General features: G+C 37.2%; 6 protein-coding genes and 1 pseudogene across 6 annotated transcripts; all 7 read right to left on the reverse strand.

The window, feature by feature from the left end:
- Positions 1-16,206: 16,206 nt before the first annotated feature.
- Positions 16,207-17,241, reverse strand: LOC132562593 (uncharacterized). Its single transcript, XM_060227344.1, has one exon. It carries the CDS (start codon positions 17,239-17,241, stop codon positions 16,207-16,209), a length of 1,035 nt encoding a protein of 344 aa, XP_060083327.1.
- Positions 17,242-23,877: 6,636 nt separating this feature from the next.
- Positions 23,878-25,240, reverse strand: LOC132562594 (uncharacterized). The gene is made up of 2 exons (XM_060227345.1): positions 25,119-25,240; positions 23,878-24,898 (listed from the first exon to the last, which is right to left on the reverse strand). Exons 1-2 carry the CDS (start codon positions 25,238-25,240, stop codon positions 23,878-23,880), a joined length of 1,143 nt encoding a protein of 380 aa, XP_060083328.1.
- A 2,038-nt stretch (positions 25,241-27,278) lies between these two features.
- LOC132562595 (uncharacterized) lies at positions 27,279-33,834 on the reverse strand. Its single transcript, XM_060227347.1, has 4 exons — positions 33,793-33,834; positions 33,386-33,502; positions 29,508-29,615; positions 27,279-28,010 (listed from the first exon to the last, which is right to left on the reverse strand). Exons 1-4 carry the CDS (start codon positions 33,832-33,834, stop codon positions 27,279-27,281), a joined length of 999 nt encoding a protein of 332 aa, XP_060083330.1.
- A 1,176-nt stretch (positions 33,835-35,010) lies between these two features.
- On the reverse strand, positions 35,011-38,636 carry LOC132562596 (uncharacterized; annotated as a pseudogene).
- Positions 38,637-53,468: 14,832 nt separating this feature from the next.
- On the reverse strand, positions 53,469-72,159 carry LOC132562599 (calpain-5-like). The gene is made up of 12 exons (XM_060227350.1): positions 71,977-72,159; positions 70,936-71,067; positions 69,882-70,087; positions 68,056-68,242; positions 67,453-67,646; positions 65,077-65,154; positions 64,200-64,380; positions 62,390-62,509; positions 55,742-55,938; positions 55,419-55,555; positions 54,232-54,368; positions 53,469-53,663 (listed from the first exon to the last, which is right to left on the reverse strand). The coding sequence occupies exons 1-12, from the start codon at positions 72,157-72,159 to the stop codon at positions 53,469-53,471; spliced, it is 1,947 nt and encodes a 648-aa protein (XP_060083333.1).
- Positions 72,160-80,645: 8,486 nt separating this feature from the next.
- On the reverse strand, positions 80,646-88,059 carry LOC132562597 (purpurin-like). The gene is made up of 2 exons (XM_060227348.1): positions 87,687-88,059; positions 80,646-81,055 (listed from the first exon to the last, which is right to left on the reverse strand). The coding sequence occupies exons 1-2, from the start codon at positions 88,057-88,059 to the stop codon at positions 80,646-80,648; spliced, it is 783 nt and encodes a 260-aa protein (XP_060083331.1).
- An 8,300-nt stretch (positions 88,060-96,359) lies between these two features.
- On the reverse strand, positions 96,360-121,048 carry LOC132562598 (flavin-containing monooxygenase 5-like; the record flags this gene model as incomplete). Its single annotated transcript, XM_060227349.1, has 9 exons — positions 96,360-98,085; positions 99,153-99,286; positions 100,893-101,078; positions 102,998-103,147; positions 103,416-103,524; positions 104,564-104,734; positions 107,698-107,824; positions 114,930-115,091; positions 120,879-121,048. Coding segments are annotated over 9 exons (1,399 nt in total), but the record flags the coding sequence as incomplete, so codon positions are not given.
- Between the last annotated feature and the right edge of the window lie 8,703 nt (positions 121,049-129,751).

Raw genomic sequence — 129,751 nt, forward strand, 5'->3', positions numbered from 1 at the left:
CCCAAAACAGGTCACTTAGTGACTTGATTCTAAAAACATGACGGCACTTCATACACATAACGAATCCGTTTATTGTGACACTTATGGTAACACAGGGCGGTGTCTCCTGTCGATGAATAATTAACAAACATCCAATGATTTATTCAAGCGGACTGTGATATATGGAGCTTTGTAGATTTAAAAGTCGACGGAGAATCCAAGCCTCTAATGGTAGCTTACTGGCATGTGACAAGAGTTACATACGGGAATTGATGAATGATAATATTAAATGATAAACGCGAGTTTCCGGTTATCTTCATTATATAATGATAGGGAGAACATTATATAATGATAGGGAGAACATTATATAATGATAGGGAGAACATTATATAATGATAGGGAGAAGAACATTATATAATGATAGGGAGAACATAATATAATGATAGGGAGAACATAATATAATGATAGGGAGAACATAATATAATGATAGGGAGAACATTATATAATGATAGGGAGAACATTATATAATGATAGGGAGAACATAATATGATGATAGGGAGAACATTATATAATGATAGGGAGAACATTATATAACGATAGGGAGAACATTATATAACGATAGGCAGAACATTATATAACGATAGGCAGAACATTATATAACGATAGGCAGAACATTATATAACGATAGGGAGAACATTATATAACGATAGGGAGAACATTATATAATGATAGGCAGAACATTATATAATGATAGGGAGAACATTATATAATGATAGGGAGAAAAACAAATCTCATCAAACGAAATAAAATTAAATTTAATCTTGTTTAAAAGAAATATTTAAATTAGTTAAAATGAGACCGTTACCTTCACGTGTCTTTTATTTGATTTTACCTTGCTTTTTGATTGGTTGGTTAAGGAATAAGGTATCAGTCACGTGTCCTATGTTGTCCTATCTGCATATACAGCGCCATGAATTTGTAAATAGCTTAAGTTATGCGTGTGTGTTTGCGGGGGGGATGAGGGGGGTGTTTGGGGGGTGAGGGGGTTGGGGTGTTTGGGGGACGGGGGGATGAGGGGGTTGAGGTGTTTGGGGGACGAGGGGGTTGGGGTGTTTGGGGGCTGAGGGTGTTGGGGTGTTTACTATCAGTACAAAAACAAATCCTTTCATTTCTATAAAAAATATTGCAGGAATTCAAAAATTATTCTATTTATCTTATGTTAGAGACGAAATATGAAAACAAAAATATACTTAACATGTTTTATTGGTTGAACCTAAATTTAAGCTTAGAATCATACCAGTCAAAGAAAACAGAAATTTCTTAAACGATAAACACGTTTGGAAAATTAGCCGATCTAAAATCTGAAACATTATTCCAGAAAAAAAACATTTAAATCATTGTAACGTAGAGGTGCTAGGTTATTGACAAAAATATAACGTTATGTGAGCAAAGGTAGGTAACTCTGGTGGCCTTATTTTTACGTTTTGGTGTAATGTCACTAGCGTATTAGTTATACGTCGTTCTACACAACAAAGGCATGCTATATACCCGGTAGCTTAACCAATACAGATATATCATACAATGGATTTATTGTAATCTTGTAGGAGATCCAGTCGATTACCACCTCCACAATCATACTTTGTAGGAGATCCAGTCGATTTTCACCTCCACGGTCATACTTTGTAGGAGATCCAGTCGATTACCACCTCCACAATCATACTTTGTAGGAGATCCAGTCGATTACCACCTCCACAGTCATACTTTGTAGGAGATCCAGTCGATTACCACCTCCACAATCATACTTTGTAGGAGATCCAGTCGATTACCACCTCCACAATCATACTTTGTAGGAGATCCAGTCGATTACCACCTCCACAATCATACTTTGTAGGAGATCCAGTCGATTACCACCTCCACAATCATACTTTGTAGGAGATCCAGTCGATTACCACCTCCACAATCATACTTTGTAGGAGATCCAGTCGATTATCACCTCCACAATCATACTTTGTAGGAGATCCAGTCGATTATCACCTCCACAATCATACTTTGTAGGAGATCCAGTCGATTATCACCTCCACAATCATACTTTGTAGGAGATCCAGTCCACAATCATTATCACCTCCACAATCATACTTTGTAGGAGATCCAGTCGATTATCACCTCCACAATCATACTTTGTAGGAGATCCAGTCGATTATCACCTCCACAATCATACTTTGTAGGAGATCCAGTCGATTACCACCTCCACAATCATACTTTGTAGGAGATCCAGTCGATTATCACCTCCACAATCATACTTTGTAGGAGATCCAGTCGATTACCACCTCCACAATCATACTTTGTAGGAGATCCAGTCGATTACCACCTCCACACTTTGTAGGAGTCGATCACCACCTCCACAATCATACTTTGTAGGAGATCCAGTCGATTATCACCTCCACAATCATACTTTGTAGGAGATCCAGTCGATTACCACCTCCACAATCATACTTTGTAGGAGATCCAGTCGATTACCACCTCCACAATCATACTTTGTAGGAGATCCAGTCGATTATCACCTCCACAATCATACTTTGTAGGAGATCCACTGGATTACCACCTCCACACTTTATAGGAGATCCAGTCGATTATCATCTCCACAATCATACTTTGTAGGAGATCCAGTCGATTACCACCTCCACAATCATACTTTGTAGGAGATCCAGTCGATTATCACCTCCACAATCATACTTTGTAGGAGATCCAGTCGATTACCACCTCCACAATCATACTTTGTAGGAGATCCAGTCGATTATCACCTCCACAATCATACTTTGTAGGAGATCCAGTCGATTATCACCTCCACAATCATACTTTGTAGGAGATCCAGTCGATTACCACCTCCACAATCATACATTTTAGGAGATCCAGTCGATCATCACCTTCACAATCATACTTTGTAGGAGATCAAGTCGATTATCACCTCCACAATCATACTTTGTAGGAGATCCAGTCGATTATCACCTCCACAATCATACTTTGTAGGAGATCCAGTCGATTATCACCTCCACAATCATACTTTGTAGGAGATCCAGTCGATTACCACCTCCACAATCATACTTTGTAGGAGATCCAGTCGATTACCACCACCTCCACAATCATACTTTGTAGGAGATCCAGTCGATTACCACCTCCACAATCATACTTTGTAGGAGATCCAGTCGATTATCACCTCCACAATCATACTTTGTAGGAGATCCAGTCGATTATCACCTCCACAATCATACTTTGTAGGAGATCCAGTCGATTATCACCTCCACAATCATACTTTGTAGGAGATCCAGTCGATTATGACCTCCACAGTCATACTTTGTAGGAGTTCAAGTCGATTATCACCTCCACAATCATACTTTGTAGGATGTCCAGTCGATTATCACCTCCTCAATCACACTTTGTAGGAGATCCAGTCGATTACCACCTCAACAATCATACTTTGTAGGAGATCCAGTCGAATTATCACCTCCACAATCATACTTTGTAGGAGATCCAGTCGATTACCACCTCCACAATCATACTTTGTAGGAGATCCAGTCGATTATCACCTCCACAATCATACTTTGTAGGAGTTCAAGTCGATTATCACCTCCATCATCATACTTTGTAGGAGATCCAGTCGATTACCACCTCCACAATCATACTTTGTAGGAGATCCAGTCGATTATCACCTCCACAATCATACTTTGTAGGAGATCCAGTCGATTATCACCTCCATGATCATACTTTGTAGGAGATCCAGTCGATTACCACCTCCACAATCATACTTTGTAGGAGATCCAGTCGATTATCACCTCCACAATCATACTTTGTAGGAGATCCAGTCGATTATCACCTCCACAATCATACTTTGTAGGAGATCCAGTCGATTATCACCTCCACGGTCATACTTTGTAGGAGATCCACTCGATTACCACCTCCACAATCATACTTTGTAGGAGATCCACTGGATTACCACCTCCACACTTTATAGGAGGTCCAGTCGATTACCACCTCCACAGTCATACTTTGTAGGAGATCCAGTCGATTATCACCTCCACAGTCATACTTTGTAGGAGATCCAGTCGATTATCACCTCCACAATCATACTTTGTAGGAGATCCAGTCGATTACCACCTCCACAATCATACTTTGTAGGAGATCCAGTCGATTACCACCTCCACAATCATACTTTGTAGGAGATCCAGTCGATTATCACCTCCACAATCATACTTTGTAGGAGTTCAAGTCGATTATCACCTCCACAATCACACTTTGTAGGAGATCCAGTCGATTATCACCTCCACAATCATACTTTGTAGGAGATCCAGTCGATTACCACCTCCACAATCATACTTTGTAGGAGATCCAGTCGATTACCACCTCCACAATCATACTTTGTAGGAGATCCAGTCGATTACCACCTCCACAATCATACTTTGTAGGAGATCCACTGGATTACCACCTCCACACTTTATAGGAGGTCAGCTCCACAATCATACTTTGTAGGAGATCCAGTCTATTATCACCTCCACAATCATACTTTGTAGGAGATCCAGTCGATTACCACCTCCACAATCATACTTTGTAGGAGATCCAGTCTAATACCACCTCCACAATCATACTTTGTAGGAGATCCAGTCGATTATCACCTCCACAATCATACTTTGTAGGAGATCCAGTCGATTACCACCTCCACAATCATACTTTGTAGGAGATCCAGTCGATTACCACCTCCATGATCATACTTTGTAGGAGATCCAGTCGATTATCACCTCCACAGTCATACTTTGTAGGACTTCAAGTCGATAATTACCTCCACAATCATACTTTGTAGGAGATCCAATCGATTACCACCTCCACAATCATACTTTGTAGGAGATCCAGTCGATTATCACTTTCACAATCATACTTTGTAGGAGATCTAATCGTTTACCACCTCCACAATCATACTTTGTAGGAGTTCAAGTCGATTATCACCTCCACAATCATACTTTGTAGGAGATCCAGTCGATTATCACCTCCACAATCATACTTTGTAGGAGATCCAGTCGATTATCACCTCCACAATCATACTTTGTAGGAGATCCAGTCGATTATCACCTCCACAATCATACTTTGTAGGAGATCCAGTCGATTATCACCTCCACAATCATACTTTGTAGGCGATTATCACCTCCACAATCATACTTTGTAGGAGATCCAGTCGATTATCACCTCCACAATCATACTTTGTAGGAGATCCAGTCGATTATCACCTCCACAATCATACTTTGTAGGAGATCCAGTCGATTACCACCTCCACACTTTGTAGGAGATCCACTCGATCACCACTTCCACAATCATACTTTCTAGGAGATCCAGTCGATTACCACCTCCACAATCATACTTTGTAGGAGATCCAGTCGATTACCACCTCCACAGTCATACTTTGTAGGAGATCCAGTCGATTATCACCTCCACAATCATACTTTGTAGGAGATCCAGTCGATTATCACCTCCACAATCATACTTTGTAGGAGATCCAGTCGATTATCACCTCCACAATCATACTTTGTAGGAGATCCAGTCGATTATCACCTCCACAATCATACTTTGTAGGAGATCCACTGGATTACCACCTCCACACTTTATAGGAGGTCCAGTCGATTATCACCTCCACAATCATACTTTGTAGGAGATCCACTCGATTACCACCTCCACAGTCATACTTTGTAGGAGATCCAGTCGATTACCACCTCCACAATCATACTTTGTAGGAGATCCAGTCGATTATCACCTCCACAATCATACTTTGTAGGAGATCCAGTCGATTATCACCTCCACAATCATACGTTGTAGGAGATCCAGTCGATTACCACCTCCACAATCATACTTTGTAGGAGATCCAGTCGATTATCACCTCCACAATCATACTTTGTAGGAGATCCAGTCGATTATCACCTCCACAATCATACTTTGTAGGAGATCCAGTCGATTATCACCTCCACAATCATACTTTGTAGGAGATCCAGTCGATTATCACCTCCACAATCATACTTTGTAGGAGATCCAGTCGATTATCACCTCCACAATCATACTTTGTAGGAGATCCAGTCGATTATCACCTCCACAATCATACTTTGTAGGAGATCCACTCGATTACCACCTCCACAGTCATACTTTGTAGGAGATCCAGTCGATTACCACCTCCACAATCATACTTTGTAGGAGATCCAGTCGATTATCACCTCCACAGTCATACTTTGTAGGAGATCCAGTCGATTACCACCTCCACAATCATACTTTGTAGGAGATCCAGTCGATTATCACCTCCACAATCATACTTTGTAGGAGATCCAGTCGATTACCACCTCCACAATCATACTTTGTAGGAGATCCAGTCGATTATCACCTCCACAATCATACTTTGTAGGAGATCCAGTCGATTATCACCTCCACAATCATACTTTGTAGGAGATCCAGTCGATTATCACCTCCACAATCATACTTTGTAGGAGATCCAGTCGATTACCACCTCCACAATCATACTTTGTAGGAGATCCAGTCGATTATCACCTCCACAATCATACTTTGTAGGAGATCCAGTCGATTACCACCTCCACAATCATACTTTGTAGGAGATCCAGTCGATTACCACCTCCACAATCATACTTTGTAGGAGATCCAGTCGATTATCACCTCCACAATCATACTTTGTAGGAGATCCAGTCGATTATCACCTCCACAATCATACTTTGTAGGAGATCCAGTCGATTATCACCTCCACAATCATACTTTGTAGGAGATCCAGTCGATTATCACCTCCACAATCATACTTTGTAGGAGATCCAGTCGATTACCACCTCCATGATCATACTTTGTAGGAGATCCAGTCGATTACCACCTCCACAATCATACTTTGTAGGAGATCCAGTCGATTACCACCTCCACAATCATACTTTGTAGGAGATCCAGTCGATTACCACCTCCACAATCATACTTTGTAGGAGATCCAGTCGATTACCACCTCCACAATCATACTTTGTAGGAGATCCAGTCGATTATCACCTCCACAATCATACTTTGTAGGAGATCCAGTCGATTATCACCTCCACAATCATACTTTGTAGGAGATCCAGTCGATTACCACCTCCACAATCATACTTTGTAGGAGATCCAGTCGATTATCACCTCCACAATCATACTTTGTAGGAGATCCAGTCGATTACCACCTCCACAATCATACTTTGTAGGAGATCCAGTCGATTACCACCTCCACAATCATACTTTGTAGGAGATCCAGTCGATTACCACCTCCACACTTTGTAGGAGATCCAGTCGATTATCACCTCCACAATCATACTTTATAGGAGATCCAGTCGATTACCACCTCCACAATCATACTTTGTAGGAGATCCAGTCGATTATCACCTCCACAATCATACTTTGTAGGAGATCCAGTCGATTACCACCTCCACAATCATACTTTGTAGGAGATCCAGTCGATTACCACCTCCACAATCATACTTTGTAGGAGATCCAGTCGATTACCACCTCCACAATCATACTTTGTAGGAGATCCAGTCGATTATCACCTCCACAATCATACTTTGTAGAGATCCAGTCGATTTTCACCTCCTTAATCATACTTTGTAGGAGATCCAGTCGATTTTCACCTCCACGGTCATACTTTGTAGGAGATCCAGTCGATTATCACCTCCACAATCATACTTTGTAGGAGATCCAGTCGATTATCACCTCCACAATCATACTTTGTAGGAGATCCAGTCGATTACCACCTCCACAATCATACTTTGTAGGAGATCCAGTCGATTACCACCTCCACAATCATACTTTGTAGGAGATCCAGTCGATTATCACCTCCACAATCATACTTTGTAGGAGATCCAGTCGATTATCACCTCCACAATCATACTTTGTAGGAGATCCAGTCGATTATCACCTCCACAATCATACTTTGTAGAGATCCAGTCGATTTTCACCACCACCGTCAAACTTTGTAGGAGATCCAGTCGATTATCACCTCCACAATCATCCTTTGTAGGAGATCCAGTCGATTATCACCTCCACATCATACTTTGTAGGAGATCCAGTCGATTATCACCTCCACAATCATACTTTGTAGGAGATCCAGTCGATTATCACCTCCACAATCATACTTTGTAGGAGATCCAGTAGATTATCACCTCCATGATCATACTTTGTAGGATATCCAGTCGATTACCACCTCCACAATCATACTTTGTAGGAGATCCAGTCGATTATCACCTCCACAATCATACTTTGTAGGAGATCCAGTCGATTATCACCTCCACAATCATACTTTGTAGGAGATCCACTGCATTACCACCTCCACATTATATAGTATTATCACCTCCACAATCATACTTTGTAGGAGATCCAGTCGATTACCACCTCCACAATCATACTTTGTGTGAGATCCAGTCTATTATCACCTCCACAATCATACTTTGTAGGAGATCCAATCGATTATCACCTCCACAATCATACTTTGTAGGAGATCCAGTCGATTTTCACTTCCACGGTCATACTTTGTAGGAGATCCAGTCGATTATCACCTCCACAATCATACTTTGTAGGAGATCCAGTCGATTACCACCTCCACAATCATACTTTGTAGGAGATCCAGTCGATTATCACCTCCACAATCATACTTTGTAGGAGATCCAGTCGATTATCACCTCCACAATCATACTTTGTAGGAGATCCAGTCGATTATCACCTCCACAATCATACTTTGTAGGAGATCCAGTCGATTACCACCTCCACAATCATACTTTGTAGGAGATCCAGTCGATTATCACCTCCACAATCATACTTTGTAGGAGATCCAGTCGATTATCACCTCCACAATCATACTTTGTAGGAGATCCAGTCGATTACCACCTCCACAATCATACTTTGTAGGAGATCCAGTCGATTACCACCTCCACAATCATACTTTGTAGGAGATCCAGTCGATTACCACCTCCACAATCATACTTTGTAGGAGATCCAGTCGATTATCACCTCCACAATCATACTTTGTAGGAGATCCAGTCGATTACCACCTCCATGATCATACTTTGTAGGAGATCCAGTCGATTACCACCTCCACAATCATACTTTGTAGGAGATCCAGTCGATTACCACCTCCACAATCATACTTTGTAGGAGATCCAGTCGATTACCACCTCCACAATCATACTTTGTAGGAGATCCAGTCGATTACCACCTCCACAATCATACTTTGTAGGAGATCCAGTCGATTACCACCTCCACAATCATACTTTGTAGGAGATCCAGTCGATTATCACCTCCACAATCATACTTTGTAGGAGATCCAGTCGATTATCACCTCCACAATCATACTTTGTAGGAGATCCAGTCGATTATCACCTCCACAATCATACTTTGTAGGAGATCCAGTCGATTATCACCTCCACAATCATACTTTGTAGGAGATCCAGTCGATTACCACCTCCACAATCATACTTTGTAGGAGATCCAGTCGATTATCACCTCCACAATCATACTTTGTAGGAGATCCAGTCGATTATCACCTCCACAATCATACTTTGTAGGAGATCCAGTCGATTATCACCTCCACAATCATACTTTGTAGGAGATCCAGTCGATTACCACCTCCACAATCATACTTTGTAGGAGATCCAGTCGATTACCACCTCCACAATCATACTTTGTAGGAGATCCAGTCGATTACCACCTCCACAATCATACTTTGTAGGAGATCCAGTCGATTACCACCTCCACAATCATACTTTGTAGGAGATCCAGTCGATTATCACCTCCACAATCATACTTTGTAGGAGATCCAGTCGATTATCACCTCCACAATCATACTTTGTAGGAGATCCAGTCGATTATCACCTCCACAATCATACTTTGTAGGAGATCCAGTCGATTATCACCTCCACAATCATACTTTGTAGGAGATCCAGTCGATTATCACCTCCACAATCATACTTTGTAGGAGATCCAGTCGATTACCACCTCCACAATCATACTTTGTAGGAGATCCAGTCGATTACCACCTCCACAATCATACTTTGTAGGAGATCCAGTCGATTACCACCTCCACAGTCATACTTTGTAGGAGATCCAGTCGATTACCACCTCCACAATCATACTTTGTAGGAGATCCAGTCGATTACCACCTCCACAATCATACTTTGTAGGAGATCCAGTCGATTATCACCTCCACAATCATACTTTGTAGGAGATCCAGTCGATTATCACCTCCACAATCATACTTTGTAGGAGATCCAGTCGATTATCACCTCCACAATCATACTTTGTAGGAGATCCAGTCGATTATCACCTCCACAATCATACTTTGTAGGAGATCCAGTCGATTATCACCTCCACTATCATACTTTGTAGGAGATCCAGTCGATTACCACCTCCACAATCATACTTTGTAGGAGATCCAGTCGATTATCACCTCCACAATCATACTTTGTAGGAGATCCAGTCGATTATCACCTCCACGGTCATACTTTTTAGGAGATCCAGTCGATTACCACCTCCACAATCATACTTTGTAGGAGATCCAGTCGATTACCACCTCCACAATCATACTTTGTAGGAGATCCAGTCGATTATCACCTCCACAATCATACTTTGTAGGAGATCCAGTCGATTATCACCTCCACAATCATACTTTGTAGGAGATCCAGTCGATTATCACCTCCACAATCATACTTTGTAGGAGATCCACTCGATTACCACCTCCACAGTCATACTTTGTAGGAGATCCAGTCGATTATCACCTCCACAATCATACTTTGTAGGAGATCCAGTCGATTATCACCTCCACAATCATACTTTGTAGGAGATCCAGTCGATTATCACCTCCACAATCATACTTTGTAGGAGATCCAGTCGATTATCACCTCCACATCATACTCCAGTCGATTATCACCTCCACAATCATACTTTGTAGGAGATCCAGTCGATTATCACCTCCACAATCATACTTTGTAGGAGATCCAGTCGATTATCACCTCCACAATCATACTTTGTAGGAGATCCAGTCGATTACCACCTCCACAATCATACTTTGTAGGAGATCCAGTCGATTACCACCTCCACAATCATACTTTGTAGGAGATCCAGTCGATTATCACCTCCACAATCATACTTTGTAGGAGATCCAGTCGATTATCACCTCCACAATCATACTTTGTAGGAGATCCAGTCGATTATCACCTCCACAATCATACTTTGTAGGAGATCCAGTCGATTATCACCTCCACAATCATACTTTGTAGGAGATCCAGTCGATTATCACCTCCACAATCATACTTTGTAGGAGATCCAGTCGATTACCACCTCCACAATCATACTTTGTAGGAGATCCAGTCGATTACCACCTCCACAATCATACTTTGTAGGAGATCCAGTCGATTACCACCTCCACAATCATACTTTGTAGGAGATCCAGTCGATTATCACCTCCACAATCATACTAGGAGATCCAGTCGATTACCACCTCCACAATCATACTTTGTAGGAGATCCAGTCGATTATCACCTCCACAATCATACTTTGTAGGAGATCCAGTCGATTATCACCTCCACAATCATACTTTGTAGGAGATCCAGTCGATTACCACCTCCACAATCATACTTTGTAGGAGATCCAGTCGATTATCACCTCCACAATCATACTTTGTAGGAGTTCAAGTCGATTTTCACCTCCACAATCATGCTTTGTAGGAGATCCAGTCGATTATCACCTCCACAGTCATACTTTGTAGGAGATCCAGTCGATTACCACCTCCACACTTTGTAGGAGATCCATTCGATCACCTCCTCCACAATCATACTTTGTAGGAGATCCAGTCGATTATCACCTCCACAATCATACTTTGTAGGAGATCCAGTCGATTATCACCTCCACAATCATACTTTGTAGGAGATCCAGTCGATTATCACCTCCACAATCATACTTTGTAGGAGATCCAGTCGATTACCACCTCCACAATCATACTTTGTAGGAGATCCAGTCGATTATCACCTCCACAATCATACTTTGTAGGAGATCCAGTCGATTATCACCTCCACAATCATACTTTGTAGGAGATCCAGTCGATTACCACCTCCACAATCATACTTTGTAGGAGATCCAGTCGATTACCACCTCCACAATCATACTTTGTAGGAGATCCAGTCGATTATCACCTCCACAATCATACTTTGTAGGAGATCCAGTCGATTATCACCTCCACAATCATACTTTGTAGGAGATCCAGTCGATTATCACCTCCACAATCATACTTTGTAGGAGATCCAGTCGATTATCACCTCCACAATCATACTTTGTAGGAGATCCAGTCGATTATCACCTCCACAATCATACTTTGTAGGAGATCCAGTCGATTACCACCTCCACAATCATACTTTGTAGGAGATCCAGTCGATTATCACCTTCACAATCATACTTTGTAGGAGATCTAGTCGATTACCACCTCCACAATCATACTTTGTAGAAGATCCAGTCGATTACCACCTCCACAATCATACTTTGTAGGAGATCCAGTCGATTATCACCTCCACAATCATACTTTGTAGGAGATCCAGTCGATTATCACCTCCACAATCATACTTTGTAGGAGATCCAGTCGATTATCACCTCCACAATCATACTTTGTAGGAGATCCAGTCGATTATCACCTCCACAATCATACTTTGTAGGAGATCCAGTCGATTACCACCTCCACAATCATACTTTGTAGGAGATCCAGTCGATTACCACCTCCACAATCATACTTTGTAGGAGATCCAGTCGATTATCACCTCCACAATCATACTTTGTAGGAGATCCAGTCGATTATCACCTCCACAATCATACTTTGTAGGAGATCCAGTCGATTACCACCTCCACAATCATACTTTGTAGGAGATCCAGTCGATTATCACCTCCACAATCATACTTTGTAGGAGATCCAGTCGATTATCACCTCCACAATCATACTTTGTAGGAGATCCAGTCGATTATCACCTCCACAATCATACTTTGTAGGAGATCCAGTCGATTATCACCTCCACAATCATACTTTGTAGGAGATCCAGTCGATTATCACCTCCACAATCATACTTTGTAGGAGATCCAGTCGATTACCACCTCCACAATCATACTTTGTAGGAGATCCAGTCGATTACCACCTCCACAATCATACTTTGTAGGAGATCCAGTCGATTATCACCTCCACAATCATACTTTGTAGGAGATCCAGTCGATTATCACCTCCACAATCATACTTTGTAGGAGATCCAGTCGATTATCACCTCCACGGTCATACTTTGTAGGAGATCCAGTCGATTATCACCTCCACGGTCATACTTTGTAGGAGATCCAGTCGATTACCACCTCCACAATCATACTTTGTAGGAGATCCAGTCGATTATCACCTCCACAATCATACTTTGTAGGAGATCCAGTCGATTACCACCTCCACAATCATACTTTGTAGGAGATCCAGTCGATTATCACCTCCACAATCATACTTTGTAGGAGATCCAGTCGATTATCACCTCCACAGTCATACTTTGTAGGAGTTCAAGTCGATTATCACCTCCACAATCATACTTTGTAGGAGATCCAGTCGATTATCACCTCCACAATCATACTTTGTAGGAGATCCAGTCGATTATCACCTCCACAATCATACTTTGTAGGAGATCCAGTCGATTATCACCTCCACAATCATACTTTGTAGGAGATCCAGTCGATTATCACCTCCACGGTCATACTTTGTAGGAGATCCAGTCGATTACCACCTCCACAATCATACTTTGTAGGAGATCCAGTCGATTACCACCTCCACAATCATACTTTGTAGGAGATCCAGTCGATTATCACCTCCACAATCATACTTTGTAGGAGATCCAGTCGATTATCACCTCCACAATCATACTTTGTAGGAGATCCAGTCGATTACCACCTCCACAATCATACTTTGTAGGAGATCCAGTCGATTACCACCTCCACAATCATACTTTGTAGGAGATCCAGTCGATTATCACCTCCACAATCATACTTTGTAGGAGATCCAGTCGATTACCACCTCCACAATCATACTTTGTAGGAGATCCAGTCGATTATCACCTCCACAATCATACTTTGTAGGAGATCCAGTCGATTATCACCTCCACAATCATACTTTGTAGGAGATCCAGTCGATTACCACCTCCACAATCATACTTTGTAGGAGATCCAGTCGATTATCACCTCCACAATCATACTTTGTAGGAGATCCAGTCGATTATCACCTCCACAATCATACTTTGTAGGAGATCCAGTCGATTATCACCTCCACAATCATACTTTGTAGGAGATCCAGTCGATTATCACCTCCACAATCATACTTTGTAGGAGATCCAGTCGATTATCACCTCCACAATCATACTTTGTAGGAGATCCAGTCGATTACCACCTCCACAATCATACTTTGTAGAGATCCAGTCGATTATCCCCACCACAGTCATACTTTGTAGGAGATCCAGTCGATTACCACCTCCACAATCATACTTTGTAGGAGATCCAGTCGATTACCACCTCCACAATCATACTTTGTAGGAGATCCAGTCGATTATCACCTCCACGGTCATACTTTGTAGGAGATCCAGTCGATTATCACCTCCACGGTCATACTTTGTAGGAGATCCAGTCGATTATCACCTCCACAATCATACTTTGTAGGAGATCCAGTCGATTATCACCTCCACGGTCATACTTTGTAGGAGATCCAGTCGATTATCACCTCCACGGTCATACTTTGTAGGAGATCCAGTCGATTATCACCTCCACGGTCATACTTTGTAGGAGATCCAGTCGATTACCACCTCCACAGTCATACTTTGTAGGAGATCCAGTCGATTATCACCTCCACGGTCATACTTTGTAGGAGATCCAGTCGATTATCACCTCCACGGTCATACTTTGTACTGCAATGCCCTTCCGTATGACACACTGAATGTCTTCAAGTCTGGTGTGCCACGGTTCTGAAGCCTCGTGTTTTCATCCTTCTTTTAACTCATATATTTTAACCTTTCGTCGTTCCTACGCCATACCTACACACACTTTATAGCAGAATCATCAATGTGGGGGGCTATCATCGGGCAGAAGCAAAAGTACAAGTTAACAGATGATAACTATTAATAAATTGACGTATTCAATGAAAAATTCATGAAATCTGTGGGTTTTTTTTATTTGATAAAAAACTAGCCGGGATCCTCAACGTAACATAAGGGTACAGATACAAAACTATTTATATATTTGCTGCTAAATACATATTCTGCTGTTATCATCATACCATCAATTAGTTGACAAGATCGAGAGCCGTGGCACGGCATCTGTACGGAACCGTGATTTTTGTCGACTATTTGATCCACTCTACAGTGTACATAAGCGGTTAACCTATTGCTAATCAAGGTTAAAAACTTGCTACTTCAGGAAACAGTAGTCGATAAGTTTCTGGTGTTTTCAAGTATGGATCTACGGTTCCTTATTTCAAACTACAACTTCGGCATCGTGAAGTTATCGACTGTATGTTCCCCGGTGCATTAACAACTAACCTTGAATAATCCAGTATATGCAATGCATTATACTACATAAGGGAAAAGCACTCGATAAGTTCCGAGTGTTTTCAATAGTTAATCGTAGATTTGAATTGCCATGTGGTATAGAAACTTCGCAATGCTGTCTCCTTCAAACACAACAAAATACACGAGCAGACAACTTGTATTGAAATTTAAAAAAAAAACGGTATATTTGGCTAGTTAACGTTACAGAATATCCTCATGTGGTCAGATCATTTAATCATGATGTACTCCGGTCAGTTGTTGTATGGTCGCTACGTCATAAAACATCGGTCATCATTTACATTTTAAGTGACATATTCAATATTTCGCAGTAAGTCAATATAAAAATAAGTGTACACACCACTAAAACCCCCAATTATTTCAAAGCATAAAAAAAACCGCACACGGGACTGGCACTTTCAATATGAATAGTCAGAGAACAGAAAAGTTGATGGAATTAATTGTATATGGTCCTCATTGTTCTAGGACTCTTCAGCTACAACAGGGGTCTGAAGTATCGTTATCAAAGATAAAATGGATGACGGGAAACTGCAATACATTGCTACTCCGGAAATAAGTACGATTTCTTAAAACACATGAGTCAACTATGGTTTCTGGCTGGTGGATTGTATAGTCCCACAACCATCACCTTGGGTTGGGTGGATAGTCCCACAACCATCACCTTGGGTTGGGAGGATAGTCCCACAACCATCACCTTGGGTTGGGTGGATAGTCCCACAACCATCACCTTGGGTTGGGAGGATAGTCCCACAACCATCACCTTGGGTTGGGTGGATAGTCCCACAACCATCACCTTGGGTTGGGTGGATAGTCCCACAACCATCACCTTGGGTTGGGTAGATTGATCCACAGCCATCACCATGGGTTGGGTAGATTGATCCACAGCCATCACCATGGGTTGGGTAGATTGATCCACAGCCATCACTATGGGTTGGGTAGATTGATCCACAACCATCACCATGGGTTGGGTAGATTGATCCACAACCATCACCATGGGCTGGGTAGATTGATCCACAGCCATTACTATGGGTTGGGTAGATTGATCCACAACCATCACCATGGGTTGGGTAGATTGATCCAAAGCCATCACCATGGGTTGGGTAGATTGATCCACAACCATCACCATGGGTTGGGTAGATTGATCCACAGCCATCACTATGGGTTGGGTAGATTGATCCACAACCATCACCATGGGTTGGGTAGATTGATCCACAACCATCACCATGGGTTGGGTAGATTGATCCACAGCCATCACTATGGGTTGGGTAGATTGATCCACAACCATCACCATGGGTTGGGTAGATTGATCCACAACCATCACCATGGGTTGGGTAGATTGATCCACAGCCATCACTATGGGTTGGGTAGATTGATCAACAACCATCACCATGGGTTGGGTAGATTGATCCACAGCCATCACCATGGGTTGGGTAGATTGATCCACAACCATCACCATGGGTTGGGTAGATTGATCCACAGCCATCACCATGGGTTGGGTAGATTGATCCACAACCATCACCATGGGTTGGGTAGATTGATCCACAACCATCACCATGGGTTGGGTAGATTGATCCACAGCCATCACCATGGGTTGGGTAGATTGATCCACAGCCATCACACTATGGGTTGGGTAGATTGATCCACAGCCATCACCATGGGTTGGGTAGATTGATCCACAGCCATCACCATGGGTTGGGTAGATTGATCCACAACCATCACCATGGGTTGGGTAGATTGATCCACAACCATCACCATGGGTTGGGTAGATTGATCCACAGCCATCACTATGGGTTGGGTAGATTGATCCACAACCATCACCATGGGTTGGGTAGATTGATCCACAACCATCACCATGGGTTGGGTAGATTGATCCACAGCCATCACTGTGGGTTGGGTAGATTGATCCACAACCATCACCATGGGTTGGGTAGATTGATCCACAGCCATCACCATGGGTTGGGTAGATTGATCCACAGCCATCACTATGGGTTGGGTAGATTGATCCACAGCCATCACCTTGGGTTATTTGGATACTCACAGAGTGATGTACTTGAATGATTTAAAAGTTTGGTATATATGATAAGCTCAGTGTTTCAAAGAAGTTACTTGCGTTTTTCTAAAGATACAATTTAGAAATCAATATCGATAAGAGGCAAGATCGATACTGAAATTGCTATTTCATCCCGTAATTATGTCAAGGAAGAAATGGTCGTGCTTGAGTATGCTAATTCACAGTATGTTATTTTACTTTTGTTTCATAGGAATTTTTGACGGATCTGCTATATTTCTTTTTTTCAATGACTAAATAGTTGTGTATTGCTCACCCAAGAAGTGGAATAAATGGTTTATGGATTTTAAAGAAACGCAACGAACTTTTGAGAAATCTTGAACACCCTCTCAAAATTTCATTTTCCCCACTCAGCGCACTTCCATATCGCGTCCCGAAGTGAATTAACACTTTTGTACCTTAGTTCACATGTGAAAAGGAAACTCTCATAACCCGACAATAGATATATGGAGGAGAAATATACTGAGTGTATTAAGTGAAAATTACGAATGAAGAACAGGTAATATTAGGAAGAAATCGTGACTAATGACCGGTCACCTTGTTAAGGAAATTTACGTCGAGTTTGGTATTGAGATCTTGGAACAGACCATTGACATGGGAACAAACAATGCTTTTTTTTCGACTGAAACGTTTTTGTGTCGTATTATCGAAACACTTCTCAAAACAAGGACCCTGGCAAGTCATTGAGATTCCCATTTAGATATAGCGATGTTGTCTTTTCTTTAAACAGAAAGGTGATTACTTGCCATGTATGTTGTTTATACACAGAACAATTGTAAATTGACAAAGTAGATTACATCTATATCTACATCAGCCGCCTACCTCCACCTTTCCTTCAACGACACCACATTAACGTTTTTTTCACAAGGGTGATAAATCTTATTATTCCGATTTCCTTGTGTGAAGTTTCCATTCCTAGATAGCAACATCTCTTGCCTCACCAACCAGTGGTGTTTAAACAACACATTTGTCTCGATGCTCATGAGTTAATTTCCAGGATCACGACATTTGTGCATGCTATTTACAGTTGACAGATAAAGTCACCACACAGATAACATCTCGGCAACAGTTGCAGATAGGTTTAAGATGAATTCACTGCGGTTTACACTAAAATGTATTCTCGTCTAGGAATGTGATATCACTTACGTAGATTGACGTGGACTGAAGATATACATGGCGGTTGTCTTTGATGAAACAGAAGACGCTTATTTTTTCGAAACACATGTGTTTTATCCTTCTATTTGAAAACATTATTAATTTTTGTGTAAGATTTATTTTCGTTAAATTCAGGAGTACTCCAAATCCACGACTTTATATGGCATCTAACTTTTAAACGTTGATATGTAGATTAATGCTAGCGGATTTCTTGAAAAAGAGTTTACGACGAAATTAAGTGCTTATGAAAATGTGTATTTTTGGAAAACTACAAAATTTGATTGCCAAGAAAATGTATGAATCTATAGTACATAGAGTGCAATTATGCAATGTAATTTTTAGCTTGACTTCTTGTTGTCTTTTCAATTGATTAAAAATTCCAAACAGAAGCCTTCGGATAACGTTTTGATAATAAGCGTAACGTGATAAGCTCCCTTCAAATAGTTTTACCACTGACAGTGTATATATATATATATCTACCTGTTAATACATTTTTGTTCAGTATCTTGTAATATTGGGGAGGTCAGAAAGTCGATCGGAATTTTTTTGTCATTGAAGTTTGTCTTTAGCTTTTGTGTCAGGTTTAAAATCTTTACAACAATCCCTAGATTTTAGAATAAACATTTCTTATATCATTTGAATGAATATCCGATATCACAAGTGGACGTACTCATTAAGGCTTTAGTTGGCGAAGAAATCACTCCGTATTAGCAGATACGAATTAATCCAAATTTACTTCGGAATATAAATTTTCACAATTTCAAAGTGATAGAAATTGATTTATCACATAACCGACCCGTTTTCCCATGTCATACGCCCATGTTATAATAATGGTAATACACATGTGTAATAAAAGTCAGCACGTGGAAGACGAAAATCAGCAGAGGAAAAAACATGGCGGACAACAGGTGAGCAAACGCTGAAGACAAGAGATTAGTATGGAATTTATTCAATTTCTTTCAATGAAAATGTCATTTTACACAAAGTATCATAAATGACTTTAAAATATGCTTAAATGAAGAAATAATCTTAATTCTGGTAAGTATATTAGCAGCTAATTAGCATTATAAATGCCATCGCATGAGTCTGGCGTGTTTTTCAATCCTGTTTACTTCAGCTTCATGTGACTACGAGTTCCCCCAGCTTATTTTACATTACTCGGTGCCCATCAGAAATTTCTCGCCGTGTACAATTATGTAATCCCTAGTCTAACATTGTTGGAGTACCATCTTTTAAAGCACACGAAGGCTGATTTAAGCCTATATGGATTTTTGTAAGACTGTTATTGTTAATTTGTCGTAGGCCTATATCATGCATATATACGCTGTCGTTTATTATATACTGGAGATAGAAATAAGCAACATTTGTTGACACGTTTGGGTCGTAATATTTGCCAAGCCCCTGTGTGTTGACTATTAAAGCAGTCAGATTGGTCGTTTGTGTTTCTTTGGAATTCTACTGTTCAGTTTAAATTTTATTTTCAGTAATCTGAGTGAAGTAGTGGTACGAAAAGGCAATCACCATACCATGATTAAAGTCGACCCAGCGACAATGGCAGCCATACAAAGGCGTGGTAAGTAATCATGATAAAATCTCACAATCTTGCAATGTAACCATTTTGCTAAAGTATATAATTATTTAATGAAGAGGAAACATTTTAACATGTGATATGAACAAATTTTTGACCAAGGAGAGTAAAGAATGGTCGGGTGGTGCAGTGGATTGCCTTTCACCAAGGTGGTCAGGGTTCAATTCCCCGATTTGACGTGAAAGGGTATGGGGTCACCTACTCGACCACGTGGGTTTCCTCCCACACAACAAAGACCTCTCGCGCGCAAACATCTGTGCCAACAAGAGTGATTAATATAAGTTGAATAACTTGTTTCATAATTGTTGTTAAATAAATAAAAGTTTATATTTATTTTATAGAATGAACAGAAAGACACCATCCAATGGAGAAAATGAACTATAGCTAAAAAAATACTAAAATTATGTCTATAAGAAATCTTTTTTTATCTTTGTTTATAATAGAACCAGCCACTTTAAAGATGATTGCCAACATGTCAAGTGGACAGGAGGCAAAATTGGACCAAGGTAACTAAATTTATAATAATATCAATAAATAGATACATGCACAGTCCCCCCTCCCCCCAGGTGCTCATGTACAGGGACTTGTAATAATACATAGTTAGTTTTTAAAAATTAAATTTTAACGTTGGTACTAACTAGAAACAGATGCTATCCACATAAAGTCATTTATCCATGACACGAGAATTGATGACACATCATGTACCAAAATTAAAGTTTTAAATATAAATAGTGGTTCCTGTTATTTCTTGGCAAACTATTCCTCATTTGAGCATTTGTCAGTTATGTTTACAAATATAAAATAATTTTAAGGCAAATGTAAGGAAATGGAATACTGTTTCAAGGACTTTCTGCTGATTCCTTTTCTACTGATTTGCAACTGTATATGTTTTTTTTATAGATGCTGACCTTCCAGACATACCAGTTGCAAATGACCTTCCAGACCTACCAGCAACTGACCTTCCGGACATACCACCTGTTATATCCCAACCTAGTTCCAAGCTGTTCAGTACTAATGAAAGTTTGGCATTGATTGCGATGTATTCAGAGAGGAAGGACAAATTTAATAGTGCCAAATATAGAAATAAATCCTTATGGAAAGAAATTACATGTGAATTGAATGCCCTTACTGAAAAGACACCAGGCTTCTCCACAGCATAGGTAGAGGGTCGATGGAAGACTCTTGTATCAGCATACAGGAAACACATTACTAACCAAAACAAGACTGGACAGGGTAGCAAAACATTTGAGTTTGAGGAGGAAATGTCACAGGTACTTGGGGAAAGACACGACATGAACCCAGTGACGGTAATTGACTCAAGTGAACCCAGTACACAACCAGATGAACCCAGTGAACCTGATGGTGAATCTGATGAGAAAGGTGAGAAAGAGAAAATACTCAAAAGGAAGAGAGTTCGAAGCTCTCCCGATGTCATTGGCTTTCTAAAGGAATATGTAGAAAAAGAAGACAGAAAAAATGAGACAAAAAATTCAAAAAACAATGCATGATGAAAAAATGAATGTTTTCAAAAGCCTCATCGATGCAATCAAACAAAAAGATAACCATTGAAAACTCAAAATTGCATTGCTGACTCACCTACATAAATGAAAAATGAGTTATTTCATGCTAGTCAAATATGTTTAAATTTAGTCTGAGGTAAGACTGGCCCATATATATCAGCTTCCTGAAACAGGATGTGTGATACAAGCCTTTTGAGACTCTTCTTTTTGTTAAAACAGGTTTATCTGGTTGAACCATGCTAAATTAAGATATGAAATACAAATTCTATATATCTTCATAGACGTAACTTTCAGTGGTATGAATGTTATATTTCTAATATGCTGTAGTATTCATCATTATCAAATTTCATTAATGTGTATTTTCAGGTCAACTTTTTCAAGTCATTCCACCTGAAATTTTGACAAAAATTTTGTCATTTCTGGACATTGAAGATCTGCAAAATGTAGCTTGTGTCAACAAGACATTTGAAAGTATTACATTCAACCCAATGCTCTGGCATTTATATACATCCATATGTATGCATCGTATCTCATGGAATCCAGATATCTGTGCATGTTGTCTTGCAATGTCTGTGAACTGTGTATATCTAAATATTGATGCTAAACTTGTTTCATCCCTATCTTTTTTGCCAGAAATGAAAAAAATTGGAAAGTCTGAAAATTAAGGGAGCACAAAATATTTATATACCAGTTTAAGACATTCAGCGAAATTTAGGTCTTTGTGTTCATCTCAAACACCTTGAAATTTCATCATTGCCGCAAGTTGATGAGAGTGTGTTCATTCATTTGTCCGAAACTCTGTCTAATACTCTTGCATACTTGCATGTGGAATTTACTTTAACATCTGTGTCACCAGCATGTTTACAAAAACTTTTGGTAAGTCTCAAAGAACTAAAAGCAATCTGCATCACTCCTTCACAGGATATTGAAGGTTGGGCATCTATGTTAAATTTGTATTGTGGCAGAATGTGCTTTGGGCATGCAATTTTAGACCGAATTCCCAAAAGACTGTTGAACAAAAGTCTACAGGCATATTGTATGATGCCATTCAATTTTGAGGCAGATTATTGAAATGTTCAAAATTACTCAAAGATTTGGAAATAAGTCAGCAGTCTACAAATGTTGAACATATAACCATTGTTGATTATATAATGACTCCATGTGGTTATGTTAATAGCAAGTTTTCTATCCAGTTTACTTTATTAAATATTTACCATGTACTCTTTGTATCTGTAGCAAAGCCAGGAGACCATGGTAGGCTTATACAAATTTCATTATTAGCCAGCAAGGAATTATTGCTACAGTTCAATTGTTCTAAATTGTTCCACTGTATAGCTATAGATATGTCGAAGACCTGTCTTCACAGTTAATACATGATTTTTTTTCAAACCAAACAATACTTTCAAGTTTTTGTTTTTAGTTCTTTTGTCCAAGTAGGCTTCATACAATTTGGCAATTTTAATGGAACAAATACATAACAAGTCTTAAGCTGTAGAGTGAAACCTGTCTAATCTTAACACCAAATAGCAGTGAATGTGTTGGGATTAGACAAATTGTCTGATATGAATACATGTATTTTGTTAAGTAATGTTTTTTTTTTTTTTTTTTTTTTACATTTTTAAAATGCATTATTCATCCATTCAATATCACTATTTGTACCTTGCTAAAATTCACAAATTAAAGAGGCAAGAATTGAGATTTACAATTTATTCCAAAAGTAATATTACATTACATTATTATGGTACCTTGTCCATTGATTTGTCCATTTTGTTTATTGTTAATACATTTTATTTTTGTTACTGTTAATTATTATGTTTTGAATTTCCAGTCCAGGAAAATCAAATGTGAAATCCAATATTTTTTCTTTGTTTTCACTTATGAATTTAGTAATTATTAGTTTGCCATGTGTAGACAATGAAGTTACATATGAGCAAGCTGGTTGGTTATCTGTAATCTCTTCAGAGGGCCTTCCGCATCGTTTTGAAACAGCTGTCCTTGTGGAACGGGTACATGGGGTACAATATCATCCTCAAAATGATCTTCTAGTTCATCGCCTTCTAGAATGCACATATTGTGCAATATGCAAGCTGTCACTATAGCTTTGCAGATATATCCAATGTCAACCATGTCTACAAACTGCAAGAGCCGAAATCGCCCTTTGAGTATTCCAAAAGTGTTCTCGATAACAACTCTAGTGCCTGACAAAGCCCTGTTGTACTTAACCATATCACGCTGGAGGTGTCCATTGTCTCTGTAGGGTGTTAATAGCCAATGCTTGCATGGATATGCTCCATCTCCCAGTAGATGATGTCTATCGCAAAACACAGGACCATTTAACCATATCTGGGAATTTTGTAAAACTCGGGCGTCATGTACACGTCCAGGCCAGCCCACATTTATATCCGTGAACATTCTGTTTTCTCTGCACACTCCTTGAAGTAAGATGGAATGAAATTTTTTGCGATTTAAGTAATCTGGAGCGTGTTCATGTGGTGGTTTAATACGGATATGTGTACCGTCAATGGCCCCAATTACATCTGGGAATCCTTTCATTTGTTGAAAGTTGTCTATAATTGCTCTGTAATCAGCACGAGCAGGCCATATGATGAATTTTGTTTTCAGATGCAAAGTAAACACATCCAGAAGTCTCCTATTTTGGTCGTTGAAGGTTGATAGTGATACGTCAAATCTGTCTGCAATAGATCTGACCGTCTCTTGCGAGCCAAGATACCATAAACTCATCAACAGATCTTTTTCTATTGAAATTTGTGGCCGTCCAGCATTTGGTTCCCGTGGATGCAATTCAGGATAAGCTGCTATTTTAGTTGCAATTGTCTCAAAAGTACTCCTATAAACTCTAAAAAATGTTCTGAAAGAATCAGGGCTGTATTTTGGTACCACTTCTTCCACATAGTTTGCGATTCGAGACAAATCTCTCCGTCTGTAAATGAAACAAACGCTGTAAACGTAAAGCTAATTGAGTTCTTAAAGCAATTAGCCTACACTGATATATAATTTTATGGAAAGGAGCCTTAAATCTTAACAGTAACAGTAGCTAGGCCTTACCGGTCTACATTTAAGTAGAATCGACAACTAAATTTGCACATTTATTAAGATCTATGGCGCTTCTAAAGTGGGTTAATATACAATATTTTTCTTACAATGGCATTGTCATAATCCCGATTACAACGGTATTCATCGTAGTCGATCCACATAGCTGAAAATCTTCAACATCGTCATCCAGGCACATTACGGCTGCTACAATATCGCCATCGGACGCCATGTTTGTTATCCTAAATCTCGTTCGATTCGGAAGATCTTCCACCGCTCTACTGCCGGTTCGAGAAGAGGCAAATCGAACCGGCTATACGACAACAAACTGTAGTAAAATATGGCTGAGCAGATCAACATTTGCGACACAGTTTTTATTGATAAGCAGGGGACTTGTGTGGTGAAGGAGATAATTCCACGGGCTTTGCTGTATTTTATAATGTTGAATTGTGTGGGATTGACTTTCAAATTGAGCTTGAGCGCGATCGTATTGGAAAGGCGGTAGATCCCTCCCAACAGCAGACGACCGCTCCGGGTGGAGGTCCTGTTGCCCCTGAACCAAGTCGTTTCGTTTCAATCAGAGAAGATGAGGTAGGAAGTTTATACAGGATCAATCAAACAAGAATACGTTGAGCAAAACTTTGTATGACATGAAACTTTTTGTATATTTTTTTGAGTTACCAGAAATGAATGAAAAGCTATCATTGAAAGTGACAGTGACTCGCAGTAACTGGAGCAGTTAGGCTGAACCTGATGACCCGTGATGACGAGGCGAGTGACGTCATGTTACCAATATCAAGTGAATTTCCGGAAGATTTTTTCGTGTGATTTTTAAAAGTTATTTTGGCATTTAACAGAATTTAAATGCTTTACTTTGTCGATATTATTTTGGAACATAACAATCTCTTATTCAATCATTGAAAAAAGGTAGTATTTGCAACACGGATGGATAAAACTATGATTACTGTGCGTTGGTTTTGACATATATAGAAACAGCTGATTGCATAGTGGAAGTAAATTGTACTTTTCTGGCGATTTTTCAATTTTAATTGGTTATGTGATAAATAGAATCTTACACTCGTGTCAATGTATTATGGAATTTATTAAACTCGTTCAATAAATTGATATGCCACGAGCCGATCAAATTATTGAACTCGTTTAATAAAGTCCATAATACATTGACACTCATGTAAGATCCTCTATTTATTATTCTAGATGAACACGTTTGTTGCAGACTTGATATTTAACACGTATTTGTATATATTTGTATGTATGTGTCTTTTTTCTGTTTTTGTGTTTTTAGGGTATTTTCCTCTTTCACCTTCAAACTGACGAGTCCTAGAAGGACGAAATAGCTGTATGAACTGTAATCCCATCCGTTTTTTTTTCAGATGCTTGTCAGTTGTGTGTATGAATATTCTACCTCAAAGTGATTTTTTTACAGAGTTTAAGAATTGAATCCATGTTTGACGTAAACAGCGTTAACGAAAGGTTGAATACAAACACACAAAACAAATCATTGGTATAAATCGGAGGATTTCTTGTATATGTTATATCTGTATGTCTATCGTTCCCTTTCTTTTCTGCATTTGTTATTCTTCTCGTGATGTTCTCATCAGACAAATTCATAAATGGTAAGTACGACAAGGGTTTAAAGGATTCTCACATGTTTTTATAACGAGATTGTAATTAGTACATTCCTGCATGTGATTTGGGAGACATTCCTCAAATATGTAAATTGACCTCAAAATTTGTAAAATAAAGAAGAACATTTAGAATTTAAAAACGAGAGAAATCAACATTTAAAAATAAACAAACGCATGCGCCCTGCCCCAAACACACAACAAACAAATAGGATAATAGACAAACTTATTATTATAATTGATATATGTTGGCATCCCAGTTCATGATTAAACATTAATTTAATTACGAAATATTACAGAATACGATGTTTTGTGACACTCCTTTTTTCGATTGGCCCTTAAAATTGTGAAATAGATATATGCACTAGGAACAGATGGACCAATTCCACAGTTTATATAACATGTATAGTATATATATAACATAGCACAAAAGAGACAATATTGTATTTTAATCTATACTTGTCTTTCCATATTTACTTATTTTACCATTATACTGGCTCGAGTGAATTGGCACACATCTAAGAATAGAAAGATTTACAGAAAAAATTATATATCAGCTAGTTTGACACACCTATCTATGTGTGATATTAGTGACAGCGATCCCCTGTCCTCGGTTGATAAAACAACTCATTCGTGGTGATGCACTAACTGAGGTCGATCCATACTTAGCCTCTGTGGGACAACAATCGGACGGCCTTGCCCTTGCTGTGAAATGTGACGTTTGCCAGGAACTTCGGCAGGTGCGGGTAAGTGTGGTCTGATGAAAGGAAGGTGTCGTGGGACAAGCATGGCCGGTTCCTTATGAGCTGGAACTGCAACATGGGCAGGAGCATGGAACGCGGCGAGCTCAGGAATATGTTCGGAAGTATGGTGTGGTGCTTGTACTGGAACATGCTGGGGAGCTTGAAAAGCTGGAACATGGGCTGGGGCAGGCTGTGCTTGCGGGAATTGTTGCGGCCGCATTGGGTGCATTTGTGTATGCTGTGGTATTCCCATATGCACTGTGACTTTGTGCGGTATTCCCATATGAGCCGGGACCATCTGTGGTACTCCCACTTGGCGATGTGGTACATGTACAGGCTCATGAATACGACCGGGTATCTTTGGTGGAGCTGCAGGAATATGCAGAGGAGCTTGAGGCTGTACACGGGATTCCTCATTGGCAGGCACGACAGGGTGAAATACTGGTGGAGGTAAACCAGAGTCACCACTTACAGCTGCCCTGACTGATGGTAGTGGCTGAGAGTGTGTCTCCGTTAACCAGTATATCTTGGATTTCTTGCACATCCCGGCTATCATATCGCCCGTTCGTATCTTTAGGTTCTCGAACTGAAGAGGACTTCTGACGATTTCGGGTTCCTGTAAATACAAACATCGACGATTATAGTATGTGCTTTGTACACCGTAATATGTTTTGTTCAAAAAAGATAGTGTAGTAATCTTCATTTTGTGAAAAGTCAAACAATTTTAACTGGCTTTAGAAAACACAAAGGAAACCAGCAATAAAGACTGTCTTAATGTACTTCTTTCAGCGTGAAAAACATTAGCATTGCCACATGACCAAGATTTAGAGATGCTGAAAAGAATATCATATTTAAAATGAATTCCATGCTTGATATTGATAATTTATAGACCTTTGATGTGGTCAATATGATATTTTATAAAGTTATATGGTAGCACTTCAGGTCAAAGGTCAAAATAACACGATATTGACGTTATTGCTGACGTATCAGTAATATGATGATTGCCTTGTAAACATTATCAAAATAACAACAATCAATAAAATGGAAAGAACAAAGAAATAAAAAAAAACAAGTAAACCCATGTTTTTGTTTATTTAACAGAGTTAAAAGTTCTAAACTAAAACGTTTATCTAAGACACGTTCATAATATTCCGAGGTTTATATAATCTGGCTCTTCTAAATATCAAAAAATCATGAAATCCATACAGTCTTGATGTTTGATTATATATCAATCTTCATGTGACCAATCGGAACAAAATCTTCACATATGTAACATAAAACATGTTCATATAATGCATTCGATAGAATGACACTGGCGATTCACGTGTTGATTAACCACATGCACACAAAACATCTCCGAGGGTTTAAACCGTTTTGTTATGTATTCAGCGTAAACAACCCATCATTTAGAATCCGATAGTATTTTCTAATAACTGGTATTTTTGCCAAAAAAATGCATTGAATATAGTGCATTATAAAATCGAGCTATCAAAGTGTAGATTTGATCGTAATTAATCAAACAAGAAAAATAAAATAGATATATGTCATGTTCTGCTTCACCGTCGTTTTATTTTACCTTATGACATAAAACGGAAAACAAGGACATTAAGAAATAGAATGCTGGACGTTCCCCTGTATGGTTAATAAAAGGAAGTATAGATGATGACTGGGCAGATCACTGAACGGCCATCATTCATTTGTCCTAGGCTAGATTTGTGTCAAAGTCAGAAAATGTTACAATATTTTCAGAGATATTTCTGATTATAATTTCTCAAAGAACTTTAATAGAATTGTGACTTTATCTATATAAAAAGATTAATGTAGGCACAAAAAGCTCTAGAAAAATGGGACACAACTCGACATGGCGTAAACATGACTAAAATACAAACTGGAGCGTATAACATTGCATTGCTACGATGGGCCATCAAAGAATTATTTTGTTTGTGTCCTTTACAAATGAGTACAAAGGAATGAAGGGGTCAGAAACGACGATAGATAACTTAGAATATTTAACGTTTTCCGTAATATTTTTATCCTAGGTCTTAAACAAAGTTTTATTTTGAAGTCTATATTGCATCATACACAATGGTACGTGCAAATGTGTCTTACTTACATGGGTGTTCACCAGAGCTTGTTTCTCTCTGATATCCAAATTCCATTCCGGATCAAAATCTGTGATGAAACATGCTTTGAAGTTGTTGTCCTTGACACTGGTTAACCTCTACAGAGAAAAGACGTGTTTATATATTAAACGAAGTTCTTGTTAAAAATATATTGAAAACATTAAGAAAATTCCAACATGTAAACATAATCATGATTGTAGCCCAGTTTCAACAAAACTATGCAAAAGTCGAGGAGAATATGACCAGGTTTCCGGAAGTGATGTTTCCAAAGACGACACCCGCCATATAAATCTTTGTCAGTTCAAGTAAGTATTGTCTTCACCCCAAATGATCACACATTAAACAACAACAGAACCAACGGGAAAATTAACGAGCATCACAAAGATCCAACTTCATATCACAGTTCCAGTTAGATTAGGATGACGGAAATCTAATCAGGATTTCATTGTAAAACAAAATCGGAGCCTAAAATACTTCCGGGTCACTTTCCATGTATATAAAAGAATGTGAGTACGAATACTACGATCGAAATGTTCCTCTTCTTTTTGAAGTAAAACTGCTTTAAATATCAGACAACGCTTGACATTGTCGTGGTAAAGACAACGTTTAGAGATTTATCATCTATTGTGATTGTAGGATATTGACATAAAGATTTTTAATGAATTATGAATTCTTTATATCAGTTACATAGTATTTTCTAAATTTAACTTTTACTTACGAGTTTGAAGTAATAGATGAACTGGTTAGTTGAATAAAGTTGATGATAAAAACATTCACTTCATTTGGAATAATTTCTCATACTAATTCAATAACATACAAAAAAAAAAGTACATGGATGCTTTATAGTCTAAAAGCTATTGAGATGATCAGTGTGTACCTTTCCTCAATTTATGATAAACAGTTATTATTTTCAACAGTCATATAAGACATTAATTCTGTCAGTAAATCAAAATGATATGAATAATGAAACGGTGACACTTGAGGAACATTAATCTAACTTTGTTGAACAATGGTAGCATGCGTTATTTTGTTTGTTGAATTTTTTTGAGGAATATCTGTGAAATGTTTTTGTTCATGTTTTGCTCCAATTTATTGAATTTGAGTTTGGATTAGGATTGTGTTGACATGTTGGTATTTTCTTGCTTTTTACGAGAATGCACGACAACAACAATGACATTTATAAATCTAGTGAACTACCCAGATACACCGTCAAGTGGACAAGACCACAGTGATTCCTTGTTTTGGTTCCTTAAGACAGACACAAATAAGCAGCAACTCCAAGTTATAACAAAAACAACATGTAACTAGATATTTGTCATGCAAATATCTTATATCAGACCACATTTAATTATAAGTAATGTTATTAGCTTCAGAAGCGATTGAAATCGAAAGCATACAAATTAATTTGATAAGGCAGTATAGTGATATCTCTACACGCACATATGTGAATTTGTTAGAAGGTAAAGACGAGCATTCCAAAAACACTAAGTTTTCTTAATTAATTTCCACACAAAACTTTGAACAATATCAATTTAATTACCAAGAGAATCCCGATAGCGACAGAGAACCAGTCTCTATTCATTACTCAAATAATCTTTGTAACAAGTCCGTCGGTATTTATCCTTTAATCCAGACATATTACAGGTGTTGGGTGACATTGGTATGGTGTAGACAATATGACAGCGCTACATTTATCTCCGCCCATAGATGGGTAGTGTTTCTATTTGTGTCGAATTGTTTTCTCCGGCACAGGTAATTCTGCGGTTTCCTTTTCCGCTAATTAATTCGATGTGTCGGATGACTTGTATCCTTATGTTAAATTTTGTAACAGATAAACATTTCATTAATTGCTGAGCATAGCCAGTTATATTTAGGAAGATAGTAAAAGTATCAAATTTTCAGTAAGTGTTTCTGCTAGTTTGATTATCTATAATGTACATATATTAATGCTTATACAAACTATTTACTGAGAGTCCGTGCACCTACTGTGGAGGATAGCTGATTCAGATCTAAGGCATTCAGTTATAGCTATTAATGTCAATCAACAGTAGACTGAAATAGTATTTACATGTATTCAGAATATAGTTCATGTTTTACATGTGATGATTCACAGAATTAAGATCTGTTTTTGAAGATATTTAAGTGAAATGTGACCAAAAAAGAGACGTTAATTCTGACGGCAACATATATTAAAACTTCTGTCTGCGGTGCTCAATTCTATCCTTAGTATTACTCAGGTAGGTTCAATTTTTAAAAAAGAAGAAAAACGAAAAGAAAAAAGACTGATAAATTGATAAATGGCCTACAACCTAGTCATATGATTTAGAATTTTATGTATTCAGGTTATATTAGTCAAAAAATGATCTGTATAGATAGGTGACTTGACACGTCAGACTTAATTCATTTTTGTTTTGGAGGTCATGCGTGTATTTAGGGGGTTTTGGTTTATTTCCTATCATTTCTTGGGCACTCTTAATCAATGTATTCACATGTCCATGAACTGTTTAAGGTCAGTATAATTGGTTTTACTGAGCTGTATTTATCCGCGAAATCCTTTAAATAGTATACAGTTTAAAACAATCCAACATTTCTGGTTTTACGAAAAAAAAGTTGAGTGAATTTATCAGAGGCGACCACTTAGACAAAACACGATATCAGATGGTTTCACCGACTGATTACCAGTATAGGATTATTTCTTTAACGTAGCTCATATGTAATAGACAAAACACGATATCAGATGGTTTCACCGACTGATTACCAGTATAGGATCATTTCTTTAACGTAGCTCATATGTAATAGACAAAACACGATATCAGATGGTTTCACCGACTGATTACCAGTATAGGATCATTTCTTTAACGTAGCTCATATGTAATAGACAAAACACGATATCAGATGGTTTCACCGACTGATTACCAGTATAGGATCATTTCTTTAACGTAGCTCATATGTAATAGACAAAACACGATATCAGATGGTTTCACCGACTGATTACCAGTATAGGATTATTTCTTTAACGTAGCTCATATGTAATAGACAAAACACGATATCAGATGGTTTCACCGACTGATTACCAGTATAGGATTATTTCTTTAACGTAGCTCATATGTAATAGAAAAGAGAAATAAAAAAGAAAAATCAAATTCGTGTAACTATCACATATGCAACTTCCGCATAAGAGGGGAATTTTGTTACAAATCAAACCAAATTACAAACCATGTGACATCATTGACATAGTCAAGCCGACCATCAGAGACTGTTATCTAGCATCCTCAAAGGAAAGGGTTCCGCTGAACAACGCCGTTCCATAGGGTACAGTAGATAACGAATAATAAAAAAAATTACACATTTCCGATATATCTGTCTTCACAGACGCTTGGGGAATGGAATGAAACTCAAGATGGTATATAGAAATGTCGATAGAAGACTACAGTCCTACTTACTATGTATAAAACAGAATAAAAAACAAGAATTAAACGGATGGTTTCCAAATTTTAACAATTTTACGTAATTTTTTTTTTTTTCAAAATTATGGTTGTTGGTTATTATTAAGTGATCATAGTGTTTAACTCCAGAAACAAATGTCCAGGAATGTAACAGGCTTTCGTGTTAGTCATTGGAAATGTTTGTATGTAAAATAAAATCTCAGAAAATACGTTTTGTTTCAATTTCATGTGAATCAGCATAGATATGTACCACTGTTGTGTATATAATGAGGTTTGTTCCCTAGTTATATGTACTTATAAGATAATTGAAATGTACATGTATAAAAAGTTCTAAATGAATAATTATGAACTTATTTCATGTTGGACTATGATATGTAAAAACAAAATTGACCCCATCGTTTCATTCCTGTAGTGTATCTTACCGACACTTCATCACTGTAAACAACATTTCCATCCTCTGAGATCGCATCCATCAATCTCACTGGCTCATGTTGAGGTGCTGGAACAGCGTCGAAATCTGAGAAGCGGCTGTGTACCAGCTAAACGAATTATTCGAAACATAATTAAAATTCAAACTAATTGCAATTATACTTGATTTTCATATTTGCAACTTGTACAATAGCAATACCCTAATATTGATTTAATTAGTGGTTGTTATGTATCATATGTACGTATAATGTTTTCAGAACAACATTGGACAAACATTTTATTCGCCATTGAATAACATTTCATTTTTACCATTTTTGTTAAGTTTGCACTCATATACATAGAAACCATAATGTATATTTTTAAATTCCATCTTAAGACACTATTTGTCAGTAATACTTACTAGAGGTAGCACAAGGAGAAGTACAGTTATTCCCAAACGCATTTCGTATATCTTTTTCTAGCCCACACAATATGACCTGTAAGCTGCGAGATATTTCTGAAAAATTAACTTCAATTCAAACCGACGTCAACTTAAATATAAAATCTAACAGGTCATATTAATGACCCGAGATCACGTAGAGAGTGGAAGTTTGTTTAGGATCGCGATAAGCCCACCCGACCGTTGTATTGTATGGTAGCCACCTACGAGCGCACACTGTAAGGGAAAGCTACCTACCTCGACATCGGCATCTGTTCAGTGTAATCTCGATGGCAATTGTTTACACATGGATGTAAATTAGTTTAGGTTTCCATTCACATACTATTTCACAGGTTAAAATACAATCATCGTATCGTTGATTATAAATAGTAACAGTTTAACACTTTTATTCCAACAAGAAAATAATCAAATTTATCGATTTTTTTTTACATTTTCGTGTCCAAATGTGATGAAACTACAGGATATTTCGATATTACTTAAAGTCTACAACAGACATTTTCAAATGGTGTCGACTTAATTCTGAAATTTGAAATAACTCTTATAATAACATACCAGCATCGAGTATGTATTTTTCGTTTACACTACTCCTTCGTAATTGATGCAACATCAGATGGAATGTTAAAAAAGTAAACAAAAAAGATATACTGTCCTTACTGATCTCATTGAGAAATATTCCTTGTACGATATGAAGCTGGACGTGTTTGATGCTCGTTAGTTTGCCTGTTGATTCTCATTAGATAAATGACATTGTTTACTCGGATTGACCAATTGACCATTGGCGGGTGTCGTCGATGACGCAAAAGACGCTTACTCTTCCGGAACATCTGGTCTTACTGTTTTGTACTTTTTCAGGGGTCTCCGATTATTTTTTTCTCCATACTTTGTCGTAGTTTTATTGAATAGTTTGGATCATGATTCTGTTGACATCTTGGTATTTTCTTGATGTTTTCATTACATATTTAACGTAGTCTTTGTTGTCTTTAAATAGTATTCTGTATGTTTTATAACTTATAAACACATGTTTGTGTTCCTGAATTTATCAAATGGTCATGTACAGGAACATTCGAATATAATACCTGCATCAAGTAAAATACAAAACACTGTTTGAGAATTAACAGACAAATAAGTAAATAAGTACAATAAAGATATTACCTATATTACAATTAAAACATTTTCATATCATCGTTCCTTTAACAACAACAACACCTGAAATTACTTGTCTTCATGAGTTCAAATGAGCAATGAATGAATTATCAAAAGCTAAATTCGCTCTTAAGAATTTAAAATCTTAAAAGAATTTCCAGGTAAAAAAGTCAAAATAAATCCTATTCACAGGCACAACATTTGATCACAGTTTGACCTTAATTTTTGAAAAAAAATATAGAAAAGCTGACGGAGGGTTCAGCCACATAACATTTTTTCGAAATTTTTAAACCAATGGTTATAATTTCAATAAAAAGAGACGAAACGAAAAACTCATATTAGATGGAACAATTACATACGGTCAGAACATTACACAGTCGGTCAGAACATTACACAATCGGTCAGACCATTACACAGTCGGTCAGAACATTACACAGTCGGTCAGAACATTACACAGTCGGTTAGAACAGAACATTACACAGTCGGTCAGAACATTACACAGTCGGTCAGAACATTACACAGTCGGTTAGAACAGAACATTACACAGTCGGTCAGAACATTACACAGTCGGTTAGAACGTTACACAGTCGGTTAGAACAGAACATTACACAGTCGGTCAGAACATTACACAGTCGGTCAGAACATTACACAGTCGGTCAGAACATTACACAGTCGGTTAGAACAGAACATTACACAGTCGGTCAAAACATTACACAGTCGGTCAGAACATTACACAGTCGGTCAGAACATTACAAAGTCGGTCAGAACATTACACAGTCGGTTAGAACAGAACATTACACAGTCGGTCAGAACATTACACAGTCGGTCAGAACATTATATAGTCGGTCAGAACAATGCACAGTCGGTTAGAACAGAACATTGCACAGTCGGTTAGAACAGAACATTACACAGTCGGTTAGAACAGAACATTACACAGTCGGTCAGAACATTACACAGTCGGTTAGAACAGAACATCACACAGTCGGTCAGAACATTACACAGTCGATAAGAACATTACACAATCGGTCAAAACATTACACATTCGGTCAGAACATTACACAGTCGGTCAGAACATTGCAAAGTCTGTCAGAACATTACACAGTCGGTTAGAACAGAACATTACACAGTCGGTCAGAACATTACATAGTCGGTCAGAACAATACACAGTCGGTCAGAACAATACACAGTCGGTCAGAACATTACACAGTCGGTTAGAACAGAACATTACACAGTCGGTCGGACATTACACAATCGGTTAGAACAGAACATTACACAGTCGGTCAGAACATTGCACAGTCGGTCAGAACATTACATAGTCGGTCAGAACATTACACAATCGGTTAGAACAGAACATTACACAGTCGGTCAGAACATTACACAGTCGGTCAGAACATTGCACAGTCGGTCAGAACATTACACAGTCGGTCAGAACATTACACAGTCAGTCAGAACATTACATAGTCGGTCAGAACATTGCACAGTCGGTTAGAACAGAACATTGCACAGTCGGTTAGAACAGAACATTGCACAGTCGGTCAGAACAGAACATTAAACAGTCGGTTAGAACATTAAATAGTCGGTCAGAACATTACACAGTCGGTCAGAACATTACATAGTCGGTCAGAGCATTACACAGTCGGTCAGAACATTGCACACTCTGTCAAAACATTACACAGTCAGTCAAAACATTACACAGTCGGTTAGAACAGAACATTACACAGTCGGTCAGAACATTATACAGTCGGTCAGAACATTACATAGTCGGTCAGAGCATTACACAGTCGGTCAGAACATTGCACACTCTGTCAAAACATTACACAGTCAGTCAAAACATTACACAGTCGGTTAGAACAGAACATTACACAGTCGGTCAGAACATTATACAGTCGGTCAGAACATTACACAATCGGTCAGAACATTGCACAATCAGTCAAAACATTACACAATCGGTTAGAACAGAACATTACACAGTTGGTCAGAACATTACCTAGTCGGTCAGAACATTACAAAGTCGGTCAGAACATTACACAGTCGGTCAGAACATTACACAGTCGGTCAGAACATTACACAGTCGGTTAGAACAGAACATTACACAGTCGGTCAGAACATTACACAGTCGGTAAGAACATTACACAATCGGTCAAAACATTACACAGTCGGTCAGAACATTACACAGTCGGTCAGAACATTGCAAAGTCTGTCAGAACATTACACAGTCGGTTAGAACAGAACATTACACAGTCGGTCAGAACATTACATAGTCGGTCAGAACAATACACAGTCGGTCAGAACAATACACAGTCGGTCAGAACATTACACAGTCGGTTAGAACAGAACATTACACAGTCGGTCGGACATTACACAATCGGTTAGAACAGAACATTACACAGTCGGTCAGAACATTGCACAGTCGGTCAGAACATTACAAAGTCGGTCAGAACATTACACAGTCGGTCAGAACATTACACAGTCGGTTAGAACAGACCATTACACAGTCGGTCAGAACATTACACAATCGGTTAGAACAGAACATTACACAGTCGGTCAGAACATTACACAATGTTTGAACAGGTTTCGCTCTATCATAAATGAACGCATAGACTTATGAAATAAATGGACAGACTGCCGGCCGGAGAGAGCGATTCCGGTATATTTATAACTTTGTTGAGAGAGGTATATAAAACAAAAGTTAACATAAGACTATGAATACTTTATTTGTAGATCTAGAATTTAAAACATTGTTAAGATAAACATGTGATCTAGAATCTACAGAATGTAAAACAATCTACAAATCGGGTTTAATAAGGAACTCGGTAAACAGAAAAGTTTACCACACCTTTTGGCAGCCACACATGGGTCTAGACAGAAAATCTTGATTAATGAGTAGAAGTACAGTATGCATGATTCGCCATTAAAGGGAAGTAGGAGTGCACAGTTCGGCAGAACCTACACCTTGTGTTCACTAGATTGTATATCAAATGTAAGCAATGTCGTTCAGATGGTTAAACACACGGTGTATAACTTATTAAAAGAAAACAGATAAACAACATCATTAATCAATAAGAGGGATAAGACCCATTAGCTCGCCATTATCCTAATTCTGTTAAAATCAACCATTTATTTGGTCATTGGACGCTTGTATGAATGGCTTCAGGAGGAGACATGGCTATTTAAGTAGATCGTGTAGACGCCGTCCGTGTTCGGGTTTTCATTATCATAGATATTGTTGACAAAATCGCTATTTACGACCTCAGTAAATCTTACTCAAGCTCCCTTGCAAAGCTTAGCTTTTCTAAATATAGGAGAATAGAACGCTTTTCCTCAAAAGCAGTAAATTATATTTACGTCACGGGAAATGAGTAAGATATAGTTCTTATGTCACGGAGTAGATTAATGGTAAGGAACTTTTTACTTTAAATGGTTAAATTTCCAGATTAAATGGCTGAAATTAGTGACCGAGATGCTTGATTGATTAAGTTTGTTATAAGCTTGATATAATGGTTAGGACTTTTGTCCCTCACTTATCACATTTATAACTGTGGAGTTCCTAAATTATACCACGTTTACATTGATATTCCTTCTTTAATAGTACTTTATTTAGAATGATTAAAAATGATTGAATTTTGAAATACTGAAACTTTTGGAGTAGTGCACCTCTCCATTTGGTTTCTGACATTTATTTCAATCAAGTCTTAATTTCTTTGGTCGCCTCCTTGGTTTCAAATTAGAGGACCTAGGCATCACTGACGAGTCTCAGAGGCGACAAAACAGGTATATGATGCAGCTAAATTCATTATTTATCTAAGTTTGTACATGTACATAAACAATCTCTCGTCATCTATTACGTTTTGTTACAGTTTCTAAAAACAATTATTATATTAACATACATCTATTATAAATGATACAAGTAGACACAATGAAAACCAGATATTCTAAAAAAGAGTAATACAACGTATGAATGAATGACGTTTGTAAGGATGTAATAGACGTGGGATTCGGAAATGGTTTATCTGGAAATACACTGGAACAAAAACATCCAAATTAAAACATCAACATAAGCATTTTCCAATCCAATTGAATTCTTCAACAAGTGATCGTATTCTTCTTGTTATTTTCAAACGCCTCCGTTTAAATCCTTATCTTGTTAATATTTTGTCATTGTTTTTTATTTTGAGTTCGAATATAAACATTCTGTTCAAGGTTTAACTGTTTTTACGTATGTATATGTCCGGGTATACAGTATGTGATGGTAAATATGTCTGGGTATACAGTACGTGATGGTAAATATGTCTGGGTATACAGTACGTGATGGTAAATATGTCCGGGTATACAGTATGTGATGGTAAATATGTCTGGGTATACAGTACGTGATGGTAAATATGTCTGGGTATACAGTATGTGATGGTAAATATGTCTGGGTATACAGTACGTGTTGGTAAATATGTCCGGGTATACATTATGTGATGGTAAATATGTCCGGGTATAGAGTACGTGATGGTAAATATGTCCGGGTATACAGTATGTGATGGTAAATATGTCTGGGTATACAGTACGTGAAGGTAAATATGTCCGAGCATACAGTATGTGATGGTAAATATGTCCGGGTATACAGTATGTGATGGTAAATATGTCTGGATATACAGTACGTGATGGTAAATATGTCTGGGTATACAGTACGTGTTGGTAAATATGTCCGGGTATACAGTATGTGATGGTAAATATGTCCGGGTATAGAGTACGTGATGGTAAATATGTCCGGGTATACAGTATGTGATGGTAAATATGTCTGGGTATACAGTACGTGAAGGTAAATATGTCCGAGCATACAGTATGTGATGGTAAATATGTCCGGGTATACAGTATGTGATGGTAAATATGTCTGGGTATACAGTACGTGATGGTAAATATGTCCGGGTATACAGTATGTGATGGTAAATATGTCTGGGTATACAGTACGTGAACGTAAATATGTCCGAGCATATAGTATATGATGGTAAATATGTCTGGGTAAACAGTGCGTGATGGTAAATATGTCTGGGTATACAGTACGTGATGGTAAATATGTCTGGGTATACAGTACGTGATGGTAAATATGTCCTTGTATACAGTACGTGATGGTTAATATGACTGGGTATAATGTACGTGATGGTAAATATGTCCGGGTATAAAGTACGTGATGGTAAATATGTCTGGGTATACAGTACGCGATGGTAAATATGTCTGGGTATACAGTATGTGATGGTAAATATGTCCGGGTATAAAGTAAGTGATGGTAAATATGTCTGGGTATACAGTACGTGATGGTAAATATGTCTGGGTATAAAGTACGTAATGGTAAATATATCTGGGTATAGAGTACGTGATGGTAAATATGTTTGGGTATACAGTACGTAATGGTAAATATGTCTGGGTATACAGTATGTGATGGTAAATATGTCTGGGTATACAGTACGTGATGGTAAATATGTCCGGGTATAAAGTACGTGATGGTAAATATGTCTGGGTATACAGTACGTGATGGTAAATATGTCTGGGTATACAGTACGTGATGGTAAATATGTCCGGGTATAAAGTACGTGATGGTAAATATGTCTGGGTATACAGTACGTGATGGTAAATATGTCTGGGTATACAGTACGTAATGGTAAATATGTCTGGGTATACAGTACGTGATGGTAAATATGTCCGGGTATACCGTACGCGATAGTAAATATGTCTGTACGTAATTGTAAATATGTCCGTATATACAGTACCTGATGGTAAATATGACTGGGTATACAGTACGTGGTGGTAAATATGTCTGGGTATACAGTACGTGATGGTAAATATGTCTGGGTATACAGTACGTAATGGTAAATATGTCCGGGTATACAGTACGCGAGAGTAAATATGACTGTACGTGATGGTAAATATGTCCGGGTATAAAGTACGTGATGGTAAATATGTCTGGGTATATAGTACGTGATGGTAAGTAGGTCTGGGTATACAGTACGTGATGGTAAATATGTTCGGGTATACAGTACGTGATGGTAAATATGTCTGAGTATACAGTACGTGATGGTGAATATGTCTAGGTATACAGCACGTGATGGTAAATATGTCTGGGTATAGAGTACGTGATGGTAAATATGTCTGGGTATACAGTACGTGATGGTAAATATGTCTGGGTATACAGTACGTGATGGTAAATATGTCTGGGTATACAGTACGTGATGGTAAATATGTCTGGGTATACAGTACGTGTTGGTAAATATGTCTGGGTATACAGTACGTGATAGTAAATATGTCTGGGTATAGAGTACGTGATGGTAAATATGTCTGGGTATACAGTACGTGATAGTAAATATGTCTGGGTATACAGTACGTGATAGTAAATATGTCTGGGTATAGAGTACGTGATGGTAAATATGTCTGGGTATACAGTGTATACTGTAGTGTATTCTAGATTGTTGATTTTTCGGTTAAAAACAAACAAGTAAACAAAATCCATTATATATTGAACAAAACGACTACATTTTCGTACTAAGTCTGGATTAAATCTCTTCTATCTGATTAAAACACTGTGTCAATAGTTTAAAAAGCGATATAAAAATACTTCATGAATATGTAATTGATCATAACGATATAGAAAATTCTTAAGATATTACAACAGCTAAGAAAAGTTTTATAATGAAAAAATTGTTTATATATATCTCACTTATTATAAAATTTATGTTTAAATATATCTCACTTACTATAAAATTTATGTTCATATATCTCTCACTTACTATAAAATTTATGTTCATATATATCTCACTTACTATAAAATCTTTTCGTGGTAAACTATTTTCGTGGACGCTTAATTCCGATGATAACTCACTAAATTGACACTTGACGTATGTTCCACTACATTTAATTTGAACAGTTTGTCGACACTTGAATTCGTTGGTAAAGAGTAACCACGAAAATCTTATTAACGCTAGTTACATCCAACACCGCTAAAAAACATATATCTATATATATTGCGTTTGTTTTATCTTTCATATTAATCACGTTTTATAAAAGGGTTTTATCCCATATATATAACTGCCCAAAGCTTGTCCAGTACTCGTCCTCTGAAAGGACGAAAGGACGTAATAAGGGACGTAAAACCTGCTAAATAACCTGTACAATACACCAAACAATATAACATGCTGCACAGACTCAAAAAAAGTCATAATCAATCGTGACGAGATGCTGTCAATGATCAAATGACAAATATCTAAATTATTCTATAAAATTTTCATCTATTTACATGAATGCATAACAGGCATATCGATATATATCAGTTATGTATCAAAATACATGGCAGTATGTTTTCACTTAAGAATAATCACAATTTTTTTTTCTTCTCCTGGTTATCTTAAAATAATGATAAAAACAGAATAAGGAATAAAAAGAATTCCTTTCTCCCAATAAATATGTGTATATGTTTTCTGTATTGAGATCATTACATACAGCTGTTTCATTAAAATGATAGCAAAAAGCTTTCCCCAGGATTTGACAATATTTTGATGACTAATTTTGTTTTGCTGTTTACCACTTTTTGGCCTTCCCTGGTAAGTGTATACACTTGGAAACGAACATATTCTTCTTAGATTTCGAAATTAAACTGATCAACCTCAAAACGTAAATTACATTTGAATAATATTCAATTTATATTGTAGGCACATATTATTACTATAGTTTGGTCTCCCTAAAATGTCACTATCAGAGATATGCTCTAAATTAAGGTTTTCCTAGGGTTGTATTTTTTCGGTTATATAAAATATAAGAAGGAAAATACATGTACCACTATATCAACAGAAAGACATTTGCTATGTAAGATTTAGTCACCCAAGTAATGAATGTCACGTTCTGAAAATAGAACAAGGTCAACATTTAAGGAACCATGAGGTGATCTTCTCAAAGTTGAAAGAATTTTTTTTTGTATTTTTCAAGTTTGGAAATAATGAAATGGTTTCTTATAATCCTTGGTAATTTTTTTTTCAATTTATCAATTTTCACGATAGTGTTCGATCCTCAAACTCCTCGATAATAAGAAAATTTATAATTAGTTTCATTGATTAAGACAATATATCGCAATAAACAGGGATTTAAAACGTTTCACTGTAAACAAGTCACAGTAATCAATAGCAACTGTTAATAGGACGGATAAGTGTATAGACAGTTACATCGGAATATAAACTAAACAATCAACTCATATCACAGGATCGGTTTTAGAAAAGCAGTCATGCATATGAGTAACAAACAAAAATATACTGAAATAGTATTTGAAATGTATTAAATATTTTAAAACACCCTGTGTATCGTATTATTATGCAAATTATCACGTGTCATGTCTTCTATAAAATTATGAGATGTTTAGTCATTTTTATTGATTCTGAAAAAAAAACATTTCAGAAGAGATTGATGTTGGTCAACCTTTCGTCAGAGGGAGATCTATTTAAGGGTGAAAAATAAATTATAAAAATCAAAGTATTTACATGTGAGATTTTGAAAGAAACATGTATTATTTTCAAAACCAAGAAACCTCATAAAACATACAAAAAAGGCATAATTATAAATGTAAGACACACACCCCTTTACAAACCATCACTGAGATGTCAGACACACACCCCTTTACAAACCATCACAGAGATGTCAGACATACACCCCTTTACAAACCATCACTGAGATGTCAGACATACACCCCTTTACAAACCATCACAGAGATGTAAGACACACTCCCCTTTACAAACCATCACTGAGATGTCAGACACACACCCCTTTACAAACCATCACAGAGATGTAAGACACACTCCCCTTTACAAACCATCACAGAGATGTCAGACACACACTCCTTTACATACCATCACAGAGATGTCAGACACACGCCCCTTTAAAAACCATCACAGAGATGTAAGACACACTACCCTTTACAAACCATCACAGAGATGTCAGACACACATCCCTTTACAAACCATCACAGAGATGTCAGACATACACCCCTTTACAAACCATCACAGATATGTAAGACACACCCCTTTACAAACCATCACAGACATGTAAGACACACCCCTTTCCAAACCATCACAGAGATGTAAGACACACCCCTTTACAAACCATCACAGAGATGTCAGACACACACCCCTTTACATACCATCACAGAGATGTCAGACCAACCCCTTAACAAACCATCACAGAGATGTAAGACACTCCCCACTTTACAAACCATCACAGAGATGTCAGACACACACCCCTTTACAAACCATCACAGAGATGTAAGACACACCCATTTACAAACCACCACAGAGATGTAAGACACACCCCTTTAAAAACCATCACAGAGATGTAAGTCACACCCCTTTACAAACCATCACAGAGATGTAAGACACACTCCCCTTTACAAACCATCGCAGATATGTCAGACACAGACCCCTTTACAAACCATCACAGAGATGTAAGACACACTCCCCTTTACATACCATCACAGAGATGTCAGACACACACCCCTTTACATACCATCACAGAGATGTCAGACACACACCCCTTAACAAACCATCACAGAGATGTAAGACACACACCCCTTTACAAACCATCACAGAGATGTCAGACACACTCCCCTCTACATACCATCAAAGAGATGTCAGACACGTTCCCCTTTACAAACCATCACAGAGATGTAAGACACACCCCTTTACAAACCATCACAGACATGTAAGACACACCCCTTTCCAAACCATCACAGAGATGTCAGACACACTCCCCTTTACAAACCATCACAGAGATGTAAGACACACCCCTTTACAAATCATCACAGACATGTAAGACACACCCCTTTCCAAACCATCACAGAGATGTCAGACACACTCCCCTTTACAAACCATCACAGAGATGTAAGACACACTCCCCTTTACAAACCATCACAGAGACACACTCACCTTTACAAACCATCACAGAGATGTCAGACACACACTCCTTTACAAACCATCACAGAGACACACTCCCTTTTACAAACCATCACAGAGATGTCAGACACACTCCCCTTTACAAACCATCACAGAGACACACTCCCCTTTACAAACCATCACAGAGATGTCAGACACACTCCTCTTTACAAACCATCACAGAGATGTCAGACACACTCCCGTTTACATACCATCACAGAGATGTCAGACACACTCCCCTTTACAAACCATCACAAAGATGTCAGACACTCCCCTTTACAAACCATCACAGACATGTAAGACACACCCCTTTCCAAACCATCACAGACATGTAAGACACACCCCTTTCCAAACCATCACAGAGATGTAAGACACACCCCTTTACAAACCATCACAGAGATGTCAGACACACACCCCTTTACATACCATCACAGAGACACACCCCTTAACAAACCATCACAGAGATGTAAGACACTCCCCACTTTACAAACCATCACAGAGATGTCAGACACACACCCCTTTACAAACCATCACAGAGATGTAAGACACACCCATTTACAAACCACCACAGAGATGTAAGACACACCCCTTTAAAAACCATCACAGAGATGTAAGTCACACCCCTTTACAAACCATCACAGAGATGTAAGACACACTCCCCTTTACAAACCATCGCAGATATGTCAGACACACACCCCTTTACAAACCATCACAGAGATGTAAGACACACTCCCCTTTACATACCATCACAGAGATGTCAGACACACACCCCTTTACATACCATCACAGAGATGTCAGACACACACCCCTTAACAAACCATCACAGAGATGTAAGACACACACCCCTTTACAAACCATCACAGAGATGTCAGACACACTCCCCTCTACATACCATCAAAGAGATGTCAGACACGTTCCCCTTTACAAACCATCACAGAGATGTAAGACACACCCCTTTACCGGTTGACAAACCATCACAGACATGTAAGACACACCCCTTTCCAAACCATCACAGAGATGTCAGACACACTCCCCTTTACAAACCATCACAGAGATGTAAGACACACCCCTTTACAAATCATCACAGACATGTAAGACACACCCCTTTCCAAACCATCACAGAGATGTCAGACACACTCCCCTTTACAAACCATCACAGAGATGTAAGACACACTCCCCTTTACAAACCATCACAGAGACACACTCACCTTTACAAACCATCACAGAGATGTCAGACACACACTCCTTTACAAACCATCACAGAGACACACTCCCTTTTACAAACCATCACAGAGATGTCAGACACACTCCCCTTTACAAACCATCACAGAGACACACTCCCCTTTACAAACCATCACAGAGATGTCAGACACACTCCTCTTTACAAACCATCACAGAGATGTCAGACACACTCCCGTTTACATACCATCACAGAGATGTCAGACACACTCCCCTTTACAAACCATCACAAAGATGTCAGACACTCCCCTTTACAAACCATCACAGAGACACACTCCCCTTTACAAACCATCACAGAGACACACTCCCCTTTACAAACCATCACAGAGACACACTCCCCTTTACAAACCATCACAGAGACACACTCCCCTTTACATACCATCACAGAGATGTAAGACACATTCCCCTAAACAAACCATCACAGAGATGTCAGACACACTCCCCTCTACATACCATCAAAGAGATGTCAGACATGTTCCCCTTTACAAACCATCACAGAGATGTAAGACACACCCCCCTTTACAAACCATCACAGAGACACACTCACCTTTACAAACCATCACAGAGATGTCAGACACACACTCCTTTACAAACCATCACAGAGACACACTCCCTTTTACAAACCATCACAGAGATGTCAGACACACTCCTCTTTACAAACCATCACAGAGATGTCAGACACACTCCCCTTTACATACCATCACAGAGATGTCAGACACACTCCCCTTTACAAACCATCACAAAGATGTCAGACACTCCACTTTACAAACCATCACAGAGACACACTCCCCTTTACAAACCATCACAGAGACACACTCCCCTTTACAAACCATCACAGAGACACACTCCCCTTTACAAACCATCACAGAGATAAAAGACACTCCCCTTTACAAACCATCACAGAGACACACTCCTCTTTACAAACCATCACAGAGATGTCAGACACACTCCCCTTTACAAACCATCACAGAGATGTCAGACACACTCCCCTTTACAAACCATCACAGAGATGTCAGACACACTCCCCTTTACAAACCATCACAGAGACACACTCCCCTTTACAAACCATCACAGAGACACACTCCCCTTTACAAACCATCACAGAGACACACTCCCCTTTACAAACCATCGCAGAGATGTCAGACACACTCCCCTTTACAAACCATCACAGAGATGTAAGACACACTCTCTTCTTGTTGAGTCCAGCTGCAGGATCATGCATAAACTAATGTTGAAAAATAAGTCAAAATGATTTTGATTTAGCTACTTTCAATTCAAGTCACAAAAATTACCTACTACAGATGATTGGCAAAGCAGAGATGTAAGACACACCCCTTTACAAACCATCACAGAGATGTAAGACACATCCCTTTACACACCATCACAGAGACACACTCCCATTTACAAACCATCAAAGAGATGTCAGACACACTCCTCTTTACAAACCATCACAGAGATGTCAGACACATTCCCCTTTACAAACCATCACAGAGATGTCAGACACACTCCCCTCTACATACCATCAAAGAGATGTCAGACACGTTCCCCTTTACAAACCATCACAGAGATGTAAGACACACCCCCCTTTACAAACCATCACAGAGACACACTCACCTTTACAAACCATCACAGAGATGTCAGACACACACTCCTTTACAAACCATCACAGAGACACACTCCCTTTTACAAACCATCACAGAGATGTCAGACACACTCCTCTTTACAAACCATCACAGAGATGTCAGACACACTCCCCTTTACATACCATCACAGAGATGTCAGACACACTCCCCTTTACAAACCATCACAGAGACACACTCCCCTTTACAAACCATCACAGAGACACACTCCCCTTTACAAACCATCACAGAGATGTCAGACACACTCCCCTTTACAAACCATCACAGAGATGTAAGACACACTCCTTCCTGTTGAGTCCAGGCTGCAGGATCATGCATAAACTAATGTTGAAAAATAAGTCACAATGATTTTGATTTAGCTACTTTCAATTCAAGTCACAAAAATTTCCTACTACAGATGATTGGCAAAGCAAATCAGAACTTATATCTAAGACTTTTTCGTGATCCTGAAGTCAGTTTACATAATTACCAGGTAAAGACAATACTAATAACCTAATAATACTCTTAAGAATACATTTAGAGGAAGAAAAATAATAAATGTCATACCATGGTTCAAACATTTCATTTCTTTAAACCAGTAAATCTACGTAAGTTAAAATTTATAAATCTGGCATCTTAAACATCACACATGATAAGCAGTTTAAAAGTATTAATATCAGTTTATTGTTTTTTGATTTGAGAATACATAGGAATATTAATGAGAAAAACGTGAACAAATTAATATGCAGTAATTATACTAGTTAACATATATGTTATATGCTGCAAACATTTTTATGATATAAATGTTTATATGGCACTTAAGAAAGAATTGAAAAATCGATATGATCCAATTAATGGACAATTATATTAACATCGTATAGAATGACAACAAGACCAAACCTAGGGAAACCCCTGATCAAACACCAGAGGTAGCGAGGCTGCTTAGGTACTTAAAGGAGACCTGGCAAAGAATGCAACATCCCTGGGTCACTTATACACAAAGTAACATCAGCTAGAGAAATGGTTTGTGGAACACAATGTATCTAACAATTTGATGAACCAAGAACCGACTGGGCAGATATCAGAATATTCATAAAGTCAAATACACATACAAAAGTTACAAAAATTAATAAATAGAATTGAAAAATAAATTTTACATATTAATATTTTTTGATGATTAGTCAAGAGAAAAAAAGTCTTGAGAATCTCCTCCAAAACATAACATTGAGCAACATTTATCAAACAGTAACAAGAACAAAAAAAAAACAAAACAAAACAAAAACAAAAGCTTGTCCCAGGATCATTAGAAAATCAACATTTGTGGAGTTCCTTTTCTGAATTAAACAGTCCAATCTTAAAATGTAATTTTACCTGTACAGGTGAACTGAAGATAAAAGATAAAAACATATTTCTGTTATTTGAGAACAGGACTAGCTTTTTGGTCATGATCCTCGGTCCAGCCATGAGTATATTAAAAATTGGCGTATTGCCCAGCAGCTAGCTTTACTTACAATCACAGGCATAGCTATCAATCATATATTTTATATTTCATAATTGAAATTTTAATATCAACAATAAATATGAAAAATAATTTAAAGTGAAAAATTAAGTTAAAAGAAAACATGCTGAAATGAATTGAATATAGTTAGATTATAAATAATGATCTACAAAACGATTAATGAAGTCATAATGAAAAATAACGTAATATCTTCCTTAACCGTTCATAGATTAAACAGTTGACATAATGAAATCAAACAGAAGAGTGCAGAAAACTCACAATCTGGACATTTTTGTAGGAAACTGAGCTGACCCAACTATTAAGGAATCGTTATATATATAACTACAGCTAGCCTTCAGATTCAGTATTCAGACAGCCAGGAATGTAATCCCAGAATGCACGATTTTAAGATACATTTCATACATATATCATACATATATATCAATATATTTATACATCTCAAGTAACATCGAAGGATTCAGTAATAATTTTGTAGACTTGTGCGTCAGTGATATCCCACTGATTTACATAAGGTTTATTGATAGTGTCTTGTCACTGTGATTTCTTTCCGAAAGTGTGGACATGTGGATGGAGAATTAATTCCTCAAAGTATGTTTAACTCTGCGTCAGTCACATTCAATTTGTAGAATAATTCCTTGATAAAAACTCATGACAATAATTATGCATTTTGATGGTTTGTTCAAAGTAAATCCATTCTAGAGAAAATAGAAGAACAGTATATGAAAATTCTATTAATCATTTTGGCAATATATGTGTTACTTGCCATATTAAAGTACAAATACATTATATAAAACATCTCTACATATCCCATGTATATACAATATGTCCCAAAACTCTGCTAGATACAAGAATGTATACAGTATTGAACTTTGCACCTTCAAGAAGGTATGCATCAAGAAAGATAATACTTGTGTGTTATTATCTAAAAATCTATTTTTCTTTATGTACTACCTTTAAGGTTTTCCATCTTCTTTTTTAATTGTGCGTTTTAAGTATAATTTGATGTAATTCAAATGATATAACTTAAATTTTGAATATTGGAATGAAATTTGGTTTAAATTTCAAATGATAAAGCTGATAACCTTAGAGAGCATGTCCACAGTAATTAGTTGGAAATACTACAATTATCATAATTAGGACTATGTAATTAACATTTATGTTACAAAATCAAATATCTCTTATATCAATTAAGAAAATAGGATACAAAAATTTTAGAAAGTTTTATAATCACACAAGACATTATCATTACATTAGTGAGGTATTTGGTGGTATTATCTGGTAATATTTACCACTGTATGGCATTGATAAGATGTAATCTTACCAACATCTATTGTGTATTACCAGTTCATGAACTGCCAACAGCAGAGAAGAAAACTGAAGTTGTCTTCCCTTATGACAAGACAAGCATTGAAAACGGTAAATATAAGCATTGCACTGCTTCTATTTGGCATTCATATGTTGTGAATGGCAACAGGACGAATGCAAATTCAAGAAGCTGTGCATCATTGAATTTGCTGTGCTGCGTGAATGCCAAATGAAAACAAATCAATGCTTAAATGACCTTCTGTAGTGAGAATCACAACTCATGTAGCACCTGACTTTACATACAGGAAATAAATCACACAGGTATGATGTCATGTATTTTACAACGTTTTAAGGAAAATATCCGAGTAATTTTATCAAAACTGCTTACAAAAGAAAAATGGGTTCACATTTATAGATTGAAAAGAATAAATCAACAATATGATTTACCAAACAGATTGGGCAGTTGGGTAGCACAGTGATAACATACCAGTTTTCCATCTGATTAAACCGGACTCCATTATCTAATTAGAAAAGGTATGGAATCATGATCATGTGCTCAATAACACAAGTTTTCCTCGTTAGTCAGGTTACCTCACACAGTAAAACTCCACACTCTCTGCTACCCAGCAAGAGATACCAAAAGTTGGTCAAATGAATTTCACAACTTTAAAAAAAAAATTCTAGTTTATAGTAAAGTTCATCAAAGAGATTTCAACTCCAAGAGGTAAAAGTCAGTCTAGTGGTCTTACAGCGTCCAATCTAGTGGTCACACAGCGTCCAGTCTAGTGGCCACACAGCGTCCAGTCTAGTGGCCACACAGCGTCCAGTCTAGTGGTCACACAGCGTCCAGTCTAGTGGTCACACAGCGTCCAGTATAGTGGTCACACAGCGACCAGTCTAGTGGTCACACAGCGTCCAGTATAGTGGTCACACAGCGTCCAGTCTAGTGGTCACACAGCGACCAGTCTAGTGGTCACACAGCGTCCAGTATAGTGGTCACACAGCGTCCAGTCTAGTGGTCACACAGTGTCCAGTCTAGTGGCCACACAGCGTTCAGTCTAGTGGTCACATAGCGTCAAGTCTAGTGGTCACACAGCGTCCAGTCTAGTGGTCTCACAGTTAGTCTAGTGGTCACATGGTATATCAGTCTAGTGGTCACACAGTGTCTAGTCTAGTGGTCACACAGTGTCTAGTCTAGTGGTCACATGGTATATCAGTCTAGTGGTCACATGGTATATCAGTCTAGTGGTCACATAGTATATCAGTCTAGTGGTCTTACAGCGTTCAGTGTAGTGGTCACACAGCGTCCAGTCTAGTGGTCACACAGCGTCCAGTCTAGTGGTCACACAGAGACCAGTCTAGTGGTCACAAAGCGTCCAGTCTAGTGGTCACACTGCGTCCAGTCTAGTGGTCACACAGCGTCCAGTCTAGTGGTCACACAGCGTCCAGTCTAGTGGTCACACAGTGTCCAGTCTAGTGGCCACACAGCGTTCAGTCTAGTGGTCACATAGCATCAAGTCTAGTGGTCACACAGCGTCCAGTCTAGTGGTCTCACAGTTAGTCTAGTGGTCACATGGTATATCAGTCTAGTGGTCACACAGTGTCTAGTCTAGTGGTCACATGGTATATCAGTCTAGTGGTCACATGGTATATCAGTCTAGTGGTCACATAGTATATCAGTCTAGTGGTCTTACAGCGTTCAGTGTAGTGGTCACACAGCGTCCAGTCTAGTGGTCACACAGCGTCCAGTCTAGTGGTCACACAGCGACCAGTCTAGTGGTCACACTGCGTCCAGTCTAGTGGTCACACAGCGTCCAGTCTAGTGGTCACACAGCGTCCAGTCTAGTGGTCACACTGTGTCCAGTCTAGTGGTCACACAGCGTCCAGTATAGTGGTCACACAGCATCCAGTCTAGTGGTCACACAGTGTCCAGTCTAGTGGCCACACAGCGTCCAGTCTAGTGGTCACACAGCGTCCAGTCTAGTGGTCACACAGTGTCCAGTCTAGTGGTCACACAGCATCCAGTCTAGTGGTCACACAGCGTCCAGTCTAGTGGCCACACAGCGTCCAGTCTAGTGGTCACATGGTATATCAGTCTAGTGGTCACATGGTATATCAGTCTAGTGGTCACACAGTATATCAGTCTAGTGGTCTTACAGCGTCCAGTGTAGTGGCCACACAGCGTCCAGTCTAGTGGTCACACAGCGTCCAGTCTAGTGGTCTCACAGTTAGTCTAGTGGTCACATGGTATATCAGTCTAGTGGTCACACAGTGTCTAGTCTAGTGGTCACATGGTATATCAGTCTAGTGGTCACATGGTATATCAGTCTAGTGGTCACATAGTATATCAGTCTAGTGGTCTTACAGCGTCCAGTGTAGTGGTCACACAGCGTCCAGTCTAGTGGTCACACGGCGTCCAGTCTAGTGGTCACACGGCGACCAGTCTAGTGGTCACACGGCGTCCAGTCTAGTGGTCACACAGCGTCCAGTCTAGTGGTCACAAAGCGTCCAGTCTAGTGGTCACACAGCGTCCAGTCTAGTGGCCACACAGCGTCCAGTCTAGTGGTCACACAGCGTCAAGTCTAGTGGTCACACAGCGTCCAGTCTAGTGGTCTCACAGTTAGTCTAGTGGTCACATGGTATATCAGTCTAGTGGTCACACAGTGTCCAGTCTAGTGGTCACATGGTATATCAGTCTAGTGGTCACATGGTATATCAGTCTAGTGGTCTTACAGCGTCCAATGTAGTGGTCACACAGCGTCCAGTCTAGTGGTCACACAGCGTCCAGTCTAGTGGTCAGACAGCGACCAGTCTAGTGGTCACACAGCGTCCAGTCTAGTGGTCTCACAGTGTCCAGTCTAGTGGTCACACAGTGTCCAGAAGTGTTGTGTATAGCACATTGACCCATAGTCGACCCTTAGTAGGTCTGGCTGCTTCTTTCCCTTTGCCCATTAAGGGCAATCCAATCAATTTGCTGCCTCCCTTGAAGGAACTCCTTTGTGTCATAGACAGAGTACACATTCCCATGAAGTCATCCTTTATCAGGTTGTGGTTCCACACCTGGAAAATTATCAGCAAAATAAAACTGAAGAAATCTGACATGATCTGCATACATGTACAATGTTACGGAATGTATTATTGGATGATTTCACTGAACAGTAATATATATGGTTGGACTTATTACCAAATAGGCTTATTGGCTGATAAATATTGTATGTTGTCATTTCACAGGACACCATCATTACAGTTATAATCCTGAATGGGTATAAATGATACCCAAAAACTCTATAATTAACTGGAATTAATGTTAATTTCCCCAATTAAAACAAAATCTTTTTTATTCAACACTTAATTAAATTATCTTCTGTACATAAGTCTATAATTAACTTGAATTAATATTAATTTCCCCGATTTAAAAAACAACAAACTTTTTTTATCCAAGATTTCTGATTTGTGATTTATACTAAAGGACAATCACATTTGGCACTTTAAATTGAATAATCATTTTTACATAAATCTAAACTTGAATTAAAGTTGATATCACTATTTTAAAAAAAAATCTAATCATGCTCATTAGCTTTTTAGGAACATACATATTTTTGTGATCAGGGACTGTAACAGCGTTTACCTCTAAAGTGACATTCTCTTTTGGTGTCTTTTGGTAAAATGTGACTCGCTCGTCAAACTTTGGATTGAGGTCATTGGCTATCACTGGTGTCTTCACTTTCTCCTTCTCACAACGGACAATAACAAACGGGTCAGACTCTATAACACAGATCCACAAGTAATTAGACAGCATTATCATGATTTGATAAATACTTCCAAAATTTATCAGGTAATAGTTTTTTTTTTATTTGAAAATTATTATTTAAAAGATATTAGCCCATCAAAGTATGACTCTGGCTGTTGTGGGGACACTGAATCTGTAAATTGGATAAATTTTCATTATTATCAACACAATTGCTAAAGTAATTATTCTAAATTGCTAATGTATTAATAATCTTAAAAAGAAAAAGAAGAAAAAAATGAAAAAGCACATTACAGAATTATGCACTCATTACCTAAATATCTTGAAATGTAACTTGTACACAACCATTTCAAAGTGACCTTTGACCTTTAAACATGACCATTGACCACCAGAATCTTTCCATGTGTAGATTTTGATGGTTTAAATGGTGTAAATATGAACTTAATTTGTTAAAGGGTTGATGTGATATCTTCTACACAATGTTTTTCTTTCAAAAGTGGTCTACAGTGACCTTTGACCTTAAAACTTGACCATTGACCACAGAAATCTTACAATATGCATATCTTGACAGTGTACCATAATGTAAATCTGAAGTAACCTTGTCCAGCTATTCATACCTTGTACACAAGCTATACACAGATGTATGGACAGACACACAGATGCACAGACAAAATGATTAGGACATTTTGCCTAAACTAAGTTGGGATAATTACAGTTTAATTTACTCCTGAGTTCCTTATTTTGTCCTAAATTGAATTTCGTTCCAAGGTTGTTATAGAAACTGAACTGCTGTTTGAATGTGAAAGACATTTGAACTCTGTGGGCTTGAAATAATACAGCAATGTAATTTGTTAGGGCAATTCTGTTAGCCATACACCATATCAAGTTATGGGCAAAACATGATTCTTGGAACTTTGATTTTAAAGAAGAAGTTGGTTATGAAAACAACTTAATGCCTGATAGAAATGGCAAGATATCGCCACCACATAACTCCATATAAGCACACAAAGAGTAAATAACTCAGACAACATGACATCTTTATGCCAACAGCTGCTGTGTATACTTACTTCTGTCTAAGTCCATACCCTCCAATCCTTCTCCACTACTGATAAGAATTTGTAAGGCTGACTTGTAAGTTTTACACATATAAAACGGACTGCAGCAACATCCACTATTTCTGTCTGGCTCCTCGAGAGTAAGTTCCCTGCAGACAAATAACTCCATACATGTATACAAGTCATACAGAAATATGTTTGTTCAGTGTTACATGTGTGTTTGCATGGCTGATAATACAAGTTTAGGATTTGATTACAATTTATGGCAGCACTGATGATAGGTTCCTGTTAATTTCCATAAAATATATTATCACTGCTAGTAATTATTTACTTACTTTAAGTTTGGACTGCTACTTGCATACAACCGAAGGAAAAACTCGCCTTCAAAACCAGGATCAAAAGTTGACGGAATTACACAATATTTCCCCTGTTTTAGTTTTGCTCTCGTCATTACACTGCGAGATTTTACAAATGATGACGAATGTGCTTCTCTCATCGAGTCATGCATTCTGTAGACTCTGTTTAAGTCAGTCTGAAACGGACAGAAGAATATATATATAATATAAATATTTGCTTAGAAACTGCGCTTTTCCATACTTCAAGCTCACTCAACTTAGATAAAAAAAAACATTATATCAACTTTTAATTGTTTTACAAAAATTGTTAAACAAGTTTACCAACTTATATTAATCCTTCTTGTTGGCCTGTATGGAAGCATACGAAGGGTCTTAGTGAGGGAGGAAACCAGAGTGCCCGGGGAAAACACACACGAGGGGTCTTAGTGAGGAAGGAAACCAGAGTACCCAGGGAAAACACACATGAGGGGTCTTAGTGAGGGAGGAAACCAGAGTGCCCGAGGAAAACACACACGAGGGGTCTTAGTGAGGGAGGAAACCTGAGTACCCGGGGAAAATACACACGAGGGGTCTTAGTGAGGAAGGAAACCAGAGTGCCCGGGGAAAACACACACGAGGGGTCTTAGTGAGGGAGGAAACCAGAGTGCCCGGGGAAAACACACACGAGGGGTCTTAGTGAGGAAGGAAACCAGAGTACCCAGGGAAAACACACACGAGGGGTCTTAGTGAGGGAGGAAACCAGAGTGCCCGAGGAAAACACACACGAGGGGTCTTAGTGAGGGAGGAAACCTGAGTAACCGGGGAAAATACACACGAGGGGTCTTAGTGAGGGAGGAAACCAGAGTGCCCGGGGAAAACACACACGAGGGGTCTTAGTGAGGGAGGAAACCAGAGTGCCCGGGGAAAACACACACGAGGGGTCTTAGTGAGGAAGGAAACCAGAGTACCCAGGGAAAACACACACGAGGGGTCTTAGTGAGGGAGGAAACCAGAGTGCCCAAGGAAAACACACACGAGGGGTCTTAGTGAGGGAGGAAACCTGAGTACCCGGGGAAAACACACACGAGGGGTCTTAGTGAGGGAGGAAACCACAGTGCCCGGGGAAAACACACACGAGGGATCTTAGTGAGGGAGGAAACCAGAGTACCCAGGGAAAACACACACGAGGGGTCTTAGTGAGGGAGGAAACCTGAGTACCCAGGGAAAACACACACGAGGGGTCTTAGTGAGGGAGGAAACCTGAGTGCCCGTGGAAAACACACACGAGGGGTCTTAGTGTGGGAGGAAACCAGAGTGCCCGGGGAAAACACACACGAGGGATCTTAGTGAGGGAGGATACCAGAGTGCCCAGGGAAAACCCACAAAGTCAGGCAAGTGACCCCATACCTGTTTACGTCCATTCTTGGAGTTAACCCCAAACAGATTAGTGAAAGGTGAGTGTTTTACCATGGTGCCATCCGACCACCACAAAAACATTGATGCCCCTGCTGGCAAATGAGGTCAAGTTTGGAGCATTTTGATGTTTCTGGTTTTTGTGGTGATGTGTGCTGTGACTCAGTAAACAAAATTGATGTTCTGCTTACAGAATATAGGGCAAAAAATCCCCGATAGAATGGGCAGCCATTTTGTTTACGGTAAATCAGTGGCATTCTGCTAATATTTTATTTCACAAACTTATATACCTCTGTAGATATATTTGCTAATTCAGGATTTCACGATTGCTGATCTAAAAATGACGTAAAATTTGCAAATGAGACCAGCACTCTAGAATTCAGTATTGGTAACCAAATCAACATGGATGCCATCCAGAGTTATTTTCCTACAAATAACCACCGTGAGGACTACTTTGAATTCGAGACTGTATCTCCCCACATTTCAATGCAAAAATAAATCCCACAGAAAATACAAGAGATTTACAATAAATGAACAAACTGGTTTTTAGCATGTTAAAGGTAATCTTTAAGGGGTAGCAATCAAAACAGACCTATGAGTATTAATACAGGACTTAAAGGGGCAACAAAATGAAATCAGTAGGTCCGCAACACTGGTCCAACTGGTAAAATTGATAAACAAAAACAGCATTTGCAATCTCTTTTAAATCCTCGCTGGAATTTACTGCAAGACTTTCAAATATTGGTCTTTCAAATGCTGTTAAATCTTTCGATAAATGTTTTAAAGTTAAATGGCCATAACTCTGGGGAAAAATTAACAAACCATTTTACTTTTAAGATTCCAATGAAATCAGAAAATGATGTGTGGTTAGGTGGTGCAGAGGTACTGCACTCCCCTTTCACTTAGCCGTCAGGTGTTTGATTCCTGGAACGAACATGAGAAGGTAAGGGGGTCACCTGCCTAACCACATAGGCTTTCCCCGGGTACTCTGGTTTCCTCCCACAGTAAGATCCCTCGTGCCCTCACATTCAGGCAAACAAGAGTTGTTTCTCAATTGTTGTAAAATAAATAAAGTTTATATTACATTATGGTAAAAAAAAACACTACTGGTACATTACCACAGTTGTATAACAACATCTGTTAAAGGGTAAATAAGGAGAAACACAATTAGGACCAGAGAATGGAACAGCTAACAACCTAGAGGTCTATTGGAAAACAATTTCACTTTTTCTATAATTCATTACCCGAGTTGTTCTCATGTCACTACAATTTTTTAATACAATTGTATGTTTTATGTTTTTCTGTTATTCACATCTGACAGGATTCAATTTAATTTGTAAAAAGTTTTGTTACCATATACTGACAGTTAATAAAACAAGAGGCCCAAGGGGCCTTAACGGTCACCTGAGGAATATATGTCAATAATCTGGGGATTTTAAAATGTTGCAAAAATGTAACAACACTTGTGCAGGACCGTGTGTATGGGGATGCTTTGTGCCAAGTTTGGTCAAAATCCATCCACTGGTTCTTGAGAAGAAGTCATTTAAAGAATGTTTTTACATATGGCCCCTTTTACACCCCTTATGGGCCCCAAAGGGACATAATCACTTTTTTCAACATAATTTCATATGTCCTTTACTAAGGGATGCTTTCTATCAAATTTGGTTGAAATTGGTAAAAGTTGAATTTTCTACCTTTTTGAGCACCCCCTAGTGATGCCGTTTTTGACCTGATTTTTTTTTCATTCGCAAACTTTGTAGACCTTACCATAAGAACCCTAAATGTCAAATATGAACTTAATCTGACTGTTGGTTCAAGAGAAGAAAATTTTTAAAGATTTACCTAATTTTACCCCCCTTTTTCCCCTCCTGGGGCCCCTATTGGGGCCACGCCCTTTTTCTTCGCAACCTTCCATGGGGTTGCTTTGTGCCAAGTTTGGTCAAAACCCATTCAGTGGTTCTTGAGAAGAAGTGAAATATGTGAAAAGTTAACGACGCACGATGACAGACAAATCATGATAGCAATAGGTAACCATTAGCCTTCGGCTCAGGTGATCTAAACACCAAAGCTTTTCTTGATACAGAAACATAGACCTTTTAAAAATAGATAAATACATGTCTCAAGCAAGTTTCACAAATCTGTGAAATATTTCTGAATTTTCTCGATTTTCTTTTACTTAATAATGCAATAATCCCATGAAACTGCTGGATCACCACAAAAAAGGTTATGGGAAATAACGGTGCCATTATATGTAAAAGTGAAAGACAATGGAAATATGAGGGGGTCAATTTTATCTTCAACTGTGGATGGCACATTGACCCATGTCCAGTTATTCTCACAACACATGAGGAGACAAGTTTAACATAAGTTATTAATCAGGGTGGTAATTTGTCGTCTTCTATTAATATTAAACGAGGCTGTAGGCAAGGGGACCCGATCGCCCCATATTTATTTATACTTTGTGTAGAAATCTTGGCCCTGAGATTGCGGAATAATGTTAATATAAAAGGTATGGATATTGATAATTGTCCAATTTTAGTTTCTCGGTATGCAGATGATACCTCCCTCATTTTAGATGGTCCAGAACAATCTTTGACAGAAGCAATTAAGGAACTTGATGAGTATGCAAAAATTTCAGGGTTGAAAATTAATGTAGAGAAAACACAGGTAGTGTGGATAGGTAATAAAAAATATAGTGAAGATTCATTTTTACCAGATTTCAATTTACAGTGGGGAATGAATAAATTTACACTTTTGGGAATTATTTTTAGTGTTAATCTTCACGAAATTCCAAAGCTGAATTTTGACAAAAAACTCATCAGGTTAAAATCATTGATTAAACAATGGAGCAGAAGGTCTTTAACTCCAATTGGTAGAATTCATGTCATCAAATCCTTGCTTATATCACAGTTTAATCACCTTTTTATTTCACTTCCAAATCCAAATGAAAACCTTATTAAAAAATTGAATTCCATTTTATTTCAATATTTATGGAATGGGGGGTCAGATAAAATTAAGCGAGATGTTGTTGTTCAACACCATGTCAATGGAGGTCTTAAGATGGTTAATATAGATGCCTTCATGAGCTCTTTAAAATTAAGTTGGATAAGGAGGTTATTTCAAACCACTGAAAAATGGCAGGCTATTTTAAAAACCTATATTGATATTGATTTGCTGGCAAATTGTGGTAGTGAATATATACAGTTATGTATAAGTAAATGTAAAAATCAGTTCTGGAAAGATGTTTTTAAATCATGGTATAAATTCATTGTGCAAAGAGATAATTTGGAAAATAATGAGTTAATCTCCAAAATACCACTCTGGTATAACAAAAAAATATGTATTGGGGGGAAACCTATTTTTTACAAGGATTGGTACAAGAAGGGTGTGATCAATATATGTGATGTTTTAAAAGAAGTTGCTCCAGTGTCTTTTTATACCTTAAATGAGTTTACATGTAAATATCACATTGCTACAAATTTTCTTCAGTACCACAGCTTCATATCTTCAATAAAAGATTTTATCTCTTCATATGATTTAACTTTATTGAACATAGCTTACCCATTCATTCCTGTAAACATACAACCCTTTTTTAACCTAGTTAGAGGTACAAAACTATTTTATGATATCTTGATTAAGAATGATGTGGCACCGTCTTGTAAATTGAAATGGAATCAAGAATTTGACGATATTAATGACGAAGAATGGGCCAAAATTTTCAAGATCCCCTTCCATACTACAAAAAATTCAAAACTTCAATGGTTCCAGTTCAGAGTAGTTCATCATATTCTGACAACAAATTCTTTTCTCTGTAGAATTGGTCTGGTTAGCTCACCTCTCTGTATTTTATGTAACTCTGAAAGAGAAACTATTACTCATATTTTATGGGAATGTAATGAAGTACAGAATTTACTACAAAGTTTTGAAATACTATTACAGGCATTACTTATTCCTTTTTCAATTAATAAAAAATCTTTCTTCTTTGGAATTTTTTCAAGTTCCCATATCAATAGGGTAGATAATGAAATTATAATTATCATGAAGCAGTATATATATAGAATGAGGTGTCTGCATAATTCTTTGCATATACCGGTAAACTCATTGGTAAACTCCATTAAAGACAATTACAAAGTCCACAAATATATTGCTGTTAGTAAGGGCGATACTGTTAAGGAGAAGTTTGATGTAGAATGGAGTAAATGGAAAAGGTTAATTGACATGTAGTCGAATTCTGATAAATTCTACTTGTAAATTTTATCCTCAAATATATAATATATATTTATACGAAAGTAGGATGTTTCCAAACCCTTGACAAGGCCATTCTTATCCTCTCAGTCTTCCATCCATTTCTTTCATCTTTTTTCTTAAATGCTTTTCCTATTTCTCACTGTTTTTTTCTGTCCAGTAAATTATGTGCAATACATATCTGAAAAATTTGTTGGCATCTGTGTCCTTTTTTTGTTTTTTGTTTTTTTAGTCAGCATTTCTGATATTAAATACACCATCTCTTGAAATCTTTGGTTACTGCTCCCTGGAGTTGATGTATGCTGTTAAGATTACTGAATTTTGTGAGGTGTGAAATGGTGTGGATAGTGATGTAGTGAATGAGAATTATGATTGTGATGATGATGAGGGTATAATGGTGGTGGTGGTGATAAGGATCATGATAATAATGAAATGGTGATGATGATCTTGATTTGTAATGATGATGATGATGATGATGACGATGATGATGATGATGATGATGATGATGATGATGATGATGATGGTTGTGGTGATGATGGTTGTGGTGATGATGATAATGATATTGATTTGAGATGATGAAGTTGGTGGTGGTAGTGGAGGTGATGTGATGATGATGATTGATACCTAATGATGGTGTGATGAGGATGATTATAGTGATGATAAGTGTGATGATGATGAGGATGATATTGAATTGTGATGATGATGATGATGATGATGATGATGATGATGATGATGATGATGATGATGATGATGATGATGATGATTGATGATGATGATGATGACGATGACGACGATGATGATGATGATGATGATGATGATGATGATGATGATGATGATGATTAGGATGGTGATTGTGTGGTGATGATGATAATGATGATGTGTATTGTACATTAAAATGGAAATAAAAAGATAATTACAAAAAAAAAGTTTAACACAAGCTATCGTAGATGTATCAAGATTTTAAAAGGTACACTTATTTAGAAACAATACCTTAAGGATAGACACTCCTATAGTGAATTGTGATTCTCCATCCTCTTTGTTTACTCTTCGGTCAAATTGCTCCAAAGAAACCAACACTTCATCCTCTTCCTTTGTCACCTCGAACACAAACTGTGGAACAATGATATTATACACAGCTTAGCAAGGATCAAACCTCCTACTCAAACTTACTCAAGTCATACTCATTATCTACATGGTTCTAAGTCTTGCTCTGCGACAATTTATTGAATTAAATAAAAAAAATGTCTAATTACAAACATACTTTATTTATCCTGTAAAAAGTGTAGTTGACCTGCACATTACCCCATTAGGGATTGAAATTATAACATATTTTATACTAACTCATATTAACAGGCAACAGGGCAATGGCTCTAAACAGTCATCTGACAATCGACAAATGGATGGACAGATCACAGATCTGATGGTATGTGGTCTGTCAAATCTGATAAAGTAAAATTTTGGATTATTCCTTGAGAATATCAGAACCTCATTAACGGTAGGTTCTGTTCATGAAAAATGCTGTACAGTCATGTTACAGATGGCTACTCATACATGGTTACTGTTTAAGTTTTGATCAGGCTGAAAAATAACAATATATCATCTTTTCTTTTCCTTAAGTAATCAAACTCACAATATTTTTCTCACTGCTGTGAATGAAACTGGACAAGAAGTTCAGTCTATTTGTCTAGGAAGAGTTATGATATTTTTACAACTTAAGATTTCATCACAACAATCTCAGGATCACCTCATGCCACTCGGGTAAAATTTGGTTGAAATCTATCCAGGCAAGGAGTAGGGTTTTGAAGCAAAAGAATGTCTAACCTGCCCCCAGGTCCCTAGGGACTGAATCAACTTTCTGAAGATATTAAGTGATAACCTACCTCCAGTAATGATTCAGACCAAATTTGGATAAAATCCATTCATGCATGAATGAAGAGTAGCATTTTTGCGCAAGATATTGACTAGCTTTGCCTGTTGGGGTCCTGCCCTCAGCTCCCTAGGAGTCAAATCAACTTTCTGAATTTATGAAATGATAACAAACCAGCAATAATTTTTCAGACCAAATTTGGATAAAATTCAATTTAGTCTTTAATGATGAGTAGTGTCTTGAAGCAAAATATTGACTAATTTCCCCATTCGGAGCCCAATCCCTCAGTTTATTGCAAGTTTCAGAAAAACATTTGAATGAAATTTATACAAGCATTACAGAAAAGTGACAATTTGAAGTCCACTTCCCAGATCCCTAGGGATCAAATGAACTTTCTGAATTTACATATTGATTCACCCTACTCCATTTTAGGAACCAAACTCTATAGTCTAGGTTATAACTGTATTGTTACCATCATTGTACCATCCAACCACCCACTATACACTCTCACTCATCAGTACCTCTTGATTAACATCGTGATAGTCCATCAAACATTTTCACATTGGTTACTATAGGAATGCAGCAATCTTCAAATGTGATGTTTTTACAATAATATGTGTTGTTCATATATCTTTGTCAAAAGGGAGGAATTTTTCAGCTAGGAAATAACTTTGAGATGGAGTTGGGTGGGGGTCTATTTTCCCTAGCATAATTCTCTGGCTTAAATCATTTTATTGATTTTTTTTAAAAAGAACTTTTTAGGAAATTTCAAACATTTTAGAAAATTGATCCCTCAAATTACACTCCTTATTGAATCAAGCAGGTATTTTCAATTCTCACTGACAAACTAAACACATCAAGAAACTGCAACTGCAAGTTGTCACATAGGTTAGACAAGGACAGTGTACATAATGGACACAGCTACAAATGTACCTGCGGATTCTTCAGAAAAGATTTTTTATGATTACTACAGCCTCCACTCCGTGATGGTTTCCTCCACTCTCCAACCGTCTCGCCCTCTTTCCATGTCTTTTTCAGGGAAAAGAAGGATGTGTTGATAATGTGACACACTCCTATGTCGGTGTAGTAGTTACAGAAATCTTCAAATGACATCCTGTAATTGACAATCATAGTTTAAAGATCACTGGTCAAACCTAGAAAGTATATGAAAATACTTATATCCATATATGGAATTTGAGCAGTTAAGTACATGTATATGGTTGACATCAGAATTTGATTTTTTTTTTAAAAGAAAAAGACTTTTTTACCTTCAATGCTCAACCAAAGTTTCTTTATGTTATTCACAATATTCTGAGAAAGAAAACAACATGAGGGGCTCAAATAGATCACATAGGTCAAGGGTGACCTATGACCTTTACCTTGGTGATATGATATGAATATGAAACAGATCTGTTCAGGGTTCACGAGATATTATGTACACATGGTTATTGAGGATGTGTACTTGGAGCCATAGCCAAAAAAATGATGATAAAGGATTACCTTCCCCCTAACATAAAAACCTGGATGTCAAAGGGTGATATATGTAACTGCAGGCAGGACAATAAGATAAAATTAGTTAGTAATGCTACTTAACAGTAATAGTTGAGAGTGGGCTTATTACCAGACATGGGTTTATTGCCAAATATCAAATAACAAATCAATGATTTGATGGCTTTGATGAGATTTACTAGCTTCTAATACATCATTGCTCATTTATAACACACATCAAAAGAAAACATCTGTCAGTAATAGTCAATTAAGGTATTATTCCACCTTAATGTACTTGTGGCTCTCTAAGATAAAATCTCACCAGAATTCTCCATTGTCATCCACAGTGAGACCAATGTCCTTCTTCATTGAGTCACTGACCTGATCCCATTCAGCAGATCTATACAAAAATACAAAGCAAAAACAATCCTTTATACATCAATGTCTCCACTCCAATACAAACCAGAATCTGATCAGGTGTAGAACATGATGTTATGATACTATGGGGTAAGTGTGAACCAGAATCTGATCAGATGTGGAACATCATGTTATGATACTATGGGGTAAGTGTGAACCAGAATCTGATCAGGTGTGGAACATCATGTTATGATACTATAGGGTAAGTGTGAACCAGAATCTGATCAGGTGTAGAACATGATGTTATGATACTATAGGGTAAGTGTGAACCAGAATCTGATCAGGTGTAGAACATCATGTTATGATACTATAGGGTAAGTGTGAACCAGAATCTGATCAGGTGTGGAACATCATGTTATGATACTATAGGGTAAGTGTGAACCAGAATCTGATCAGGTGTAGAACATGATGTTATGATACTATAGGGTAAGTGTGAACCAGAATCTGATCAGGTGTAGAACATCATGTTATGATACTATAGGGTAAGTGTGAACCAGAATCTGATCAGGTGTGGAACATGATGTTATGATACTATAGGGTAAGTTTGAACCAGAATCTGATCAGGTGTAGAACATCATGTTATAATACTATAGGGTAAGTGTGAACCAGAATCTGATCAGGTGTAGAACATGATGTTATGATACTATAGGGTAAGTGTGAACCAGAATCTGATCAGGTGAAGAACATGATGTTATGATACCATAGGGTGTGAACCAGAATCTGATCAAGTGTAGAACATGATGTTATGATACTATAGGGTAAGTGTGAACCAGAATCTGATCAGGTGTAGAACATGATGTTATGATACTATAGGGTAAGTGTGAACCAGAATCTGATCAGGTGTAGAACATCATGTTATGATACTATAGGGTAAGTGTGAACCAGAATCTGATCAGGTGTGGAACATGATGTTATGATACTATAGGGTAAGTATGAACCAGAATCTGATCAGGTGTAGAACATCATGTTATGATACTATAGGGTAAGTGTGAACCAGAATCTGATCAGGTGTAGAACATCATGTTATTATACTATAGGGTAAGTGTGAACCAGAAACTGATCAGGTGTAGAACATCATGTTATGATACTATAGGGTAAGTGTGAACCAGAATCTGATCAGGTGTAGAACATGATGTTATAATACTATAGGGTAAGTATGAACCAGAATCTGATCAGGTGTAGAACATCATGTTATGATACTATAGGGTAAGTGTGAACCAGAATCTGATCAGGTGAAGAACATGATGTTATGATACTAAAGTGTAAGTGTGAACCAGAATCTTATCAGGTGTAGAACATGATGTTATAATACTATAGGGTAAGTTTGAACCAGAATCTGATCAGGTGCAGAACATGATGTTATGATACTATAGGGTAAGTGTGAACCAGAATCTGATCAGGTGCAGAACATGATGTTATGATACTATAGGGTAAGTGTGAACCAGAATCTGATCAGGTGTGGAACATGATGTTATGATACTATAGGGTAAGTGTGAACCAGAATCTGATCAGGTGTGGAACATGATGTTATGATACTATAGGGTAAGTTTGAACCAGAATCTGATCAGGTGTGGAACATGATGTTATGATACTATAGGGTAAGTGTGAACCAGAATCTGATCAGGTGTGGAACATGATGTTATGATACTATAGGGTAAGTGTGAACCAGAATCTGATCAGGTGTGGAACATGATGTTATGATACTATAGGGTAAGTTTGAACCAGAATCTGATCAGGTGTGGAACATGATGTTATGATACTATAGGGTAAGTGTGAACCAGAATCTGATCAGGTGTGGAACATGATGTTATGATACTATAGGGTAAGTGTGAACCAGAATCTGATCAGGTGTGGAACATGATATTAGGTCACTAGGGAGAGAATATGAACTGAACCTGTTGAGAGGTTTTTAAGGTATGGCATTGATTCAGAATGATACTGGAGCTGACAAGACAGAGCAGGACAGATGGGCGTATGTAACACTATTATATCAGGCTATTATATGTATAAAATGGTAAATTTATAATGATGATATATCATATGACTACCTTTTTATCAGGGTAATAACACCCATAACATGTGTTTATTATGACCACACAGTTAATAACAGGCTAGCAGAGGCGAGTCTGCCGAAGGATCCCATTCTTTCAATAGTGACATCATATTTCCTAGACATCTTGAAACTTGTCAAAATAAAATTGATTTCATTTTTTTATAAATCTCGCATGAAATGGAAGCTCACATAAGATCCTGGTTTATCACAGGTTATCAATAAGCTCACCCATCACTCCAGGCGCCCTTCCACTCTGTCCCGCCCCAGGGATTTCTACAACGAATCATGTGGATTTTTTCTCGTTTGAAGAAAGAAAAAAGCCCTGAAGAGGTACTAATGGGGATGTCCTTGACGGAGGTCACACTATAAGCATGACCTTTGATGAGGCCACAATCTAGCTCGTCCTCCATGTCGTCACCCGACTATAAAAATAAAATGTATGATATTGTGTTAGGTGTACAGCATCCATTATGAAATGCTGGGCATATCACAAGACAATTAAATAGTGTTTGTTTACAATTTGACCTAAAAGTAATAAATAGGGTGGGAACGGCCTTATTGTTATTTATTGTTTGTTTGGCCTTATTGTTGTATAAATACAGTAATTAACTAACAAAATTTAATTTTCTTGCAAATTCTGGTGACTTTGGCATATTGCCAGATACATTGTCAGAATATCAATATTTGAAGAAAGCAAGATTGAGGGAATCTGCAATTATTTACTGTGATAAATAGAATCTTACACTCTTGACATGTCAATGTAATGTGAAATATATCAAATTTCTAAAAAAAACTAGATGATTTTTCAAATATGAAAGTACATATACTTACTGCTGCTATGGAAGCACTCATTAGTGACTGATTTTTATAAGATTGTTTCAGAATTCTGAAGAGTTCCATTTTCTCTTCTTCAGTTTTATAATCAGTGATGTCGAGTTGCTCTCCAACACCACCTGACATATCCACTAGAGCATCTCGTGTAAGTCCAGCAACAAGGGACTGGTAATCTCCAAACAGTCTGTAACACAACATTATAGTTAGCGAGTTATCTCGCATCAATGGAAAACTCGTAATATCTGACAGGATTTATTGTTCATTATTTTCAAGGATGGAAATGAAATTGGAAAAAAGAAAGAACCAAAAGTTAATTATATCAATGGCAATAACTTGAGTTTGTTTTCATGACAACTGTGAAATATTATCTACTGAGCATCTGGCAACAAGAATATCATTATAATGTGTTCCTGTTACCAAGAGAAACAATTCATTGTATAGAAATGATACAAACATGAAATCACAATTTTGTGTGATTATGATATAGTCTACTTAGTTTCTATAAAAGTGTTTGAAAACTAAAGGAGAGATGTACAGACAAGGGCAATAACTCTAACAAAGAGCCGCATAGTGTGGCAGTATCCCCTGCACTACTCAGCTGTTGGTGTAAAACCCAAATATAATATACTGATATAACAATTTGTGACATCACTCCATTAGGTACTGCTACTATCACCTGAAGATCTAATACAGTGAAAGCGCTAGTGCATAATGTAAAGTCTTCTTTTGTCAATTATCAATTAAATTTTCTTGCATCTCCTCAACTTCATATCTTGATGTAAATACTGTGTGTTTGATTGTTGATATTTGAATAGAGCTTAGTATTGTCCATGAATATATTCATGCAACACTCTGTAAGCTCTGGAGTAATACAAGAAATCATAAAAAACAGAAATTTTATGGTAAAAGAAAAAGATAAATAATAAAATGTCCTCAGTGAGATACGTCACAACTAGGGCGAGACCTAATATATACAGAGAGTTTTGTGGAGTTGAGTGGAATCGTATCAAAGTTGTAGAAAGGAATGTTAACACTAATTTTGTGTTTTTTGACTATGCTTCCATGGTACTAAAAAAATAAGAAAAATGCAATGTCATCAATAGTAAAAGGCACTAACTTAATATATACAGAAAGTTTTGAAAAGTAGAGTTGAACGGTTTTGAAGCTATAGCCCGGAAAATCCAAAATATAATATAGTTTGTCCTCATAAAAATCATAAATCTGAACCAAAAATAAAAAAGTTATATTTTCTTAATTACAGGGTTAATGTAGTACAGTAAAGCATAATAAGAAAACTAGAATGCTGATACACTACACAAACCAAACACCAGACCATGGTTGTCCAAAGGCTGGTTATAGATAACCAGTGGTTAGTGAACATTTTCTAAAAAGAATTTAACAAATTTTGAAACATTCTTTATAATTTTACAGATGTAGGTCTATTGTGAGCGGTCAGATTGCTTTATATTTTAAGTGGTCATTGTGCATTTAACACCCTTGTTTGTTCAGTGGCAGCAAATTGAACTTTTCACAGATCAGTAGTCAGCTGTGACTAACATTTGAGCATCTGGAGCCAGAGTGGAACATATAGGCCAGTATCTAAAATTACCAACATATCATTTTATTACTTCAATATTGAAGGCTCAATAGTAGGATTCAAATGAAAAAGGAATATATTTTGTTAAGCTTTATACTTGAAATTGATCAAAATAGATTCAAATAATTCACAGGCTTTACAGAAATATATATCTTTTTCCACAAATTTACCTTAAAATGTAGCATCAAAAACTAAGTTAACAATTTATCTGAATTAAAATGTTTACTTGGCATATGCTTTCTCCAAAAGCGCTGGCCAGAACTCATTCTTCACTGGTGAATGACAATAGATAAGTTTTCCATTCCTTGTAGGCAGGTAGTCATCTATTACAACATCAATCCACTCCCCACAACGCCAGAAACGGAAATGGAAGATTCCCGCATACTGATTTTTTTCTGCAATCCATTCCTGACCTTCAAAGTCAGGTACTATCTGTGTACATAAATCAGACATTGTCAAAACAAAACAAACAACAAAAAACTTCAAAAATAAAGAAGAACTATTCTAGTATACATCAGTAACACAATTATAGGTACAATCAATATCAATGATATAATTTGCAAAAAAGAGGCACAGAGGGCCTGTAAAACTATGTAATACACTAGAAGTAGTATTCAATATAACAACAAACCATTCCCAATAACAGCGTACGCTAGTATGAACATCAGCATATTTTTTGCTGGTTTTCAATACCAAGGGAGATAACATCCTTTCTTGTGTAATAACAAATTTTGGTGTAAACGCAATTAACAGATAAAGAGGATAAGGCATTTATAGCCAGATAAGGCACCCAATAACATGGTTTCAATACAAAATTAATTTATATGATAACAAAAAAAAACAATGTTTAGATATACATGGTTCATGAAAAATAATATGAACCTTTGAATAAAATTCATAAGAAATTCAGACAAAATTCTTAATAACATCGAGTTGAATTGTAACCATTTTCATGTAATGACTAGCTAAAATAACACACCATGCCTGACAGACAGACAACAAGGCAAAAAGCATGAGCGTATTTGTCTATGTCCAGCAAATGGCTATACATAGAGAGGAAGCATGGTTATAAGGTTCTGAGCTGTTTGAGGACCAATTGCTCAATTGATAACAAACATAATAACAAACAGAGCAGTCACATCTTATCAATAAAGTAATTATTATTAATTAGAAAAGCCTTTTAGTCAATAGATGATAGCTGAAAGCAATCATTGACATATTTCATGAAAACACGAACATTAACCAGATCTAAATTTATAACTCAATATGCATCTACCCACCTTCTTCCATAGACTGGCATTTTCAGCGATACAGGCACAGGCAGCAACAAACCAGCAATTACCAATTTCCCCCTGAGCAAAGTCATTCGCACTGGCTCCATCCATAAAGAATTTGGGATCACTGCAAATTTCCTGGCATAGGAATGAACTTTTGATTTTAAAAAAATGTTTTGTTATTTGAAAATAATTTAGCTATGTTTTTCTTTCAAATTGAGGCACTCTAAACATATCTGCCCACATTAAAAAATGTCCATAAATGTAAGATACAGACGTCAATCATTAACACGTATTTACCATTATATGGCATTGATACCATGTGACCTTACCAATGTCAGTTGTGTATTATCAGCTCATAAATTTCCAACAGTGTTAAGAAATATAGCAAATAATGGTTGCCTTCCCTTATGATAAGATGAAAGCTGAAAATGGTAAATATAAACATTCAACTGCTTTCAGCTGGCATTCATGGGCATATGATTGCCAACTGGGTAAATGCAAATTTAACATGAAGCACTAACGCCCTTCTCTGAATTAGCCCTTATGTACTACATGTATATAGTTTTTATGTGTATTTGCCAATTTTTACTTTATTAATAACACTTCCAACAACAATTTTGTGAAACTATAGATTTAGACTTTGAGTTACTATGAGTAACTATAGATTTAGACTTTGAGTTACTATGAGTAACTATAGATTTAGACTTTGAGTTACTATGAGTAACTATAGATTTAGACTTTGAGTTACTATGAGTAACTATAGAAGAGCTACTAGAGTAGACTAGCTTACCACTCTCCCAATCCATCCTACTATAATGACCACCTCTATGTACGTCTATTTTTGGTGTTATACAACTTACAGTAATTGAACATCTATATAAAGGTCAACTGCCTATAAAGACCTCTTTTCTCTGACCCCTTGAGTGACTATCAGAAATTCATTAGGATTTTTGCCATCTATACCTGGATCTGAAATATATGAACAGTGACCAATTTTTCAAACATGATCTATTTTGATTTATACTAAGTATGAATTTATCTTACCCCTGGTCTTCTCCACTGTACATTGTGTGGTATTTTGTTAGAATCATACGACAGTGACGAGTCTTTGGGAGGAAACTCCTCATCTGTAAACAGAGTGCCAGTAGATACACAAGATTTCTTCAGATCCTTGTATTTCTGGCCTTTGTAAGGGATAGCGGAGTCAAAAAGTCCAAGGATCCCCATCCTGCAATTTTAACAACAAATAAAAAGTTGAGTGCATGTACATTATTCAGTAAATATTCCAGCTACAATATGCCCAGTCACCAATACGTCATCACCTTACTCAAAGTCAAGGGATTTTCGCTAGCATATTTACCAAAGGACTTCTATAGAATAGGAATAGGAATTAGGGAAGCGAATCAAAAATACCTTGCCCCCAGGGTTTGAACTATAGCCACCTTTCAGTCTCTAGTCAGACTCTCTAATGCTTGACTAAAGGAAAACTCACACAAGCCGAAGCTAGTTAAGATAACCAGTGTATTCTCATCTTTTACAATTAAGCGAAAATTAAGTTCTATTTTATATGGCTACAATAGTTTGATCAGGGCTAATGTAACCTCATAACGAGCATCGAGAACCTGCAAAAGGTATGAAGGTATACATACATATTCAACGAATCAGTGTAAGTGTGTGCATTGAAATCCAGTTCATGTTTGGTAACACAACTAATACTATCACGAGAACAAGGGCACGCCTGTAACAATCACTTTCAAAAGCAATATACCATATAGACCTAACACGCCCACAAGTGCTTACCACCGCTACATAGATGTTGGTTATAAAAGTTATTGTTATATGCCCCTGTGATCCAGGATGTCGCTCTTGACAGGCAAAACCATTTTTCCCGAAATCACATTTATATCGTGACAGTTGCTCGTGCATATCTTACGTAAATACCTGCTTGTCAGATAATACGAAAAACGTACCCAAACCAGATGGTATAATTTCTATATACGGCTATAAATACCTTGGATCTTCCCTTTTGAAAAATTGTGTACACTGTCGCTAAGCCAATCCAGGGGAGAATACTCTTATGATATATCCGGTTTGGTAACACACCAGTAAATTTACTATGTGCATCACATGATTAATTTGAAATCGATTTTCATGTATTAATTGTATCGCTAAAATCAATGGACTGAAAGCTATTCACATATTCAGTGTAAAGGCATGTGTTACAGTTTTCTCTTTATTCATATCAAGAAAGTTCTTAGGTTCACATGTACAAAATCGTGACAACATGCGAATGAAACGAATTTGACCATGTATGGATAATTTCTTACATCTATTTAAGCATTAAAGACATTACTGCTTTTGCAAAGAAAGTGACGGATATGGAAAATAGTCTTAATTTGATTACTGAAAATAAAAATCCTGATTCTGAACTACATGGGGTTGGGCTCGAGAGAGGGACTGTATTCCACCCATCTCTTAAACCTCCTGATGGGAGAAGGAACTGTGGAATCTTTTTGAAAGCTATGTTCATATTGATGGCTTCTTATGATCTCATTTATTAGTTATTATTCCATGTTGAATAAAATAGATCCAGTTTTACTGTAGAAATATCCAGTTATATCAGTGTTATCATTGAACTTATCAAATGTTGATACCTGTTTAATGTTCGTTTGAATTTTCAAGACAAGGATAATTTTTAATTTATTGTGTTTTCCCCCACAGAATTATTAAGTCAAAATATAAAATATAATTAAAAATTCTAAGCATTGGTATATATGGTGAATCAACCTTTCCACATTCTGCTACCTTGACGTATACCTTGTTATATCCGGGTCCTGCGGCAGCGCAATCCTCACACAACCCGTCATTAACTTTATAAAGTGTCTACATTCATACAATTTTTTCAACACGATTCAGAATTTAGCATACAGAGGATAAAAAGGAGTGTTCGATGGGGGTATATTATATTTACCTAGTCTTGTGTATTTATTTACGATAATTATTTGCAATTATTCTTTATTTTTGGTGGATAAAAATGGGGGAGGGGCTTATCTGTATATCATCTGTATTGCACATTGATTGACCTCACAACACACAGTTTTCATTTAATGTATTACAGTTCAAAACTGGTCCAGTAAGGCATTATGTTGATCTTTTACATTTAGGATGAAAAAAGAATATGATTTTGAGGACATGAACCATGATTTGAAGATGTGAACATTGACTTGGGGACATGAACCCTGATTTGAGGTCGTGAACCCGGAGTTGAGGTTGTGAACCCTGATTTAGGGTGAGATCGTGAACACCTGACATCAAAGCATCTATCCTATGTTGAAGCCACTTTACCTGAACACTAATAGCCATGACAATGATGTAGTCACTCTGTTTATATCACTCTGGTTAGTCACTCTGTTTATATCACTCTGGTAAGTCACTCTGTTTATATCACTCTGGTTAGTCACTATGTTTAAGTCACTCTGTTTATATCATTTTGGTTAGTCACTCTGTTTTGCCACTCTGTTTATATCACTCTGGTTAGTCACTATGTTTATATCACTCTGGTTAGTCACTCTGTTTTAAGTCACTCTGTTTATATCACTCTGGTCACTCTGTTTATATTACTCTGTTTATATCACTCTGTTTATATCACTCTGGTTAGTCACTCTGTTTATATCACTCTGGTTAGTCACTCTGTTTATATCACTCTGGTAAGTCACTCTGTTTATATCACTCTGGTTAGTCACTCTGTTTATATCACTCTGGTTAGTCACTCTGTTTATATCACTCTGGTTAGTCACTCTATTTAGTCACTCTGTTTATATCACTCTGTTTAGTCACTTTGTTTATATCACTCTGGTTAGTCACTATGTTTATATCACTCTGGTTAGTCACTCTATTTAGTCACTCTGGTTAGTCACTCTGTTTATATCACTCTGGTTAGTCACTCTCTGGTTAGTCACTCTGTTTATATCACTCTGGTTAGTCACTCTGTTTATATTACCCTGGTTCGTCACTCTGTTTATATCACTCTGGTTAGTCACTATGTTTAAGTCACTCTGTTTATATCATTTTGGTTAGTCACTCTGTTTTGCCACTCTGTTTATATCACTCTGGTTAGTCACTCTGTTTATATCACTCTTTATATTCACTCTGGTTTACTCTGTTTATATCACTCACTCTGTTTATATCACTCTGTTTATATCACTCTGGTTAGTAACTATGTTTATATCTTTCTGGTTAGTCACTCTGTTTATATTACTCTGGTTAGTCACTATGTTTATATCACTGTTTATATCACTTTGTTTATATCACTCTGGTTAGTCACTCTGTTTATATCACTCTGGTTAGTCACTCTGTTTATACCACTCTGGTTAGTCACTCTGTTTATATCACTCTGGTTAGTCACTCTGTTTATCACTCTGGTTATCACTCTGTTTATATCACTCTGTTTATATCACTCTGGTTAGTCACTCTGTTTATATCACTCTGTTTATATCACTCTGATTAGTCACTTTGTTTATATCACTCTGGTTAGTCACTCTGTTTATATCACTCTGGTTAGTCACTATGTTTATATCACTCTGGTTAGTCACTGTTTACATCACTCTGGTTAGTCACTCTGTTTACATCACTCTGGTTAGTCACTATGTTTATATCACTCTGGTTAGTCACTCTGTTTATATCACTCTGGTTAGTCACTCTGTTTATATCACTCTGGTTAGTCACTATGTTTATATCACTCTGGTTAGTCACTCTGTTTATATAACTTTGTTTATATCACTTTGTTTATATCACTCTGGTTAGTCACTCTGTTTATATCACTCTGGTTAGTCACCCTGTTTATATCACTCTGGTTAGTCACTCTGTTTATATCACTCTGTTTATATCACTCTGGTTAGTCACTATGTTTATATCACTCTGGTTAGTCATTCTATTTAGTCACTCTGGTTAGTCACTCTGTTTATATCACTCTGGTTAGTCACTCTGTTTATATCACTCTGTTTATATCACTCTGTTTAGTCACTCTGTTTATATCACTCTGGTTAGTCACTCTGTTTATATCACTCTGGTTAGTCACTCTGTTTATATCACTCTGGTTAGTCACTCTGTTTATATCACTCTGTTTATATCACTCTGGTTAGTCACTCTGTTTATATCACTCTGGTTAGTCACTCTGTTTATATCACTCTGGTTAGTCACTCTGTCACTCTGTTTATATCACTCTGGTTAGTCACTCTGTTTATATCACTCTGGTTAGTCACTATGTTTAAGTCACTCTGTTTATATCACTCTGGTTAGTCACTCTGTTTATATCACTCTGGTTAGTCACTCTGTTTATATCACTCTGGTTAGTCACTCTGTTTATATCACTCTGGTTAGTCACTCTGTTTATATCACTCTGGTCACTCTGTTTATATCACTCTGTTTTATCACTCTGGTTAGTCACTCTGTTTATATCACTCTGTTTATATCACTCTGTTAGTCACTCTGTTTATATCACTCTGGTTAGTCACTCTGGTTTTTATATCACTCTGGTTAGTCACTCTGTTTATATCACTCTGGTTAGTCACTCTGTTTATATCACTCTGGTTAGTCACTCTGTTTATATCACTCTGGTTAGTCACTCTGTTTATATCACTCTGGTTAGTCACTCTGTTTATATTACCCTGGTTCGTCACTCTGTTTATATCACTCTGGTTAGTCACTCTGTTTAAGTCACTCTGTTTATATCACTCTGGTTAGTCACTCTGTTTATATCACTCTGGTTAGTCACTCTGTTTATATCACTCTGGTTAGTCACTCTGTTTAGTACCTCTGTTTATATCACTTTGTTTATATCACTCTGGTTAGTCACTCTGGTTAGTCACTCTGTTTAGTCACCCTGTTTATATCTTTCTGGTTAGTTACTCTGTTTATACCACTCTGGTTAGTCACTCTGTTTATATCTTTCTGGTTAGTCACTCTGTTTATATCACTCTGGTTAGTCACTCTGTTTATATCACTCTGGTTAGTCACTCTGTTTATATCACTCTGGTTAGTCACTCTGTTTATATCACTCTGGTTAGTCACTCTGTTTATATCACTCTGTTTATATCACTCTGTTTATATCACTCTGGTTAGTCACTCTGTTTATATCACTCTGGTTAGTCACTCTGTTTATATCACTCTGGTTAGTCACTCTGTTTATATCACTCTGGTTAGTCACTCTGTTTATATCACTCTGGTTAGTCACTCTGTTTATATCACTCTGGTTAGTCACTATGTTTATATCACTCTGGTTAGTCACTCTGTTTAGTCACTCTGTTTATATCACTCTGGTTAGTCACTCTGTTTGTATCATTCTGGTTAGTCACTCTGTTTATATCACTCTGGTTAGTCACTCTGTTTATATCACTCTGTTTATATCACTCACTCACTCTGTTTATATATCACTCTGGTTTATATCGGTTAGTCACTCTGTTTATATCACTCTGGTTAGTCACTCTGTTTATATCACTCTGGTTAGTCACTCTGTTTATATCACTCTGGTTAGTCACTCTGTTTATATCACTCTGGTTAGTCACTATGTTTATATCACTCTGGTTAGTCACTCTATTTAGTCACTCTGGTTAGTCACTCTGTTTATATCACTCTGGTTAGTCACTCTGGTTAGTACCTCTGTTTATATCACTTTGTTTATATCACTCTGGTTAGTCACTCTGGTTAGTCACTCTGTTTATATTACTCTGGTTAGTCACTATGTTTATATCACTCTGGTTAGTCACTCTGTTTAGTCACTCTGTTTATATCACTCTGGTTAGTCACTCTGTTTATATCACTCTGGTTAGTCACTCTGTTTATATCACTCTGGTTAGTCACTCTGTTTATATCACTCTGGTTAGTCACTCTGTTTATATCACTCTGGTTAGTCACTCTGTTTATATCACTCTGGTTAGTCACTCTGTTTATATCACTCTGGTTAGTCACTCTGTTTATATCACTCTGGTTAGTCACTCTGTTTATATCACTCTGTTTAGTCACTCTGTTTATATCACTCTGGTTAGTCACTCTGTTGATATCACTCTGGTTAGTCACTCTGTTGATATCACTCTGGTTAGTCACTCTGTTTACATCACTCTGTTTAGTCACTCTGTTTATATCACTCTGGTTAGTCACTATGTTTATATCACTCTGGTTAGTCACTCTGTTTAGTCACTCTGGTTATATCACTCTGTTTAGTCACTTCTGTTTATATCACTCTGGTTAGTCACTCTGTTTATATCACTCTGTTTATATCACTCTGTTTATATCACTGTTTTAATCACTCTGTTTATATCACTGAGTCACTTCTACACCTGTATTTTGATAGTTTTTCTGAATTCACTCTGTTTATATCACGAGTTATACGGTTAGTCACTCTGTTTATATCACTCTGGTTAGTCACTCTGTTTATATCACTCTGTATGATACAGAATTATACGTCCCTGATAACACACACAAGGGCATAACACCAGGGACGTATAATACAGAATAATACAGAATTATACGTCCCTGATAACACACACAAGTGCATAACACCAGGGACGTATGATACAGAATTATACGTCCCTGATAACACACACAAGGGCATAACACCAGGGACGTATATTACAGAATTATACGTCCCTGATAACACACACAAGGGCATAACACCAGGGACGTATAATACAGAATTATACGTCCCTGATAACACACACAAGTGCATAACACCAGGGACGTATAATACATAATTATACGTCCCTGATAACACACACAAGGGCATAACACCAGGGACGTATAATACAGAATTATACGTCCCTGATAACACACACAAGGGCATAACACCAGGGACGTATGATACAGAATTATACGTCCCTGATAACACACACAAGGGCATAACACCAGGGACGTATGATACATAATTATACGTCCCTGATAACACACACAAGGGCATAACACCAGGGACGTATGATACATAATTATACGTCCCTGATAACACACACATGGGCATAACACCAGGGACGTATGATACATAATTATACGTCCCTGATAACACACACAAGGGCATAACACCAGGGACGTATGATACATAATTATACGTCCCTGATAACACACACAAGGGCATAACACCAGGGACGTATGATACATAATTATACGTCCCTGATAACACACACAAGGGCATAACACCAGGGACGTATGATACATAATTATACGTCCCTGATAACACACACAAGGGCATAACACCAGGGACGTATGATACATAATTATACGTCCCTGATAACACACACAAGTGCATAACACCAGGGACGTATATTACAGAATTATACGTCCCTGATAACACACACAAGTGGGTAACACCAGGGACGTATATTACAGAATTATACGTCCCTTATAACACACACAAGTGCATAACACCAGGGACGTATAATACAGAATAAAACGTTTCCGATAACACACACAAGTGCATAACATCAGGGACGTATAATACAGAATAATACGTTTCCGATAACACACACAAGTGCATAACATCAGGGACGTATAATACAGAATAATTACAGAATTATACGTCCCTGATAACAACTTTTCAAGCTTATTTATAACTAGATTGGGGTCCGCTTGTTCCATATTACAATACATTTCGTAATTTTCATATATTTATCAATAATTTCGGAAGAACATCTAGTACTGTCAAATTCTGAGACGTTGCATTCGAATGAATTAAAATGTGGCTCGCAGTTTACTGGAAAACTGGTGGATCGAACGACCAGCATCAGTGTCTATAACCAGCTGTAAGATTGAACAAAACACACACAAATCAATAGCTCCTTTGAATTCAAATTTATCCTTTGATGTACATTAATTGCAAGGTACAAATACCGTTGCTAATCGCATTGAGCTGACAGCGGAGGTTTTAATACAAGTTCTGTCGTCAGAATAAAATCGGGATCTGTACAATTTTACAGTAGACGCACATAAGTCCTACACATGATTTGTGAAAATATCACTCCGGTCTACCCACCAATCAAATTCAACGTAACAAAAGCCGACGCCATTTTTTTTTTTTTTTTTTTTGTGTTATTGGACGATACTGTAGTAAAATACTTTCAAACCAATGCAAATGTTTGTTGCAAGTAAGGTAAAACCATTTCTTTTAATAGCTTTGTCAACTATTTCATTCAAGATATGTGACATCAAACGTCATATATAAGATATTCTGTCTTTATTTCATATAGTATAATTAGCTTACAATATTACACACAAAAATCATTATTTTGAAGAAAAAAACAAAAACATTTCTTCATTTTGAAAATATCTTTACGTAGTCTATGAAAAAATGAGAGCATGAAATAAAATCAATGGAGAAATTATCATTAAGTATCTTACAGCAAAATTAGATAAGCTACTACCTATGTAGGAATTGTATGCTTGGCGTGAAATATGTAGGTATATTTAAGTATTTGTGACGGTGATAGAATACGACCCACAATTGTCAAAAAACTTGTAATAATGTTTCTACGTGAATAAACATGATTGTACCGTAAAAGCATGTTTGTTCGTAGTGAGTTTTTAGATTGGTTGAATTCTATGACTTTTCAGTACTGTAATTTCTAATTTGTAATTTTTTCAAACAAAAATGTGAACCCCCTGAAAAAATATAATTTTACAGAATCCATCTGGAACGATATGGCAATTCCGCATTTATCAATAACATTTTTTTAATAGAAAGGGAAGTAAGTGGTAGGGTCATTCATGATAGAAAATTCCTCCGCAGGGAAATATGTAGCGTTGATAGCACAGCCTCCGTCATGAAAAACGGGTCGCAAGGATTCGGGTGGCACACAAACTTCAGTACTTGCGGCTTCAACCTGTGCCAGTTCTGCGGCAGTGTGGCCTTCCATAACTCGGTTCAGAGAGATGACGTAAGAACTGCCCGGACTACATTCGCCGTTAGCGTTGGTATTCCAACAAGAGTAGATCAGAGCGTAACCTTCGTAGTCGGTCTTGATAATCCATATGGGAAATTTACTTCCTTGGAAAATGTAGTCGGTTTTGGCTACGTTTGATTCGTTTCTTGGAATATTTAATCCTTGAGCGTAATAACAACGATCCGCCATTACTGCTCCAGCTGAAAATGAGAGAAATAATAGTCATTGACAAAGAATTACGTTTTAAAGTATGAAGAGATTTCAGTATCAATCAATTCATCAGTTTAGAAACAACGAATTTGACCATCAAAATTAAAAAAAAAAACTTTCAAAAGATAATGATACCAATAAGTGCTGCAAATTTGGATGGAATGTGATGGAAATTGATGTTGAATCGAATGACGGCAAACTAAACATCATTTCATGTTTGTATGTTGAGGATATACAGTGAAAATGGACAGGTAGAACATCAATGATTATAATGCCTAGAACATCGTAAAATGGTTGTTACCCTGCAAACACTCGGTTTCGTTGGAATCTCGTGAGAGTACGAAGTTAGCTTCAGAATATTACTTGCGTTATACTGACAATTAATGTATTTCCGCGGAGCTCAATTTTCGTGGTATTTTTTTTTTACAAAATTGTTATTTCGTGGATAACTACAAATAATTTTACTTGAAACTTTGAACAGTTTGTTGACATATGAATTCGTGGATAAGAGTATCACAGAAGTCAGCGAAAACAAATTTTCCACGAAAATAAATGATTTTTACAGTATCGTTTTTAAAACTCTACACCTTACCTCTCTCCCCGTAGTAAATGCCATGGACAGGTTATTATACATGAAAGACAATGTTTAAGGCATACATACACAGTACAACCATCAGAAACCGAGGATTTGTCGTGTTATTACAAATCTAGTTCTGTTTTCTCTTCTGTTTCAGTTTTTTAAAAATAAAAATATGACTTACACTTGGTGCTTTTAGCTGTAAACATTTTCTTTATTATTCCATCACTTGTTATTTATTCATGAGCTTAGAAAAACAGTGTTGTTTGAAAAAAAGAGAATATTTTGCTGTTGTCAGATTAAAAGGATATCAGCTGATGTGTGTCATGAACACACGCACCAGAAAAAAGTACAACTGGTATACAACAGATATAACAGCACAAGGCTGAAACAGAAAGACATTGGCAGTTCATGGCGGTGGGCAAGTTCTGTTGTAGTCAGTATTCAGGTATCATCATATTTTTCATGTTTGCATCACTGCTGTCGCTTTTATCATAACATATAGTCTATTGATATATTTAGGATATATTCTAGGGGTTGATAGTCGCCAGGACTGGTCCTAAAAAGTAGATTGTCTCTCCAAGTTTGATAATAGCCTCTGAGCATAACACTTTAACAGATCACCACTGTGGAGGACAACACTATAACAGATTACCACTGTGGAGGACAACACTATAACAGATTACCACTGTGGAGGACAACACTATAACAGATTACCACTGTGGGGGACAACACTATAACAGATCACCACTGTGGGGGACAACACTATAACAGATCACCACTGTGGAGGACAACACTATAACAGATTACCACTGTGGGGGACAACACTATAACAGATTACCACTGTGGGGGACAACACTATAACAGATCACCACTGTGGAGGACAACACTATAACAGATCACCACTGTGGAGGACAACACTATAACAGATTACCACTGTGGGGGACAACACTATAACAGATCACCACTGTGGAGGACAACACTATAACAGATCACCACTGTGGAGGACAACACTATAACAGATTACCACTGTGGGGGACAACACTATAACAGATTACCACTGTGGGGGACAACACTATAACAGATTACCACTGTGGGGGACAACACCCTAACAGACTACCACTGTGGAGGACAACACTATAACAGACTACCACTGTGGAGGACAACACTATAACAGATCACCACTGTGGAGGACAACACTATAACAGATTACCACTGTGGAGGACAACACTATAACAGATTACCACTGTGGAGGACAACACTATAACAGATTACCACTGTGGAGGACAACACTATAACAGAACACTGTACTATAACAGATCACCACTGTGGAGGACAACACTATAACAGATCACCACTGTGGAGGACAACACTATAACAGATCACCACTGTGGGGGACAACACCCTAACAGATCACCACTGTGGGGGACAACACCCTAACAGACTACCACTGTGGAGGACAACACTATAACAGATCACCACTGTGGAGGACAACACTATAACAGATCACCACTGTGGGGGACAACACTATTACACACTACCACTGTGGAGGACAACACTATAACAGACCACCACTGTATAACAGACTGTGGGGGACCACTGTGTGGAGGACAACACTATAACAGATTACCACTGTGGGGGACAACACTCTAACAGACTACCACTGTGGGGGACAACACTCTAATAGACCACCACTGTGGAGGACAACACTATAACAGATTACCACTGTGGAGGACAACACTCTAACAGACCACCACTGTGGAGGACAACACTATAACAGATCACCACTGTGGAGGACAACACTATAACAGATCACCACTGTGGGGGACAACACCCTAACAGACTACCACTGTGGAGGACAACACTATAACAGATTACCACTGTGGGGGACAACACTCTAACAGACTACCACTGTGGAGGACAACACTGGAGGACAACACTATAACAGATTACCACTGTGGAGGACAACACTCTAACAGACCACCACTGTGGGGGACAACACTCTAACAGACCACCACTGTGGAGGACAACACTCTAACAGACTACCACTGTGGAGGACAACACTATAACAGATTACCACTGTGGGGGACAACACCCTAACAGACTACCACTGTGGAGGACAACACCCTAACAGACTACCACTGTGGGGGACAACACTCTAACAGATTACCACTGTGGGAGACAACACTCTAACAAACTACCACTGTGGAGGACAACACTCTAACAGACCACCACTGTGGGGGACAACACTCTAACAGACTACCACTGTGGGACAACACACTAACAGACAACCACTGTGGGGGACAACACTCTAACAGACTACCACTGGAGGGACAACACTCTAACAGACTACCACTGTGAGGGGACAACCACTGTAACAGACTACCACTGTGGGGACAAACAGACTACCACTGTGGGGGACAACACTCTAACAGATTACCAATGTGGGGGACAACACTCTAACAAACTACCACTGTGGAGGACAACACTCTAACAGACCACCACTGTGGAGGACAACACCCTAACAGACTACCACTGTGGAGGACAACATTCTAACAGACTACCACTGTGGAGGACAACACCCTAACAGACTATACCACTGTGGGGGACAACACTCTAACAGACTACCACTGTGAGGGACAACACTCTAACAGACTACCACTGTGAGGGACAACACTCTAACAGATTACCACTGTGGGGGACAACACCCTAACAGACTACCACTGTGGGGGACAACACTCTAACGGACCACCACTGTGGAGGACAACACCATAAGAGACTACCACTGTGGGGGACAACACTCTAACAGACCACCACTGTGGAGGACAACACTCTAACAGATTACCACTGTGGGGGACAACACCCTAACAGACTACCATTGTGGGGGACAACACTCTAACAGACTACCACTGTGGAGGACAACACTCTAACAGACCACCACTGTGGAGGACAACACTCTAACAGACTACCACTGTGGGACAACACTCTAACAGACTACCACTGTGGAGGACAACACTCTAACAGACTACCACTGTGAGGGACAACACTCTAACAGACTACCACTGTGGGGGACAACACTCTAACAGACTACCACTATGAGAGACAACAATCTAACAGACTACCACTGTGAGGGACAACACTCTAACAGACTACCACTGTGAGGGACAACACTCTAACAGACTACCACTGTGAGGGACAACACTCTAACAGACTACCACTGTGAGGGACAACACTCTAACAGACTACCACTGTGAGGGACAACACTTTAACAGACCACCACTGTGGAGGACAACACTCTAACAGATTACCACTGTGGGGGACAATACCCTAACAGACTACCACTGTGGGGGACAACACTCTAACAGATTACCAATGTGGGGGACAACACTCTAACAAACTACCACTGTGGAGGACAACACTCTAACAGACTACCACTGTGGAGGACAACACTATAACAGATTACCACTGTGGGGGACAACACCCTAACAGACTACCACTGTGGGGGACAACACTCTAACAGACTACCACTGTGGAGGACAACATCTTAACAGACTACCACTGTGAGGGACAACACTCTAACAGACTACCACTGTGGGGGACAACACTCTAACAGACTACCACTGTGAGGGACAACACTCTAACAGACTACCACTGTGGAGGACAACACTCTAACAGATTACCACTGTGAGGGACAACACTCTAACAGACTACCACTGTGGGACAACACTTTAACAGACTACCACTGTGGAGGACAACACTCTAACAGACTACCACTGTGGAGGACAACACTCTAACAGACTACCACTGTGGATTGACAACATTATAACAGATTACCACTGTGGAGGACAACACCCTAACAGACTACCACTGTGGGGGACAACACTCTAACAGACTACCACTGTGGAGGACAACACTCTAACAGACCACCACTGTGGAGGACAACACTCTAACAGATTACCACTGTGAGGGACAACACTCTAACAGACTACCACTGTGGGAGAACACTCTAACAGACTACCACTGTGGAGGACAACACTCTAACAGACTACCACTGTGAGGGACAACACTCTAACAGACTACCACTGTGGGGGACAACACTCTAACAGACTACCACTATGAGGGACAACACTCTAACAGACCACCACTGTGAGGGACAACACTCTAACAGACCACCACTGTGAGGGACAACACTCTAACAGACTACCTCTGTATGGGGGACAACAATCTAATAGATTACCACTGTGGGGGACAACACTCTAACAGACTACCACTGTGGGGGACAACACTCTAACAGACTACCACTGTGGAGGACAACATCTTAACAGACTACCACTGTGAGGGACAACACTCTAACAGACTACCACTGTGGGGGACAACACTCTAACAGACTACCACTGTGGAGGACAACATTCTAACAGATTACCACTGTGGAGGACAACACTCTAACAGACTACCACTGTATGGGGGACAACAATCTAACAGACTACCACTGTGGAGGACAACAATAACAGATTACCACTGTGGGGGACAACACCCTAACAGACTACCATTGTGGGGGACAACACTTTAACAGATCACCACTGTGGAGGACAACACTATAACAGATTACCACTGTGGAGGACAACACTATAACAGATTACCACTGTGGGGGACAACACCCTAACAGACTACCACTGTGGGGGACAACACTCTAATAGACCACCACTGTGGAAGACAACACTATAACAGATTACCACTGTGGGGGACAACACCCTAACAGACTACCACTGTGGAGGACAACACTCTAACAGACTACCACTGTGGAGGACAACATTCTAACAGATTACCACTGTGGAGGACAACACTCTAACAGACTACCTCTGTATGGGGGACAACAATCTAACAGACTACCACTGTGGAGGACAACACTATAACAGATTACCACTGTGGGGGACAACACTCTAACAGACTACCACTGTGGGGGACAACACTCTAACAGACTACCACTGTGGAGGACAACATCTTAACAGACTACCACTGTGAGGGACAACACTCTAACAGACTACCACTGTGGGGGACAACACTCTAACAGACTACCACTATGAGGGACAACACTCTAACAGACTACCACTGTGGAGGACAACACTCTAACAGATTACCACTGTGGGGGACAACACTCTAACAGACTACCACTGTGGGACAACACTTTAACAGACTACCACTGTGGAGGACAACACTCTAACAGACTACCACTGTGGAGGACAACACTCTAACAGACTACCACTGTGGATGACAACATTCTAACAGATTACCACTGTGGAGGACAACACTCTAACAGACTACCACTGTATGGGGGACAACAATCTAACAGACTACCACTGTGGAGGACAACACTCTAACAGACCACCACTGTGGAGGACAACACTCTAACAGATTACCACTGTGAGGGACAACACTCTAACAGACTATACCACTGTGGAGGACAACACTCTAACTGACTACCACTGTGAGGGACAACACTCTAACAGACTACCACTGTGGGACAACACTCTAACAGACTACCACTGTGGAGGACAACACTCTAACAGACTACCACTGTGAGGGACAACACTCTAACAGACTACCACTGTGGGGGACAACACTCTAACAGACTACCACTATGAGGGACAACAATCTAACAGACTACCACTTTGGGGACAACACTCTAACAGACTACCACTGTGAGGGACAACACTCTAACAGACCACCACTGTGAGGGACAACACTCTAACAGACCACCACTGTCTTCCTAATTATCACTAGACATCATTAATTACATATAGATAGTTTAATAACATTTGATATAGAAAGCATTTAGGACTATTGAAACGTGAATTACACAATAATTATGTACCTATAAGTTATACAGAAAATGTTTCCTCATCGAAATCAGTTATCATCGCTATCCTGTAGTTATGTCCTTCTCCATTAGCGGCCTAATGTAAATATTGAAATACAGATTTTAATTAGAATCCAGCGTTTAATCTGTTTTACCGAACACATACATCATAATTAATACAACTCACTTGTCAATGTACGCATAGTTCCATTTTCTGTCGTCATTTCGAAGTAGTACTGTAGGTTTCGGATCTGTCTCATTTCCGCAGCTGCCCATGGCGTCTGTCTTGGCATACCAACGTTGAAACCAGAAAACAAACCCATACCACCGGTATATTCCATCCCCCCAACGTCCGTCGGGGCAGTGGACATTGCTACCCTGAAAGGGTTGAACTCTCTGTTAGCTGAAATGGCGTACCAGTAACCCTCAAATCTTGACACATTTAAGTCATTTTGAACCTGAAATTTATCGATATCGCAATCCGGATAGCCATGTCCGTAACACCAGAAAATAGTTGGTGAAAGGCACAGGCATATCAGTATTAGTGATTCCAAACGCATGCTGATGACTAGATGTCCGTTCCGTTTCTTTACTTGGGATTACAAAATACCATTTACTAACATTAACGCTATCAAAGAACAATTGGCACGCGCTAGCATTAAATATGTAATGTCGCTGGTGGCAAGGACACCCGAATATCCGAGAGAGAATCGTTCTGACACAAGGTCCTTGTTTACTCTCCAATATATACGTCACACACAATTGTTCTGACACAAGGTCCTTCTTTACTCTCCAATGTATACGTCACACACAATTGTTCTGACACAAGGTCCTTCTTTACTCTTCGATATAACGTCACACACAATAATGTCCGCTGCCAGACGTATGTTGTTTCCTATGCATATTTGACAGATTTATATCAACAACAAAGTACAAGTGACATAAAAAGTGGCCACAGGGCAAGTACTGACGGTCAGTTTGATCAAACGTACATGAAGAATTGTCAAACGATGTCATCGCGACTATTACCAGACTACAAAATGTCACTTGGTTTTTTTTGTTCTCTTTTCGATGGTACATTCTTTATAAAAAAATATTCGATAGTACTAATTTTCATGGTTATGTAAAACCCCCTGAAGTCTATTGTACATAAAATTAATGTAACGTATATTTTTTGCTTTGTCCTTTTGCTATGTTTTGTTTTTGTTTACTTATTTATTTATTCTCGGAGAATTATTACACCTGTAAAACTTCAGTGATTTCATTTTATGCGCGAAAATGGGAGCCCTCGAAAATACAATCCTTTAGATTACCCATGATAGACGAACGCATTAACAGTTTAAGCAATGATGGCCGTGATACTATTATAAACATTCCGAAGGTTTGCGCACTCCCTCCCGAGTACCGAATACATTTTGTAATACATCCGTTATGTTGTCGTCTGTCATCCCCATGAATCACATGGGTGTACCTGCCTCAGGCAATCTGAGTGACAGTAGCCCCTAGTACTTCGGCCTTCAGGAGACAATCCTCTTATTTATTGTATTATAGTCTGGTGATCTGTTCAAATAACATTATCTAAACCGTGGTGACTCTTCCAACATCCAGTTGAAAACGCAGATTTAAAAAAAAATTGTGCAATTGAAAGACACTACCATTTTCCATAATCCATAAAAAACAATTAGAAAATCCCATAATCCAAACTCAATGTCTATAAAACTAGGGCAAAATTTGGACAATATATTCACATGTGACGATCCTGAAAGCAAGTGATGCTTTGTTGCTTCAGTGTTAAAAAGATACATAAATGAAAAGATAAATAAATAAAACAAAAGTTTAATTTATATCTTACATTTTGAACGTTAAAATTGGTAAATACATGGACTCAATACAATACGGCTGTAATTCCTCTTTTCAGTTTTAAATCTAAAGAGCAGCGCGCGCGTATCGTCGAATATGCACGTAATTCCTTTTGCGTGAAGTTCATACATCTTAAGGTTAACATCTTTTCAATAAACATACTCATAAAAAGTCAGTACTCATGGTTTCCCCGTAAAGGAAATAAACAAAGTTTATTTACAATCCTGATATGCAATGATGTGTGATTAATTCTTATATTTTTTTACGAACGTGAACGTTTGACATCTAAACAACAGAGATAAAAGGCAGGAATTTATAGAAAACAAATTCTGAGAATAATAGAACTGAACTTAGAGATATATGTAAATGCCATAAAAATCTTCATTTTAATTCTAAATTAAAAAATTGACAAGCAGTCATCATGTTTAACATTTTACTATTTCCTCGTGCACCGAATAATGATTGATTGTCTTAGGTCGATTCGCTTATAAATACATACACATGAAGCCTTGGCTATTTTGTCGGTGTTATCTACTAAGAAGATACAAATCACTGAAGATGAATAGCAAACTGGTAGTGGTGACTCTGTTACTGGTGGTAGGTCTTATGTGCCTCGGTGTCAGCAACGTAGACGGTAAGTAGATCAATATTATTGTACCATTATAGTAACTTGGATAAGTACATAATACAAATGATATAAGATATTAATTTAATTAGAATCACATAACAATTCGACGAATGAAGAATAACGATATTTACTGATTACAAATACAGAGTGAATTAAGTTATGTTTCGTGCTCGTATGCCTGGTGATTCCGTAGTAGTTTACCATAAACCTGTCACTACTTGCTTGGTAGATTGATCAAAATGTACATGGTGGGTGAAGCAAAAGACGCTTACCCTTCTTCAACTTCTGGTCTTGTTCTACTTGTAGTTTGTCAGTTGTATCAATGTAAATATCTTTTATTAATACTTTTGACTTAGATTCACCGAATTTGAGTGATAGTTTTAATGGGTTTGTCGTCCTGAGTGAAACTTTCAATCGGTTTATCGTCCTGAATAAAACTTTTAATGTGTTTTGTCGTCCTGAGTGAGACTTTTAATGGATTCACCGAATTTGATTGATACTTTTAATGGGTCTGTCGTCCTAAGTGATACTTTAATAGGTTTGTCGTCCTGAGTAAAACTTGTAATGGGTTTGTCGTCCTGAGTGAAACTTGTAATAGGTTTGTCGTCCTGAGTGAGACTTTTAATGGATTCACCGAATTTGATTGATACTTTTAATGGGTCTGTCGTCCTAAGTGATACTTTAATAGGTTTGTCGTCCTGAGTGAAACTTGTAATGGGTTTGTCGTCCTGAGAGAAACTTTCAATGGGTTTCGTCGTCTTAAGTATGACTTATAATGGCTTTTGTCGTCTTGAGTGAAACTTTAATATGTTCCGTCGTCCTGAGTGAGACTTTTAATGGGTTTGTCGTCCTGAGTGAAACTTTTAATGGTTTTGTTGTCCTGAGTGAGAGTTTTAATGGGTTTCGTCGTCCTAGGTGAAACTTTTAATGGGTTTATTGTCCCGAGTAAAACTTTCAATGGGTTTTGTTTTCCTGAGTAAGACATTTAATGGGTTTTGTTGTCCCAAGTGAAATTTTTAATGGGTTTTGTTGTCCTGAGTGAATTTTTCAATGGGTTTTGTCGTCCTAAGTGCAGAAGTCTTTATTTCTGGTTTCTTTGCTGAACATCAATAGGTAAGCCCGTCGCATGCTATCCTGAGTAGTTTGGGTAAATTGGTTTACCTAATGATGTAAGGCAGTCTGTGATCTCAGCTTCGCGAGAAACACGAACAGAAAGCTCCGAGGGTGCGCTGACATGTTGTCCTAAGACAATACTGATTTACTTGGATATAAATGTTGGTTCTTATAGGGCAGTCGGGAGGAGGATGTGTCTGCCGTCTGTATGGGTGTTCAGCCTGGGAGATAACCGGAAGGGCGTGCCGCGTAGGTGGATCCTACCGCTGGGGTGTAATGTGCTGCCGATGGGGTTACGGCCGTTAGGATGATATTGTAACCTGAATCGTGGTATTGGTATTAATTATCTTAGTTCATTTTTCATGCTTCTTAATGAAAACGAATCAATCATGTCTTGATTAGAAGCTGCTCCACTGGGTACTGCTTTTGTGAGCTATTTGTTTCGTTCTTTTCAGGATTAGAATAACTTTGTAAAAATATAACAATTACAAAGATAAACCTAGAAGTAACCAGTTGTAGAACTCTCGGTCACCAGCGAGGGAGTCGTTATACAAATATATTAATGTCATTCCGCCAAACTCGAATTTCTGGTTTTTACAAAGACGATGTTTCGCGGACACTTTCCATTTCTTCAAGTAGCAATAATTGGAAGTAGAATCATTTGTCTTTATCATATTTACATATAGAAATGGCACGTTACAATGTTTGTATAGTCAGTTTGGTATAATTGAAGTTCTAGATTAAAAAATGCGGTAAGTTCATATCAGGTATCAGTTAAGATGGTGGAATGTGAAGTATTACGGTATCAACAGAAAGAAAGAAAGAGAAAATTTCGAACATATATACAGTACATAGAGTACAAATAAATCTGTAAATGCTAGCAGTAATTATATTCGTGGATATATGAATTAGTGAACAAAGAATGCCCACGGAATCAACGCAATATAAGCCAGATGAAAATGTAAGTTGAACATTTTTGGGAAATATTCTATTATGCGTTATGAAGTTGCATGCGTTATGAAGATGCTCGTTATCAAGTCAGGTGGTTCGATTTATGTTTACTTTGTTCTCATTTGGGAACGTGACATTACTTACTTGAATTGACCAACCAAAATGTATATGACGGATGTCGTCGATGATGCAGAGGACTCTTCCCCTTACGGAAAACCTGGTCTTTTTCTTCTTTATTCCCAAGTCTTCATATAAATCTTCCTTCTCTTCATATTTTGTACAGTTTCATTGAATTAAGAGCCTGGTGAATTCCGAATTTTTTGTCTTTTACATAATGTGTTGCGAAAATAGACTTCCATCAGAATAAACCTCATTAATTCTATATTGGTACAAAAAGGGGACTGAACAGACATGAAGTATTATCATTGTAGCTGTATTGTAATTCCTATTTAAAAATATTGAATTTTTCTTTAAAACACGTCCACAATGTGTGATATTAGTAAGATATGTATTGTTTCTTGTTTTTACAGGGAAATGTTGGACAAAAGTCGACATAAAGATCAAAATATCTGCTTTTTGTTGTTATGTTCTTCGTCGTCATTAAATGCTTTCTAAGTCAACTGCTTTGTTCTGTTTTTAAAATACGACATTATATATTTTAAAGGAAACACACGAGTATACGTACTGTTTGGTCGTAACCATGGCGCACCTGACCGGCTCCAAGTTTAAAACTTAAAGCTGTCTCATAAAGCAAATTGTTGAGATGTGTAAATCCTCCGATAATGACAATCAGTATAAACGGTTTTATTCCATAACGGTTCCGTGTGTTGGTATATGACGGCATCATCCAAAAAACTACGAGAAAGTGTCGCAACAGAACAAAAACTTCCACATAATTAGATAGAGAGATAACAAACAGGGTTTAATATATCATACTGACATCTCAGTTTTCCATTTGAAAATGATGGGCACCAGGAAGAGAAAGGATGTCAATTCGTAAAACACATTGTAAATAGTATGTGTAATATCCTCATCAATGTGTAGACTATTACCAACATATATTTATGCAAACGAGAATTAAGAACAAGGAATATTGACTCGAATTTGGGGCTTTTCCTGTCGACGAATTTTGAATTTGGTCACATCAAGTACACAAATCTGTAGAAATATGTTTAAAAAAGTGAGTTTGTAGAGGGAGACATGTTTCAACATGTTTTCTGTAAGTCTTTGTGTCACACATATACTTCTGTTTTAGCTATGAAAGTACATCACTCGGTCAGATACTTAATGCACATGTCAGATGTAAGCACTGCTTGTTACCAATGCCAGTGTTTGTGAATATTTCAATATTGTAAATTGTGTGGGAAATCAAAGATTAATATTTATACTATATTTTACAGCAAGTTGTGTTTCATCTGTATCAATAAAAACAATTATGCTCGGGACACGAAATTCTTACAAGGGACAATAACTCCGTAATTAAGCGGTTGTGGGCCTGACTTTGGTACAATGCACATTATTTTAGTATGACAATGAACACACTAAGTTCCATTGTCCTAGTTTATATGTTAACAAAGTTATGCTCCAGATATGATGTTTTAATAAAGGGCAATAACTCTATAGATAAAGGGTATCATATAGGGATATTGTAAGAAAATGGTGTGAAATTCAAAGTTTTCATTTGATTAAAGGAATTTTACAAAATGATCCAAACTAAATCAATTCCTTTATTTGACAAACTTCTGGTATTACACTTTTTAAAGACTTTATGTTTGGATAGAGAAACTTTCGATGATACTTTTCATGATTTAGAAAAGATGGGGTCTTCTTGCTTATATGTAGTTTTTTTAATTTTCACCCAAAGTCAGTTTTTCCAAGATCAAGAAACAAGCCGAAATATTTATTACCGGGTCCTAAAATTCGGGACAGTAGTCCACAAAGGCGGAATATTCATGAATTTGAAATCAGTGATTTGTGGAAAATGCTTGCACAATTTATTTGAAATCTTTCCTGTCTTTCAGAATACACAAGATAAGTAGCTCAGCAATCAAAAAACCAGAAGTGGTTGATGCTACTTTCCGAATCACACCGTCAACTACGTCCCCAGAAAAGTCATCCACAAATTTCTTCAAAACATCATAAAACTGCTCTTTTTGAGTTTAGAAGTACAACTTTATAGATAAGACAATAGACCCATGAGTCTAACGGTCATTTCAGATGGTCAAGTCTTTGGATAGTTTTAGAACCTGTCCGTCAGTCCCAGTGTTTTGGTAGACAGAACTGATAAATACATACTTATAAGGTTTTTGTTGTTTCTAAATTTGAAGGCTTATTTTTTTTAAATGGAACTGATAATACTGTCAGTTGTTGTAGTTTAGCATATTTAACCCCTGTGACTTGAACGAAGGTCAAGGTCACATTTGAACAAACACCATAGCCCTTCATCCCAAGCATGCTATTGAGCCAACATCATGACATTTTTACCAAGATAAAACCTTTCTTTGTGTTTCATTGGCTGTAGGTACATGAAGTAAGGTCTTGACATCGGTTCGGACTGTTATGTATTTCAGATATGTTATTTTGTCAAGCTGTATCACTTGAACAATTGAACTATAAGACCTCACATTCGGGCAATTTTTGTTACTGTAACATGTCCTGCATCCAGAAATGAAAAAACACTATTGTGTTGAGATCAACTCACCATAGATTATTATGGGTATATATTTCATTGAGTGTATTTTTCCTCATCATGTCTGGCATCCTTTATGATCAATCAATCCATCCTGGGATACCAGGGTTGTGTTGTTGACTGGCATGAGAATGAAAATCAACCATGAACTACAGACCACACATCCTTGCAACTTTTTGGCAATGGAAGTCCAGACTTGCATGTCTTACATTGGAAAAGTGATGGTTTTTAAATTATAACTAGCAGTGACTCATTTCTGATGTTAATAACTAGGGAATCATAGACAAAGAGATGAAAAATTAACTTAATTTAAATAATTTATGTTATAAACAAGAAGTTTATCAAAAATCTTGCTCATCTCGAGGGAAAAAAACAAACAATAAAAAAACCCTACTTTTGACTTTTTTGTTATCAAAATGTCATTCCCATTCAAATAATGATTTGATGTAATACATGTGTACTTTTGGTCACTGTGAGCTAAATCAAGCATCTCTGTGACTTAGTGATGTCATCAGAGAGGCATGTACATTCACATGTCTGATACACATGTCCATTATTCCAGGTGAGCAAATATGAGGTCATGTCTGTGGATATTTTTTTAAGAAAAATGTTTCACCAGTCAGTTCTTTAACATAAATAGAATAAAATAAATAAAATAGCATGAACACATTTCAATTAATTCCTAAATTTGTTTAGAGACAATTCATTGACAGAGCGTATCTGTCGAGAAATAACAGAAAAACCTACTGGGAAACTAAATGAATATCCGTAACGCATTCATGATAAGTTTGCAAATAGGTTTTTCTTTCATACCATCATGAAGTTAAAAATGTCCCTATCAAAGCTTTAACCAATTTCTCAGATGGGTTCAAAAACAAAAATAACACATAAATGTATAAATTTTTTAATGAAGGATTATTTCATAAGAAATCACTACGCATAACTGCATGACAGCCAATCCACATCATTTTCAGTCATTCAAAATTCAGTCATGAGTGTGCTTGTAACATTTGAAATGGCAATATGTAAAAATATAAGGCAACATATTTTCCCCCTCGTAAATCTGTTATTTATCCATTATGTTGTTTACATTATAAAATATTGGAATATTTTTTGATGTTGTAGTCAAATAATTTGTTTATATTACATCATTGAATGACAGAGCCACACACTGGGTGAATGCATAGACAGATATTTCATTTATACAAGAAAGAAGTTCCAACAGACCCACTGAAAGATAGCGTGTTGCCTATGACTCCTCCAGTCACTATTAGCTGGGCAGAGCTTGATTTATTTTATCAAGAAATTAAAAGAATACATCAATGAATCAGAAAGCTGCATTTTGCATCTATACAAAAAAAAAAATGAATTACCCATATTACCAGTTAAAAGCAAGAACAGTATTTCAGTGATTCAATGAATATAACAACTGGTTGAGGTAAAGTGATTTAATCACCATTCAATGTACAATGTTATGGGTTCTTTGGCATTCTAAAGATTTGGAACAATTCTGACAATAAAATACAAATAAAAATCAACATGAACTATAAATTAAAGTTCATGTAATATTTAAAATATATATTTCATTTAATATTTAAGTAAATATATATCAGCATCATGATATCATTAAAACAGAAGACTCAACATCAATGTTTTCATCTCAACAGACATAAACATCAATAATATTTTATCAGTGTACAATATTGATCACAGATTTATGAAAGTTTTCAACTTCATCATTCATATAGTTATACTTCAATTTCTACCTATATCAGAATTGCTTCGCAGTTCATAAAATTTTTCAAAATAACTATTACATTTATTTAGATATTACTTTAAAACTTAAATAATTGTCAAATTACGTATTTTATTTGTCAAGGTGTTGACAGTCTTAATTCTTAATCTTTTAACAAATGTTGTAGAATAAATAGACTACATAGCAAGTGTCTTTGAGAAATTAGCTGTATCTTGATTCAGAAGAGCAGGACCAATTTTTAAAGCAGCTTGCCACTTTAGTCATTTCCCTCGCCAAAATGCTATTTATGTTTAAAGAGACTGGACGACGTACTCTCTATAAATCAACACCAAATAGTCAGGGTCACTTTGTATCACCATATCTGTAAAGAAAGTTCTGTCATCCATTACAATACTTTTACTGTGTAATCAGTTATTTTTGTGGGTGATTTATTTTCATTGATTTTGTGGATACACTTCATATGTCCATGAACTTTTAAAATTAAGTTTAGGCTTATTTACCCACCAAATCAAATGTCTACATAATTTTGGGAGTTTTTTTTTCTTTTTTTTGGAAAAACTGTAAAAAAATTAGCACCCTGGTTCTATATGATTTTACAGAACTATCACAGTTATGATTCAATTAAATTCATTTTAAACAATTGCAGAAATTCAGTTTACTTCTACTCAGTCTGATCAGAATACAACCCTCAATATATATATCACAAATATCACAGGTTGAATGGCTATGCCGACCTTGGCCACTGCTTGTAAATATGGGCAGCATCTGTATTGACTAGGAATTTGTATAGATAAATCATCATAGTGTGTCGATCTTTCTCTCCCATCTACATTCACATGTAATCTAATTTACAAAACCAAACTGATGTTACAGCCTCTCCAGTAATACACAGCCATGCCAAGGTATTTACATCACCCATGTAAAATGCCTAGTACAGAATAAAATTGAATGTATATGAAGAAATTGTCTGTCTTAACAAAAACAATAGTGGTACTACTCCACAATAGCTCAGCATGCGTACAACATGACAACATAACAATTACTGTCATAAAAACAGCACAATTAAATACATATTAAATACGCCTGAAGGAAATGGAACAAAAAAATGTTCGCACAGAACTTTAAACAATTAAGTATTGATTTAAAACTTTCTGACAATCCAATTCACCCAAATTATAACATTAAAAAACCGCCTCCTGCAAATCATATATATTGAAAATAATTTGCATAGTGTCTTGGAACAATACAATCTATATGTCAGTATGTACTTATCTGCATCATATTTTCCAATTTCTGTTTATTGGTTTTAGTAATTGAACATTAAATATCATTTGGAAACAATGTTTATCTTTGAACCTGAAACATTTTAAAACTTGTATTGGCAGTAAATTTTGGAAATTTAGTGTGAACAGCATCCTGAAGAGAAGAACATTTTGTACAGTAAGATTGATATAATCCCGATTAAGATCATGCCAAAGACGTTCATAAGGTCAGTGATCGGAACCTTCTTAACGGCCTTAGTGGCTCCGCTCCATGAGTGAGGACCTTGTAGCCGCCACTGATAGGCTCCACAGCTGCCCCACAGCAAACTATTAACAACAATATATAATCATTTGTACTTATGTGATAAATGCTTATTAATATATTTATAGGAAAGGTGGGCTTATTATAGGACAATTAAATAGTTGTCATACTAAGCAGGAAAGGTGGGCTTATTATAGAACAATTAAATAGTTGTCATACTGAACAGGAAAGGTGGGCTTATTATAGGACAATTAAATAGTTGTCATACTGAACAGGAAAGGTGGGCTTATTATAGGAAAATTAAATGGTTGTCATACTGAACAGGAAAGGTGGGCTTATTATAAGACAATTAAATAATTGTCATACTGAACAGGAAAGGTGGGCTTATTATAGGAAAATTAAATGGTTGTCATACTGAACAGGAAAGGTGGGCTTATTATAAGACAATTAAATAGTTGTCATACTGAGCAGGAAAGGTGGGCTTATTATAGAACTATGAAATGGTTGTCATACTGAACAGGAAAGGTGGGCTTATTATTGGAGAATGAAATGGTTGTCATACTGAACAGGAAAGGTGGGCTTATTATAGGACAATTAAATAGTTGTCATACTGAGCAGGAAAGGTGGGCTTATTATAGAACTATGAAATGGTTGTCATACTCAACAGGAAAGGTGGGCTTATTATTGGAAAATGAAACAGTTGTCATACTGAGCAGGAAAGGTGGGCTTATTATAGAACTATGAAATGGTTGTCATACTGAACAGGAAAGGTGGGCTTATTATTGGAAAATGAAACAGTTGTCATACTGAGCAGGAAAGGTGGGCTTATTATAGAACTATGAAATGGTTGTCATACTCAACAGGAAAGCTGGGCTTATTATAGGACAATTAAATAGCTGTCATACTGAGCAGGAAAGGTGGGCTTATTATAGAACTATTAAATAGTTGTCATACTGAACAGGAAAGGGGGGGGGGGGCTGATTATAAGGTATATGCTTATTGCAGAATGCATTCAGTAAATTAAGTTCAGGTAATTAATAACCAAATTTTGGTACAAACCCTGTAATGTCAATGAATCAACATAGTTTAAAAACCGTCCCTGGTGATTCTGGTGAAAGAAAATATATCTTACTTCCAAATTAGACTTGGATTTTTCAAAAAACTTGGTTTTGCACCGATAAATCCAGCAATTTCATCATTGTAGATGACTGGGTCCCTCTGCAGTGTGTGTCTGGGTGAGTTGTAGTAACGACTTGATACTTCTTCCTGAACAATATTTTATAGACATAACAAGGTATAGGGTTAGATACCTCATTAAACTATTGGTACAATAATCTACATCAATTAGGTATTAACCATATTAGTCCATATATTCTGGTAATTGACTCCTCAAAATGAAAGATTACTACTTCAGAAAACATGCAATGACTGAATAAACAAATGTCTCTATACATTGTACATGATAATTAGTAAACGGCTTTTAACACCAGACTGCATTCCTATCAATTTTATTTTGTGTCAAGCAAAATTTCTTACATTTCATGAAAAAAAAAAAATTAGCTTGACTTCACTAGTGTAACTGTGGTTGTTTTCTGATATTAATTCTGGGTGCAATCAAAATAATTACTATAGTAAAGCCAGTTACTGGTTTAGTTATAATTTTGTTATATTTTTTAATTCATTTTGATTTCATTGTATCAATAAGTTCTCTTGTATATTTTAAAGAAAACTTAAAAACTTTAAATTAGTTTTTATCTAAAGATACGTGAAAAAATCATTTCTAAATGTTTATGCTCCCTGAAAATTTCCAGGAGAGTATAAAGTCATCGCTTTGTCTGTCTGTCTGTCCATCTGTCAGTCCATCTTTCTTTTCTTGTCAGGGGCATAACTTTGCCCACTGTTAAGAAAGGATCATGATTTATTTTGTCATACTAAGGCAATGTGTTGTGTACCAAATTCAGTTGTTCTACAGAATTATTGTTCTTTTTTCAAATTTTGAGTCCAACAAAGTTGATTTCAGGGAGCAATCATCAGTTTCACTGATGCTCCTGTATCTAGCTCAAATGCCAAAAAGTGCTATGTGAGCTAGAGGAATACAGCTTCACCTCATCCATCTGTCCTCTGACAACTTTTCCTATGCATTGCAACTGGTCACAAACAACTTATCAGTTTAAATAAAATTTGGTCTGAGGCATCCTTGGGGGAAGTGGGAACCAATTCTGTATAAACAGTGGGTCTGGCCTCCCTAGGGCCAGAGGAATTTGACCCAATAGAAGAAATGGAGAAAATTCCTTAAAATCCTACTCCTCTTGTAGGGATCATTGGATTTTGCCTATATTTGTTCTGAAGGATCCTTTGATGAAGAGGAATAAGATTTGTATAAACATTTGGTTTTGGCCGTTTAAGGATGGATGGGCAGGGCCCTGGATGTTGCCCCGATTTGGCCCAAAGCAAGCTTGAGTGAAGACCAATCAATTTGTAGAAATGTCCCGTAGGGCAGATGGGGTAGTGCTGAATAAGGGAAATAGGGCAAATCCATTAAAATCATTCTTAGGAATGCCTGGATTTAGTTCCAATTTGACCTTAGACATGCTTTGGTGAAGGGGATCAATTTTGAAAATTGATAATGTCATTCCCTAACTTGAAGGTAGGACAGAGAAATCACACAACGATCTGTTTTCTACATTGTATCTCCAACATACTAGAAATAGAATAATGAGACAAACATATTTTATGGATATCACTGAAATAAAATCAACCTTTCACTCTCACTGGAATTTGGTCATGCCTAGAGTGGATGTCTTATGAATTGCTACAAGCTGGCAGAACAACATACCTACACAACAAGTGTAAACACTAGACCATCACTGACCTGTTCCGACTTCATGCTGCCCATCATTTCAGACTTGGACGGAAGTTTGATCGTTCCTTTACATAACTCGGCAAACCAGCGTGCCTGTATCTCTGACATGGACAGCACACCTCCGGATGCTGGCTGGACAAATCCAACAAAAGCTAGAGTTGGACCAATCTCAGGGCTGAACACACTCTTGTAGAGCTACAGGAAATAACAGTATATATGTATACAATAAATATCTGTGTCGTGTATATAACCTGTAATAAGCCAGGATAGCCAATGAGATGATGGGCAAGACAACAATTTTTTTACATTTTTTTGCCATCTTGATTTCGGATCAGTCCAAAAAAGGTACAATGCACAACTAGGGACCAAGGGGAACCTGCATATGAAATTTGAGAAAGATCCATCCAGTACTTTCCAAGAAATAGCAGTAACAAACTTTTACATCCAAAATCCAAGATGGCCACCTGTCGGCCATCTTGAATTCGAATCAGTCAAAAAAAGGTACAATGCACAACTAGGGACCATGGGGAAACTGCATATGGAATTTGAGAAAGATCCATCCAGTACTTTCCAAGAAATAGCGGTAACAAACTTTTACATCCAAAATCCAAGATGGCCACCTGTCGGCCATCTTGAATTTGAATCAGTCAATAAAAGGTACAATGCACAACTAGGGACCATGGGGAAACTGCATATGGAATTTGAGAAAGATCCATCCAGTACTTTTCCAGAAATAGCGGTAACAAGAATTGTTTACGAACGGACGACGGACCACGGACGCAGGGCGATTTGAATAAAAGGATAAAGAATGCATTGTGGAGTTATGATGATAGACTACATGTTTCAAATATACATACAAAGCAGCAAATTTCAAACTGGCATCAAATAAATGGGAAATTTTACAAATGAAATATTCATTGATTGGTGATGAATAACAATTGTGTTTCCTAGTGGAAACTTTGGTATCTTTCACTTGTGCATCAAATTTTCCATCCAATGCGATGAAATAAAACTTCTTCATTAAGAAGCAAAGAATACATGTATTGTCTATTTATCAACTGATTGGTATCAGAGCAGCTTTAATAGATGTAAACAGACCTATTACTGAATAAAAACAGCATTTCTGTTTGTTCTGTAAAAAACGTTCAATTTGTCTATTGTGACCTGGGTGACACTGATCATACCCATGACTGGTTCATGACAGAATCAATAGTACAGTTCTGGTTAGCACTGCGCTAACCACCAAGTAGATAGCTGATTTTGTTTCTACCCTACTACATTTTAAAGGTAATAAGCCTATGCCGAACAGTAAGTTTATAATATTTCTCAGCACAACTAGAACAATGACAGGTCAGAAAGAGTCCCACTATGTGGCTGGAAATCCCCCACCCACCATCAGACACACACACCCCAGATTGAGATTACCAGCAAGATCTTAAGTATATTCTGCCACAAAAGTCAAGAAAGCTGTTATGAAAAGAAAAAAAAAATTATCTCAGAGGGCATCCACCATTGTTGGATTTTTATTTTTTTCCTTTCTTTTCTCTTCTTTGTTTTTGCTTTGAATGATAAGAAATTTGAACATTAATCCTTTGCAGAAATAGTGATAAATATCTGTAAATGCCAAATCTAAGATGGTCAGCTGGAAGTCATTCCGGTTTTTTTCTGATCAGTCCCAAGATCAAGCAGGCACAACCAGAGATAAAGAGGAATCTACATATGAAATTGGAGAAAGATCTATCCAGTACTTCTCATGAAATAGTGATAACAAACTTTACTAGATGAAATCCAAGATGGCAGCCAGTTGACCATTTTGTTTTTCTGATCAGATTACTATAGGGCAACTGCACTTTCCTGTGGGGCCCTTATTACCTACAAATACTTCTTCAATGTTCTGTATTGAGCCCATCCTGATTTTGAGATAACGTGTTGGTCCTTTGGATAATATGGGATAAATACCATACATATGAACATTTATATACTAAAATTCTGATAAACTTGAGTATTTAGGACAGTTTTGTTCTACTGTATCATTTTGCAATTTCCTTTCTCACAACATAACTATACGTCTAAAGGCTGGATATACAGAGAAGATTGATGTTACAACTGTGCACCTTTACAGCATTAGTATCTCTGTCCAGTACCATGTTCTGTAGGTCATCACTGAGGAAAGGAAGGTCAACCTTGTACCCTGTACAGTAGATAATATGGTCAAATTCAGCATGCTCTCCATTCATAAAGAAGACTTCTTTGTTTTCTATTCTCTACAATAAAAAGGAATAAAGAAACTTTTAAGGCTATCTACCAGTAACAACATATAACAACTGTATTTTATATAAAATTGTGTGACCTGTATCTTAATGATGGTTAGTTGGTTAAAGGACTTTTTGTCTCTAGACTTTACTATGTGTTGTCTTACTGACGAATGTAAGTGTTCTGACAACATGCAATATCTTAATGATGACCTTGACATATAATGAATGACCTTGAGGTATAAGGTAATGTGAGGTGTATCTGAACAGAATCTCTCACCTGTATATTTGGGACGACCTTGACTTCATGTCGCTGTATGTGATGTATGAGTGTGGGGCTGACAGTTGGCTGCGTCTGGAGAGCATGCATCTTTGGGTTTAAGTTCCACCTATGAAGTACAAAGCTTTAGGACTAACCTAAGAGGAACTTTGATACCAACCAGAATATCAAAATTTGTTGTGAAATGAAAGTATAGTACATGAAAGCTGTCCTAGTGTGCAATTGGTTTTATTGTGGGAGGAAACAGGAGTAAGTGAGAAAATCCATGTGGTCGGGTAGGTAGCCACACACCTTTTCGCATTGGTTTTGGCAATCCAACCCCAAACAGTGTCTAGTTAAAAAGCAAGTGGGTAAACCACTGATGTGCCACTCAGAGTTTTCAGTTTGAATGGAAGTGAATATGTGCATTCACTGGCAATTATTCAGAATATACAACAGTGAAAACTGCTCAATTCATTTCAAAAGTAGTATGATTCAGATTTTATATAATGTACTTTACCATTCGAATTTATCAGGTATGTGACAATGAAGAAATTTATTGAATTATAGTGATAATACACCTCCCCAACCAGATTCCAACCATTCTTTTGATCACTTTTTTCTCACTTGCTTTCTAGGTTTACAAATTTAGGCCCCTAGCCTCATTGAGGAGCCCTAGAAGGATGATATAGCTAACGAAGCAGACTAATTTATTATTTGGATCTTCTGAGTCTAATTCTAATTCTACAATCATCTCTAAACAATACATATACATATATAAAATTATGTTTAAAATTGGTGCTCGACAATATCAAAGAAAAATATTAATAACATAAAATTATGTCACCATCCAACTTTTAGATTAAGATTTATTTTCATCCACAATTAAGGATGTCTAACTGACGCATATAAGCAAATCCAATCAAAATTAAATACAAACTTATCGAATCCTGAAATCCTTACCTCTGACTCTGATCATCACCTGCACTTAGGCAGGTCACACTCTACCAACTGAACCTGAATTATCCAAACCCCCTACCCCCAACTCCCTCGACCCTCCTCCATTGTTTTGTGTAATGGTTAATCACATGTACACAAAATGACATACAAATACAGACCATGATTTAAGTTGTAACAAGGATTCTGCAGTAATAAGGTAATTGTCAGACCTTTTTGGATTTCCTGAAATCAATTTGATGACAGTCTCTAAGATGTAAGTGGCAAATTTCCATGGTAACCTAAGAAAGACTCTACAGGCATATAGGTCTGCCGGATAGCCTAAGACGTAGTTAGAAAAGACCCAAGCTCCAGACCTGGAACTGATGTACACAGCTTTACACCTGTAATACAAATACACAATAAATCAGTACACAATAAATCAGTACACAATAAAATCAGTACACAATAAATCAGTACACAATAAAATCAGTACACAATAAAATCAGTACACAATAAATCAGTACACAATAAAATCAATACACAATAAATCAGTACACAATAAATCAGTACACAATAAATCAGTACACAATAAAATCAATACACAATAAATCAGTACACAATAAAATCAATACACAATAAATCAGTACACAATAAAATCAGTACACAATAAATCAATACACAATAAATCAGTACACAATAAATCAGTACACAATAAATCAGTACACAATAAAATCAATACACAATAAATCAGTACACAATAAAATCAATACACAATAAATCAGTACACAATAAAAACAGAACACAATAAATCATTACACAATAAATCAGTACACAATAAAATCAGTACACAATAAAATCAGTACACAATAAATCAATACACAATAAATCAGTACACAATAAAATCAATACACAATAAATCAGTACACAATAAATCAGTACACAATAAAATCAGTACACAATAAATCAGTACACAATAAATCAGTACACAATAAAATCAATACACAATAAATCTGTACACAATAAATCAGTACACAATAAATCAGTACACAATACAAGAGATCCCAGAGGGATCTTGGCGCCCACCATTTGAGGATCTGTTTTCAGTTCTTGATGATTTGTTTATTTTTTTTGTGTGTTACAGGTGTTGTAAATGTTCATGAACTGGTCTTCATTGAATGTACTCAATGATGGCACAAGATATTTTTATTAAGCACCTATTAGCAAATATCATTTGAAAAAGATCCCAAAGTATTATTAGATAGCAGTCAGTTACAGGTGGATAATGGACAATATGCTTGTGCTGTATTACTGTCGACACCCAAGATGGCTGCCTGTGGGCCACCTTGATTTCAAATCAGTCCAAAAAAGGTACAATGAACAACTAGGGACCAAGGGAAACCAATATCTATGAAATATCAGAAGGATCCATCCAGTACTTCCTCAGATATAGCAGTAACAAGATTTTACTCTCAAAATCCAAGATGGCTGCCTGTCAGCCATCTTGATTTCGGATCCGTCCAAAAAGGTATAATGCACAACTTGGAACCAAAGGGAACCTGCATATGAAATTTGAGAAAGATCCATCCAGTACTTTCCAAGAAATAGCAGTAACAAACTTTTACATTCAAAATCCAAGATGGCCACCTGTCTGCCATCTTGAATTCGAATCAGTCAAAAAAGGTACAATGCACAACTAGGGACCAAGGGGAACCTGCATATGAAATTTGAGAAAGATCCATCCAGTACTTTCCATGAAATAGCGGTAACAAACTTTTACAGCCAAAATCCAAGATGGCCACCTGTCCGCCATCTTGAATTCGAATCTGTCCAAAAAAGGTACAATGCACAACTAAGGAACAAGGGGAAACTGCATATGAAATTTGAGGAAGATCCATCCAGTACTTCCTCAGATATAGCAGTAACAAGATTTTACTCTCAAAATCCAAGATGGCTGCCTGTCCGCCATCTTGAATTCGAATCAGTCTAAATAAGGTACAATGCACAACTAGGGACCAAGGGGAAACTGCATATGAAATTTGAGGAAGATCCATTTAGTACTTTCTCAGAAATAGCGGTAACAAACTTTTACTTCCAAAATCCAAGATGGCCACCTGTCGGCCATTTTGAATGCGAATCAGTTCATAAAAGGTACAATGCACAACTAGGGACCAAGGGGAACCTGCATATGAAATTTGAGAAAGATCCATCCAGTTCTTTTCCAGAAATAGCGGTAACAAGAATTGTTTACGGACGGACGGACGGACCACGGACGCAGGGCGATTTGAATAACCCACCATCTATTTGAATAGATGGTGGGCTAAAAATCAGTACACAATAAATCAATACACAATAAATCAATAATAAATCAGTACACAATAAATCAATAATAAATCAGTACACAATAAATCAATACACAATAAAATCAGTACACAATAAATCAGTACACAATAAATCAGTACACAATAAAATCAGTACACAATAAATCAATAAACAATAAAATCAGTACACAATAAATCAGTACACAATAAAATCAATACACAATAAAATCAGTACACAATAAATCAATAAACAATAAAATCAGTACACAATAAAACAGAACACAATAAAATCAATACACAATAAAATCAGTACACAATAAATCAATAAACAATAAAATCAGTACACAATAAATCAGTACACAATAAAATCAATACACAATAAATCAATAATAAATCAATACACAATAAATCAGTACACAATAAAATCAGTACACAATAAATCAATACACAATAAATCAATAATAAAATCAGTACACAATAAATCAATAATAAATCAGTACACAATAAAATCAATACACAATAAATCAATAATAAATCAATACACAATAAAATCAGTACACAATAAAATCAGTACACAATAAATCAATAATAAATCAATACACAATGAATCAATTCAGAAAAAAAAGATGAAAGAACCTTTTACTTTCGAATGTTATACTTTTTTTCTTATGAAATTTCATTATCATAAAGATAATTTTCAATAATGCACAATTTTATTCAGATAATCCTGGAACATTTTCTTTATTATATTACAATTCCACTTAATTCACTATTTCTATGCAGAATTTCACTAGATTATTTAATCAATACTGATTTATTACATATGTTGCCATTTTCTTATCAACTACAAACATTTGTTTGAACAGGATGACCAATTAACAAGGGTCACATTCAAAATAACCTTGAAATATTAGGACAATTAACCTAGCTTATCAAAAACCCAATCAATAAATTGTTCTATGTGCCAGGATCAGGTCTAATTTGAACTTTTCCAGTTACTGACAAGTTTTGTAAATAATATTGCTGTATTTACAATAAAGCCATACCTGCCAACCGAAGCACAGTTAACGGCAGCATCGACAGCACTGTTCCCAATACCGACCACTAACACACGTTTTCCTACCATACCATTAGACAGAGCATCATTAAAGTCTACAGAATGAATTGCTTCCCCTGAAATTTTAAGATTTGTACAAGATTAAATGAAAATTTTGAAAATACAGTCAAACCTGCTTTTAAGGCCATCTGTAAACGACAAATACTTGTTTTTCTACCCTAATGGTTTTCAGCCCTGACGTATTTATTGAACCTCTCAATAGAGGTCACCTCCCTATCAAGACAAATTTTCTGTGCTTGCTTCAGTGGCCTTTGTAGACAGGTTTGACTGTATAACATTAAACAACAGCTGAAGTTAAAAAGAAAGAAAATTGACTGCATTATTAAAACTAGTGATCAAAATTATAACACAGCCACAATTCACCACACTAACAGGTAATGTAGACATCAAAATTACAGAACGGACATTCAATATAACTGAAATATCTAATAGGCAAAATTAAAAAATATACATGTATAATATATCACAAAACAAAATGCAGAAGTGTCTTATGATGTTAATTTCACAGGACATAAACAGGGATTCTTCAAACCAAATTTGGACAAAGTTCTGCCATTCCTAAGACTGATAAAATCTCAGGAAAGAGAGTCAGGAAATTCCTCAGACTGATAAAGTCTTAGGAAAGACAGTCAAGAATTCCCTCAGAGTGTAAAAGTCTTAGGAAAGACAGTCTGGAATTCACTCAGACTGATAAAGTCTCAGGAAAGACAGTCAGGAATTCCCTCAGACTAATAACGTGTCACAAAAAACAGTCAGGAATTCCCATAGACTTATAGAGTCTCAGCAAAGACAGTCAGGAATTCCTTAAGACTCATAACGTCTCAGGAAAGACAGTCAGGAATTCCCTCAGAGTGATAAAGTCTCAGGAAAGACAGTCAGGAATTCCCTCAGACTGTAAAAGTCTCAGGAAAGACAGTCAAGAATTCCCCCAGACTGTAAAAGTCTCAGGAAAGACAGTCAAGAATTCCCCCAGAGTGTAAAAGTCTCAGGAAAGACAGTCAGGAATTCCCCCAGACTGATAGAGTCTCAGGAAAGACAGTCAGGAATTCCCTCAGACTGATAAAGTCTCAGGAAAGACAGTCAGGAATTCTCTCAGACTGATAAAGTCTCAGGAAAGACAGTCAGGAATTCCCTCAGAATGATAGAGTCTCAGGAAAGACAGTCAGGAATTCCCACAGATTGATAAAGTCTCAGGAAAGACAGTCAAGAATTCCCTTAGAGTGTAAAAGTTTTAGGAAAGACAGTCAAGAATTCCCTCAGATTGTCAAAGTCTTAGGAAAGACAGTCAGGAATTCCCTCAGACTGATAAAGTCTCAGGAAAGACAGTCAAGAATTCCCATAGACTTATAGAGTCTCAGGAAAGACAGTCAGGAATTCCCTCAGAATGATAGAGTCTCAGGAAAGACAGTCTGGAATTCCCTCAGAATGATAGAGTCTCAGGAAAGACAGTCAGGAATTCCCATAGACTTATAGAGTCTCAGAAAGACAGTCAGGAATTCCTATAGACTTATAGAGTCTCAGGAAAGACAGTCAAGAATTCCCTCATATTGATAAAGTCTCAGGAAAGACAGTCAGGAATTCTCTCAGACTGATAGAGTCTCAGGAAAGACAGTTAGGAATTCCCATAGACTTATAGAGTCTCAGAAAGACAGTCAGGAATTCCCATAGACTTATAGAGTCTCAGAAAGACAGTCAGGAATTCCCTCAGAGTGATAAAATCTCAGGAAAGGCAGTCAGGAATTCCCTCAGACTGATAACTTCTCAGGAAAGACAGTCAGGAATTCCCTCAGACTGATAAATTCTCAGGAAAGACAGTCTGGAATTCCCTCAGAATGATAGAGTCTCAGGAAAGACAGTCAGGAATTCCCTCAGACTGATAGAGTCTCAGGAAAGAGAGTTAGGAATTCCCATAGACTTATAGAGTCTCAGAAAGACAGTCAGGAATTCCCATAGACTTATAGAGTCTCAGAAAGACAGTCAGGAATTCCCTCAGAGTGATAAAATCTCAGGAAAGGCAGTCAGGAATTCCCTCAGACTGATAACTTCTCAGGAAAGACAGTCAGGAATTCCCTCAGACTGATAGAGTCTCAGGAAAGACAGTCTGGAATTCCCTCAGTATGATAGAGTCTCAGGAAAGACAGTCAGGAATTCCCATAGACTTATAGAGTCTCAGAAAGACAGTCAGGAATTCCTATAGACTTATAGAGTCTCAGAAAGACAGTCAGGAATTCCCTCAGAGTGATAAAATCTCAGGAAAGGCAGTCAGGAATTCCCTCAGACTGATAAAGTTTCAGGAAAGGCAGTCAGGAATTCCCTCAGACTGATAAAATCTCAGGAAAGACAGTCAGGAATTCCCTCAGACTGATAAAGTCTCAGGAAAGGCAGTCAGGAATTCCCTCAGACCGATAAAATCTCAGGAAAGACAGTCAGGAATTCCCTCAGACTGATAAAGTTTCAGGAAAGACAATCAGGAATTCCCTCAGACTGATAAAGTTTCAGGAAAGGCAGTCAGGAATTCCCTCAGACTGATAAAATCTCAGGAAAGACAGTCAGGAATTCCCTCAGACTGATAAAGTCTCAGGAAAGGCAGTCAGGAATTCCCTCAGACCGATAAAATCTCAGGAAAGACAGTCAGGAATTCCCTCAGACTGATAAAGTTTCAGGAAAGACAATCAGGAATTCCCTCAGACTGAGACATTTCTCTGTTACATCCACATGCCAACAATGATATGGGTTAGAAAGTTATCCGATTTCTCTCTGCTTATTTAGGGACAGTGTAAGGACACCTATCAATCCCATTGATAATAATGGAGTGAAAACAGAATATTTCTGAGAATGACAACTGTATTCCCACTGCATGTGGTAGCATCATGACATTCCCTGGAATTTTCTGAAATTCTCGTCACTAAAAATTCATTAAACACACTGACAAGGTCATTGTTGACAAAACAGTCCTACATGCCTAGTCGTTATGGTGACTGACAATCTTAGACAAAACAGTCCTACATGCCTAGTCGTTATGGTGACTGACAATCTTAGACAAAACAGTCCTAGATGCCTAGTCGTTATGGTGACTGACAATCTCTTCGGGCAGTCATTAGGTAAGAGAATGTCTTACTGAGCTTCTTATAGCCAGGGTCAATTTGAGGCCAGGAAACTGGTGGCTATCACTGAATAACACGTTGGATACACAGCAAATGAAACAAAGTCACTGGCCCACAGACAAAATGACAACATGACAGTTGGGGATACATACCGTATTTATTCCAATAAACGCCCCGTCTCTAATAAACGCCCCCCCACCTGTTTTCTCAGTAAATTTCAACAACTCAGGAGTCAGGTTACAAAGCTTACCTTTTAATAAATTTTAAATTCCTGGTATCCATGAACATGAACAAATGAATTTTGGCACATGAAAATTACACCGTCACGACATGTACACAAGTAATATCAATTTAATCCTTGGTTCATTTCAATATACTGCAGGCCTAACGGCCGGGACTGCCATACGAACTACTGTCTTCACTTTCACTTTCACTTTTGCCAGTCTCGCTTTCACTCAGTTCTATTTGTGGAATAGAAGGTGCGTTCACATCACCCATTAAATTTTGCAAAACATCATCTGCAGCTTGGACATCCTTTTCACTAAACCCCTGGAATTCCTCATCGTCAGAATCATGCTGGAAAATATGATCCTCGCTACTGTCCAGCGAATTTGTGATACCGCATTTTTTTAACGATCTTCTGATTGTGTCCGGGCTAATGCTATCCCATGCTGTCTTGACCCAATACAACATTACAGCTTTAGATGGTGCTTTACGATTCCCTGCTTTGGTTTTCTCAATGGGGCCACTGAAACACCATTCGTCATACAACTCTCCAAGTTTTTGTTTGAAGGCTTTATTCCACGACACATCGGCTGGCTGTAGCTTACATGTACATCCTCCCGGTATAACAAAGATGTCTGAATTATATTTTTGACGAACCAGTTTTTTTACATCTTCAGTAAGATGACCACGGAAAGCGTCCCATACTAATAACCGCCTAGCTGTATTATTCACACCCCAGAGTTTTTTTAACCAAACTTTTATACTTTCCTCGTTTGCCCAGGATTTTTGTCCGGCCCCGCACATGTATACCACAATACCACTTGGTATGTCATCTTTCGGAAGGGGACGAATACCTGGCATGTGCACAAGGGGGGCGATTTTAGTCCCATCGGCATATGCTGCCAGTGTCACCGTTATTTTTTGTTTTTCATGGCCAGTACTGTAAACTCTGACCTCCTTTTCCCCCTTTATTGCCAATGTCCATTTTCCTGGCATGTCAAACCACACTGGGGTTTCGTCCATGTTAGCGATTTGGCTATCGAGGTATTCTCGTAGCCGATGCATTCTTAACACGAAATTAAAAAAACTGTCAATACGATCATCAATTAATGAAACTTCATGTTGTGCCACATACGTAGATCGCCTGAACGAAATGTTATGTCTCTTTTTGAATTTAGAAAACCATCCATATGAGGCTTTGAACGATTGACTACCATTTGCCTTATGCATACGCAGGGCCTCAAATCGCAATGCTTTCCCAGTCACTCGTATTCCGGCCTCCCGTCTGTCCTGTAGCCATCTCATCAGATTTTTGTCAATATCTTCATATCTGACATGCCTCCCACCTCTTTTACAGCGTTTAGATGTTTTAGAAAGATTTTTAAATTTTCCTTTGTTTTGACACCAGTCCCGCACTTGTTTTCTGTCAACACGAAACACTTTCGCGGCGGCATGTTTACCCTTCTCCTCTGCGAAGGCAATTTCCTTTTGCCCCAGACATTGTTATCAGGTATGTGGGATTTATTAAGAAACAGACTGGCTTATATACTGCTGTGTTTTTTTTTATTTTGTTATGCAAACTAGGCCTACAAGCGATGATGAACATTCACTCAGTTCTATTTGTGGAATAGAAGGTGCGTTCACATCACCCATTAAATTTTGCAAAACATCATCTGCAGCTTGGACATCCTTTTCACTAAACCCCTGGAATTCCTCATCGTCAGAATCATGCTGGAAAATATGATCCTCGCTACTGTCCAGCGAATTTGTGATACCGCATTTTTTTAACGATCTTCTGATTGTGTCCGGGCTAATGCTATCCCATGCTGTCTTGACCCAATACAACATTACAGCTTTAGATGGTGCTTTACGATTCCCTGCTTTGGTTTTCTCAATGGGGCCACTGAAACACCATTCGTCATACAACTCTCCAAGTTTTTGTTTGAAGGCTTTATTCCACGACACATCGGCTGGCTGTAGCTTACATGTACATCCTCCCGGTATAACAAAGATGTCTGAATTATATTTTTGACGAACCAGTTTTTTTACATCTTCAGTAAGATGACCACGGAAAGCGTCCCATACTAATAACCGCCTAGCTGTATTATTCACACCCCAGAGTTTTTTTAACCAAACTTTTATACTTTCCTCGTTTGCCCAGGATTTTTGTCCGGCCCCGCACATGTATACCACAATACCACTTGGTATGTCATCTTTCGGAAGGGGACGAATACCTGGCATGTGCACAAGGGGGGCGATTTTAGTCCCATCGGCATATGCTGCCAGTGTCACCGTTATTTTTTGTTTTTCATGGCCAGTACTGTAAACTCTGACCTCCTTTTCCCCCTTTATTGCCAATGTCCATTTTCCTGGCATGTCAAACCACACTGGGGTTTCGTCCATGTTAGCGATTTGGCTATCGAGGTATTCTCGTAGCCGATGCATTCTTAACACGAAATTAAAAAAACTGTCAATACGATCATCAATTAATGAAACTTCATGTTGTGCCACATACGTAGATCGCCTGAACGAAATGTTATGTCTCTTTTTGAATTTAGAAAACCATCCATATGAGGCTTTGAACGATTGACTACCATTTGCCTTATGCATACGCAGGGCCTCAAATCGCAATGCTTTCCCAGTCACTCGTATTCCGGCCTCCCGTCTGTCCTGTAGCCATCTCATCAGATTTTTGTCAATATCTTCATATCTGACATGCCTCCCACCTCTTTTACAGCGTTTAGATGTTTTAGAAAGATTTTTAAATTTTCCTTTGTTTTGACACCAGTCCCGCACTTGTTTTCTGTCAACACGAAACACTTTCGCGGCGGCATGTTTACCCTTCTCCTCTGCGAAGGCAATTTCCTTTTGCCCCAGACATTGTTATCAGGTATGTGGGATTTATTAAGAAACAGACTGGCTTATATACTGCTGTGTTTTTTTTTATTTTGTTATGCAAACTAGGCCTACAAGCGATGATGAACATTGTACGTTTTTGACTGAAGCTGACACGATTGACATCGTGTCATTTCATGCAAGAATTCAGGTTATCAGAATGCAATTGACAACAATGTTTAAAGCTACAACGATGTTGGAAATACTGCAATTTTCAAATGCATTCTTTGCTGAGTAATTTGTTAGTTTGTTAAACAATGGTTTTAAGTGGCAGCCATGGCATGTCACGACCAACAAATTATGAAATTTTGTGTTCTATTAATCGCCCTCTGTCTGAAAAATTTCACGCCCCCGGGGCATTTATTGGAATAAACACGGTATATCAGCTTCTTGAGAAATACAAACTGCCCAGTTAGGATCAAACCATACATTTCAGATCTTCACCTCATGCTCCTAATTCTGCTTCCCTACCTACAACAGTCTTATGTGTGCCCCGTTGCCTACCTACAACAGTCTTATGTGTGCCCCGTTGCCTTCCTACAACAGTCTTATGTGTGCCCCGTTGCCTACCTACAACAGTCTTATGTGTGCCCCGTTGCCTACCTACAACAGTCTTATGTGTGCCCCGTTGCCTACCTACAACAGTCTTATGTGTGCCCCGTTGCCTTCCTACAACAGTCTTATGTGTGCCCCGTTGCCTACCTACAACAGTCTTATGTGTGCCCCGTTGCCTACCTACAACAGTCTTATGTGTGCCCCGTTGCCTACCTACAACAGTCTTATGTGTGCCCCGTTGCCTACCTACAACAGTCTTATGTGTGCCCCGTTGCCTACCTACAACAGTCTTATGTGTGCCCCGTTGAAAATTTGATCATATCTTTATTAGTTTTTGTGAAGGATGAAAATCATGGTTTCCTTTCACTCACAATACACATACCTTTGAAAGAGTCCTGGCCTGGAAACTTGGGTAAGCTAGGCTTAGCATGATGCCCTGTAGCTATAGTAAGAAACTTGGAAATGAATACCTCTGGTTTGTTGATTGATTTTAAAGTCATTCCGTCTTCACTAACTTCCTTGGAAGTGACCTTCCATTCCTTCCCTAAACAGTGTGAGTCACACAAATAAAAACAAAAGTAATATTAACACAGACAGGTATAACAAATATGCTAAGTAATGAGTATACACCTATCTATCTACACTTTTCACTACAACCTCTATACACCTATCTATCTACACTTTTCACTACAACCTCTATACACCTATCTATCTACACTTTTCACTACAACCTCTATACACCTATCTATCTACACTTTTCACTACAACCTCTATACACCTATCTATCTACACTTTACACTACAACCTCTATACACCTATCTATCTACACTTTACACTACAACCTCTATACACCTATTTATTAACACCTTTCACTACCTCTATACACCTAATTATCAACACTTTCCACTACAACCCCTATCAACACTTTACACTACAACCTCTATACACCTATTTATCAACACCTTTCACTACCTCTATACACCTATTGATCAACACTTTACACTACAACCTCTATACACCTATTTATCAACACTTTACAATACAACCTCTATACACCTATTTATCTACACTTTACACTACAATCTCTATACACCTATTTATCTACACTTTACACTACAACCTATATACACTTGTTTATCAACACTTTACACTACAACCTCTATACACTTATTTATCTACACTTTACACTAAAACCTCTATACACCTATTTATCAACACTTTACACTACGACCTCTATACACCTATCTATCTACACTTTACACTACAACCTCTATACTCCTATTTATTAACACCTTTCACTACCTCTATACACCTAATTATCAACACTTTCCACTACAACCCCTATCAACACTTTACACTACAACCTCTATACACCTATTTATCAACACCTTTCACTACCTCTATACACCTATTGATCAACACTTTACACTACAACCTCTATACACCTATTTATCAAAACTTTACAATACAACCTCTATACACCTATTTATCTACACTTTACACTACAATCTCTATACACCTATTTATCTACACTTTACACTACAACCTATATACACTTGTTTATCAACACTTTACACTACAACCTCTATACACTTATTTATCTACACTTTACACTAAAACCTCTATACACCTATTTATCAACACTTTACACTACGACCTCTATACACCTCTTTATCAACACTTTACACTACAACCTCTATACACCTATTCATCAACACTTTACAATACAACCTCTATACACCTATTTATCTACACTTTACACTACAACCTCTATACACCTATTTATCACTTTACACTTTACACTACAACCTCAAATACACCTATTTATCTACACTTTACAATACAACCTCTATACACCTATTAATCAACACTTTACACTACAACCTCTATCAACACTTTACAATACAACCTCTATACACCTATTTATCAACACTTTACACTACAACCTCTATACACCTATTCATCATCTCTTTACACTACAACCTTTATACACCTATTTATCAACACTTTATACTACAACCTCTATCAACACTTTACAATACAACCTCTATACACCTATTTATCAACACTTTACAATACAATCTCTTTGCACCTAATTATCAACACTTTACACTACAACCTCTATACACCTGTTTATCAACACTTTACACTACAACCTCTATACACCTATTTATCTACACTTTACACTACAACCTCTATACACCTATTTATTAACACCTTTCACTACCTCTATACACCTAATTATCAACACTTTCCACTACAACCCCTATCAACACTTTACACTACAACCTCTATACACCTATTTATCAACACCTTTCACTACCTCTATACACCTATTGATCAACACTTTACACTACAACCTCTATACACCTATTTATCAACACTTTACAATACAACCTCTATACACCTATTTATCTACACTTTACACTACAATCTCTATACACCTATTTATCTACACTTTACACTACAACCTATATACACTTGTTTATCAACACTTTACACTACAACCTCTATACACTTATTTATCTACATTTTACACTAAAACCTCTATACACCTATTTATCAACACTTTACACTACGACCTCTATACACCTCTTTATCAACACTTTACACTACAACCTCTATACACCTATTCATCAACACTTTACAATACAACCTCTATACACCTATTTATCTACACTTTACACTACAACCTCTATACACCTATTTATCAACACTTTACACTACAACCTCAATACACCTATTTATCTACACTTTACAATACAACCTCTATACACCTATTAATCAACACTTTACACTACAACCTCTATCAACACTTTACAATACAACCTCTATACACCTATTTATCAACACTTTACATTACAACCTCTATACACCTATTCATCATCTCTTTACACTACAACCTCTCTACACCTATTTATCAACACTTTATACTACAACCTCTATCAACACTTTACAATACAACCTCTATACACCTATTTATCAACACTTTACAATACAATCTCTATACACCTAATTATCAACACTTTACACTACAACCTCTATACACCTGTTTATCAACACTTTACACTACAACCTCTATACACCTATTTATCTACACTTTACACTACAAACTCTATACACCTATTTATTAACACCTTTCACTACCTCTATACACCTAATTATCAACACTTTCCACTACAACCCCTATCAACACTTTACACTACAACCTCTATACACCTATTTATCAACACTTTTCACTACAACCTTTATACACCTATTTATCAACACTTTACACTACAACCTCTAAACACCTATTCGTCAACACTTTACACTACAACCTCTATACACCTAATCATCAACACTTTACACTACCTCTACACACCTATTTATCAACACTTTACACTACAACCTCTATCAACACTTTACACTACAACCTCTATACACCTATTGATCAACACTTTACAATACAACCTCTATACACCTATTTATCTACACTCTACACTACAATCTCTGTACACCTATTTATCAACACTTTACACTACAACCTCTATCAACACTTTACAATACAACCTCTACACACCTATTTATCAACACTTTACACTACAACCTCTATACACCTATTCATCAACACTTTACACTACAACTTCTATACACCTATTTATCAACACCTTTCACTACCTCTATACACCTATTTATCAACACTTTACACTACAACCTCTATCATCACTTTACAATACAACCTCTATACACCTATTTATCAACACCTTTCACTACCTCTATACACCTATCTATCAACACTTTACACTACAACCTCTATACACCTATTCATCAACACTTTACACTACCTCTATACACCTATTTATCAACACTTTACACTACAACCTCTATACACCTATTGATCAACACTTTACACTACAACCTCTATACATCTCTTTATCAACACTTTACACTACAACCTCTATACACCTATTCATCAACACTTTACACTACCTCTATACACCTATTTATCAACACCTTTCACAACCTCTATACACCTATTTATCATCTCTTTACACTACAACCTCTATCAACACTTTACACTACAACCTCTATACACTTATTTATCAACACTTTACAATACAACCTCTATACACCTATTTATCTACACTTTACACTACAATCTCTATACACCTATTTATCTAAACTTTACACTACAACCTCTATACACCTATTTATCAACACTTTACACTACAACCCCTATACACTTATTTATCTACACTTTACACTACAACCTCTATACACCTATATATCAACACTTTACACTACAACCTCTATACACCTCTTTATCAACACTTTACAATACAACCTCTATACACCTATTTATCAACACTTTACACTACAACCTCTATCAACACTTTACACTACAACCTCAATACACCTATTTATCTACACTATACAATACAACCTCTATACACCTATTCATCAACACTTTACACTACAACCTCTATACACCTATTTATCATCTCTTTACACTACAACCTCTATACACCTATTTATCAACATTTTATACTACAACCTCTATCAACACTTTACAATACAACCTCTATACACCTATTTATCAACACTTTACAATACAATCTCTATACACCTAATTATCAACACTTTACACTACAACCTCTATACACCTATTTATCTACACTTTACACTACAACCTCTATACACCTATTTATTAACACCTTTCACTACCTCTATACACCTAATTATCAACACTTTCCACTACAACCCCTATCAACACTTTACACTACAACCTCTATACACCTATTTATCAACACCTTTCACTACCTCTTTACACCTATTGATCAACACTTTACACTACAACCTCTATACACCTATTTATCAACACTTTACAATACAACCTCTATACACCTATTTATCTACACTTTACACTACAATCTCTATACACCTATTTATCTACACTTTTCACTACAACCTATATACACTTGTTTATCAACACTTTACACTACAACCTCTATACACCTATTTATCAACACTTTACACTACGACCTCTATACACCTCTTTATCAACACTTTACACTACAACCTCTATACACCTATTCATCAACACTTTACAATACAACCTCTATACACCTATTTATCTACACTTTACAATACAACCTCTATACACCTATTTATCAACACTTTACACTACAACCTCTATACACCTATTCATCAACACTTTACACTACAACATCTATACACCTATTCATCAACACTTTACACTACAACCTCTATACACCTATTCATCAACACTTTACACTACAACCTCTATACACCTATTCATCAACACTTTACACTACAACTTCTATACACCTATTAATCAACACCTTTCACTACCTCTATACACCTATTTATCTACACTTTACAATACAACCTCTATACACCTATTGATCAACACTTTACACTACAACCTCTATACACCTATTCATCAACACTTTACACTACCTCTATACACCTATTCATCAACACCTTTCACTACCTCTATACACCTATTTATCAACCCTTTACACTACAACCTCTATACACCTATGTATCAACACTTTACAATATAATCTCTATACACCTATTGATCAACACTTTACATGACAACCTCTATACACCTATTTATCTACACTTTTCACTACAACCTCTATACACCTATGTATCAACACTTTACAATATAACCTCTATACACCTATTTATCTACACTTTACACTACAACCTCTATACACCTAATTATCTACACTTTTCACTACAACCTCTATACACTTGTTTATCAACACTTTTCACTACAACCTCCAATATATATGGACATAAGCTTAAGAACTTTATAGCATCTTTTTGTGAGAACACTGCCACACACTGTTAATACACATTTAAGCAGTAATATAATAGTCAAGCATATATATAGCATCATAAAACTTTTACTTCAGACATGATTATATACTAAAATTGGAGTGCACAAGAATGATATATTACAATAACATTTTTTTCTTACGATATATTTATTTCAATATTGTTGTTTTGATAAACAAGTTTATAATGTTTATTGCTGGGATCATTGTCTAATGAGCAGCTAGGGTCATTTTGAGGTAGGCTCTCCATGTTAAAGCTGGTGACTACCTCGCTGAACAACATACAGGAGGCCCATCACAGACAATCCTAAGCCAAAAGACATGACATCACAGAATAATGCCATCTCAGCTTCCTTACCTGTGAAGCTATCAAATCTCCACACCTTGGGACTTCACCAGAGGTTAAGGAGTTTGATGCTCTGCCAACTATCACTGTTTGTTGAGAATTATAGTACAAACTACTGGAATAACTGCCTTACCTAGCCTTTCAACCATCAGCACTTTCCGATTAAAATGTATATGTTTGTAGACATCAAATTTCTGGCAGTAGTCCTGAATGTACTTGGCCATGTCAGTGTTGTGGGGGAAGTCCGGAGTATCCTCCGGGAATGGATAATCGGAGAAACAGTAGTTGTATTTGGATACATTTCTGGAAAAAAAAAATCATCTGTTTTAACTTGCCGGGTTAAGATTTTATTTGGTAGACAGACTCTAGACTATTTCCAGATCGAAGTATTGGAGTATAGCCTGCAGTTTATTTAGGTAAATAGATTTGGTTTTGTCCAGTTTAAGTACAATTGAGTTTGTAAAAACATGGATCCAAGAGAGCATGCGAATGAAATCCTAGCATGACCTATCCAGTACATCTCTCTTAGACAAAAAAAAAAAAAAAAAAAAAAACGATTTCAAACTATAACATTAAAATTCAAGGAAAGCAATCTATTGTTCATTTAAAAAGAAAATGACCACCTGATCAGTCCAAAAAATTGACAATGACTAGGAGTCAAGGTGAACCTACAACTAAAATTTGAAAATTATCCCAATTCTAACTATAAAATCCAGGACCAAGATGGCCACAGACATAAAGGAGATTTTATTTCCCTTGTCAGTCCCAAAATAAGCACTGCACAGCTATATAGAAAGGTCATATATGGGAAACCTATGAGGGGAAAAAATGAAAATGATCCACTTATATATATACCTCTGAAGAAATAATGATAATCTACACTTGTGATAGTCATCTGTAAACCATTCTACTTTTCAAATCTGTCCTGAAATACAATACATCCAGGGAACATAGATAAAGAAAACTCAACCCAAAAATACAGCAAGAATTGTTTACTAGGGACGGACGACATATATACCACAAACAAATGACAATTTGAACCATCCAACATGATGTCTCATTAATATACAGGAAGATTCACAATATATCAACAAACGACATACCCGGGTATCTAAAATAATTGTAAGTATTTTAAAATGGGAGATAACTCCTACATGTGTCTGAGTTGCATAATAACAAAGTCAGGCATCGAGTTTAGACAAATAAAATTAAATGAATTATCTTGTGAGTGTGGATACACATGGGTGTGGTACTTGTCTATACAGATTGGGTTATTTTGTGTATGTGTATACAGATATACCTGTCAGTGTCACCTGACCATGGTGTACACCTGATAAGTGACATACCTTGTTATAGTTATTTACCTATCTTTAATCTACCTTTACGTACATGTTGAATGTCAAATGCCCTTTAAAACATCTTTATCAAAAGGTTTACTAGTCTAAGGCGTACAACAAATTAGCACTAAATCTATACATAAATATACAGGTTAAACTCTTACTAATTTAAATGTGAATAAAAATTTATTTCACTGTCTTAAATGTCTGACATAATTTTGCACTGCTGCTTTATATATATTATCTGTAATCAGGATTTCATGCCATTAGTTAAAAGGAAATAAGTTTTCTGTAACATCTTTACAAAATTTGGCATCAGAAGGTCAAAAATACAATTTTAAATAATTAACTTTATTCAGACAGTCAACATTTTAACCAAACATGATTGCAGCTATTACAGTGTAACATCTGTGTATCTGTGTTACCGCTATATTGATCTGGAAGTTCATCACTCTGAACTTCGAAACATCTGTTAAAAGAGATGTGATCACCCAAGGCCTGCATCATTCACTTAGTGTAAATCTGTTTTTCACATACATTTTTATAGCATTGATCAAAGGTCTAAATCCGATTGAATTCAATTAACTTCATAAACTCTCTAGGTCAAGAAACCTGGCAGTCAAATATAATGAATCTAGGCCTTTTTGGTTTGGTAAATTAGAAGAATTTGTTTGAGTGCATTAAGAGTATGACCCTTTAGACCTTTAATACCTATGGGTCTTAATCAAGATCTTTGTCTCTGCAAACATTTTGTTCAGCTTAATGCCAGGAACTTTCAACTCAAATACATTCTAAATGCTTGTTTTCGGTGTTTGACGAAAGGAAATTTGACCCCTGTGACCTTGAATCAGAGGTCAAGGTCAGTTAATGGGCTTCATCCTAGCCAAACTTGAATGACCCTGGAACTCTGTGTTACTCACAAGATGAATGATGAAGGGAAAAGAGATACTGCTACATGGTTATACTACTGTATTATAAGTCAATAATCATGGTATATAGAGGGTGAAGAAAGACGAAAGTGGCGAGCCTCCAGTGACATTGATTAAAAATCAGACTACTGAAAACAAACACATTGGTTGTGCAATCTGTGTTTACCTGACATCTATCTTACAGTGATGATTGATGGACACTAAAATAATTGCTCTGTATGGAAACATAGTTCCAAACTTCATCAGATATAACATTGATTTCATGAATTTTGAAAATCAACTTGTGCATTACAACACGTAAAATCACTTCTTTCAACAACTTTTTATATTTCTAAATATAATATTTAAGTAAATTCAGATAGGAATTTGTCGAATTATCACACATGCTAAAATACAGCTGTTTTCCATGACTGCCGAATACAGCAAAAATATATGTGGCAGGTGTATTCCGACAATGACAGTGCTAGTTGTAGGATAAAATCAAACCAGTGACTCGGAATGATTCCTGAACAGAACGAACAAAGAAAGCACATCTGTGAATAGAGATTAATCAGACTTTATAGTACAGTGTATTATATATGTTTTCACCGAGATTGTCAAGTACAATGAATCTAAAATTCAGTTACAACAGTTTAAACAGACCAATGTTGAAGAAAGGCCCCATCTATAAGCCACACAGAAGGTTTCATATACCAGGGCAGTATGAAAAGCTGAACTGAATGACCCTGACTAAGGATAATTTTGTACCAAGTTAGGAATCTATTACACCATCCATTCTTGAGAAAATAAAAAAAAGTCTCAGCCAATCAGAAGCCAAGGAGACCATTTTGGTGTTTTTGATCCATACCAAAAACAACAACACTTGTGCAGGACATCATGATGATCATTTGTACTAAGTTGAAAGTCAATGGCATAAGCCATTCTTCGAAGATGTCAAAAATGTCTTGGTCAATCAGGAGCCACGGCGATCATATTGAATCAACATCACTTATGAGGATGTCATGATGATCATTCGTACCAGCGTCAAGTCCTACAACTCTTGTAGATATGAATAAATTCCAATGGTTATCAAATCCATGTGATATCTTGTGTACATAAATCCATACACAAAATTTGGTGAAGATCTGACTGAAAATACACAGTGTACTGAAAAGAACAAAATAGCATATTTTCAGCAATCAAAGTCCCATAACTTTTGTAGATATGAACACATTCCATTGGTTATTGAATTTATTCAATGTTTTGTGTACGTTAACATTAAACAAAAAGTATATATTTGGCATTAAAAGTCCTGTAAACTCTTGCAAATATTGATGGATGACACTGGTTATTGAACCCAAGTCAGGTATCATGGATTTAAAACCACATACAAATTTAGTGACAATCCGACAACAAATACACAAGTCATTATGTGAAGAGCAAAAATGGACAGACAGACGGACAGGCAGACCAGCTGATTTATACAGGACACCCACATCTCCATACAGGGCCCTTATAAACTGATTGTCTTGTGTCAGTGATGTTGGCAGTGACTTTGATAGGCAACTGAGATTATATTATCCTCCTACATTTGGTGTCTGTCTAAAGTCTGTTGTCTGTCATCTGTCCATCTCCTTGTCTGTCTGTAGTCAACTTTTTCCTTTAAAATGACTTCTTGTTAACAGCTTTCATGTTTTATCCAATCCTTTGCAGTGTGATATTCGCGAACATGCTGGGGTGAAAAGTTTCAGACCTGTTGAATCTTTTTATTAACAGTATTCAAAAGTAGTTTGTCTAAAGACTTTCAATCTGAGATGACATTTGTTCCATTGAAAGTGGGTCAAGGACATTCACTTAAATGAACCTTAAAGATATTCATCCCAGCATGGTAAAGTTCAAACATATTAAAAGCCTATGAGTTATTCAGAAGATATTGCATGAAGATTGATTTTAAAGCCAGCCAAGGTCATTTATCTGAAGAAACTGAGCAGCTGATGACCATTCACCCCAGAATGTTACTTTGCCCAATATCATTCTGTATGTCCCTGTACCTTTTGGTTTCCTATGCAGGAGATCCAAGTTATTAGAAGATTTTGACACATTTGAACCCACTTGACCTGTGACCTAAAAAATAATCGTTATTCAAGGTCATTCAATTAAATAAACTTTATTGCTCTTCATTCTAGCTTGTTATTTGTTAGATATCATGAAAATCTGGGCCTTTAAAGAATTTGGACAAGGCTGCTTGATGATGTAACCCTAGAAAGAACTTATCTTCAGCTTGATTGGGTAAGCATCAGACATCAGAGTTCCCCGGTTTGAATCCTTGCAAAGGCATTGAATTAAATAATGACCTCTGTTACAAGGATTTAAACATACACATCACTGACCCCTGTAACCTAGGAAGTGGATCATGGTTAGTTATTTGAACCTATGTAATACTCATTTACACCACAACATACCACTGACTTTGCTCTGTAGGCCTGTTGGTTATTAAAAGGAACTTCTTCGGAAATATTGATGGCAGACAGACTGATATTCCAGTAAGTTGCACTACTTTATCATGTCAGGCCAGAGGATTGATAAGATAAGGGCAATCACATTTGTTCAAATGAATGGCATTGGAATTCTTCAGCTTACATGGGTCACTTAAATGTATCACAATCTCCAAACAACTTCTGAATTTCTCTTGGAACATATTTGTGTTAGTGGCACATAAATTAGTATAAAATGAGAGTTTCAAAGTCTTTCAACAAAGACCAGGGTCCTGATGAAGCCCAGAGAGGGCGAAACTGGTAGGTGGTTAATAATAAACATGAAAACACTACTCTGAAGCTGTTGTGATTGATACTCTGTGCCTGATTTTCTCTATTGCTCAATCACCCTGTAGACTCTCTGGTATACAACTGAAGAGTAAAGGAACCTAACACCCAACCTACCTAACAGCGTTGACTCTACTACCTAAATCCTTCTATACATAAATAAGCTGGGAAACATAATATGTGTAGCACAATAAATTTTCCTCTGGCTCTTAATAAAGATGTTGAGACATTTTAATGAACATGATCATCTCTCCATCAAAATGTCTTGATGTGTGGCGTTTAAGAACCAACATAGAGGAATCTATGACTACAGGACAGGTGAGTGAAACAAGCCAGTTCAACTCCTTATTTTTACATCTTATTCTAACAACAAATCATGCACAAATATTTACAAGGACAATTTTTAATATTTACATTGTACATGCATGTAGTATTAGAAATTAAGAAGACTAAAACAAGAATCAGGGTTTTCCATAATTTTGTTAGTAGTAGGCTGTGTAGTGAAAGTAGGAGGCTGGCCTGCCGTGTATGTGTAGTCGTGTACGGAACATTATTACCGAACTGGATTGGTGTAGGCGGCCAAATGATCAAAGTAGCTGGTCAAATTGGCCGGCGACCGGCTCTTATGGAAAACCCTGAAGAATGATGTAAAAAGACCTTCTGAAGCTTCTCAACAATGTCAATGTTAAAAGATGATACATTGTAAACCATCTTGTTCATTTGTCTCTAATATTACAACAGGAAGCTTCATTCCATTGTAGTCAGAATCATTGGGACGTTCTATCAATATTTCTATATTGGACAGGAGTCAGTGCATGTCAGAACTCGATTCAGTCTATAATATTGGGTATCTTAGGATCTCATTAATCCATGTAGTTGAGTTCCTGTTCCAATTTCCATAAAAATATGGGTATATACAAAAAAGTATTTAAATATATATTTAATCTCAACTTTGAAACATGGACGAACCTATTGACCCAAGAGCAATATGCATATAAAATGATAATTTCTTCCCACAATGATTATTTGAATGTCTGTCCCCAATGGGTCACTAATTTCCATCTCTTTATATCTGGCTGGAGTTCTGATGATTATCAACTCAAGACCGATATCAGCAGTAAGAATAATTTGGACTAATTGGTACTTGAACAACATGGCTAAGTCTAAGTTGATAATGTTGGATGTAGTGATCTACATTTCTTGTGTTTTGCTATAAATATTTAGAAGTTGAGAGTACAGGTCATCTTACTAGCCTTGGCTAGTGGGAGCGGTAGAATGTCCGGCTAGAAGACCGAAGGGTAGCTAGTTCAAATCCAAGCTGTGGCAGAGTGTTTTTTCCTTACTCCTTCCTATTACACATAAAATCCTGTCCCATTACATAACTTATAAAGCACATACCACAGGAGCAGTATAAGTCAGTTTCAAACTGTATCCATATTTCAACCAGAGGGATCTTGGCACCCACCATTTGAGGATCTGTTTTCAGTTCTTGAATATTTGTTTATTTTTTTTGTTTTTGTTACAGGTGTTGTAAATGTTCATGAACTGGTCTTCATTGAATGTACTCAATGATGGCACAAGATATTTTAATAGGGATATAGTGATAAAATGAACACCCTTTATTAAGTTGTATACTTATAAAATTCAAAATGGATGATGATGGTGATGATGATGATGATGATGATGAAATGATGCACATGTACAAGAGCGCAACAAGTATAATAAAAGTTCAAAGTTTTTTAAAACTATTTTTTTTTTTTGTTTTTTAAATTTTATATTTTATTTTATTACATTAATGTTTTTGTAACACCAACACTTAAATATTAGGAATTATTGACACTTTTAATAAATCAATTCTTCTGTTATTTCTCATGTGTCAACCCATATGCCATTAACTCAATTCATTGCATGGTTTAGTATACATACCCTAAACTGTGTATTTATCAATGTTTACTTAATTTTAAAAATCTGATACTTTAGAATGACTGATCATGTAGGTAAGAAATAGAAATAAAACAATTACTCGCTGTTCAAATCCAAGATGGAGAGCTATTTTGTTTTTCAGATCATTCTAAATATGGGACAATGCTTAACTAGGTACCAAGAGGAAGCTAAATATGAAATTTGAGAAGGATCGTGTCACAGCCATAACAAACTACTGTATTAATGTTGACATCCAAGCTGGCTGCCTTTGGGCCACCTTGATTTCAAATCAGTCCAAAAAAGGTACAATGCACAACTAGGGACCAAGGGAAACCAATACCTATGAAATATCAGAAGGATCCATCCAGTACTTCCTCAAAAATATCGGTAACAAGATTTTACTCTTAAAATCCAATATGGCTGCCTGTCAGCCATCTTGATTTCAAATCAGTCCAAAAAGGTACAATGCACAACTAGGGACCAAGGGAAACCAATACCTATGAAATATCAGAAGAATCCATCCAGTACTTCCTCAGAAATAGCGGTAACAAGATTTTACTCTCAAAATCCAATATGGCTGCCTGTCAGCCATCTTGATTTCGGATCAGTCCAAAAAAGGTACAATGCAGAACTAGAGACCACGGGGAACCTGCATATAAAATTTGAGAAAGATCCATCCAGTACTTTCCCAGAAATAGCGGTAACAAGAATTGTTTACGGACGGACCACAGACGCAGGGCGATTTGAATACCCCACCATCTGATGATGGTGGGCTAAAAATGTTGATAAACAAAATGGCACCCAAGTGTGGCCAAATTGATGTAACATAGGTCATTATTTATTTCAATGCCTCTGCTAGGAATTGAACCCGGAATCCCTGACTTACTAGTCAGTTGCTCAACCAATCAAGCTAAAGAGAGGTTCTGTGACAAAACTTGTATGTAATATTTAAGGTGCGGTGTTTGGCTGTAAGGACGAATTGCAATTTTTATAGTGGGAGATGTCCTTGGCCATCCGACCTCTCTGTCTGGCCCCTAGTAATGTGAAACAGTCGTATTTTTTCTCCTCCCATGGATCGACCGGAGGTCACCGTTACCGTGGTGTGTCTGGCCTTCTGTTCTGGTCGTTTTGAGAAGGTTAGGAACCAAGCTAGTTATAACAAATGCTGACGACATGTCTTATAGTACGGATGGGAAGTCGCCCTCTGGTTAATGCAGAGTCAGATTTTCTTCTAACAGGGGGAGTTTGGCTGTGTTGAGAGAACGGACAAGTTTTCTTTTCCCTTTTTCACTGCCATATTTTGTAGACGGTTTGACATTTGTAATATAATTACATTTGTATTTTCTTCGTATACCCAAATATACATTCAGTAAGGACGCTAGCGGGGAGCACCAAGGGAGTTTATATATGACAAACTCAAGCAGTAAGGGAGCTCAAGGGTCAGCACACATGCAGTCCTGTGTATGCTGTGTGGCTAGTGTGTGAATCTGGGTATAGGTGGAATAGTGTAGACGTAAGGAGTATGTGACAATTATTGGTGTACTGTCGGTGTCTATATTCTCGTGGTGGTAAGGGTGTAAGGTATCTCGGTCTAGTAAACACGTGGGCATAAGTAGTTTGGCTGTAAACGGTAATGGAACACTAGTTAGGCTGTCTGTCACGTTTTCAACAAGTAGGCGCATTGTAGGTTTTGTTGAATTATTATTTTCTGTTCCCCTATATATCTAAATTAGCTCTTTATTTTCTTTAAGTGTTACTCTTTTCCTGTATATATTTCTCAGTACAGGTTGTACGTGATCACGGGAAGTGATTGCTCAGACATAGGCAATGTCCCTGAGCTAGAAAAGGCTATATATTTCATTTTGTACATATTTGCTCTACTAGATTATTGTTAAACTCCGTTTGGGTGGGTATACCCAATTGGAATCGCCAGTGACGACTGGGTTGAACTATAGGCGACACGTCACAGTTCTCTCTCGCCGAGCATTATTTTACCAGGGTTACATTTATATTGTA

Source organism: Ylistrum balloti, unplaced genomic scaffold, assembly GCF_031769215.1.
Source record: "Ylistrum balloti isolate Yb309-2 unplaced genomic scaffold, AGI_CSIRO_Ybal_v1 Utg371460, whole genome shotgun sequence".
NCBI classification, from domain to species: Eukaryota; Metazoa; Mollusca; class Bivalvia; order Pectinida; family Pectinidae; genus Ylistrum; species Ylistrum balloti.

Bases quoted from the DNA above. Each gene is read 5' to 3' on its own strand.
- LOC132562593 (XM_060227344.1), bottom strand. From the start codon at position 17,241: ATGGCTGTGGATCAATCTACCCAACCCATGGTGATGGCTGTGGATCAA.
- LOC132562594 (XM_060227345.1), bottom strand. From the start codon at position 25,240: ATGGCGTCCGATGGCGATATTGTAGCAGCCGTAATGTGCCTGGATGAC. The intron at 24,899-25,118 runs GTAAGAAAAATA...TTTCATTTACAG, and splicing joins GGGATTATGACAATGCCATT to ACGGAGAGATTTGTCTCGAA.
- LOC132562595 (XM_060227347.1), bottom strand. From the start codon at position 33,834: ATGCGTTTGGGAATAACTGTACTTCTCCTTGTGCTACCTCTA. The intron at 33,503-33,792 runs GTAAGTATTACT...TAATTCGTTTAG, and splicing joins TTCTCCTTGTGCTACCTCTA to CTGGTACACAGCCGCTTCTC. The intron at 29,616-33,385 runs GTAAGATACACT...TTTTCTCTGTAG, and splicing joins TTTACAGTGATGAAGTGTCG to AGGTTAACCAGTGTCAAGGA.
- LOC132562599 (XM_060227350.1), bottom strand. From the start codon at position 72,159: ATGGGGATCCTTGGACTTTTTGACTCCGCTATCCCTTACAAAGGCCAG. The intron at 68,243-69,881 runs GTAAACATTTTA...GTTGTGTTACAG, and splicing joins TTGGAGAAAGCATATGCCAA to ACTGTTTGGAGATTACCAGT. The intron at 64,381-65,076 runs GTGAGATTTTAT...TGTCAATTACAG, and splicing joins GATGACAATGGAGAATTCTG to GATGTCATTTGAAGATTTCT.
- LOC132562597 (XM_060227348.1), bottom strand. From the start codon at position 88,059: ATGCGTTTGGAATCACTAATACTGATATGCCTGTGCCTTTCACCAACT. The intron at 81,056-87,686 runs GTGAGTTGTATT...TCTCATTTTCAG, and splicing joins AACTATGCGTACATTGACAA to CTGGAGCAGTAATGGCGGAT.